This window comes from Hyperolius riggenbachi, chromosome 10 (assembly GCF_040937935.1).
Source record: "Hyperolius riggenbachi isolate aHypRig1 chromosome 10, aHypRig1.pri, whole genome shotgun sequence".
In the NCBI taxonomy this organism is placed as follows: Eukaryota; Metazoa; Chordata; class Amphibia; order Anura; family Hyperoliidae; genus Hyperolius; species Hyperolius riggenbachi.
Window position 1 is genome coordinate 80,854,441 of NC_090655.1, and position 144,179 is coordinate 80,998,619.

At 48.8% G+C, this 144,179-nt stretch overlaps 1 long non-coding RNA gene across 1 annotated transcript; it reads right to left on the bottom strand.

The window, feature by feature from the left end:
* Window positions 1–9,811: 9,811 nt before the first annotated feature.
* On the bottom strand, window positions 9,812–85,550 carry LOC137534003 (uncharacterized). The gene is made up of 3 exons (XR_011024272.1): window positions 85,439–85,550; window positions 48,183–48,266; window positions 9,812–9,928 (listed from the first exon to the last, which is right to left on the bottom strand). It is a non-coding gene; the product is annotated as an uncharacterized lncRNA (long non-coding RNA).
* Window positions 85,551–144,179: the final 58,629 nt, after the last annotated feature.

A 144,179-nucleotide genomic window follows, 5' to 3' on the forward strand; every position in this document is an offset into this window, starting at 1 on the left:
ACGGAAGACGTAAGACGGAAGACGCAAGATGGAAGACGCAAGATGGAAGACGGAAGAGGAAGACGGAAGACGCAAGACGGAAGACGCAAGACGGAAGAGGAAGACGGAAGAGGAAGACGGAAGAGGAAGACGGAAGAGGAAGACGGAAGAGGAAGACGGAAGATGGAAGAGGAAGACGGAAGAAGAAGACGGAAGACGGAAGAGGAAGACAGAAGATGCAAGACGGAAGGGGAAGACGCAAGACGATGGAAGAGGAAGACGGAAGACGCAACACGGAAGACGGAAGAAGAAGACGGAAGACGCAAGACGCAGGAGGAAGACGGAAGACGCAAGACGGAAGATTAAGACAGAAGAGGAAGACGCAAGACGGAAGAGGAAGAGGAAGACGGAAGAGGAAGAAGCAAGACGGAAGACGCAAGACGCAAGACAGAAGAGGAAGATGGAAGAGGAAGACGGAAGACAGAAGACGCAAGATGGAAGAGGAAGACGCAAGACGAAGACGGAAGAGGAAGACGCAAGACGGAAGAGGAAGAGGAAGACGCAAGAGGAAAGACGGAAGAGGAAGACGCAAGAGGAAAGACGGAAGAGGAAGACAGAAGAGGAAGACAGAAGAGGAAGACGCAAGATGGAAGACGGAAGAGGAAGACGGAAGAGGAATACGGAAGAGGAAGACGGAGGACGCAAGACGGAAGAGGAAGATGCAAGACGGAAGACGGAAGAGGAAGACGGAGGACGCAAGATGGAAGACGAAGGAGGAAGACAGAAGATGGAAGAGGAAGACGGAAGAGGAAGACGCAAGACAGAAGAGGAAGACGCAAGACGGAAGAGGAAGACGGAGGACACAAGACGGAAGACGGAAGAGAAAGACCGAAGACAGAAGGCGGAAGACACAAGACAGAAGACGGAAGAGGAAGACGGAAGACAGAAGAGGAAGACGGAAGAGGAAGACGGAAGAGGAAGACGGAAGAGGAAGACGGAAGAGGAAGACGGAAGAGGAAGACGGAAGACGCAAGACGGAGGAGGAAGAGAAAGACGGAAGACGCAAGACGGAAGAGGAAGACGGAAGAGGGAAGAGGAAGACGGAAGACAGAAGACGCAAGAGGTAGATGGAAGAGGAAGACGGAAGACAGAAGATGCAAGACGGAAGAGAAAGACGGAAGACGCAAGACGGAAGAGGAAGACGGAAGAGGAAGACGCAAAACGGAAGATGCAAGAAGGAAAAGGAAGACGCAAGACGGAAGAGGAAGACGGAAGACGCAAGACGGAAGAGGAAGACGGAAGACGGAGGAGGAAGACAGAAGACAGAAGAGGAAGACGCAAGACGGAAGAGAAAGACGGAAGACACAAGACGGAAGACGGAAGAGGAAGAGAGAAGAGAAATACGGAAGACGCAAGACGGAAGAGGAAGACGGAAGACGAAAGAGGGAGCAGAAGACGCAAGACGGAAGAGGAAGACGCAAGACGGAAGAGGAAGACGCAAGACAGAAGATGCAAGACGTAAGAGGAAGACGGAAGACGCAAGATGGAAGAGGAAGATGGAAGACGGAAGAGGAAGACGGAAGACTGAAGAAGAAGACGGAATACGGAAGAGGAAGACGGAAGAGGAAGACGCAAGACGCAAGAGGAAGACGGAAGAGGAAGACGTAAGAGGAAGACGGAAGACGCAAGATGGAAGAGGAAGATGCAAGACGGAAGAGGAAGACGGAAGACGCAAGACGGAAGAGTAAGATGAAAGAGGAAGACGGAAGAGTAAGATGAAAGAGGAAGACGGAAGAGTAAGATGAAAGAGGAAGACGGAAGAGTAAGATGAAAGAGGAAGACGGAAGAGTAAGATGAAAGAGGAAGACGCAAGACGGAAGACGCAAGACGGAAGACACAAGACGGAAGACACAAGACGGAAGAGGAAGACGCAAGACAGAAGACGGAAGAGGAAGACGCAAGACGGAAGACGGAAGAGGAATACAGAAGACGGAAGACTCAGGACGGAAGAGTAAGATGAAAGAGGAAGACGGAAGAAGAAGACGGAAGAGGAAAACGCAAGACGGAAGAGGAAGACGGAAAAAAAAGAAGACGGAAGACGGAAGAGGAATACGGAAGACGCAAGACGGAAGACAGAAGAGGAAGACGGAAGACGAAAGAGGAAGACGCAAGACGGAAGAGGAAGACGCAAGACGCAAGACGGAAGACGCAAGACGCAAGACGGTAGACGCAAGACGGAAGACGCAAGACGGAAGACGGAAGACAAAAGAGGAAGACGCAAGACAGAAAACGGAAGAGGAAGACGGAAGAGGAAGATGGAAGACGGAAGACAGAAGACGGAAGAGAAAGACGCAAGACGCAAGAGGAAGACGGAAGAGGAAGACGCAAGACGCAAGACGGAAGACGCAAGACGGAAGAGGAAGACGCAAGATGGAAGACGGAAGAGGAAGACGCAAGAGGAAGACGCAAGACGGAAGAGGAAGAGAAAGACGGAAGAGGAAGACGCAAGACGGAAGAGGAAGAAGGAAGACGGAAGACGCAACACGAAAGAGGAAGACGCAAGACGCAAGACGGAAGACGCAAGACGGTAGACGCAAGACGGAAGACAAAAGAGGAAGACGCAAGACAGAAAACGGAAGAGGAAGACGGAAGAGGAAGATGGAAGACGGAAGACAGAAGACGGAAGAGAAAGACGCAAGACGCAAGAGGAAGACGGAAGAGGAAGACGCAAGACGCAAGACGGAAGACGGAAGACGCAAGACGGAAGAGGAAGACGCAAGATGGAAGACGGAAGAGGAAGACGCAAGAGGAAGACGCAAGACGGAAGAGGAAGAGAAAGACGGAAGAGGAAGACGCAAGACGGAAGAGGAAGAAGGAAGACGGAAGACGCAACACGAAAGAGGAAGACGCAAGACGCAAGACGGAAGACGCAAGACGCAAGACGGAAGACGCAAGACGGAAGACGCAAGACGCAAGACGCAAGACGGAAGACGCAAGACGCAAGACGCAAGACGGAAGACGCAAGACGGAAGACGCAAGACGGAAGACGGAAGAGGAAGAGAAAGACGGAAGAGGAAGACGCAAGACGGAAGAGGAAGAAGGAAGACGGAAGACGCAACACGAAAGAGGAAGACGCAAGACGCAAGACGGAAGACGCAAGACGCAAGACGGAAGACGCAAGACGGAAGACGCAAGACGCAAGACGCAAGACGGAAGACGCAAGACGGAAGACGCAAGACGGAAGACGCAAGACGGAAGACGCAAGACGGAAGACGCAAGACGGAAGAGGAAGATGGAAGACGCAAGACGGAAGACGCAAGACGGAAGAGGAAGATGCAAGACGCAAGACGCAAGACTGAAGAGGAAGATGGAAGACGCAAGACGCAAGACGGAAGACGCAAGACGCAAGAGGAAGATGGAAGACGCAAGACGGAAGAGGAAGACGGAAGACGCAAGACGCAAGACGGAAGACGCAAGACGGAAGAGGAAGATGCAAGACTGAAGAGGAAGATGGAAGACGCAAGATGGAAGACGCAAGACGGAAGAGGAAGATGGAAGACGCAAGACGGAAGAGGAAGATGGAAGACGCAAGACGGAAGACGCAAGACGCAAGACGGAAGAGGAAGATGGAAGACGCAAGACGCAAGACGCAAGACGGAAGACGCAAGACGGAAGACGGAAGACGCAAGTGGAAGATGGAAGACGCAAGACGGAAGACGGAAGAGGAAGACTGAAGATGGAAGAGGAAGAGAAAGACGCAAGAGGGAAGAGGAAGACTGAAGAGGAAGACACAAGATGCAAGACGGAAGACGCAAGACGGAAGAGGAAGGCGCAAGACAGAAGAGGAAGACGGTAGACAGAAGACTAAAGAGGAAAACGGAAGACGCAAGATGGAAGAGGAAGACGGAAGACACAAGACGCAAGATGGAAGAGGAAGACGCTAGACGGAAGAGGAAGATGGAAGAGGAAGACGGAAGACGCAAGATGGAAGAGGAAGATGCAAGACGGAAGACGGAAGAGGAAGACGGTGGACGGAAAAGGAAGACGGAAAACGCAAGATGGAAGACGAAGGAGGAAGACAGAAGATGGAAGAGGAAGACGGAAGAGGAAGACGCAAGACAGAAGAGGAAGATGGAAGACGGAAGAGGAAGACAGAAGACGGAAGACGCAAGACGGAAGATGGAAGAGGAATACGGAAGACGCAAGACGGAATACGGAAGAGGAAGACGGAAGACAGAAGAGGAAGACGGAAGACAGAAGAGGAAGACGGAAGACAGAAGAGGAAGACGGAAGACGGAAGACAGAAGAGGAAGACGGAAGACAGAAGAGTTAGACGCAAGACGCAAGACGGAAGAGGAAGACGCAAGACGGAAGAGGAAGACGCAAGACGGAAGAGGAAGACGAAGACGAAGACGCAAGACGGAAGAGGAAGACGCAAGACGGAAGAGGAAGACGCAAGACGGAAGAGGAAGACGCAAGACGGAAGAGGAAGAGGAAGACAAAAGAGGAAGACGCAAGGCGGAAAACGGAAGAGGAAGACGGAAGACGCAAGACGGAAGAGGAAGAGGAAGACGCAAGACGGAAGAGGAAGACGGAAGAGGAAGACAGAAGACAGAAGAGGAAGACGGAAGACAGAAGACGGAAGAGGAAGACGGAAGACAGAAGACAGAAGAGTTAGACGGAAGACGGAAGACGCAAGACGGAAGAGGAAGACGCAAGACGCAAGACGGAAGAGGAAGACGCAAGACGGAAGAGGAAGACGCAAGACGGAAGAGGAAGACGCAAGACGGAAGAGGAAGAGGAAGACAAAAGAGGAAGACGCAAGGCGGAAAACGGAAGAGGAAGACGGAAGACGCAAGACGGAAGAGGAAGAGGAAGACGCAAGACGGAAGAGGAAGACGCAAGACGCAAGACGCAAGAGGAAGACGCAAGACGGAAGAGGAAGACGCAAGACGCAAGAGGAAGACGCAAGACGGAAGACGCAAGACGCAAGAGGAAGACGCAAGACGCAAGAGGAAGACGCAAGACGCAAGAGGAAGACGCAAGACGCAAGAGGAAGACGCAAGACGCAAGAGGAAGACGCAAGACGCAAGAGGAAGACGCAAGACGCAAGAGGAAGACGCAAGACGCAAGAGGAAGACGCAAGACGCAAGAGGAAGACGCAAGACGCAAGAGGAAGACGCAAGAGGAAGACGCAAGACGCAAGAGGAAGACGCAAGACGCAAGAGGAAGACGCAAGACGCAAGAGGAAGACGCAAGACGCAAGAGGAAGACGCAAGACGCAAGAGGAAGACGCAAGACGGAAGAGGAAGACGCAAGACAGAAGACGCAAGATGCAAGAGGAAGACGCAAGACGGAAGAGGAAGACGCAAGACGGAAGAGGAAGACGCAAGGAGGAAGACGCAAGACGCAAGACAGAAGACGCAAGACGGAAGAGGAAGACGCAAGACGAAGACGCAAGACGGAAGAGGCAAGACGGAAGAGGAAGACGCAAGAGGAAGACGCAAGACGGAAGAGGAAGACGGAAGAGGAAGACGCAGGACGGAAGAGGAAGACGGAAGAGGAAGACGCAAGACGGAAGAGGAAGACGCAAGACAGAAGATGCAAGATGGAAGAGGAAGACGCAAGAGGAAGACGCAAGAGGAAGACGCAAGACGGAAGAGGAAGACAAAAGAGGAAGACGCAAGGCGGAAAACGGAAGAGGAAGACGGAAGACGAAGACGCAAGACGAAGACGCAAGACGCAAGAGGAAGACGCAAGACGCAAGACGCAAGAGGAAGACGCAAGACGCAAGAGGAAGACGCAAGACGAAGACGCAAGACGGAAGAGGAAGACGCAAGACGGAAGAGGAAGACGCAAGACGGAAGAGGAAGACGCAAGACGGAAGAGGAAGACGCAAGACGGAAGAGGAAGACGCAAGACGGAAGAGGAAGACGCAAGACGGAAGACGCAAGGCGGAAAACGGAAGACGAAAGACGCAAGACGGAAGAGGCAAGACGGAAGAGGAAGAGGCAAGACGGAAGAGGCAAGACGGAAGAGGAAGAGGCAAGACGGAAGAGGAAGAGGCAAGACGGAAGAGGAAGAGGCAAGACGGAAGAGGAAGAGGCAAGACTGAAGAGGAAGAGGCAAGACGGAAGAGGAAGAGGCAAGACGGAAGAGGAAGATGGAAGAGGAAGACGGAAGACGCAAGAGGAAGACGCAAGAGGAAGAGGCAAGACGGAAGAGGAAGAGGCAAGACGGAAGAGGAAGAGGCAAGACGGAAGAGGAAGAGGCAAGACGGAAGAGGCAAGACGCAAGACGAAGACGGAAGAGGAAGACGCAAGACGAAGACGCAAGACAGAAGACGCAAGACGCAAGACGGAAGAGGAAGACGCAAGACGGAAGAGGAAGACGCAAGACGCAAGACGGAAGAGGAAGACGCAAGACGGAAGAGGAAGACGCAAGACGGAAGAGGAAGACGCAAGAGGAAGACGCAAGACGGAAGAGGAAGACGCAAGACGGAAGAGGAAGACGCAAGACGGAAGAGGAAGACGCAAGACAGAAGAGGAAGACGGAAGAGGAAGACGGAAGACGAAAGAGGAAGACGGAAGACGAAAGACGGAAGACACAAGACGAAGACTAGAGATGTCACGAACCTCCGATTTTCGGTTCGCGAACTTCCGCAGAAGGTTCGGTTCGCGGAAAAATACATACACACACACACACACACACACACACACACACACACACACACACACACACACACACACACACACACACACACACACACACACATATATACACATACACATACATACTGTACAGCGCTGCGTAATATGTCGGCGCTATATAAATACTAAATAATAATAATAAAAAATAATAATAACAACAGCTATTGCAAATGCTTTAACCAGTTGAGGACCACATGCTTTAACCCCCCTCGTGACCAGGCATTTTTTCACAATTCTGCACTCTGCAGCTTTAACAGCTCACTACAGGGCCATACAACTTAGCACACAAATCAATCTTACATCCATTTCTTCAAATAGGCCTTTCTTTTGATGGTCTCTGATAGGTCTCTCATAGGCATCACATCAACACAGGGGAGCTGTGATTATCATTCTATTGAATGGGACTCACATTACTGTAAAAATGAACCACAAAAATGGATTCACGATTTCTGCTCCCAGTCCCATAGTGAACTAGCCCTTACAGAGCTGGCCGCTGCTGCCATGCGGTTCAGTGAGTCAGGCTGTAATTACTACTAATTTGCTAATATGACTGTGCCGTACTAACTGTCACAACAATGTGACGGACTCTGGCCCGCTGGAGCATGGTTAGAGGCGATTTGTAGAACAGAGATTGAGAGGTGAGAACCAATGGTGACAAGCAGTGGAGACTGGGAAGCAAAGGTTTCGTTTAAAGAGAGACACAGCACAAAATAGCATTTTTTATGGACTGCCTCTCTACTCTACAGCACACCAAGAGTTCAGAAAGCAAACTGCAGGTGTTCACATTCTTCTAGAATGCTTAAAAACCAACTCAAAATGCGGGGGCCTCCAGGCCGGAGGCCTGGGGCCCCGACGCAGCGGACCGCGGGACGGGTCCTGCAAGGGGCCTCCAGGCCGGAGGCCTGGGGCCCCGACGCAGCGGACCGCGGGACGGGTCCTGCAAGGGGCCTCCAGGCCGGAGGCCTGGGGCCCCGACGCAGCGGACCGCGGGACGGGTCCTGCAAGGGGCCTCCAGGCCGGAGGCCTGGGGCCCCGACGCAGCGGACCGCGGGACGGGTCCTGCAAGGGGCCTCCAGGCCGGAGGCCTGGGGCCCCGACGCAGCGGACCGCGGGACGGGTCCTGCAAGGGGCCTCCAGGCCGGAGGCCTGGGGCCCCGACGCAGCGGACCGCGGGACGGGTCCTGCAAGGGGCCTCCAGGCCGGAGGCCTGGGGCCCCGACGCAGCGGACCGCGGGACGGGTCCTGCAAGGGGCCTCCAGGCCTTGCTGTTAATTGTCTTACCTAGAAACTCCAAACGTGTTGTGTTGTGTTGTGTTGTGTTGTGTTGTGTTGTGTTGTGTTGTGTTGTGTTGTGTTGTGTTGTGTTGTGTTGTGTTGTGTTGTGTTGTGTTGTGTTGTGTTGTGTTGTGTTGTGTTGTGTTGTGTTGTGTTGTGTTGTGTTGTGTTGTGTTGTGTTGTGTTGTGTTGTGTTGTGTTGTGTTGTGTTGTGTTGTGTTGTGTTGTGTTGTGTTGTGTTGTGTTGTGTTGTGTTGTGTTGTGTTGTGTTGTGTTGTGTTGTGTTGTGTTGTGTTGTGTTGTGTTGTGTTGTGTTGTGTTGTGTTGTGTTGTGTTGTGTTGTGTTGTGTTGTGTTGTGTTGTGTTGTGTTGTGTTGTGTTGTGTTGTGTTGTGTTGTGTTGTGTTGTGTTGTGTTGTGTTGTGTTGTGTTGTGTTGTGTTGTGTTGTGTTGTGTTGTGTTGTGTTGTGTTGTGTTGTGTTGTGTTGTGTTGTGTTGTGTTGTGTTGTGTTGTGTTGTGTTGTGTTGTGTTGTGTTGTGTTGTGTTGTGTTGTGTTGTGTTGTGTTGTGTTGTGTTGTGTTGTGTTGTGTTGTGTTGTGTTGTGTTGTGTTGTGTTGTGTTGTGTTGTGTTGTGTTGTGTTGTGTTGTGTTGTGTTGTGTTGTGTTGTGTTGTGTTGTGTTGTGTTGTGTTGTGTTGTGTTGTGTTGTGTTGTGTTGTGTTGTGTTGTGTTGTGTTGTGTTGTGTTGTGTTGTGTTGTGTTGTGTTGTGTTGTGTTGTGTTGTGTTGTGTTGTGTTGTGTTGTGTTGTGTTGTGTTGTGTTGTGTTGTGTTGTGTTGTGTTGTGTTGTGTTGTGTTGTGTTGTGTTGTGTTGTGTTGTGTTGTGTTGTGTTGTGTTGTGTTGTGTTGTGTTGTGTTGTGTTGTGTTGTGTTGTGTTGTGTTGTGTTGTGTTGTGTTGTGTTGTGTTGTGTTGTGTTGTGTTGTGTTGTGTTGTGTTGTGTTGTGTTGTGTTGTGTTGTGTTGTGTTGTGTTGTGTTGTGTTGTGTTGTGTTGTGTTGTGTTGTGTTGTGTTGTGTTGTGTTGTGTTGTGTTGTGTTGTGTTGTGTTGTGTTGTGTTGTGTTGTGTTGTGTTGTGTTGTGTTGTGTTGTGTTGTGTTGTGTTGTGTTGTGTTGTGTTGTGTTGTGTTGTGTTGTGTTGTGTTGTGTTGTGTTGTGTCATGCAGCCAAAAACCAAACCTCTCTGGTGGGCACCAGCTCACTTTCATTAGCCAAGCGGTTTCCCCCTGCAAGAGTTGTAAAAACGCTTCAGAACCGCTCTGGTGTGCACCAGGTGTTATTCAGACACCACTGCAGCCATATAGATCAGCAGGGCTACCAAGCAACTGGTATTGGCCTCCATATCCTTCTTACTTCAGCTGCCCTTTAAGACTCACCTTGTGTATCCTGTTAAAACATAATATTAATGGAGGGGAAGCTCCATTGCACATTACATGCAGTGTGACATTTGGTGCAGTTAAAAAGTATGCTTCAGTGTAAAACGTATCTGTCACAATGCCTTAGTGTGAGTAGCCTTGAGGCAGGGGACACAACTGGTTTCATGTGCGTTTTCTGAAAGACTTCTGAGGAACTTGGTAATCAATGGATAGTACACAAAGCATTTTTCGCAAGTAGCGAAAAAAAACAAAAAAAAAAAGTTCAGAATCATACTGCAGGGTTTTTTTTTGAACAATTACATTAGTGGCTGTGAGAGGGAGAAAAAAAAATCCTGCATAAAAAAAACACACATGACATGCAGAAAAACCACACAGGAAAAACTGAAAGACAAGTGTGCCCCTTTCCTTAAATTGTACCAGAGACTAACAAATAGAACAAATCTATACTTACCCTGGCTTTCCCCCAACCAAACCAAAATACATGTCAAATTGTGCACTGGAAACATTCCTACCCCAATTGGATGGGGTGTAACTAGGAGACAAAAAAGAAAAAAAAAACACCTCAAAATGGGAACATTGGCTAGCAAGTCTTTAAAAAGGTGACCAATAATGGTATAATTTGGGAGAGAAAACACTTTTTCAGTTTCCACATGACAAATGCCACAGTTTGGCCCTTACCTGATTACAATGATACCTTATTTCACTATTAGCTGGGCATGCTGGAAACCATTACCCCCAGCCTGCATGTCAGTAGTGATCAGATGCTATTGCTAGGGCAACAGGTCAGGGGCCCCAGTGCTGTACAGATGCATCACTAGGTAATGGCAAAGCAATGCATCTGTACAGCACTGGGCCTCAAAACTATTGCCTCAGCAATAACGACTCATCCCTACAGGCGGCAGTCATTAAAGGTTTAATAACAAATATAGATATTACAAGGGGTAAAACAAAAAAAACTGCACCAACTCAAAATAATTTGCATCTGAATGACCACTCCTAATTAGCAGCTCTGCCAAGCAACTGGTATTAACAAAAAAACAAAAAAACACAATATATAAATATATATATATATATATTTATATTTATTTTTCTTAATAATCCTTACTTCATGTTCTCTTTAATTATGTACACCTTTCATGTAAAAGTCTTTCATGCTAGTTCACATCTGATATTGTGTTCCCATTCCTACAGCAAACAGAAAAGCAGTGCCACACAGGACCCCCACGCTGCGTCACATACAGTCAATGAAAAGTATGCTTCACTGTCATAGCATGCATTTTGCGCCATGGGTTATGCTGCCACACATTATTATACCACAACACACTGCATATGTCACATGGTGCATTACAGAGTGGCCATTACAAACAAAAAATAAAAGTTTCAACATGCTCCCTGGGTTACCCTTGATATACAGACCAAAGTTGGTGTCAAATAAGTAAATGTATTGCAATCACAACAATCAGCCCCACCCCATAGACTTCAATACGAGAGGAGGAAAAAAATAAATAAATAAAAATAAATAAACACCACCACAAACAACCCCACACACCTTACAAAATCAAGTTACAGAATGTTGCCTGCTCATCCCTATGCAAGCCTGGAACATCTACAACCAATAGAAAGCGGATTACATATCTACACACACACCCCTAATACTGATCTGTGGTTATCCACCATGTATACTTGATAACCTACCCCCTCCAAAAAAATCCCAAGAACTTACACCCAAGCCTTCCTGGAATGCACTTCACACCAGGCTGATGGTCTGTGGTCAGAAAACAGCTTACAGGCTGAGCTAAGGAGCCCACCTACCAGTGTGCAGGGGGCAGGAACTCCCACAATGCAGTAGTAGGGATGGGCAATGAGATGCAAATACTACCAAGTTAATGCAGAATCATGCAATTTTATATGCAAATATATGCAGCTTGGAAATGGGACAAATTAATTCTGCCAAGGTGATGGGCCATTTTCAAGCGTCATACATTTGTGTGTAAAACTTGCATAATCCTGCACCAGCTGGGAATGATTTGCTTATCATTGATGATCCCTAGTCAGGGGCTCTACAACAAACTGGCTAGATTTTATTGTTCCAATCCTAAGCAGCAAACATTGCATACAATTAGAATAAAATTGACATCAGGGAATGGTTACCATTTCATTGACCAGGGGAGTTGTTAGGGTCCTGGGAGATCAGGAGCCCCTCTGCAGCAGGTTACCACAAAAGAGCAGCAGTTGTGTTACCACACAAATACCATAAACGGCCAGAATTTTACAATAACAGGCAGAGTTCCTGTGTTGGCCAGGGTGCTGGCCTGGCCTGGCAGTCATGTGAGCTGGGTTGGCTGGTGGGGATGCTCTGCTGGCATAACGAGCTGGTGGTACTGAGCTGAATTGCTTAAAGGGAACCAGAGAGGAATGTTGTTAAAAAAAATAGAACAGGCTTTTATACATCCCTGGGGCTTCTTCTAGCCCCATAAGCCTGGATCGCTCCCACGCCACCATTCTCCGCTTCCTGTATCGGCGGTACCGGGTCCCGTCACTTCCGGCGGACGCGGCCAATTGTCCACATCACAGGGGCTCCCTCCATACCGGTACGCATGAGGCTGCGCAGTAAGCAGCCTCATGCGTACGTATATGGAGGGAGCCCCGTGTGATGCGGACAATTGGCCGACTGGTAGCAATGATGGTACTAGGTACCGGCGGATCCAGGCAGCAGAGGACGGCGGCGTGGGAGCGATCCGTGCGTATGGGGCGGGAGGAAGCCCCAGGTATGTATAAAAGCTCCCCCCCCCCCCCCCCGTCGTCTCTGGTTCCCTTTAACAGCCTGGTGATGCTGACTGTATTGTGCCAGCCGAGTGACCGGCTGACCTGGGGATGCTATGCTGGGTGACCTGCTGTGCTGCAGGATGGCTGGCTGTTACAGACTGGGCCTGCAGCTCCTTGAGGCCTCTTTCAGACAGGCGTTTCATTCACTGCCTGTCAGCTGCTCTCCAGCACCTGTTAGTGCCTCTGCTGTCTGAAAGAGGCCTAAAGGAAACCAAAGAACTACAAGCATTTATGCTTACCTGAGTACTTCCTCCAGGGGGCCTGTAGGCTGCAACAAGAGATATGGGGGCTGCAAAACGTAATTTCCCTTAAACAATATCATTTGTTTTGCTATACAGCTGATTTGGTTGCAGTAGTGACTGAATCACACCAGAAACAAACATCAGATAATCTTGTCAGAAGTGACAATGTCAGAAGCACCTGATATGCTACATGCTTGTTCAGGGTCAATAGCTAAAAAGATTACAGGCAGATGATAAGCAGGATAGCCAAGAAACTGGTATTGTTTGAAGGGAACCTAAACTGAGAAGGATATAGATTTTTTCTTTTAAAATAATACCAGTTGCCTAACTCTCCTGACGAACGATCCTGTGTATCCAATACTGTTAGCCACAGCCCCTCAACAACCATGCAGATCAGGTGTTCTGACTGAAGTCAGACTGGATTAGCTGCTTGCTTGTTTCTGGTGTGATTAAGCCACTACTGCAGTCAAAGAGATCAGTAGGACTGCCAGGCAACTGGTATTGTTTAAAAGGAAACATATATATCCCTCTCAGTTGAGTTTCCCTTTAAAAGCAAGTGGGTGAGCTCAGCTACTTACCGTGAGGACAACTGCGGCACGAGGCCGGCTTCTGCTGCTGTACATAGTGGAGGAGGAGGCATGAGGCCGGCTTCAGCTGCTGGAAGAGGCACGAGGCCGGCTTCTGCTGCTGTACATGGTGGAGGAGGAGGCATGAGGCCGGCTTCAGCTGCTGCTGGAGGAGGCATGAGGCCGGCTTCAGCTGCTGCTGGAGGAGGCATGAGGCCGGCTTCAGCTGCTGCTGGAGGAGGCATGAGGCCGGCTTCAGCTGCTGCTGGAGGAGGCATGAGGCCGGCTTCAGCTGCTGCTGGAGGAGGCATGAGGCCGGCTTCTGCTGCTGTACATGGTGGAGGAGGAGGCATGAGGCCGGCTTCAGCTGCTGCTGGAGGAGGCATGAGGCCGGCTTCAGCTGCTGCTGGAGGAGGCATGAGGCCGGCTTCAGCTGCTGCTGGAGGAGGCATGAGGCCGGCTTCTGCTGGAGGAGGCATGAGGCCGGCTTCTGCTGGAGGAGGCATGAGGCCGGCTTCTGCTGGAGGAGGCATGAGGCCGGCTTCTGCTGGAGGAGGCATGAGGCCGGCTTCTGCTGGAGGAGGCATGAGGCCGGCTTCTGCTGGAGGAGGCATGAGGCCGGCTTCTGCTGGAGGAGGCATGAGGCCGGCTTCTGCTGGAGGAGGCATGAGGCCGGCTTCTGCTGCAGGAGGCATGAGGCCGGCTTCTGCTGCAGGAGGCATGAGGCCGGCTTCTGCTGCAGGAGGCATGAGGCCGGCTTCTGCTGCAGGAGGCATGAGGCCGGCTTCTGCTGCAGGAGGCATGAGGCCGGCTTCTGCTGCAGGAGGCATGAGGCCGGCTTCTGCTGCAGGAGGCATGAGGCCGGCTTCTGCTGCAGGAGGCATGAGGCCGGCTTCTGCTGCAGGAGGCATGAGGCCGGCTTCTGCTGCAGGAGGCATGAGGCCGGCTTCTGCTGCAGGAGGCATGAGGCCGGCTTCTGCTGCAGGAGGCCGGCTTCTGCTGCAGGAGGCATGAGGCCGGCTTCTGCTGCTGCTGGAGGAGGCATGAGGCTGGCTTCTGCTGCTGCTGGAGGAGGCATGAGGCTGGCTTCTGCTGCTGCTGGAGGAGGCATGAGGCTGGCTTCTGCTGCTGCTGGAGGAGGCATGAGGCTGGCTTCTGCTGCTGCTGGAGGAGGCATGAGGCTGGCTTCTGCTGGAGGAGGAGGCATGAGGCTGGCTTCTGCTGGAGGAGGAGGCATGAGGCTGGCTGCTGCTGCTGGAGGAGGCATGAGGCTGGCTTCTGCTGAAGGAGGAGGCATGAGGCTGGCTTCTGCTGAAGGAGGAGGCATGAGGCTGGCTTCTGCTGAAGGAGGACTCATAGGATGACAGGCAGGCTGTGAGCACTACACGCCAGACTATATCAGCTGATCCCCATGCACACTACAGAAGTACTACTCAAACCTCCCACCTTTTCACATCAAATCCACGCCCCCTGCCAGTGATTGGCCAGGGGGCGATGGGGTTTCGTGTGACAGACTCAGCCTCAGCCCATAAGGATAGCTGCAGGCTGAGCTAGATGATGATGATGTAAGCACCAAACCCCGCCCACAACACATTGCCAACCATGTCAATTAACAAACTTTCTATAAATAGTGTTACTTTTTTGTGTCCGGGATTTCAGTATAAATCGCTGCAACGTCCATAAATATGTGTTTCCTGCTGAGCATGCAGACAAGAGTCCCGCCCCTCAGCTCTGCTAAACCAATCAGCGCAGCTTAGCCTCAGCCTTTGTTTCCCCTCCCCCCCTGCCTTGGCCAATGATGCCGCCAGTTTCTTTTTCCCCTCCGTCTTGGCCCCGCCCCCACATAGACAATCTCCTGCAAGCAGCCAGAGAGAAGTGAACGACAAGTGTGTGAAACATGAGGATGTGATGTGAGTGACTGGCATGCACAGGGTCAGGGCTGGATTTCTGGGAAGCCAACATAGGACGGTGCCTGGGGAGGGAAATTGCTAAGGGCGGATGGGGAGCTGCACACGTTGCCACAGACACACTGCAGCCCGTCCTGAGACAGGAACACAGGAGAGAGTTTGCTGAGCTGATGGAAGCCTGCAGCGGCTGGACGGAGGCCGCAGGGCGACATCTCCCTGCACAGTTTAGGATGCTCTCTACCACCGGGATAGCATAGTAACCCCTTCACTGGACAGTGGAGAGGGCCCTTCAGTGCAGCCTCTCCTGTGCAGATAAGAGAGGAGATATCACGCTGCCTGGAGGAGCAGATGTGCCTGCTGGGAATACCTTCTGCTGCTTTACAGCCCGAGTATGTGGTGACCTGGGTCCCCTTCTGGTTGAATAGGCTTGTTCGGTGCACAAGGGCGGTGTACCGACGAAATAACCTACCCGTGGAATCAGCTTACATTCACTATCAAACGTATAGCAGGAGGGTTAGGGCGGCCGTGGGTGAGCACATTTGTACTGGGTATGTGACAATGGGCAGAAAACGAGCGGAAGGAGCGGCCGAGGTGACGAGCGGGGATCAATCCAGGCGCCGGCGGGGACAAGCAGGGATGCGCCGGGATCGAGCCAGCGGCTCAATCCGGAGCAACTATCTAACCATGTATTCTCAGCATCAGTACTACTCGGCATGCATGATCGATCCTTTGTTGCACATGCCCAGTACAGACATACTCACCCACGGCCATGGTTGCACAGTGAAGAAACATTGGACCAAAGAGGGGCCCACCACTGGAATGGTGCACAAACATTTCTGGAGTGACACACCTTGCCCGAGTGTTGGGTGCTGAACCTGGGTGCTAAGCCATGTCACCCAAATGTCAATAGTTGCAAATGAATTTAGCTCAGCACACCATCATCACAACGCAGTTTTTAATTTTATTTTATTGCATAAGTCAGCACAAGCTTGTGCGCGCCTGAAAACGCCATAAATCACCCCTAATCCCTTACGGCAAAATCCATGACTTTCTAGGTCGTGGATGTTGCTGCCCTAAGGAAGCAGAGCTTTCAGCTGCAGCTCTGCCTCCATGCGCGTCAATCCGCGCATATCTCTGCCGAGGCGGCGATCAGCGCTGATGGACGCGCATGGAGGCACAGCTGCAGCTGGAAGTTCTTACTCTATGCGGAGGGAGCCCCGTGATGTCCCCAAGGTAATTTGGGCTGATTTATGGCGTTTTCAGCCGCGGGGATGCAGCGTTTTAGGAGGGGCAATTAGGTTAAAGAGGTTTTTATAGTAAAAACCTTGTTTTTAGTAGACTTCAGATTCTCTTTAACCTCTTGACGACCAGCTAATGCCGATCGGCGTAAACTGGTCGTCTGCGGGTTACCATGGAAACAGCCGCTGGATCGAGCGGCCTTTCCATGTCAGTTCACGGAGGGTGTCTCCATGAACAGCCGGAGAGCCGCCTATCGCGGCTCGCCGGCAAAATGTAAACACGCGGGGAAGAAATTCCCGCTGTTTACATCATACGGCACTGCTGCGCAGCAGCGCCGTAAGGCAGATCGGCGATCCCCGGCTTTCGATTGGCCGGGGATCGCCGACATCTGATAGGCGGAAGCTTCGGAGTTCCGTCCTGCGCATTACGGAGAGAGGGAGGGAGGTAAGGAGGCAGAGGGCGGAAATGGCTGCGGAGGGGGGTTTGAGGAGCCCCCCACCCCCCGCAAAACGCAGATGGCCGGCGGCGATCAGACACCCCCGGCAGGACATCCCCCTAGTGGGGAAAAAAGGGGGGGAAGTCTGATCGCCCTGGCATAATACTGATCTGTGCTGCGGGCTGGAGAGCCCACGCAGCACAGATCAGCCAATACAGCCCTGGTCGGCAAGTGGTTAAAAGGACAGTTGTGAGCTAAAAAAAAAAAGCAATCTGCATGGAGGAGGCTGGAGGAAGCCCCAGGTATGAATAAAACTCCATGTGTGCTTGCATGTGGAATAATATGCGCTTTTTTTTTTTTTTTTTTTTTTTTTAGCTGCTAATGTAATTGATAGCAAAAACACACACAGTGCTGCATTCTGCTGTCAGTTATTTTCTGCATCTGGAAAACATGTTTAAAGTGTACCTGATACTGGGGAGGGGGAAAGATTCATACATACCTGAGGCTTCCTCACTGTCCTCCCGGGACACCTCGATCTGCTGCTAGGGTCCTCTGAAGTTCAGCTTTGCATTCACCGCCATTGCACTCCTAACTCCAGGAGCGTTCTGCACCTGTACAGTAGTACTGCGCAGGCACTGTATGCTCTTGGTGACGGGAGCATGAAGGGGGCGGGAACGTGGCCGAGCCGCGCATGTGCAAAGGCCATAGCGGCAGATTGAGGCAGGTCAGGAGGACGGCAAAGGAGCCAAGGGGCTGGAGGAGGCTCCAGGTATGTATGACTTTTTTTCCCCCACCACTGTCATGTTCCCTTTAAAGTGGACCTGAACTCTTGCACTTGACGGAAGAAAAACATATAGAAACTAGGCCTAAGGCCTGTTTACAGACGGGCGCTAGGCTCTTTCTGAATAAGCCGCCCGCCCCCCTGTCCTCCTCCTCCTGTTGGCTACACATGCGCAGTAGCCATAAAACACGGACAGGAGGAGGATGACGCAAGGACGGTTAGGGTTTATTATATAGGATGCACCCTGTATGTATTTAGAGAGTTTAGCCTGACTTATTACCCCTCATTTGTGTCTACTCACAAGTTGTAATTTGATCTATCCCCTGTGTCACCTGACTGCCATGGCAGATAAGATCATTTGAAAGCACAGGATAATTACATGTCTGCTTCCATGAAAGCAGGAAGTAGAAACAGATTTATTGCAGGATGTGTATCAGCTGTAACAAAGAAATGTTTTTCTTTAAAAGTTATGCTGTTGTACATCGTTTAGAGCATAGAGGAAGTTCTGAGTTCAGGTCAGCTTTACAGGCACCCTTATCAGACGCCGCGGGTATGCATAGAAGCATACCCACGGCCATTTGGTTAAGAGGAGACACTCACTGGCCCCTTAAAGAGACTCTGAAGTCTCTAAAAAAACGTATTTTTATTTAAGAATTATGATTAATACCTTAGCCCTAACTAAACCGCCTCATCCCCGCCGCTTTAAACTATCTAAATCCCCCCTAACGTGCCCTCCCTCTCCCCTGCAAAATCTATGACTTTCTTGGTCGTGGATTTTGCTGCCAGCATTAGCTTCCGTGTGAGGCAGGGGTATGAGCTGCAGCCCTCCCTCACGCGTCTGTCAGCGGCGGATCTCCGCCTCTCCCCCGCCCCTTTCAGTGAAGGAAGGCTGAGAGGGGAGGGGGAGAGGCAGCGATCCGCCGCTGACAGACGCGTGTGAGGCAGGGCTGCAGCTCATAGCCCTGCCTCACATGGAAGCGCTTCCCGGATTGCCCCCCGGGGAGTTCGGGGGGATTTAGTTAGGACTAAAATATTAAAAACATTTATTCAATAAATATACATGGTTATTTTTGAGACTTCAGAGTCTCTTTGAGGTGTGTACACACGTACTATTGTAACACGAGTCCGTCAGACCTTCCCGCTGGGCGGACCACAGATCCACTCAGCACTTACAAATGACAACAAATTTGTTTTATCAATATTTGGGCTCCTCCTTCCCCCTTGTGTTTCTTTGTCACAGCTGATGCAAATTCTACAATAAATCTTCAGTGTTTCTACTTCCTGCTTTCATGGAAGCGGAAATATTGTTAACATTCTGTGCTTTCAAATGACCTTATCTGCAGTGACAGTCAGCTGACCCAGGGGAGAGATCAAATTACAGTTATGATTAGACACAGATGAGGGGGAATTAGACAAGCTTACCTCTCTAAATACACACAGGGTGCATTTCTCTGTTTTATTTCTGTCCTGTTCAAGAGTTCTGGTCCACTTTAACCACTTGAGGACCACAGTGCTAAACCCCCCTAAAGACCAGGCCATTTTTTACTAAAAGGGCCACTGCAGCTTTAAGGGCTCGCTTCAAGGCCACACAACACAGCACACAAGTGATTCCCCCACCCCCTTTTTCTCCCCACCAACAGAGCTCTGTTGGTGGGGTCTGATCGCCCCTCAGATGTTTATTTTTTTTAACAAATATTTATTTTTAATAAAAAGGTGTATTTTTCTTTAATTTTTCCAACCTTCCCTCCCTCCCCCGGCCAGCCTATCACAGCGATTGGCTGTGATAGGCTTCAGCCTATAACTGCCCATCGCTCCTGTGTCCCACAGAGGGACAGTTGTTTCACACGGCTGTCCCCACTGCAGCGCTGCTCGAGGACTGAAGGCTGGGCGGAGCTCCGCCTTCCAAGCGGAGATGCATGGTTGTTAGGTAGTTAAACAATACTACTTGCCTGGCAGTCCTGCTGATCCCTTTTGCTGCAGTAGTGTCTGAATCACACACCTGCAACAAGCATGTGGATAATCCAGTCAGAAAGACCTGATCTGCATGCTTGTTCAGGGTCTATGACTAAAAATATTAGAGGCAGATGACCAGCAGGACAGCCCGGCAAATGGAAATAGGGAAATATTTTAAATGTTGCAATAACCGTGACAAATGGGCAAATAAAATGTGTGGCTTTTATCTACAGTAGAACGTTTTATTTTATGACTAGAATGGCCGAAAACTGAAATATTTATTTTCCACTTTTTTATTAATATTCCCATTAACCTCCTCGGCGTTCTATTGAGATCGCCAGGGAGGCTGCGGGAGGGTTTTTTTTTTATTAAAAAAAAACTATTTCATGCAGCCAACTGAAAGTTGGCTGCATGAAAGCCCACTAGAGGGCGCTCCGGAGGCGTTCTTCCGATCGCCTCCGGCGCCCATAATAAACAAGGAAGGCCGCAATGAGCGGCCTTCCTTGTTTTGCTTAGATCGTCGCCATGGCGACGAGCGGAGTGACGTCATGGACGTCAGCCGACGTCCTGACGTCAGCCGCCTCCGATCCAGCCCTTAGCGCTGGCCGGAACTTTTTGTTCCGGCTGCGCAGGGCTCAGGCGGCTAGGGGGGCCCTCTTTCGCCGCTACTCGCGGCGAATCGCCGCAGAGCGGCGGCGATCAGGCAGCACACGCGGCTGGCAAAGTGCCGGCTGCGTGTGCTGCACTTTATTTGATAAAAATCGGCCCAGCAGGGCCTGAGCGGCAGCCTCCGGCGGTGATGGACGAGCTGAGCTCGTCCATACCGCTCAGGAGGTTAAAATGCATTTAGAATAAAATAATTCTTAGCATAATGTACCACTCAAGATGTAGATGATTTGTTGTGATAAGTAGTGATTAAGTTATTGGTGAAAGAAAGGGAGGAGCGCTGAAAGGTGAAAATTTCTCTGGCCCTAAAGGGGAAACACCCCGCAGTGGTCAAGTGGTTAAACACGTCCTTAAAGAGGAACTGTAACGACAAAACGGCCCCTGGGGGGTACTCACCTCGGGTGGGGGAAGCCTCAGGATCCTAATGAGGCTTCCCACGCCGTCCTGCGTCCCTCGGGGGTCTCGCTGTAGCCCTCCGTACAGCGGTGACGCAATATTTACCTTCCTGGCTCCTGCGCAGGCGCTCTGATGGCTGTCGGCGCCGAAGTAGGCGGAAATACCCGATCGCCGTCGGGTCTGCTCTACTGCGCAGGCGCAAGTTTCCGGCGCCTGCGCAGTAGAGCGGACCCGACGGAGATCGGGTATTTCCGTGCCGAAAGTCGCCACAGCGTCCCCGCTGGAGCCAGCAAAGGTAAATATTGAACTGACAGTCGGCACAGTCGCCGGCTGTTCGGAGGGCTGCGGCGAGACCCCCGTAGGACAGAGGACGGCGTGGGAAGCCTCATTAGGATCCCGAGGCTTCCCCCACTCGAGGTGAGTACCCCCCAGGGGATGTTTTTCATGTTACAGAGTCTCTTTAACCCATTCAGGTTCCGTCGTTTTCACGTGAGAAATGTTCACCTCCCATTCATTAGCCTATAACTTTATCACTACTTATCACAATGCACTGATCTATATCTTATTTTTTTCCGCCACCAATTAGGCTTTCTTTGGGGGGTACATTTTGCTAAGAGCCACTTTACTGTAAATGCATTTTAACAAGAAGAATAAGAAAAAAATGGAAAAATTCATTATTTCTCAGTTTTCAGCCATTATAGTTTTAAAATAATACATGCCTCCATAATTAAAACTCGCGTATTGTATTTGTCCATATGTCCCGGTTATTACACCGTTAAAATTATGTCCCTATCACAATGTATGGCGACAATATTTTATTTGGAAATAAAGGTGCATTTTTTTCTATTTTGCATCTATCACTATTTACAAGTTTAAAATAAAAAAAAATAGAAATATTTCATCTTTACATTGATATTTAAAAAGTTTAGACCCTTAGGTAAATATTTACATGTTTTTTTTTATTGAAATTTTTTTTTTATACTAAACATTTTATTTGGGTACTTTTGGGAGGGTGGGAGGTAAACAATAGATTTATAATGTAAATGTGTGTTAATTCTTTTTTTTTTTTTTTTTCAGGTGTAGTATTACTTTTTGGCCACAAGATGGCAGCCATGAGTTTGTTTACATGACGTCACTCTAAGCGTAGCACGCGCTTAGAGTGACGCATCGGGAAGGAGACGGCCAGAAAAAGCTCAGCTTCCGAGAGAAGCTGTCGCTTTTTCAGCGGGGGAGAGGAATCAATGATCGGGCTCCGTAGCCCGATACATTGATTCCTTGGCTACCGAATCCGCGGCCGGGAGTGCACGTGCACGCGCACAATCGGCCGCGGGGGCGCGCTGTAGCGCGCATGGTTCCTGGACGTAGAAACTACGTCCAGGAACCAAAATAGGTTAAACAAAGCACTCCACTCTGGCCAAGAAGAGGATGTTTTTAATGCCAGAGAGGGTAGATCAGGCCTGAAGCCGCTATTATCTGTGTGAATAGTGAGATTCAAACAGACAAAAGGCCAGGATCCAATCAGCCGTCACTTGGTTGAGTGATAAAAATCACAGCAGTTCTTTTATATTGTAACAGCTTAATACTTGTATTAATTGCTCCTCCAGCTTTCATGAAAAATACAACGTGACCTTAAAGTGTACCCGAAGCAATAGCGCATACTTACCTAAGAAGGGTGAATCCTCTGGATCCTATAGAGCAATCATTTGCAAATTCTGACCCGGGGTCCACATATGGCCCGCCGAGCCATTTCTGGTGTCTCCCAAAGCTCTTTGCAGTTGTTAATTCCATGTGGCCCACAGGCTGTAGCTGCGGTGCCGCATGCAGGGGTGTACTTAGCGGCAATAAGCAAAAATGAGTTTAATTTTGCTAGTTCGGCCCCCTAGCACTCTCAAGAACAGCGATCTGGCCCTAGGCCTCAAAAGTTTGGACACTCCTGCTGTAGAGGCTTCCCATTGCATCCTCCAGTCCCCTGTTGCCAAACGCAGGCTCTCGGAAGAGGGCTTTATGGTAGGAACATCAGGCCTGCGCACCTCTTCAGGCATAAGTGGGGGTGTACTGCGCCTATTGTTGCAGTACGGCCACACTCAAGCTAGAAGAGGAGGGCAGCCCAAATGTTAAGGAGGGTCCCGGCGAGCTGCGGCTGGAGCCAAGAGGATCCGGGAAGCCTCTATAGGATTCAGAGACTTTCCTCTTCCTCACTTTAAAGTGTCAATATACTTAAAGTGGAACTGCACTCTTACGCAGGGCAGAATGAAAACAGAGAAGAATGCACCCTGAGTGTTATTAGAGAAAAGAGCCCGCCTAATTTCCTTTCATTCAAGTGATCATAAGTGTAATTTCATCTCTCAGCTGTGTCAGCCCAGGAATTCGTCAATCTCCACAGACAACGCTAATATGTAAACACGGGATGTTAACCCTTTCTCCGCTTCCTTAAAAGCATGAAGTAGACACACTGCAGATTTATTGTAGGACCTCCGTAAGCTGTAATAAAGAATTGTTTTTCTTTAAAGGTTATTATGTTGTTGATTATCTTTTAGAGCAGAGAGGAAGTTCTGACTGCAGGTCCGCTTTAAGTGTGTTTAACCACTTAAGGACTGTAGGCTTACACCCCCCTAGTGACCAGGCTATTTTTTACAAATTAGGCCACTGCAGCTTTAAGGCCTTGCTGCAGGGCCGGACAACTCAGCTCACAAGTGATTTTCACCTGCCCCCGCCTTTTCTGCCCAGTAACAAAGATTTCTGTTGGTGGGCTCTGATCGCTGCCAGCATGTTTATTTTTTTTTTTTATTTGTTTATACATTTTTTTTTTTATAAATGTTCCTATTTTTCCCCCCCCCCCTCCCCCCGCCAGCCAGTGGCAGCGCTGCCGTACATCGCAGCGCTGCAACATGTAAATAGATGGCGGTTTTGCCGTCTAACAGTCTCCTAGCGGCAATCTCATCGGCGCATGTGATCCCCTGCAATTTCCGCCCCCAGGACTTCATGCCAATTGGCGTTGAGCGGTCCTGGGGCTGCCGCTGCGTTCACGCCAATTGACGTGGAGCAGTCGGCAAAAAGTTAAAATTAGCTGCATATCCTAGCTTGTAAAGGTGTGAGGTGGGGTCTGCATGGATGGTTCTTGTTTTCCCAGCATATCCCACAGATGTTCTGTTGGAATTTCAAAACCAAAGACCAAGTCACCATCTTCCATTGCTCTATGGTCCAGTTCTGACTCATGTGCCCATGGTAGGTGCTTTCAGTGGCCTACTGGGATCTTCCTCATAGGCAGCCCCATATTCAGCAAGCTGCAATGTCAGGATACTGTTGGCTCATGACCAGTTATACGTTTTTCAGCAGTCCGTGCTGCAGTGGTGGGATAAGGCCACAGGGGCTAGCTTCATTTCCCCACAAACCTTGTCAAGCCCTGGGCAGCCATGGCATGTTATCCGTTGACCAGCTGTCTTTCCTTGGACCACTTGTCATAGGCATCAACCAGTGGATACCAGGAACACCTTGCAAGACCTGCTGTGTTGGAGTTGCTGTGGCCCGGTCATGCTCTGGGGTGCTTCTCTTCAGCAGGGACAGGGAAGCTGGTCAGAGTTCATGGGAAAATGGATGGAGCCAAATACAGGGCAATCTTGGAAGAAAACCTCTTGGAGTCTGCAAAAGACTTGAGACTGGGGCGGAGGTTCACCTTCCAGCAGGACAACGACCCTAATCAAAGCCAGGGCAACAATGGAATGGTTTAAAACAAAACATAGCTATGTGTTAGAATGGCCCAGTCAAAGTCCAGATCTAAATCCAAACGAGAATCTGTGGCAAGATCTACTGCTGTTCACAAACGCTGTCCATCTAATCTGACTGAGCTGGAGCTGTTTTGCAAAGAAGAATGGGCAAGGATTTCAGTCTCTAGATGTGCAAAGCTTGTAGAGACATACCCTAAAAGACTGGCAGCTGTAATTGCAGCAAAAGGTGGTTCTACAAAGTATTGACTCACGGGTCCGAATAATTACGCATACCCCCCACTTTGCAGTTATTTGTAAAAAATGTTTGGAATGATGTATGATTTTCGATCCACTTCTCACATATACACCACTTTGTATTGGTCTTTCATGTGGAATTCCAATAAAATTGATGCATGTTTGTGGCAGTAATGTGACAAAATGTGGAAAACTTCAAGGGGGCCAAATACTTTTGCAACCCACTGTATACTGGGCACATATACCCCTGGCTACATATACTGGGCACATATACCCCTGGCTACATATACTGGGCACATATACCCCTGGCTACATATACTGGGGACATATACCCCCTGGCTACATATACTGGGGACATATACCCCCTGGCTACATATACTGGGGACATATACCCCTGACTACATATACTGGGCACATATACCTCTGGCTACATATACTGGGGACTACTATACTCATGGCTACTTATACTGGGGACACCTATAGACCTGGCTACCTATGCAGGGGTACCTATTTTGGGGGAACTGCTGTCAGATTATCTGCATTTTTGTGGAACCGCTGTTATGTATTTTGGGAAACAGCTGCCAGATTATGTGTATGTTAGGGGAACGGCTGCTGCCAGATTACGTGTATTTTGGGGAACATCTGCCAGATTATGTGTATGTTAGGGGAACAGCTGCTGCCAGATTCAGCGTATTTTGGGGAAATGCTGCCAGATTGTGTATGTTTGGGGGACCACTGCTGCCAGATTATATGTATTTTGGGTGTTACGTGCATTTTGGGTGATCCGCTGCCAGGTTTTGCATATTTTGGGGAACTGCTTCCAAATTATGTGTATGTTGGGGGAACTGCTGCTGCCACATTGTCTATTTTGGGGGAACCACTGCCATATTATCTGTATTTTGGAGGAACTTCTACCAGATTATGTGTCTTTTTGGTGAAATGCTGTCAGATTACATCTATTTTGGGGGGATACACTACGGCAGAGCTCAAACTTCCCCGGCAGACCTTTTACATCACTGCTAAGGTCATGTATATTTGGCCCCACCCATGACCACGCCCACATCATGCTTAACCACGCCCATTTTTGGCGCTACGCGTGGGTTTTCCAGGTGAGCCCACTCACCTCTTTTCCCAGGACTAGACTCCTGTGTGTAATGCTGGGTGCACACAATACTATTTCCTGTTAGAGCGACAGGTAATCTGAAGGGGAGCTACATTATGTGGTGTACATGTCCAAACTACTCACCATTGATAACGGGAATGAGTTTTCAGATCATTACTACATAAAATAGATCCTGTAATTGATCTGGAGCAGATCGGATAAGTCTGGTATAATCGGTGCGACATCTCGATCTGATAGGAAGTGTGTCCCTAGCATTTCATGTTGGCTTTGTGTCTGTAACCCATCTTGACACATATTTTATTTATTCTGTTCTCTCTTTTCCTCCTAGCTGAGAGCGCCACCTTGTGTCTTGTAAAAAATGCTGTGAAGACCTTTGTGGATCTGGGAGTGAGTGTAAAATTTTTTCTACTAGTGTTGTAAAGATAGAAATGCACACAAAGGCCTGGTGCACACCAAAAACCGCACGCAGATCCGCAAAACGCTAGCGTTTTTAGCTGCGTTTTTTCTTCTTATGTTTTTGTGCGGTTTTTGGTACAGCAGATTACAGATATTGTTACAGTAAAGCTGTTACTAAACAGCTTCTGTAACAAAAATCACCTGGCAAACCGCTCTGATGTAGCATTTTTCAGAGCGGTTTGCGTTTTTCCTATACTTTACACTGAGGCAGAAACGCCTCCGCAATCCAAAATCTGCAGCAGCCCGGGAGTATGCGTTTCTGCAAAACGCCTCCCGCTCTGGTGTGCACCACCCCCATTGAAATACATTACCCTAGCATTTCCACATCCGCAATCGGATCAAATTAAAGTTTTCAAGAAATGGTATATCTGTACCGCTCTAAAATATTCCCTGGGTGGGAATGCAGTGTGGAAGCAAAGACTAGGGTCAACTTTGACCCTCTACATCACAGTCAGCAGGCACATTGTAGCAACTCCCTTTTGGAGTGGCACGCTTTGTGGACATTCAGCGGTGAAACAACTTGCCAGTGAGATGCTTGATATGTGATAGCCTGACTCGCTGGAATTCGACCCTGGTCATGCTCTCTTGCCTGCTAGAACAGGAGAAAGCCGACACCCAGTACCTGTACAATTACAGTAAAAGGACACAATCTGGGGAGATGGGGATGTTCTGGCCCAACAACTGGACACTGATGCGAAATGCATGCAGGTTCATGCGGCCGTTTGAGGAGGTGACCAACCTGGTGAGTCACAGTGAAGGCACCATCAGCAACTTGATCCCGTACGCTTACTTCCTGGAGCGTGCCGTGCGTAGGGTGGTGGATAAAGCTGTGGTGGAGCGTGAACAGGAACAGTTACGGGAGGAGCAGTTGTGGGAGCAATTTCCATCAAAACAAGATATTTCCTCAACGCCTGCGGCAGCACAGGGGGTTGAGGAAGAAGAGTCGTGTGGGGAAGAGGAGTCAGACTCGGATGATGAGGAAGGTGTATCTTTGGAGGAGGAGGTGTCGGCAGAAGAACAACCGCAGCAGGAGTCGCAGGGGGCTTGTGCTGCTCGACGTTCCCGTGGTATTGTTCGTGGCTGGGGGGAGGAGGAAGACTTTATACAAGTCCAAAGGTGTTAGCGCTTCTACGGTATCCCGGGGTGACGTTTCACACAACTCTCTCTCCTCTGTCCCTCTGCAAGGTTCCAGGAGGAGGAGGACTTACCTGATGTCACTGAGGAAGAGCAAGAGGAGATGGATAGTACGTCTGGATCCAACTTTGTGCAGATGGCATCTTTCATGCTGTCCAGCCTATTGATGGACCCCCGTATAAAAAAACCTCAAGGGGAATGAACTGTACTGGGTGGCCACAATACTAGACCCTCGGTATAGGCACAAAGTGGCGGACATGTTACCAACTCACCTGAAGGCAGAAAGGATGCAGCACATGCAGAACAAGCTGGCAACTATGCTTTACAATGCGTTTAAGGGTGATGTCGCAACACAACGCAATAAAGGTACCACTGCCAGTAATCATCCTCCCATGTCCACGCAGGCAAGGACCGGGCGCTCCAGCAATCTCATGGTGATGTTGGACATGTGGACATTCTTTAGTCCAACGCCTCGCCTTAGCCCTTCCGGATCCACCCTCCACCAACGCCTGGACCGGCAAGTAGCCGACTACCTGGCCTTAAGTGTGGATCTAGACACTGTGAGCAGCGGAGAACCCTTGGACTACTGGGTGCACAGGCTAGACCTGTGGCCAGAGCTGTCCCAATTTTCCATCCAACTTCTGTCTTGCCTTGCCTCAAGCATCCTGTCAGAAAGGACCTTCAGCACAGCTGGAGGCATTGTCACTGAGAAGAGAAGTCACCTAAGTCACAAAAGTGTTCAGTACCTCACCTTTATCAAAATGAATGAGGCATGGATGCCGGAGGGCTACTGTCCGCCCGAAGACTAAGTCAGTCCCCACACACAGCATCTCTGCCTGCACGCCGTGTGACTGCCTGCCCCAAGACTAAGTCACTCCCCACACAGCACCTCTGCCCACAGGCCGCTTGACTGCCTTCTCCGCCACCACCAACAGGGTCCAGGACTCCAGGTGGATTCCTGAATTTTTAAGGCTGCTGCTAGCAGCGGCCGCTAGAATACTTTTTCTGGTGCGTGTACATGCCTGCCTAATTTTTCTGGCTGCACTGCAGCTGCAACAACAAAACAAAAGGCATGAACATGTGCCCATTCCCCTTCATGATCATTACCTTGCCGCGGTGAAGGGGCTTGCATATCACAATGAAGCAATGACCGCCAGCTATAGGAGTGTCTCGAGGGGTGGCACACCAACGACAATAAGGTCGTTACTTCATTGTGGACAGACCAAATTTGATCAGCTGGACAGTCACTGTTCTGTCATTACAGCTACCTCAGCCCGGCGACCATATGGGCTGGAAAGCCGTCATCACCTGCACTCTTGTCATGGTGCGCACCAGTCCAGCACGGCCGTCACTACACAAACAGCTGTTTGCAGTCAGTGCATACCTTTCACTTGAATGGATGGCAGACTTGCCCTCCATAACAGATTCTCGTTAAAGGTAGTACAGTCTATCAGTGTCATACAGCAGGGTCTCGGAAGTCGTCCTGTATTGTTATTTTTGGTCACTACCTCGGGACGTGCATGCCATGGCAGTGCTAGGAATGGTCCGCTGGACTTCACCTACTAGGTTTGAGCAACAGTTCAGAGAGCAGGTATCCCTGGTCGCAATCCCCAGATATTCATTTGAATGTTAATAGCATCAAGCACAATTCATGATGCAAAAACAATGATGCTTTGCGCCTTAAACTGATACTTTAATTCCTCAAACAATTCATAACGCAATAATTCCAGCAGTGTCCGCACTATTCCAGGGGAGTGTCCAGATCACAACTCAATCGCAGTTGTTGAATCAGTTAGAACTCTTGAGTATGGAATATGCCACCATGAAGCATGTACAAAAGCATGCGATGCAGCATATGTAAGCACAAGACATTGCAGCCCAGAGACAAACGGAGCTATTGTTGTAAAGCAGAAGTCTCTCACCCATCTGCAGTGAGCACTGGGTGGATGACACACGGTGGACCTCCGTATGCAGCTACACGCTGATGCAGGTGGCATGGACGTCATTGTCACGTGGTACCCGGAAGGAAACGCCTCTGTATAGGTAGCCAGGATTAGATGCCTCTGTATAGGTAGCCAAGAATAGGTAACTCAGTATATATAGCCAGGATTAGATGCCTCTGTATAGATAGTCAGGAATGGGTACCTCCGTATACATAGCTAGGATTAGATGCCTCTGTATAGCTAGTCAGGAATAGGTAACTTAGTATACATAGCCAGGATTAGATTTCTCTGTCTAGTCAGGAATAGGTACCTCAGTATAGATAGTCAGGATTAGATGCCTCTTTATAGGTAGCCAGGATTAGATGCCTAAGTATAGATAGTCAGGATTAGATGGCTCTGTATAGATAGTGAGGCCCATTTCCACTTGTGCGGTGTGAAAAAATTTGCATGCGGTTGTATGCAAATTTTAATGCGAATTCGCATGAATAACACTGTATGCGAATTTAACCATGGCAGTGCCTGTGTTTTTCAATTGATTCCATGCGAATTTGTGTGCGATTTCGCATGGATATTCGCATACACCCGTATAGCGGCATGCAAATTCTGATGGCTTTGCCATGCAAATTTTTGACGCGGACGAAAATGCTCAGAAATTCTGACAAGTGGAAACAGTCCCATCCACTTGTATGGGCTATGCGAATTGGCTTGCGGCAAACGCATGCAAATTCGCGATAGTGGAAATGGGCCCTTAGGAATAGGTACCTCAGTATACATAGCCAGGATTAGATGCTTCTGTATAGATCAGGCATGGGCAAACTTGGCCCTCCAGCTGTTAAGGAACTACAAGTCCCACAATGCCTTTGCCTTTATGAGTCATGACTGTGGCTGTCACACTTCTGCAATGCATTGTGGGATTTGAAGTTCCCTTAACTGCTGGAGGGCCAAGTTTGCCCATGCCTGGTATCAGAGGCGTTACTAGGGTTGGTGGCACCCGGTGCGAAAACTTGTGGTGTCCAGATCACAACTCAACCGCAGTTGTTGAATCAGTTAGAACTGAGTATGGAATATGCCACCATGAAGCATTTACAAAAGCAAGCAATGCAGCATGTGTAAGCACAAGACATTGCGGCCGAGACAAACGAAACTACCGTTGTAAAGCAGAAGTCTCTCACCCACCCGCTGGACAACCGCTCTGTATAGATAGTCCTCTGCCTCTGTATAGATAGTCTGGATTAGATGCCTCTGTATAGGTAGCCAGGATTAGATGGCTCTGAATAGGTAGCAAGGATTAGATGCCTCTGTATAGGGAGCTAAGATTAGATGCCTCTGTATAGGTAGCCAGGATTAGATGCCTCTGTATAGACAGTCAGGATTAGATGCTTCTGTATAGGTAGTCAGGATTAGATGCCTCTGTACATATAGTCCGGATTAGATGTCTCTGTATAGGTAGCCAAGATTAGATGCCTCTGTATAGTCAGGATTAGATGCCTCTGTGTAGGGAGCTAGGATTAGATGCCTCTGTATAGGGAGTCCGGATTAGATGCCTCTGTATAGGGAGCTAGGATTAGATGCCTCTGTATAGATAGTCAGGATTAGGTGCCTCTGTATAGGTAGCCAGGATTACATGCCTCTGTAGAGGTAGCCAGGATTAGATGCCTCTGTATAGGTAGCCAGGATTAGATGCCACTGTATAGATAGTCAGGATTAGATGCTTCTGTATAGGTAGTCAGGATTAGATGCCTCTGTATAGATAGTCCGGATTAGATGTCTCTGTATAGGTAGCCAGGATTAGATGCCTCTGTATAGTCAGGATTAGATGCCTCTGTATAGATAGTCAGGATTAGATGCCTCTGTATAGATAGTCTGGATTAGATGACTCTGTATAGGTAGCCAGGATAAGGATTAGATGCCTCTGTATAGATAGTCCGGATTAGATGTCTCTGTATAGGTAGCCAGGATTAGATGCCTCTGTATAGTCAGGATTAGATGCCTCTGTATAGATAGTCAGGATTAGGTGCCTCTGTATAGGTAGCCAGGATTACATGCCTCTGTAGAGGTAGCCAGGATTAGATGCCTCTGTATAGGTAGCCAGGATTAGATGCCACTGTATAGATAGTCAGGATTAGATGCTTCTGTATAGGTAGTCAGGATTAGATGCCTCTGTATAGATAGTCCGGATTAGATGTCTCTGTATAGGTAGCCAGGATTAGATGCCTCTGTATAGTCAGGATTAGATGCCTCTGTATAGATAGTCAGGATTAGATGCCTCTGTATAGATAGTCTGGATTAGATGACTCTGTATAGGTAGCCAGGATAAGGATTAGATGCCTCTGTATAGATAGTCCGGATTAGATGTCTCTGTATAGGTAGCCAGGATTAGATACCTCTGTATAGTCAGGATTAGATGCCTCTGTATAGATAGTCAGGATTAGATTCCTCTTTATAGGTAGCCAGGATTAGATTCCTCTTTATAGGTAGCCAGGATTAGATGCCTCTGTACAGATAGCCCAGATTAGATGCCTCTGCACAGGTAGCCAGGATTAGATGCTTCTGTATAGATAGTTAGCAATAGGTACCTCAGTATATATAGTCAGGATTAGATGCCTCTGTATAGATCAGGCATTGGCAAACTTGACCCTCCAGCTGTTAAGGAACTACAAGTCCCACAATGCATTTGCCTTTATGAGTCATGACTGTGGCTGTCACACTTCTGCAATGCATTGTGGGATTTGAAGTTCCCTTAACAGCTGGAGGGCCAAGTTTGCCCATGCCTGGTATCAGAGGCGTTACTAGGGTTGGTGGCACCCGGTGCGAAAACTTGTGGTGTCCAGATCACAACTCAAGTTGTTGAATCAGTTAGAAATGAGTATGGAATATGCCACCATGAAGCGTGTACAAAAGCAAGCGATGCAGCATGTGTAAGCACAAGACATTGCGGCCCAGAGACAAATGAAGCTACTGTTGTAAAGCAGACGTCGCTCACCCTTCCGCTGGACAACCGCTCTGTATAGATAGTCCTCTGCCTCTGTATAGATAGTCTGGATTAGATGCCTCTGTATAGGTAGCCAGGATTAGATGGCTCTGTATAGGTAGTCAGGATTAGATGCCTCTGTATAGGTAGCAAGGATTAGATGCCTCTGTATAGGGAGCTAGGATTAGATGCCTCTGTATAGATAGTCAGGATTAGGTGCCTCTGTATAGGTAGCCAGGATTAGATGCCTCCGTATAGGTAGCAAGGATTAGATGCCTCTGTATAGGTAGCCAGGATTAGATGCCTCTGTATAGATAGTCAGGATTAGATGCCTCTGTATAGATAGTCAGGATTAGATGCCTCTGTATAGATAGTCAGGATTAGATGCCTCTGTATAGATAGTCAGGATTAGATGCTTCTGTATAGGTAGCCGAGATTAGATGCCTCTGTATAGGGAGCTAGGATTACATGCCTCTGTATAGGGAGTCCGGATTAGATGCCTCTGTATAGGGAGCTAGGATTAGATGCCTCTGTATAGATAGTCAGGATTAGGTGCCTCTGTATAGGTAGCCAGGATTAGATGCCTCTGTATAGGTAGCCAGGATTAGATGCCTCTGTATAGATAGTATGGATTAGATGTATCTGTATAGGTAGCCAGGGTTAGATAACACTGTATAGATAGTCAGGATTAGATGCTTCTGTATAGGTAGTCAGGATTAGATGCCTCTGTATAGGTAGTCAGGATTAGATGCCTCTGTATAGATAGTATGGATTAGATGTCTCTGTATAGGTAGCCAGGATTAGATGCCTCTGTATAGTCAGGATTAGATGCCTCTGTATAGGTAGCCAGGATTAGATGCCTCTATATATATATATATATATATATATAGTCAGGATTAGATGCCTCTGTATAGATAGTCTGGATTAGATGCCTCTGTATAGGTAGCCAGGATTAGATGGCTCTGTATAGGTAGCAAGGATTAGATGGCTCTGTATAGGTAGCAAGGATTAGATGGCTCTGTATAAGTAGCCAGGATTAGATGCTTCTGTACAAATAGCCCAGATTAGATGCCTCTGTATAGGTAGCTAGGATTAGATGCTTCTGTATAGGTAATTGAAAAAGGTAAGGGGAAAAAATAACACTAATGAGCGTGTATGTCCAACAAACCCACTGTGTTGTCACTTTTTCTAATGCACTAATAAAGTGACAAGTGCATAGTCAGACGAACATCTAGTAAAATATCTGACAGATTTGTCAAAATATTAAAAACAATATGGTCGGCCCATGCTGTAATGCTATTCACACACCATCTACAACTACCTGCCAGGAATGGTCCGCTGGACTATACCTACTAGCTATGAGCAACAGTTCAGAGAGCAGGTATCCCTGGTTGCAATTCCCAGATATTAATTTGGTAATAGCATCAAGCACAATTCATGTTGGAAAAGCAATGATGCTTGGCGCCTTAAACTGATGCTCTCATTCCTTAAACAATTGCCATTGCAATAATTCCGGCAGTGTCCGCACTATTCCAGCAGAGTGTCCAGATCACAACTCAATCGCAGTTGTTGAATCAGTTAGAACTCTTGAGTATGGAATATGCCACCATGAAGCGTGTACAAAAGCAAGCGATGCAGCATATGTAAGCACAAGACATTGCGGCCCAGAGACAAACAAAGCTACCGTTGTACAGCAGAAGTCTCTCACCCATCCGCTGGACAACCACTTCCTATCTGGTCTCAAGATGCTGCTAAATCCATAACACAGGGCTTCAGCTCAGAGCCGTATAGATAGTCTGGATTAGATGGCTCTGTATAGGTAGTCTGGATTAGATGCCTCTGTATAGGTAGTCAGGATTTGATGCCTCTGTATAGGTAGTCAGGATTAGATGCCTCTGTATAGGTAGTCAGGATTAGATGCCTCTGTATACATAGTCCGGATTAGATGGCTCTGTATATGTAGCCAGGATTAGATGGCTCTGTATAGGTAGTCAGGATTAGATACCTCGGTATTGATAGTCAGAATTAGATGCCTCTGTATAGATAGTCCGGATTAGATGCCTCTGTATAGGTAGCCAGGATTAGATGCCTCTGTATAGGTAGCCAGGATTAGATACCTCTGTATAGGTAGCCAGGATTAGATACCTCTGTATAGATAGTCAGGATTAGATGCCTCTGTATAGGTAGCCAGGATTAGATGCCTCTGTATAGGTAGCCAGGATTAGATACCTCTGTATAGATAGTCAGGATTAGATGCCTCTGTATAGGTAGCCAGGATTAGATGCCTCTGTATAGGTAGTCAGGATTAGATGCCTCTGTATAGATAGTCTGGATTAGATGCCTCTGTATAGGTAGCCAGGATTAGATGCCTCTATATATATATATATATATATATATATATATATATATATATATAGTCAGGATTAGATGCTTCTGTATAGATAGTCAGGATTAGATGCCTCTGTATAGGTAGCCAGGATTAGATGCCTCTATATATATATATATATATATGTCCAACAAACCCACTGTGTTGTCACTTTATTAGTGCATTAGAAAAAGTTAAAGTGCATAGTCAGACGAATATCTAGTAAAATATTTGACAGATTTGTCAAAATATTAAAAACAATATGGTCGGCCCATGCTGTAATGCCATTCACACACCATCTACAACTACCTGCCAGGAATGGTCCGCTGGACTACACCTACTAGCTATGAGCAACAGTTCAGAGAGCAGGTATCCCTGGTTGCAATTCCCAGATATTAATTTGGTAATAGCATCAAGCACAATTCATGTTGGAAAAGCAATGATGCTTGGCGCCTTAAACTGATGCTCTCATTCCTCAAACAATTGCCATTGCAATAATTCCGGCAGTGTCCGCACTATTCCAGCAGAGTGTCCAGATCACAACTCAATCGCAGTTGTTGAATCAGTTAGAACTCTTGAGTATGGAATATGCCACCATGAAGCGTGTATAAAAGCAAGCGATGCAGCATGTATAAACACAAGACATTGTGGCCCAGAGACAAACAAAGCTACCGTTGTACAGCAGAAGTCTCTCACCCATCCGCTGGACAACCACTTCCTATCTGGTCTCAAGATGCTGCTAAATCCATAACACAGGGCTTCAGCTCAGAGTCATATAGATAGTCTGGATTTGATGCCTCTGTATAGGTAGTCAGGATTTGATGCCTCTGTATAGGTAGTCAGGATTTGATGCCTCTGTATAGGTAGTCAGGATTTGATGCCTCTGTATAGGTAGTCAGGATTTGATGCCTCTGTATAGGTAGTCAGGATTTGATGCCTCTGTATAGGTAGTCAGGATTTGATGCCTCTGTATAGGTAGTAAGGATTAGATGCCTATGTATAGATAGTCCGGATTAGATGCCTCTGTATAGGTAGCCAGGATTAGATGCCTCTGTATAGGTAGTCAGGATTAGATGCCTCTGTATACATAATCCGGATTAGATGGCTCTGTATAGGTAGCCAGGATTAGATGGCTCTGTATAGGTAGTCAGGATTAGATGGCTCTGTATAGGTAGTCAGGATTAGATGCCTCTGTATTGATAGTCAGAATTAGATGCCTCTGTATAGATTGTCCGGATTAGATGCCTCTGTATAGGTAGTCCGGATTAGATGCCGCTGTATAGGTAGCCAGGATTAGATGCCTCTGTATAGGTAGCCAGGATTAGATGCCTCTGTATAGGTAGTCAGGATCAGATGCCTCTGTATAGGTAGTCCGGGTTAGATGCCTCTGTATAGGTAGTCCGGGTTAGATACCTCTGTATAGATAGTCAGGATTAGATGCCTCAGTATACAGTAGATAGTCAGAATTAGATGCCTCTGTATAGATAGTCAGGATTAGATGCCTCTGTATAGAAAGTCAGTATTAGATGCCTCTGTATAGAAAGTCAGGATAAGATGCCTCTGTATAGAAAGTCAGGATTAGATGCCTCTGTATAGATAGTCCGGGTTAGATGCCTCTGTATAGATAGTCCGGATTAGATGCCTCTATATAGGTAGCCAAGATTAGATGCCTCTGTTTAGATAATCAGTATTAGATGCCTCAGTATAGGTAGCCAGGATTAGATGCCTCTGTATAGATAGTCCGGATTAGATTCCTCTGTATAGCTAGTCAGGATTAGATGCCTCCGTATAGATAGTTAGGATTAGATGCCTCTGTATAGGTAGCCAGGATTAGATGCCTCTGTATAGAAAGTCAGGATTAGATGCCTCTGTATAGAAAGTCAGGATTAGATGCCTCTGTATAGATAGTCAGGATTAGATGCCTCTGTATAGATCAGGGGTGTCAAACTCAAATAGACGGAGGGCGGAAATTTAAAACTTAGACCAGGTCGAGGGCCAACAGTCATATTTAACCCCCCCCCCCTTTTCCATTTGGAATGATCGCACAGACCTGACAGTGTACCGCATGTTATAGCTATGGTGAGACAATAAGAAAAAAAAAACACCCTCAGTATAAGTAGGTAGCCAGGTACAGCTGGAGTGTATAGGAAGCCAGGTATAGGTGCCCCCAGTATAGTTTATTCAGGCATAGGTGCCCCATGTATAAGTTAGCCAGGTAAGTACTCCCAGTTCAGGTAGACATAGGTGCATCCAGTATAGTTTAGCTAGGTAGGTGCAACCCGTATAGGTTAGTAAGGCATAGGTGCCCCCAGTATAGGTTAGCTAAGTAGGTGCCCCCAGTATGGGTTAGTCAGGTAGGTGGCCCAGTATAAGTAGACCAGCATAGGTGCACCCAGTATAGGATAGCTAGGTAGTTGTCCCCAATACAGATTAGCTAGGTAGGTAGGTACCTCCAGTATAGATTAGCTAGGTAGGTTTCCCCAGTATAGATTAGCTAGGTAGGTGCGTCCAGTATAGATTAGCTAGGTAGGTTTTCCCAGTATAGGTTAGCTAGGTAGCTGTCCCCAGTATAGATTAGATAGGTAGCTGTCCCCTGTATAGATTAGATAGGTAGCTGACCTCTGTATAGGTTAGATAGGTAGCTGCCCTCTGTATAGGTTAGATAGGTAGCTGTCCCCAGTATAGGTTAGATAGGTAGCTGTCCCCTGTATAGACTAGATAGGTAGCTGTCCCCAGTATAGATTAGCTAGGTAGCTGTCCTCCAGTATAGATTAGATAGGCAGCTGTCCCCTGTATACATTAGATAGGCAGCTGTCCCCTGTATAGACTAGATAGGTAGCTGTCCCCAGTATAGATTAGCTAGGTAGCTGCCTCCCAGTATAGATTAGATAGGCAGCTGTCCCCTGTATAGATTAGATAGGCAGCTGTCCCCTGTATAGATTAGATAGGTAGCTGTCCCCAGTATAGATTAGATAGGTAGCTGTCCCCAGTATAGATTAGATAGGTAGCTGCCCCCTGTATAGATTAGATAGGTAGCTGTCCCCTGTATAGATTAGATAGGTAGCTGTCCCCTGTATAGATTAGATAGGTAGCTGTCCCCAGTATAGATTAGATAGGTAGCTGTCCCCTGTATAGATTAGATAGGTAGCTGTCCCCAGCATAGATTAGATAGGCAGCTGTCCCCTTTATAGATTAGATAGGCAGCTGTCCCCTGTATAGATTAGATAGGCAGCTGTCCCCTGTATAGATTAGATAGGCAGCTGTCCCCTGTATAGATTAGATAGGTAGCTGTCCCTTGTATAGAGTAGATAGGTAGCTGTCCCCAGTATAGATTAGATAGGTAGCTGTCCCCAGTATAGATAAGATAGGCAGCTGTCCCCTGTATAGATTAGATAGGTAGCTGTCCCCAGGTATAGATTAGATAGGTAGCTGCCCCCTGTATAGATTAGATAGGCAGCTGTCCCCAGTATAGATTAGATAGGTAGCTGCCCCCAGTATAGATTAGATAGGTAGCTGTCCCCTTTATAGATTAGATAGGTAGCTGTCCCCTGTATAGATTAGATAGGTAGCTGTCCCCAGTATAGATTAGATAGGTAGCTATCCCCTGTATAGATTAGATAGGTAGCTGTCCCCAGTATAGATTAGATAGGTAGCTGCCCCCAGTATAGATTAGATAGGTAGCTGTCCCCTTTATAGATTAGATAGGTAGCTGTCCCCTGTATAGATTAGATAGGTAGCTGTCCCCTGTATAGATTAGATAGGTAGCTGTCCCCAGTATAGATTAGATAGGTAGCTATCCCCTGTATAGATTAGATAGGTAGCTGTCCCCAGTATAGATTAGATAGGTAGCTGTCCCCAGTATAGATTAAATAGGTAGCTGTCCCCAGTATAGATTAAATAGGCAGCTGTCCGCTTTATAGATTAGATAGGCAGCTGTCCCAAGTATAGATTAGATAGGTAGCTGTCCCAGTATAGATTAGCTAGGCAGCTGTCCCCAATACAGATTAGCTAGGTAGGTAGGTACCTCCAGTATAGATTAGCTAGGTAGGTTTCCCCAGTATAGATTAGCTAGGTAGGTGCGTCCAGTATAGATTAGCTAGGTAGGTTTTCCCAGTATAGGTTAGCTAGGTAGCTGTCCCCAGTATAGATTAGATAGGTAGCTGTCCCCTGTATAGATTAGATAGGTAGCTGACCTCTGTATAGGTTAGATAGGTAGCTGCCCTCTGTATAGATTAGATAGGTAGCTGTCCCCTGTATAGATTAGATAGGTAGCTGTCCCCTGTATAGATTAGATAGGTAGCTGTCCCCAGTATAGATTAGATAGGTAGCTGTCCCCTGTATAGATTAGATAGGTAGCTGTCCCCAGCATAGATTAGATAGGCAGCTGTCCCCTTTATAGATTAGATAGGCAGCTGTCCCCTGTATAGATTAGATAGGCAGCTGTCCCCTGTATAGATTAGCTAGGTAGCTGCCTCCCAGTATAGATTAGATAGGCAGCTGTCCCCTGTATAGATTAGATAGGCAGCTGTCCCCTGTATAGATTAGATAGGTAGCTGTCCCCAGTATAGATTAGATAGGTAGCTGTCCCCAGTATAGATTAGATAGGTAGCTGCCCCCTGTATAGATTAGATAGGTAGCTGTCCCCTGTATAGATTAGATAGGTAGCTGTCCCCTGTATAGATTAGATAGGTAGCTGTCCCCAGTATAGATTAGATAGGTAGCTGTCCCCTGTATAGATTAGATAGGTAGCTGTCCCCAGCATAGATTAGATAGGCAGCTGTCCCCTTTATAGATTAGATAGGCAGCTGTCCCCTGTATAGATTAGATAGGCAGCTGTCCCCTGTATAGATTAGATAGGCAGCTGTCCCCTGTATAGATTAGATAGGTAGCTGTCCCTTGTATAGAGTAGATAGGTAGCTGTCCCCAGTATAGATTAGATAGGTAGCTGTCCCCAGTATAGATAAGATAGGCAGCTGTCCCCTGTATAGATTAGATAGGTAGCTGTCCCCAGGTATAGATTAGATAGGTAGCTGCCCCCTGTATAGATTAGATAGGCAGCTGTCCCCAGTATAGATTAGATAGGTAGCTGCCCCCAGTATAGATTAGATAGGTAGCTGTCCCCTTTATAGATTAGATAGGTAGCTGTCCCCTGTATAGATTAGATAGGTAGCTGTCCCCAGTATAGATTAGATAGGTAGCTATCCCCTGTATAGATTAGATAGGTAGCTGTCCCCAGTATAGATTAGATAGGTAGCTGCCCCCAGTATAGATTAGATAGGTAGCTGTCCCCTTTATAGATTAGATAGGTAGCTGTCCCCTGTATAGATTAGATAGGTAGCTGTCCCCTGTATAGATTAGATAGGTAGCTGTCCCCAGTATAGATTAGATAGGTAGCTATCCCCTGTATAGATTAGATAGGTAGCTGTCCCCAGTATAGATTAGATAGGTAGCTGTCCCCAGTATAGATTAAATAGGTAGCTGTCCCCAGTATAGATTAAATAGGCAGCTGTCCGCTTTATAGATTAGATAGGCAGCTGTCCCAAGTATAGATTAGATAGGTAGCTGTCCCAGTATAGATTAGCTAGGCAGCTGTCCCCAATACAGATTAGCTAGGTAGGTAGGTACCTCCAGTATAGATTAGCTAGGTAGGTTTCCCCAGTATAGATTAGCTAGGTAGGTGCGTCCAGTATAGATTAGCTAGGTAGGTTTTCCCAGTATAGGTTAGCTAGGTAGCTGTCCCCAGTATAGATTAGATAGGTAGCTGTCCCCTGTATAGATTAGATAGGTAGCTGACCTCTGTATAGGTTAGATAGGTAGCTGCCCTCTGTATAGGTTAGATAGGTAGCTGTCCCCAGTATAGGTTAGATAGGTAGCTGTCCCCTGTATAGACTAGATAGGTAGCTGTCCCCAGTATAGATTAGCTAGGTAGCTGTCCTCCAGTATAGATTAGATAGGCAGCTGTCCCCTGTATACATTAGATAGGCAGCTGTCCCCTGTATAGACTAGATAGGTAGCTGTCCCCAGTATAGATTAGCTAGGTAGCTGCCTCCCAGTATAGATTAGATAGGCAGCTGTCCCCTGTATAGATTAGATAGGCAGCTGTCCCCTGTATAGATTAGATAGGTAGCTGTCCCCAGTATAGATTAGATAGGTAGCTGTCCCCAGTATAGATTAGATAGGTAGCTGCCCCCTGTATAGATTAGATAGGTAGCTGTCCCCTGTATAGATTAGATAGGTAGCTGTCCCCTGTATAGATTAGATAGGTAGCTGTCCCCAGTATAGATTAGATAGGTAGCTGTCCCCTGTATAGATTAGATAGGTAGCTGTCCCCAGCATAGATTAGATAGGCAGCTGTCCCCAGCATAGATTAGATAGGCAGCTGTCCCCTGTATAGATTAGATAGGCAGCTGTCCCCTGTATAGATTAGATAGGCAGCTGTCCCCTGTATAGATTAGATAGGTAGCTGTCCCTTGTATAGAGTAGATAGGTAGCTGTCCCCAGTATAGATTAGATAGGTAGCTGTCCCCAGTATAGATTAGATAGGCAGCTGTCCCCTGTATAGATTAGATAGGTAGCTGTCCCCAGGTATAGATTAGATAGGTAGCTGCCCCCTGTATAGATTAGATAGGCAGCTGTCCCCAGTATAGATTAGATAGGTAGCTGCCCCCAGTATAGATTAGATAGGTAGCTGTCCCCTTTATAGATTAGATAGGTAGCTGTCCCCTGTATAGATTAGATAGGTAGCTGTCCCCAGTATAGATTAGATAGGTAGCTATCCCCTGTATAGATTAGATAGGTAGCTGTCCCCAGTATAGATTAGATAGGTAGCTGCCCCCAGTATAGATTAGATAGGTAGCTGTCCCCTTTATAGATTAGATAGGTAGCTGTCCCCTGTATAGATTAGATAGGTAGCTGTCCCCTGTATAGATTAGATAGGTAGCTGTCCCCAGTATAGATTAGATAGGTAGCTATCCCCTGTATAGATTAGATAGGTAGCTGTCCCCAGTATAGATTAGATAGGTAGCTGTCCCCAGTATAGATTAAATAGGTAGCTGTCCCCAGTATAGATTAAATAGGCAGCTGTCCGCTTTATAGATTAGATAGGCAGCTGTCCCAAGTATAGATTAGATAGGTAGCTGTCCCAGTATAGATTAGCTAGGCAGCTGTCCCCTGTATAGATTAGATAGGCAGGTGTCCCCTGTATAGATTAGATAGGCAGCTGTCCCCTTTATAGATTAGATAGGCAGCTGTCCCCTGTATAGATTAGATAGGCAGGTGTCCCCTGTATAGATTAGATAGGCAGCTCTCCCCGGTATAGATTAGATAGGTAGCTCTCCCCTGTATAGATTAGATAGGTAGCTGTCCCCAGTATAGATTAGATAGGTAGCTGCCCCCTGTATAGATTAGATAGGTAGCTGTCCCCAGTATAGATTAGATAGGTAGCTGTCCCCAGTATAGATTAGATAGGTAGCTGTCCCCTGTATAGATTAGATAGGTAGCTGTCCCCAGTATAGATTAGATAGGTAGCTGTCCCCTGTATATATTAGATAGGTAGCTGTCCCTAGTATAGATTAGATAGGCAGCTGTCCCCTTTATAGATTAGATAGGCAGCTGTCTCCTGTATAGATTAGATAGGTAGCTGTCCCCAGTATAGATTAGTTAGGTAGCTGTCCCCAGTATAGATTAGATAGGCAGCTGTCCCCAGTATAGATTAGATAGGCAGCTGTCCCCTGTATAGATTAGATAGGCAGCTGTCCCCTGTATAGATTAGATAGGTAGCTGCCCCCTGTATAGATTAGATAGGCAGCTGTCCCCAGTATAGATTGGATAGGTAGCTGTCCCCTGTATAGATTAGATAGGTAGCTGTCCCCAGTATAGATTAGATAGGTAGCTGTCCCCAGTATAGATTAGATAGGTAGCTGTCCCCTTTATAGATTAGATAGGTAGCTGTCCCCTGTTTAGATTAGATAGGTAGCTGTCCCCAGTATAGATTAGATAGGTAGCTATCCCCTGTATAGATTAGATAGGTATCTGTCCACAGTATAGATTAGATAGGTAGCTGTCCCCAGTGTAGATTAGATAGGCAGCTGTCCCCTTTATAGATTAGATAGGCAGCTGTCCCCAGTATAGATTAGACAGGTAGCTGTCCCCTGTATAGATTAGATAGGAAGGTGACCCCTGTATAGATTAGATAGGTAGCTGTCCCCAGTAGATAAGATAGGTAGCTGTCCCCTGTATAGATTAGATAGGCAGCTGTCCCCTTTATAGATTAGATAGGTAGCTGTCCCCAGTATAAATTAGCTAGGTAGCTGTCCCCTAGTATAGATTAGATATGCAGCTGTCCCCTGTATACATTAGATAGGCAGCTCTCCCCTGTATAGATTAGATAGGTAGCTGTCCCCTGTATAGATTAGATAGGTAGCTGTCCCCTGTATATATTAGATAGGTAGCTGTCCCTAGTATAGATTAGATAGGCAGCTGTCCCCTTTATAGATTAGATAGGCAGCTGTCTCCTGTATAGATTAGATAGGTAGCTGTCCCCAGTATAGATTAGTTAGGTAGCTGTCCCCAGTATAGATTAGATAGGCAGCTGTCCCCAGTATAGATTAGATAGGCAGCTGTCCCCTGTATAGATTAGATAGGCAGCTGTCCCCTGTATAGATTAGATAGGTAGCTGCCCCCTGTATAGATTAGATAGGCAGCTGTCCCCAGTATAGATTAGATAGGTAGCTGTCCCCTGTATAGATTAGATAGGTAGCTGTCCCCAGTATAGATTAGATAGGTAGCTGTCCCCAGTATAGATTAGATAGGTAGCTGTCCCCTTTATAGATTAGATAGGTAGCTGTCCCCTGTTTAGATTAGATAGGTAGCTGTCCCCAGTATAGATTAGATAGGTAGCTATCCCCTGTATAGATTAGATAGGTAGCTGTCCCCAGTATAGATTAGATAGGTAGCTGTCCCCAGTGTAGATTAGATAGGCAGCTGTCCCCTTTATAGATTAGATAGGCAGCTGTCCCCAGTATAGATTAGACAGGTAGCTGTCCCCTGTATAGATTAGATAGGAAGGTGACCCCTGTATAGATTAGATAGGTAGCTGTCCCCAGTAGATAAGATAGGTAGCTGTCCCCTGTATAGATTAGATAGGCAGCTGTCCCCTTTATAGATTAGATAGGTAGCTGTCCCCAGTATAAATTAGCTAGGTAGCTGTCCCCTAGTATAGATTAGATATGCAGCTGTCCCCTGTATACATTAGATAGGCAGCTCTCCCCTGTATAGATTAGATAGGTAGCTGTCCCCTGTATAGATTAGATAGGTAGCTGTCCCCAGTATAGATTAGATAGGTAGCTGTCCCCAGTATAGATTAGATAGGTAGCTGTCCCCAGTATAGATTAGATAGGTAGCTGTCCCCTTTATAGATTAGATAGGTAGCTGTCCCCTGTTTAGATTAGATAGGTAGCTGTCCCCAGTATAGATTAGATAGGTAGCTGTCCCCAGTATAGATTAGATAGGTAGCTGTCCCCTGTATAGGTTAGATAGGTAGCTGTCCCCTGTATAGGTTAGATAGGTAGCTGTCCCCTGTATAGGTTAGATAGGTAGCTGTCCCCTGTATAGATTAGATAGATAGGCAGCTGTCCCCCAGTATAGATTAGATAGGTAGCTATCCCCTGTATAGATTAGATAGATAGGCAGCTGTCCCCCAGTATAGATTAGATAGGTAGCTGTCCCCTGTATAGATTAGATAGATAGGCAGCTGTACACAGTATAGATTAGATAGGTAGCTGTCCCCAAGTATAGATTACATAGGTAGCTTTCCCCCTGTATAGATTAGATAGGTAGCTGTCCCCAGTATAGATTAGATAGGCAGCTGTCCCCAGTATAGATTAGATAGGCAGCTGTCCCCTTTATAGATTAGATAGGTAGCTATCCCCTTTATAGATTAGATAGGTAGCTGTCCCCAGTATAGATTAGATAGGTAGCTGTTCCCAGTATAGATTAGATAGGTAGCTGTCCCCAGTATAGATTAGATAGGTAGCTGTCCCCAGTATAGATTAGATAGGCAGCTGTCCCCTTTATAGATTAGATAGGCAGCTGTCCCCTGTATAGATTAGATAGGCAGGTGACCCCTGTATAGATTAGATAGGTAGCTATCCCCAGTAGATAAGATAGGTAGCTGTCCCCTGTATAGATTAGATAGGCAGCTGTCCCCTTTATAGATTAGATAGGTAGCTGTCCCCAGTATAAATTAGCTAGGTAGCTGTCCCCTAGTATAGATTAGATAGGCAGCTCTCCCCTGTATAGATTAGATAGGTAGCTGTCCCCTGTATAGATTAGATAGGTAGCTGTCCCCAGTATAGATTAGATAGGTAGCTGTCCCCAGTATAGATTAGATAGGTAGCTGTCCCCTGTATAGATTAGATAGGTAGATGTCCCCTGTATAGGTTAGATAGGTAGCTGTCCCCTGTATAGATTAGATAGGTAGCTGTCCCCAGTATAGATTAGATAGGTAGCTGTCCCCTGTATAGATTAGATAGATAGGCAGCTGTCCCCCAGCATAGATTAGATAGGTAGCTGTCCCCTGTATAGATTAGATGGATAGGTAGCTGTCCCCCAGTATAGATTAGCTAGGTAGCTGCCCCCCAGTATAGATTAGATAGGCAGCTGTCCCCTGTATAGATTAGATATGCAGCTGTCCCCTGTATAGATTAGATAGGCAGCTCTCCCCTGTATAGATTAGATAGGTAGCTGTCCCCTGTATAGATTAGATAGGTAGCTGTCCCCAGTATAGATTAGATAGGTAGCTGTCCCCAGTATAGATTAGATAGGTAGCTGTCCCCTGTATAGATTAGATAGGTAGCTGTCCCCTGTATAGGTTAGATAGGTAGCTGTCCCCTGTATAGATTAGATAGGTAGCTGTCCCCAGTATAGATTAGATAGGTAGCTGTCCCCTGTATAGATTAGATAGATAGGCAGCTGTCCCCCAGTATAGATTAGATAGGTAGCTGTCCCCTGTATAGATTAGATAGATAGGTAGCTGTCCCCTGTATAGATTAGATAGATAGGCAGCTGTACACAGTATAGATTAGATAGGTAGCTGTCCCCAAGTATAGATTACATAGGTAGCTTTCCCCCTGTATAGATTAGGTAGCTGTCCCCCAGTATAGATTAGATAGGTAGCTGTCCCTGTATAGATTAGATAGATAGGCAGCTGTACACAGTATAGATTAGATAGGTAGCTGTCCCCCAGTATAGATTAGATAGGTAGCTTTCCCCCTGTATAGATTAGGTAGCTGTCCCCCAGTATAGATTAGATAGGTAGCTGTCCCCTGTAGGTAGCCAGCCTGCCACCCCTTTTTCCCTGGCCGCCGCTCCATTACCTCCTGGAGTCGGCGGCCCGTCCTGCACAGAAGTCTACTCCCCTGATGCTCTTCGCATGCCCAGCGCCATGGCATGCAGCAGTGATGTGAACACAGCAGAGCGGCTCCGACACAGAAGGCGCGTATACAGGAAGTATTTCCTGTATACGCGATGTTACTGGGGGAGCCGCCCTGCTGTGTTCACATCACTGCTGCATGCCATGGCGCTAGGCATGTGAAGAGCATCAGGGGAATGGACTTCTGTGCAGGACGGGTCTCCGACTCCAGGAGGTAATGGAGCGGCAGCCAGGAAGTAAAACCCCTCATGTCATTAGTTAGGTGGAGCAAGCGAGTGTTTGAGCGTAATCACGCCCTATCACTCATACAAGGAAGGAGGGCAGCGCAAACTTACTGTGGGAGGGGGCGGAGCCGGGAGCATGGCCACGGGCCAAAATCAATGTAAAATCAGGAAAGCACTTGCGGGCCAAGTTTTCTGGCGCTGCGGGCCAAATTTGGCCCACGGGCCAGAGTTTGACACGTGGTATAGATAGTCAGGATTAGATGCCTCTGTATAAATAGTCAGGATTAGATGCATCAGTATAGATAGTACTAGATGCCTCTGTATAGATAGTCAGTATTAGATGCCGCTGTATAGGTAGTCAGGATCAGTGGGGAAGCAGCAGCAGCTGCTCAGCAGTCATTAGATACTCACTTCGGCCATGCTCCATGCGCTACAGCTACAATCTTCTTCCTGTTCTTGTGTTCCATCTCACAGCAAGAGCGTCCCCTAGGAAGCACTCTTAATGTGAGATGGAACACAAGAACAGGAAGAAGTTTGTAGCTGCAGCGCATGGGCAAAGTGAGTATCTGATGACTCCCTCAGCGGCAGAAGTTTTATTTTATATTTAAATCTACTTTTTAAGTTTTTACTGTTTCATTGTCTCTGCTCAATAACCCTTCATTGAAGTATGCCAGAGCTAAAGTCTATGAACTGTTGACCCTTTTTAATCTATTTTCTGCTCTCAGAAGCCATTTTCTGTATTATGGCTGTAATTCCTTATCACTGAGGGTTACGCTGTGGTCCCATCCAGTCCCAAGCCAGTCACTTGCATTCCTGATGTTTAACTCTTTCAGGCAGGGAAAGAAAAAAAGGAACACAGCATAGTTATTTGTATATTTGGCGCTGTACATAGACATGTCTACAGTGGCTTGCAAAAGTATTTGGCCCCCTTGAAGTTTTCCACATTTTGTCACATTACTGCCACAAACATGAATCAATTTTATTGGAATTCCACATAAAAGACCATTACAAAGTGGTGTACACGTGAGAAGTGGAACGAAAATCATACATGATTCCAAACATTTTTTACAAATAAATAACTGAAAAGTGGGGTGTGCATAATTATTCAGCCAATACTTTGTAGAACCACCTTTTGCTGCAATTACAGCTGCCAGTCTTTTAGGGTATGTCTCTACCAGCTTTGCACATCTAGAGACTGAAATCCTTGCCCATTCTTCTTTGCAAAACAGCTCCAGCTCAGTCAGATTAGATGGACAGCGTTTGTGAACAGCAGTTTTCAGATCTTGCTACAGATTCTCGATTGGATTTAGATCTGGACTTTGGCTGGGCCATTCTAACACATGGATATGTTTTGTTTTAAACCATTCCATTGTTGCCCTGGCTTTAAGTTTAGGGTCGTTGTCCTGCTGGAAGGTGAACCTATGGACAGATTCCCCCACCTGAGCTGTAGATCTCTGCAGCTCGTCCAGAGTCACCATGGGCCTCTTGATTGCATTTCTGATCAGCGCTCTCCTTGTTTGGCCTGTGAGTTTAGGTGGACGGCCTTGTCTTGGTAGGTTTACAGTTGTGCCATACTCCTTCCATTTCTGAATGATCGCTTGAACAGTGCTCCGTGGGATGTTCAAGGCTTTGGTAATCATTTTGTAGCCTAAGCCTGCTTTAAATTTCTCAATAACCTCAATAAGGTTATTATCCCTGACCTGTCTGGTGTGTTCTTTGGACTTCATGGTGTTGTTGCTCCCAAGATTCTCTTAGACAACCCCTGAGGCCGTCACAGAGCAGCTGTATTTGCACTGACATTAGATTACACACAGGTGCACTCTATTTAGTCATTAGCACTCATCAGGCAATGTCTATGGGCAACTGACTGCACTCAGACCAAAAGGGGCTGAATAATTACGCCCACACCCCACTTTGCAGTTATTGTTTTGTAAAAAATGTTTGGAATCATATAGGATTTTCATCCCACTTCTCACGTGTACAGTACTTTGTATTGGTCTTTCATGTGAAATTCCAATAAAATTGATTCATGTTTCTGGCAGTAATGTGACAAAATGTGGAAAACTTCAAGGGGGGCAAATACTTTTGCAAGTCACTGTATCTCATCATGTCACCTCATGTATCCTTTCAAGGGTACCTGAAGCGAAAAAAGATAATTGAATACTTACCTCAGTAGTGGGAAGCCTCTGGAGAGTTCAGAGTCTTCTCAATCCTCCTTGATCCCACCGATCCAGAACTTATTCGACAAAGGCCTGTGGAGTTATGGAAACAGTACATTTAATTTATAAATACTGTTAAATACCGTTATAAATGTTGATTTATATTAAAATATGAATTACTCCATTAACATAAAAACATTAGTTCAAGGTGGTAATTTAGGAATATATAAACTATATCAGCGCAATCATATAAATAAACTCTGAACAGTTAGAAAATTCTCATTGAAATAAGCTGCCACAGTTCAAAACACTCCAGTTCTGTGTCCTTCCAATAAATAAGATGTATAACTTTGGCGCTAGTCTCAAATTCCTCCACCAATATTGCACCACAAAACAAGTGCGCTTACCAGATTCTATCAGACCTTAATTACAGGGTCTGAAACAGGGCATCATACGACCAGCGGCCAGTATCTTCCCAGCTGGTCTTCTAATTACTGGGCTAAGATGTCCACGCTCACTCAAATAGTAGTACCCACGGTGGTTGCATGCAAAGAATATATGAGAACTCATCTAAGCGTATCTCTCTTAAAAGCATTTATTTCAATAAAACTCCCAATAAAAAACATTAATGAACAATCACTCACATCAGGGACCTTGTGACAGGGACCCAAAACGATATACAGCATATAAACTCACAGGACGCCGTTCAGCCAAATGTCCGCCTCACCCGACCGGCATGAGTTTTAGAAGGTATAAATATGCCGTTTCAGCCGTTTGCTCTTTTAGCCCCTGATGAAACTTAACAGTGAAACCGGTCGGGTAGAGTTTTATTGAAATAACATATCAGAAAATGCAGCACGTTAGCCAGTATAGAAAATGCAGTGCATACATGTGAAATCTGCGCCGGTAGACTTGGGCGCAGGACACAGCCAGTACATGGCTGATCCTGCTTCTGCACAAGTCCGGGCCATGTTAATTACTATTCCCCCTCCAGGCCACCATGGATGGGGGGGGGGGGGGGGATGATATAATTTGGCTTCCAGCGATTGCTGGAGGCCGAATTCTTGTGTTTTTTAAGCAACTTCAGCTCCGTCTTTTGACGGCCCCAACGTTACTCACTGAGCGCTGTGTGATGTGATTCCTATAATAGTCTATGGTGGCGCCGGCTGCGCCCAAATCTAGCAGCGCTGAAAAGCACTGCTCCGAATGCAGTCCATATATAAAATGCATCACATTGGCCCATATGGAAAATGCAGCACGTTTAGCCCATATAGAAAATGCAGCTTGTTAGCCGATGTAGAAAATGCAGTCCATTAATAAAATGCAGCACGTTAGCCCATGTCGAAAATGCAGCACTTTAGCCCATATAGAAAATGCAGCATTTTAGCCCATATGGAAAATGCAGCACGTTAGCCCATGTAGAAAATGCAGTCCATATATAAAATGCAGCACATTGGCCCATATACAATATGCAGTCCATTAATAAAATGCAGCATGTTAGCCCATATAGAAAATAAGCAGGTTAATCCATATAGAAACATCAGCCTATAAATGAATTGCAGCACATTAGCCCATACAGAAAATGAAGCACATTAGCCCATATAGAAAATGCAGTTCATATAGAAAATGCAGCATATCCTACTAATATTATAAAAGGGGAAGTGCGGATGTTTGTTACTTGATCACGCAAAAATGGCTAAAGGAATTTGAATGAAATTTGGCACACACATAGTACATTACCTGAAATAACATATAGGATACTTTTTATCCTCATAACCAAAAAGTGGGCGGAGATAAATACAACATTCACTGGGAAAATCTAAACTGCAGCCATTCTTACACTGTTAATGGAAGGGTTCTCAAACTTTGCCCAATTGGTCACTGTGTGACTGGGATTGATATGCAATAGAAATAATCCGCACTCCTCAATAGTACTGGTGTGCAGCTACCAGGACAAAAAGCATCATACCTTAACCATAAAAAAGAAAAAAGAGGTCTTGGAAATACAGGCTGCACCACCATTCCAAATGTAAACAATCTTTATTGGACACCATGCAAAGAACACATAAAATAATTAAAAAAGTTACAGCTAACAAGCAGCAACTCACCACAATACATCAATTGCGGACCAATGATCAATAAGAAGTGTCTCACCACCTATGTAAACAATCAGCCCTGTAACTGCTTAAATTGTCAAAAATTGGGTTCAATGTTTGAGCCCAATGTAAGGCAATCCCAGACCCGGGTCTAGTCCTGAAAATGACATGCTACAGTAATAAGCCCTATAGTGACCAAAGTGCTAAGAAATAAGGATAGATATAATGCTCAAAGAACATGAGTGTTCAGGTAAAAGTGCATGAACAGTGCATATAGGGATCAGTAATGCAAGTCAAAAGTTATTTATGGGGTTGTAGCATACATATACCGATACTGGAGGGTCCTGGAATTGATAGCAGCATTCAGATGAGGGCCAGACGCTCCACACGTGTCGTGGTTAAAGATAACCACTTCCTCAGGAGCAGTGTATCATAAGAAAAGGAGTTGCTTCAAGGGATACTTAAGTCAAAAATGAAAAATGCGAGTGATTCTCCGCGTTCCCAGCCGCTATATCACCCTCTATGCAGCAAAAGCGTATATGTTATACGCTATAGCAACATAGAGGGGGATATAGCAGCTGGGAACGCGGAGAATCACTCGCGTTCCCAGCCTGTCAGCGGCTGTCGCCGAACCCGGAAGTAGCCGCCGGTGGGGACAGGTGGATCGGAGCGAGGCTGTGAGGGCACCATACAGTTTCAGGGGGCTGAGGGATGCCCCAGGTGAGTAAAAATCATTTTTTATTTTTGACTTAAGTATCCCTTTAAGAGCTGGGGACCTTCGTGGATGGAGCGCTCTGATAGGACAAGCTGTCCGAGTGAAGAACGTCATCAGCTGGAGCGCAAATATATCCGCCTTCCAAGCGGTGTTGAAAATGAGTCATGGAGCGCAAGAGTCCACGCGATTCCCTTCCCTGTAGCGCATCCATTATGTCGCTGTGTGCTGGTCTATGCCCATCAATGGCAAGCGCACATGGGTAACCAAGCCCGGCAGCCAGAAGTGCGTCACCGTCAAACGGAAATGCGTCACTTCAGGAAGTGCTATGCCGGCTTGGAACGCAAATAGTTACCAGGGCTGATTACAATGTCCCTAAATTAAAAACAACTGTTTTTTCACAAAGTGTCACTCAATATTAAGGATTAAACAATGTTATATCATGGTACACAAGGGATAATATACATGTAAATAAAGTGATGAACAAATTAATAATATTGAAATTACAGCAGGAAAATCGGCACAAAATGCAGAGCAGAGACATCCCAAGTAAGGGGCATTACTGTTTGACTCAAACAATAAGTAAATGCAAAGCTATATGGATACAGCCAATCAGGTAAGAGGCACTAAGCATAGCGTACATGTCCTACCCAATTCAATGTTTGAAATGTGGTATGCGCCACAAGCATAGTGTCCATTATTTATGTATACTCAGAAAGAGAGAGGAGGGGGATTTTTTGTTGTTTGGTTGCCAAGAGGGAGGTAACAAGACACAAACAATGTTAAGTAAAGTGCATGCTTCAAAGGACACCAACAGGGGGAACTTCATCAATCAATGTGATTGGGTATCATTCATAAATGTTGTCGGTAATGAGAATCAGTGCGGGAAAACACAGCTGTCGGTATTTTAGACTTCTGGGTGGTCATTCATAAAAATGTTGCCTGTTGCGATACAAGTGCAGAGATTTTCCGAAGAAGGCTGTCGGTAGGCTTGCGGAAACAGAGAAGCTGCCTGAGTCCCTCCGTGTGCTGCTCTCTCTGCTGCTGCTTGGGAGGTCTGTCCTATTTACTTAACATGCATTCCGCATGCTTATCGTTACTGCAGAGGAAGCGCTAAACCACGTCCGCATACCGCTTGCTCTAATGTTTATGAATGGACATTTTGTTACTTTTTCTAGATAAATCTATATAATCACCGCACAAGGCGGAAATGTATCGCTCTGCACGGGAATGTCAGCTTTCATGCAGAAAGAGCCTTTATGAAAGGAGATTTTGCCAAGTGGTCAGTAAGGTCAGCTTTTTTCAGCATTTCCGCACACGGAAATGCTTTATGAATGATACCCAATGTCGGGTCAGGGAGAAGTAAGAGTGGGCTCTGGGGGGTGGGAGAGGTTAGTGTGAGTGGTGGGGGAATGGAGAGGTCAGTGTGGTTGTCAGTCAGGGAAGGGATAGGTTAGTGTGGATTGTGGGGGGTGGGAGAGGTTAGTGTGGGGGGTGGGAGAGGGAGAGGTCAGTGTGGGTGCTGGTGGGAGGGAAAGGTCAGTGTGGGTGATGGTGAGGTTAAGGTGGGTGGAGGAAGAGGTCAGTGTGTGTGTGTGTGGCGGGGGGGGGGGGGGAGAGGTGATGGGTCAGTGTAGGTGAATGGTGGAGGGTGAGGTCAGTGTGGGTGTGGGGGGTGGATGAGGGAGAAGTTACTGTGGGTTCGGGGGGGGGGGGGGGGGGAGGGTCAGTGTTGGTGATTGGTGGAGGGAGAGGTCAGTGTGTGGGGAGCGGGGGGGATGAGGGAGAAGTTACTGTGGGTTCTGGGGGGGGAATCAGTGTGGGTTGATTGGTGGAGGGAGAGGTCAGTGTGGGTGGGTGAGGAAGAAGTTACTGTGGGTGCTGGGGGAAGAGGTCAGTGTGGGTGTGTGGATGAAGGAGAAGTTACTGTGGGTGCTGGGGGGGGGGGGGGGGGAGGAGGGGTCAGTGAGGGTGATTGGGGGGGGATCAGTTTGGGGGATGCATATTCTCACCTGCTCCCAAATTCCTGTCAGGGCTGCCTCTCCAAAGTGTCCCAGATTGGGGGGCGGAGCTTTCGGCGCCGGGGGCGTGGCTTCTTGCAGCCTTCTTTGCTGTATGTAAAAAAGGCATGGGGGGGGGGGGGGGATGTGCCAGAGCCCCTCCCCTCTGCACGTGAGGAGCCGCATCTGAACCTCCAGTGCCGACTGCCGACAACTCCGGGGTCACGTGACAGCCTCTGTGCTTCTTCAATCACACTACACTGCTCATAGCTCCCCATCACCGCCCCCTGGAGGCCCCAAATAACATTACACGTGTCTGCCAGAGACCCCTCGTCCACCCCCAGCAGCGATCTCCCCTCTCTGCCCCCTCTCACCACCGCAATCTGCCCCCGAACAGCTGTCTCCCCGCCGCTAGCGCTGTGACCGCCAGGGGGCGCCCATGGATCGGGGGATTTCCACATGAAAGCGGCGGCATTCCTCCGGGATTCCTGTTCGGTTCTTGGGTGGGGAGTCCGGAGATGTAGATATGTGGGTGGTCCCGGGTTTTGGGGTCGCCGATCGCCTGAAATCCCCGCGAAGAGGCGGGAGAAGAAGCACAAGTGTGGCGCAGCGGCGCGCGGGGTCTGTGTCTGTTCTCAACGTGGTCCGCTCTGTGGCTTTAAAAGGAAGCTCCGGTGCGGGAGCGAGGCATTCGTCTGGAGACCACCGAGCCGAGCAGCGCTGATCGCAGCTCCGATGCCGCAAACCGAAGGAAGGAATGTTTGAGTAATTAATTATTTAAACAACAATCATAGTCACATAAGAATTTCAATACAGCAATTATGGTAATGAAAGATATAGTAAATATAATCAAATCCCTAGTACAGAATACATTATCAATTACATGCAAATAGTCCTGACATGCTGTAAATTGTCTTTCCAAATGAAAACTTGACTGATCAGTTACAGCTGTTTTTTTCCCCACCTGATGACCTCACAATACTCAGCTGGGTACAAATAAAGGATGCTGGGATTACCTAATGACCTCACAATACTCAGATGGGTATAGAGGATGCTGGGATTACCTAATGACCTCACAGTACTCAGCTGGTTATACATAGAGGATGCATATAGGAGGAATAAGTATATGGAATAGAGAACATACAGGCTAGGTGAACACTTAGCAGAAACGCTAACGTTGCAGAACAAACGCTGCGTTTTTGTCGCTAATGGAAGCCGATGAGCCGCAGGAAAAAATGCATATAAAAACGCATATGTGTTTACAAACATGCATTTTTAAAATGCATGTTTTTTGCATAATATTAAAAAACGCACATAATGAAAGTCAATGGGAACGCAATGGTATGCAATTTTTATGTTTGCGTTTTACATGCGTTTTTATTTTAAAAAGTTGTTTTTTGATGCATTTCCGCTTCCTAGGGATTAGCATAAAACGCAATTGAAAAGGGCATACAAAACGCATATGGGTTTTGTATATGCGAAACACATGCATAAAAACGCACACAAACACGTGAAAAACGCATCTGCAAGGGAAAACCGCAAACGTACTAAAAACACACAAAAAAACCCCACACATGACAGAAAAGGCAACCTTTCACGCTCTGTTATGTGTGCACCCAGCCCCAGTCAGTTTTAAAGGAAAGGTTCAGGCTGGGGATTAAAAAAATAAAAATAAATTTCCACTTACCTGGGGCTTCCTCCAGCCCGTGGCAGGCCGGAGGTGCCCTCGCCGCCGCTCCGCAGGCTCCCGGTGGTCTCCGGTACCCGACCTGGCCAGGCCGGCTGCCAGGTCGGGCTCTTCTGCGCTCCATTTCCTGGGACTTCTGCGTCCCACGCCGGCGCGCTGACGTCATCGGACGTCCGCCGGGCTGTACTGCGCATGCGCAGAACTACTGCGCATGCGCAGTACAGCCCGGCGGACGTCCGATGACGTCAGCGCGCCGGCGTGGGACGCAGAAGTCCCAGGAAATGGAGCGCAGAAGAGCCCGACCTGGCAGCCGGCCTGGTCGGGTCGGGCACTGGAGACCACCGGGAGCCTGCGGAGCGGCGGCGAGGGCACCTCCTGCCTGCCACGGGCTGGAGGAAGCCCCAGGTAAGTGGAAATTTATTTTTATTTTTTTAATCCCCTCCCTGAACCTTCCCTTTAAGCACTGAGTATGAGCTGAGTGTAAAGGTGGCCATACACTTATAGATTTGCAGCAATAGCAATAGATTTGCAAATCGCAATAGACTTCAATGGGGATGCGAACTTTGAAAACAAGAAACATTTATGCTGCCCAAAAAAGTGACGGAAAAGATGTTTCAAGGGGTCTAACACCTGGAGGGGGGCATGGATGGGTGAGATAGACACCTAAAGCCCAGGGGAAAAATCTGGATTTGACGCAAAGCAGCGTTTTAAGGGCAGAAATCACATTGAATGCTAAATTGCAGGCCTAAAGTGCTCTCAAACATCTTGCATGTGTATATATCAATCAGGGAGTGTTATTAGAGTACTGCTTCACACTGACACACCAAACTCACTGTGTAACGCACCGCAAACAGCTGTTTGCGTAGTGACGGCCGTGCTGGACTGGTGCGCACCATGGCGTGAGTGCAGGCCATGGCGGTGTTTAAGCCCATACGGTCGCCGGGCTGTGGTAGCTCAATGATAGAACAACAGTGACTGTCCAGCTGATCAAATTGGTCTGTCCACAATGGAGCAACGACCTTATTATCTTCTTGTATGTAGGTAGGCATAGGTAGGAGTCCCAGTACAGGTAGGTAGGTGTCCCAGTATAGGTAGGTAGGTAGAAATAGGTATGTGCCCCAGTAGTTAGCTAGGCATAGGTAGGAGTCGCAGTATAGGTAGGTAGGCATACAAGGTGTCCCAGTATAGGTAGATAGGCATAGGTAGGTGCCCCAGTAGTTAGCTAGGCATAGGTAGGAGTCCCAGTATAGGTAGGTGTCCCAGTATAGGTAGGCATAGGTAGGTGTCCCAGTATAGGTAGATAGGCATAGGTAGGTGCCCCAGTAGTTATCTAAGCATAGGTAGGTGTCCCAGTATAGGTAGATAGGCATAGCTAGGTGCCCCAGTAGTTAGCTAGGCATAGGTAGGAGTCCCAGTATAGGTGGGTAGGCATAGGTAGGTGTCCCAGTAGTTAGCTAGGCATAGGTAGGAGTCCCAGTGTAGGTAGGTAGGCATAGGTAGGAGTCCCGGTATAGGTAGGTAGGCATAGGTAGGTGTCCCGGTATAGGTAGGTAGGCATAGGTAGGTGCCCTAGTATAGGTAGGTTGGTAGGCATAGGTAGGTGTCCCCATATAGGCAAGTAGGTGCCCCAGTAGTTAGGTAGGTGTCCCAGTATAGATAGTTAGGCAGGGCCTGGCTGGCACAGTAATAGCAATTACCAAGGTCCAGGTGCAACAGATAGGGCTGTATAATGCAGTGTCAGTGGGCAACACACACAAAAAAAAACACAGCAGGAGAACATTAGCTCTCAAAAGAGCTTTTGAGGGGTGCTATTTTAGCAATAACAATCAGCCAGGAGCAAGTTAACAAGCCTACAAGAGCCTAACTAATCTTTCACTATGAGAGTCTGCCAGCAGCTGTCCCTTCACTAATTACTGCAGGTACACGAATGAGTGTAATGGCCAGTGCTGCCTGCCTTTTATAAGGGGGAGAGTGGCTCCAGGAGAGAGTGTAGCCTAATTGGCTACAATGTGCCTGCTGACTGTGATGTAGAGGGTCAAAGTTGACCATAATGGTGCACTATTGGGCGAACTGAACTTCCACAAAAGTTCGCCTTTGCTGGCAAACGCGAACCACCGAAAGTTCGCCTGGAACCGTTTGCCGGCGAACCGTTCGGGCCATCTCTACTACCTATCTTACCTATATTGCAGGTACCTACCTATCTAACCTATACTGGGGTCAGCTTCCTATCCAACCTATATTGCTGGTACCTACCTATCTAACCTAACTGGGTGCAGCTACCTATCTAACCTATATTGCAGGTACCTACCAGTCTGAAGAAACCAGACGCCGGGTGAAACGCGTCACGTGAGGCTGCGATCATGTGACGGATCGCTGTGTACGGCCTCGCTCTCTCCCCCCGGCATCCTAGTTCCTGCTTCAAAACGCCCAAAACGGCAGAAGTAGCCGGTGCACATAAACGGACGGCGGCAGACGAGTGGCACGCTAGGGAACCTGGCATATGGATGTTGCTAATGCCGGAAGTACCCACCATTATAGCGTAATACGCTTATACAAAAGGACAGGTGAGTCCCGGCGAGTGCCGGTCTGCTTAGAAAATATGCTGGGTATGTTCTGCATATAAAAAGTGGAGCTAAAGTAAGAGGCTGAAGTCTATTCATCATATGCTATCCATGACATATGGCACATGACCCGGATACCTATAGAGAACATCACAAGGATTAATAGCATCCTGAGTTTACATAAAGGGGGCCCCCAAACAAATACGCTATTGGTAACTGTTGTTTATGCTTGAATAATTGGAGTGCACTCCAAATTCATCTAGCGCTAGGCCTAACATCCTCTATGGGAACTGCAGCCATTTTTATGGTTTTAAATGGGGGAGGAGGGAGTTTGTTCACACTATGCTTTCGGAATACAAAAATATTTTTGATACGTTGTAACCTATACTGGGGGCACCTACCTTTCTAACCTGTACTAGAGGTACCTACCTATCTAACCTGTACTGGAGGTACCTACCTATCTAACCTACACTGAGGGCACCTACCTATCTAGCCTTTACTGGGGGCAGCTACCTATGTTACCTATACTGGGGGCACCAACCTATCTAGCCTATACTGCGGGCACCTACCTATCTAGCCTATACTGTGGGCACCTACCTATCTAGCCTATACTGGCGGCACCTACCTAGCTAGCCTATACTGGGGGCAACTATTCTGGCTACCTATATTGGAGCCACCCACCTAGCTAACCTGTACTGGGGGCACCTACCTATCTAACCTATAGCGGCGACACCTGCCTATCTAACCTATGCCGGGACAACTATACTGCATACCTATACTGGAGGCACATACCTGGCTAACCTATACTGTAGGGACCTATAGCTGGCTACCTATACTGGGGCACCTATGCCTGGCTACCTATACTGGGGGGACTTATAGCTGGCTACCTATACTGAGTGCAACTAGACCTTGCTAACCTATACTGCGGGCACCTATACCTGGCTCCACGTGGAGGGGGGGCACTTTTCACACCCCCGCCCTGGGTGTATTTTTGCCTAGAAACTGCCCTGGTCAGGATTACCTGATGACCTCACAATACTCAGCTGGGTATAGAGAGGATGCTGGGAGCCTCTGGCACACGCCCTCTTAGGTGGTGCTTTTCACTGCTGTTCTACTATGGATGCACATTGGGGAAGAGGACGGAAAGGAAAGCAGATCCTGGCCACTCTGCAGTACTGGAGGCCGGGTGTCGGATTCTGCAGAGAATACATCCTGTAAGACAGTCCTGCAGCTCTACAAATGGGAGAGGTACCCAAGTGTCATTTCTCACCACCATTTGACTGACCGAGCGTGACTGTATACTGCCCTGAAACATGGTCACACTTGATAGTAATCTGGTGTTAGAATTTATAGGATGACAGGGTGGCAACAATTCTCCAGTTCATGCAACAGCTATGAATTGCTGCTACAAATTATTACTCTGTGCTAGTATATGGTCCTGAAAATTCATCACACTTGATAGATACATTTTCCAACAAGCATACACACTCCAACTTAGGCCACTCCCACATCAGCCTCTGGCCAAGTTGTGCTCCTCACTAGGAAACCTAAAACCACATCACCTCTTGGTATACATGTTGTTTACTACCCCATCCCCCCAATTCCCATAGATTGTAAGCTCACAAGGACAAGGCTCTCTCAACATGTTGTGTCTTGAAATGTGTTATACGTTTTATTCATCATGTAACATTTGTCACTGTAATTACTTTTTTTACCAAGTCTGAATTTTGAGCCAGTGCGTTTATATTTGGTATATACATTTTTCTGTATTACAATACACCCCATGTTTTTACTTACTTTGTATCGTGCACAGTCATTTGTTGGTGCTTGGAGTGCTTTTGGTGGGGAGTGTTTCTGCTCTTTGCTGATAACCGGTATTCAGCAAAGCAATGTGGTAAATCCTTGCAGTGCCTGCGGTGTGCATATGTCGCAAAGGTACACTGCGTGCAACATTGCGGTGGCAGTTACGATGCCATTCACATTCTCTGGAATGAGACTCAAAAAACGCAATCACTGCAGCATGGAGCCACAATTGCTTGGTAAAAATGCAATCACACTCCATAGGCGATTGTGGTTTGCCTTTTGCGATCCCAATGTTGAACCAGGCCTAAGGTGGACCAACTGGATCCCAATTATTTATCAGGTGGTCGTCGTGTTTCCAGACTTTACACTTGAAGGTGTAAGAGTGTTACCCATGATGACCATCTATCCCCCTTATCCCTCTTCAAAACTGCCATCCCCTATACCTCTCTTACTCCCTTACCCCAACCTGCCCTAAGAGTCTACCTTGCCATGGTGGGCCGGCTTACAATCCTATTGGCCAAAATGCGATTTACTTTTAGCCAATTGGATTAGCCAGAGTACTCTGCCCAAAAAAAAAAAATATAATAAACCATCTTAGAGGGAGATCAACTTATTAGAGGCCTTTTGTATTAGGCAAGTTACGATTCAAAAATTGTATCGTGCCCATTTTGCCAATAGCAACAGCACGGCGATGAACATGTAATTGCATTGCCGGGTTTTGTTAGTGCAATTGGTATTTTCCAGAATTACGATTGTTGGCCTGCATCATTTTGTTTTATTTGCGCTTCTAAGCTTTGTAACTTTTGGTGAGGATTGGTATGGCTGTGTGGAGGAGGAGGCCATAAGTAGAATTGAGGGTATATTTAAATCATTTTAAATATGCCCTGAGTTCTACACTGCAGGTTGCAACAATTTGTAATCCCTAATCAAATTCTCTCTAGGGCCAGTTCACACTTGGTGTGCTTTTGTTGGGGCGCGTTTTTGCTCTTTGCTACATATGCACACCGCAGGCACTGCAAGGATTTACCACAGTGCTTTGTTGAATACCGGCTATCAGCAAAGGTGCACTGCATGCAACATGTTGGTGGCAGTTAGAATGCAATTCTCATTCTCTGGAATGAGACCTCGAAAAATGCAATCACTGCAACATGGAGCCACATTTGCTTGGTAAAATAGCAATCACATTCCATAGGCGATTGCAATTTTGCCTTTTGCGATCCCAGTGTTGAACATGGCAAGAAGAAAGCCATTGTTAACAGAAAAGCATAAGAAGTCCCATATGCAAATTGCCACAAGCCATGTGGGGGACACATGTGGAAGAAGTTGCTCTGGTCAGATGAGACCAAAACGAAACATTTTGGTCAAAATGCAAAACACTATGTGTGGCGGAAACTAACACTGCACATCACTCTGAACACACCATCCCCACTGCCAAATATGGTGGTGGCAGTACCATGATCTGGGGGTGCTTCTCTTCAGCAGGGACATGGAAGCTGGTCAGTGTTGATGGGAAGATGGATGGAGCCAAATACAGGGCAATCTTGGAAGAAAACCTCTTGGAGTCTGCAAAAGACTTGAGACTGGGGCGGAGGTTCCCCTTCCAGCAGGAAGGGCTGCTGAATAATTACGCACACCCCACTTTGCAGTTATTTATTTGTAAAAAAATGTTTGGAATCATGTACTGTATGATTTTGTTCCACTTCTCACGGGTACACCACTTTGTGTTTTCACGTGGAATTCCAATAAAATTGATTCATGTTTGTGGCAGTAATATGACAAAACATGGAAAACTTCAAGGGGCCAAATACTTTTGCAAACCACTGTATATGCACACACAAGTGTGTGTACCCCGGGTGGGCATAGAGTTAATTATGCGCATAGATCTTCCTGATGATATATTGCCAATGTGTAAAATAGGGATAAATCTGATTATCTTTCTCCTGCTGTATGTTGGCAGAGAGAGGAGAAAGATTGTCTCCTATGCTGCGGGTGTGGGGTGGGTAATATAAGGGGGGGTGGGTGGGTATTTGGGTTCACAGAGGGGAAGGATCTGGGAGGGGGGCCGGGCTGGACTAGTATTGTAGTATAGAGGAGCCGTGGGGTCATATAGAGTGTATTTATATCATCACCTTGACCAGGCGCCTCTTAACCCTACCGAACCTAGTATTACAAATGTGCAGCTGTCACACACACAGGTACCTTGAACAGGTATGCAGTGACTAGTATTACAAATGTGCAGCTGTCACACACACAGGTACCATGAACAGGTATGCAGTGACTGCTATATATAACACTGCGTGCTGCTGTCACTCAGGGTGCAGTAAACATGAACAGTTATGCAGTGACTGGTATTACAAATATGCAGCTGTCCCACACAGGTGCAGTGAAAAGGTAGTCACTGAATGTGCTGGGCCTTGCACAGTATAGCAATTAGGGTTGCAACGGTATGAAATTCCACGGTATGAAAACCGTCAAAAAAATACCACGGTATACGGTATTGTACAATTATTTGGACCTGGTGCTCGCAGGATAGGTAGCCAGGGACAGGTGTAGTCAGTAGTAGGTGCTCGGAGGATAGGTAGCCAGGGTTAGGTGTAGCTAGTAGTAGGTGCTCGCAGGATAGGTAGCCAGGGACAGGTGTAGTCAGTAGTAGGTGCTCGCAGGATAGGTAGCCAGGGTTAAGTGTAGCCAGTAGTAGGTGCTCGCAGCATAGGTAGCCAGAGATAGGTGTAGTCAGTAGTAGGTGCTCGCAGGATAGGTAGCCAGGGTTAGGTGTAGCCAGTAGTAGGTGCTCGCAGCATAGGTAGCCAGGGACAGGTGTAGTCAGTAGTAGGTGCTCGCAGGATAGGTAGCCAGGGTTAAGTGTAGCCAGTAGTAGGTGCTCGCAGCATAGGTAGCCAGGGACAGTGTAGTCAGTAGTAGGTGCTCGCAGGATGGGTAGCCAGGGTTAGGTGTAGCCAGTAGTAGGTGCTCGCAGGATAGGTAGCCAGAGACAGGTATAGTCAGTAGTAGGTGCTCGCAGGATAGGAAGCCAGGGACAGGGTGTAGCCAGTAGTAGGTGCTTGCAGGATAGGTAGCCAGGGTTAAGTGTAGCCAGCAGTAGGTGCTCGCAGCATAGGTAGCCAGGGATGGGTGTAGTCAGTAGAAGGTGCTCGCAGCATAGGTAGCCAGAGATAGGTGTAGCCAGAAACAGGTGGCTGCAGCACAGAGAGCCGGGGGAGGGAGAGGGGACGCAGCAGCAGGGATAAATACTCACATGCCGGCAGCCAGGTCTTTCACCGATGTACGGGCTTTCATTGTACTTCATGTTCTTGCATCATCTTGTAATAGCACCCAGGGGGCGCTGTTTCAAGGAAATGTGATGCAAGAACAGGAAGTACAATGAAGCCAGGTACATCGTGAAGGACGGAGCTGGCTTCTCGCAAGTGAGTATTTGTATCCCTGCCGCTATTCGTGGGCTCATCGCTGCGTCGCATCCCCGCCGCTACGTTGCCCCGCCCTCCGGTCGCCCCACCCCAAAAACCGATAAACCAGAGATTGTGCACGGTATGGTTACCGTGCACAATCATACCGCGATATATCTTAATACTGGTATATCCGCGGCAACCCTAATAGCAATTACCAAGGGCTAGCTGCGACTGACAGGGCTGTACATGCAAGTGTCAGTGGGCACACACACAAAAAAAAAATCACATCAAAAGAACATTAGCTCTCAAAAGAGCTGTTTTGGGGTGCTTCTTAGCAATAAGTATCAGCAAGGAGCAAGCTAACAAGCCTAACAGCCTAACTAAGCTTTCCCATATGTCTACAGTAGATACCTCTCCCTTCTCTAATTACTGCAGCCACGCCGAGTGAAATAATGGCAGACGCAGCTGCCTTATATAAGGGGGGGGGCTCCAGGAAGGAGTGTAGCCTTATTGGCTGCCCTGTGTCTGCTGAACTGTGATGTTGAGGGTCAAAGTTGAGCCTAATGTTGTAGTATAGGGGGCGGGTCAAACTCGCATAAAGTTCACGGTTCGCCGCGAACGCGAACCACCCAAGTTTGCGTGAATAAGTTCGTGTTCTAACAGTTCGGGCCATCTCTAGTCTTGACTACGCAGAGTAAATTCGCAGAGCGCTTCCGGCCACGTGTCTAAGGAGGTGTGCTACCGAGCCAACGCCTGCTCACCACTGCCGCAACCACTGCCGGTTCATTTACCTTCCTATTAACATTTTAAATTTAGTAATATATCAATTTAAAGAATGGGAATAAAGTTTAGAGTCAGTCAAACACATTTTTTAGTAAAGAAATATGTATATGTACATGGAAAGAGGGACAAAGTCCTAAAAGAGGGACAAATGAGGTAGACAGAGGGACCGAGGGACAGGGCTCCCAACTGTCCCTCCAAAAGAGGGACAGTTGCAGGGAAGTACTGGGACCTTTTGGCCTGGGGGAAAAACAAACTAGAGGCCCATTATCATGACAGCCCCAGCCCAAATGACGTCACACACGCACCCCACGTCGTATATGCCAGTAGTCACGTGGAGCGCCAATGCGGAAATACAGCAAGGACACTCTAGGGACAGTGTGATGGGTAAAGTACAGGCACCGGGGGCACATAATACATTTTGAGGAACGGCCAGGGTTTACGTCATGTCTTAGATTCGTGGTTATCGCACGCCGTGATTATCGTACCTGACAACCACATTGGCCCAAAATTTCCCAACATATCAGATCGATACATTCAACCAATTTCCACCAACATTTTTTTTTTCCGATTTGATAATATCAAACAGTTGATCGTCTGTCAAGTCAACAGATGTATGGCCACTTTAATTCCCCAAGGCTCATTCCTCCCTCCCCCCCACACTTATGTCCTTCCTCTCACCAAAATCTCTACTAATCCCTCCCTCAAACAAGCCCCTCTTCCATCTCGGGTGTCCCCTCCTCCTTTACCAGACCACCATCTCCCTCAGTCAGGTAACATCTTTACTGACCTCCCTCCTGGCACCATGTTCCCTGCCTCGGTAATGCTAATTTCCAAAGTTTCAGTACCCCTCCTTCCATCACTTTTTTTCACTCCCCTCATCCCCCCCAACATTCATGCCTTGCTTACCTGCTTTTTATTGCTGGTCAGTGTAGTGCATCTCTGCCTGCCCACGACCCACTTTACTATAGTATAAAACCCTACAGGCCACATCCATACTCAGTACTGACAGGTGGAAAAGTCATTATGATTCGATCATAGTGAAAGAATCTGTCAGAAACAATTGATTTATGTATGGCCAGCTTTAGGTTATGGTTTCTAATAACAAGAATATAAAGAGAAGACAAAGCAGGTCATTTTGGTGCACGGCGCTCAGCACCGGTTACCCAAACCAGGAGCCCCATAGCAGCAATAATAAGCTGCGCGGGGCACGAAAGGGTAATTCGGGGCTCAGGTGATCAGCGTACCCCAAATTACACCTCCTTCCGAGTTACAATGACTCAGAGGGGGAATAGTATTTAACCACTTGAGGACTACAGTCTTTCTAACCCTTAAGGACCAGGCACTTTTTTTCCACTCAGACCACTGCAGCTTTCACGGTTTATTGCTCGCTCATACAACCTACCACCTAAATGAATTTTGGCTCCTTTTCTTGTCACTAATAAAGCTTTCTTTTGGTGCTATTTGATTGCTCCTGCGATTTTTACTTTTTATTATATTCATCAAAAAAGACATGAATTTTGGCAAAAAAATGATTTTTTTAACTTTCTGTGCTGACAATTTTCAAATAAAGTAAAATTTCTGTATACATGCAGCGCGAAAAATGTAGACAAACATGTTTTTGATAAAAAAAAAACCCATTCAGTGTATATTTATTGGTTTGGGTAAAAGTTATAGCGTTTACAAACTGTGGTGCAAAAAGTGAATTTTCCCATTTTCAAGCATCTCTGACTTTTCTGACCCCCTGTCATGTTTCATGAGGGGCTAGAATTCCAGGATAGTATAAATACCCCCCAAATGACCCCATTTTGGAAAGAAGACATCCCAAAGTATTCACTGAGAGGCATAGTGAGTTCATAGAAGATATTATTTTTTGTCACAAGTAAGCGGAAAATGACACTTTGTGACAAAAAAAAGAAAAAAAAAAAAAGAATCCATTTCTTCTAACTTGCGACAAAAAAAAAATGAAATCTGCCACGGACTCACCATGCCCCTCTCTGAATACCTTGAAGTGTCTACTTTCCAAAATGGGGTCATTTGTGGGGTGTGTTTACTGTCCTCGCATTTTGGGGGGTGCTAATTTGTAAGCACCCCTGTAAAGCCTAAAAGTGCTCATTGGACTTTGGGCCCCTTAGCGCAGTTAGGCTGCAAAAAAGTGCCACACATGTGGTATTGCCGTACTCAAGAGAAGTAGTAGAATGTGTTTTGGGGTGTATTTTTACACATACCCATGCTGGGTGGGAGAAATATCTCTGTAAATGACAATTTTTTCATTTTTTTTTTACACACAATTGTCCATTTACAGAGTTATTTCTCCCACCCAGCATGGGTATGTGTAAAAATACACCCCAAAACACATTGTACTACTTCTCCCGAGTACGGCGATACCACATGTGTGGCACTTTTTTGCACCCTAACTGCGCTAAAGGGCCCAAAGTCCAATGAGTACCTTTAGGATTTCACAAGTCATTTTGCGGAATTTGATTTCCAGACTACTCCTCACGGTTTAGGGCCCCTAAAATGCCAGGGCAGTATAGGAACCCCACAAATGACCCCATTTTAGAAAGAAGACACCCCAAGGTATTCCGTTAGGAGTATGGTGAGTTCATAGAAGATTTTATTTTTTGTCAAAAGTTAGCGGAAAATTGATTTTTATTGTTTTTTTCACAAAGTGTCATTTTCCACTAACTTGTGACAAAAAATAAAATCTTCTATGAACTCACCATACTCCTAACGGAATACCTTGAGTTGTCTTCTTTCTAAAATGGGGTCATTTGTGGGGTTCCTATACTGCCCTGGCATTTTAGGGGCCCTAAACCGTGAGGAGTAGTCTGGAAATCAAATTCCGCAAAATGACCTGTGAAATCCTAAAGGTACTCATTGGACTTTGGGCCCTTTAGCGCAGTTAGGGTGCAAAAAAGTGCCACACATGTGGTATCGCCGTACTCGGGAGAAGTAGTACAATGTGTTTTGGGGTGTATTTTTACACATACCCATGCTGGGTGGGAGAAATAACTCTGTAAATGGACAATTGTGTGTAAAAAAATCAAAAGATTGTCATTTACAGAGGTATTTCTCCCACCCAGCATGGGTATGTGTAAAAATACACCCCAAAACACATTGTACTACTTCTCCCGAGTATGGCAATACCACATGTGTGGCACTTTTTTGCACCCTAACTGCGCTAAAGGGCCCAAAGTCCAATGAGTACCTTTAGGATTTCACAGGTCATTTTGCGAAATTTGATTTCCAGACTACTCCTCACGGTTTAGGGCCCCTAAAATGCCAGTTCAGTATAGGAACCCCACAAATGACCCCATTTTAGAAAGAAGACACCCCAAGGTATTCCGTTAGGAGTATGGTGAGTTCATAGAAGATTTTATTTTTTGTCACAAGTTAGTGGAAAATGACACTTTGTGAAAAAAACAATAAAAATCAATTTTCCGCTAACTTTTGACAAAAAATAAAATCTTCTATGAACTCACCATACTCCTAACGGAATACCTTTGGGTGTCTTCTTTCTAGAATGGGGTCATTTGTGGGGTTACTATACTGCCCTGGCATTTTAGGGGCCCTAAACCGTGAGGAGTAGTCTTGAAACCAAATGTCGCAAAATGACCTGTGAAATCCTAAAGGTACTCATTGGACTTTGGGCCCCTTAGCGTACTTAGGGTGTAAAAAAGTGCCACACATGTGGTACCGCCGTACTCAGGAGAAGTAGTATAATGTGTTTTGGGGTGTATTTTTACACATACCCATGCTAAGTGGGAGAAATATCTCTGTAAATGACAATTGTTTGATTTGTTTTACACACAATTGACCATTTACATAGAAATTTCTCCCACCCAGCATGGGTATGTGTAAAAATACACCCCAAAACACATTATACTACTTTTCCTGAGTACGGCGGTACCACATGTGTGACACTTTTTTGCAGCCTAGGTGCGCTAAGGGGCCCAACGTCCTATTCACGGGTCATTTTGAGGCATTTGTTTTCTAGACTACTCCTCGCGGTTTAGGGCCCCTAAAATGCCAGGGCAGTATAGGAACCCCACAAGTGACCTCATTTTAGAAAGAAGACACCCCAAGGTATTCCGTTAGGTGTATGGCGAGTTCATAGAAGATTTTATTTTTTGTCACAAGTTAGTGAAAAATGACACTTTGTGAAAAAAAACCAATAAAAAATCAATTTCCGCTAACTTTTGACAAAAAATAAAATCTTCTATGAACTCGTCATACACCTAACAGAATACCTTGGGGTGTCTTTTTTTCTAAAATGGGGTCACTTGTGGGGTTCCTATACCGCCCTGGCATTTTACGGGCCCAAAACCGTGAGTAGTCTGGAAACCAAATGTCTCAAAATGACTGTTCAGGGGTATAAGCATCTGCAAATTTTGATGACAGGTGGTCTATGAGGGGGCGAATTTTGTGGAACCGGTCATAAGCAGGGTGGCCTTTTAGATGACAGGTTGTATTGGGCCTGATCTGATGGATAGGAGTGCTAGGGGGGTGACAGGAGGTGATTGATGGGTGTCTCAGGGGGTGGTTAGAGGGGAAAATAGATGCAATCAATGCACTGGGGAGGTGATCGGAAGGGGGTCTGAGGGGGATCTGAGGGTTTGGCCGAGTGATCAGGAGCCCACACGGGGCAAATTAGGGCCTGATCTGATGGGTAGGTGTGCTAGGGGGTGACAGGAGGTGATTGATGGGTGTCTCAAGGTGTGATTAGAGGGGGGAATAGATGCAAGCAATGCACTGGCGAGGTGATCAGGGCTGGGGTCTGAGGGCATTCTGAGGGTGTGGGCGGGTGATTGAGTGCCCTAGGGGCAGATAGGGGTCTAATCTGATAGGTAGCAGTGACAGGGGGTGATTGATGGGTAATTAGTGGGTGTTTAGGGTAGAGAACAGATGTGAACACTGCACTTGGGAGGTGATCGGACGTCGGATCTGCGGGCGATCTATTGGTGTGGGTGGGTGTTCAGTTTGCCCGCAAGGGGCAGGTTAGGGGCTGATTGATGGGTGGCAGTGACAGGGGGTGATTGATGGGTGGCAGTGACAGGGGGTGATTGATGGGTGATTGACAGGTGATCAGTGGGTTATTACAGGGAAGGACAGATGTAAATAATGCCCTGGCGAATTGATAAGGGGGGGTCTGAGGGCAATCTGAGCGTGTAGGCGGGTGATTGGGTGCCCGCAAGGGGCAGATTAGGGTCTGATCTGATGGGTAACAGTGACAGGTGGTGATAGGGGGTGATTGATGGGTAATTAGTGAGTGTTTAGAGGAGAGAATAGATGGAAACACTGCGCTTGGGTGGTGATCTGATGTCGGATCTGCGGGCGATCTATTCGTGTGGGTGGGTGATCAGTTTGCCCGCAAGGGGCAGGTTAGGGGCTGATTGTTGGGTGGCAGTGACAGGGGGTGATTGATGGGTGATAGGTGATTGGCAGGTGATTGACAGGTGATCAGTGGGTTATTACATGGAAGGACAGATGTAATTAATGCACTGGTGAATTGATAAGGGGGGGGGGGGTCTGAGGGCAATCTGAGCGTGTGGGCGGGTGATTGGGTGCCCGCAAGGGGCAGCTTAGGGTCTGATCTGATAGGTAACAGTGACAGGTGGTGATAGGGGGTGATTGATGGGTGATTGATGGGTAATTAGTGGGTGTTTAGAGAAGATAACAGATGTAAACAATACATTTGGGAGGTAATCTGACGGCGGGTTTGCGGGCGATCTAATGGTGTGGGTGGGAGATCAGATTGCCCGCAAGGGGCAGGTTAGGGGCTGATTGTTGGGTGGCAGTGACAGGGGGTGATTGATGGGTGATAGGTGATTGGCAGGTGATTGACAGGTGATCAGTGGGTTATTACAGGGAAGAACAGATGTAATTAATGCACTGGCGAATTGATAAGGGGGGGTCAGAGGGCAATCTGAGCGTGTTGGCGGGTGATTGGGTGCCCGCAAGGGGCAGATTAGGGTCTGATCTGATAGGTAAAAGTGACAGGTGGTGATAGGGGGTGATTGATGGGTGATTGATGGGTAATTAGTGGGTGTTTAGAGGAGAGAATAGATGTAAACAATGGATTTGGGAGGTGATCTGATGTCGGATCTGCGGGCGATCTATTGGTGTGGGTGGGTGATCAGATTGCCCGCAAGGGGCAGGTTAGGGGCTGATTGTTGGGTGGCAGTGACAGGGGGTGATTGATGGGTGATTGATGGGTGATTGATGGGTGATTGACGGGTGATTGACAGGTTATCAGGGAAGATAGCTGCATACAGTACACAGGGGGGGGGGGGGTGATCAGGAGGGGGCAGGGGGCAGGGGGGGATATAAAAAAAAAAATAGCGTTGACAGATAGTGACAGGGAGTGATTGATGGGTTATTAGGGGGGTGATTGGGTGCAAACAGGGGTCTGGGGGGTGGGCAGGGGGGGGTCTGAGGGGTGCTGTGGGCGATCAGTGGGCGGGGGGGGGGGGGGCAGATCAGTGTGTTTGGGTGCAGACTAGGGTGGCTGCAGCCTGCCCTGGTGGTCCCTCGGACACTGGGACCACCAGGGCAGGAGGCAGCCTGTATAATACACTTTGTATACATTACAAAGTGTATTATACACTTTGTATGCGGCGATCGCGGGGTTAACATCCCGCCGGCGCTTCCGTATGGCCGGCAGGATGTTACGGCGGGTGGGCGGAGCCAGTTGCCGGGGGAAGCGCGCGTCATCAATGACGCGATCGCTCCCCCGGCATGCCTAAAGGACGCGCCGCCTGAAGGCGTATTGCGGTCCTTTAGGCATCCACTTTGCCGCCGCCCATGGGCTGTAGGCGGTCGGCAAGTGGTTAAGCTGCCTGGTGTTCTGATTCCCGTGGCCCGAACGTTTTTTTGTGCATAATTTTTTTTTTGATCATGTAGCTAGTCTAGCGCTAGCTACATGATTCCCCCCTCCCTGCTTCCTCCCTCCCACCCCTCCAATCACCGCCGCCGCGAAGACCCATCCGGAAATCCCGTTCTGAACGGGATTACCTTCAGGGCTTCCCCCGTCGCCATGGCGACGAACAGAGTGACGTCATCGACGTTGTGACGTCACAGGGAGTCCCGATCCACCCTTCAGCGCTGCCTGGCACTGATTGGCCAGGCAGCGTACGGGGTCTTGGGGGGGCAGGGCCTGTATCGCGGCGGATCGGCGGCGAGCGGGTAGGACACGCAGCAAGCAAAGTGCTTGCTGCGTGTTTTTTTTAAAAAAAATTATTCAAATCGGCCCAGCGGGGCCTGAGCGGTAACCTCCGGTGTCTCTGGACGAGCTCAGCTCGTCCAGAACGCTAGGGAGCAGCACCAGTGAGTTTAGTGGCAACAGGAAGAGCCGTCATTCAGCGCTCTTGGTGCCCAACTCACCCGCAGCGTACAAATACTAAGGGCTCAGATACACTATATGCACTTTTCTGAGCACTTTTAGCTTTTTTAAAAACACTCCCATTGATTTACATTAAAATCATGGTAAAATTGCAATCGCTGTAAAATCACTCAGAAATGCGCATATCAGGGGCGTAACTAGAATCCCCGGGCCCCCCTGCAAGAATTTTGATTCACAAAAGAGTGCTAACTGTTAGCACGCCCATTTTCGTGCAAAATCGTAATCGTTTGCACGTGGAAACGATAACGATTTTGCATGAAAAATTCACGTTTGCAAGCAAAAATTCACGATCGCGCGCAAACGGCCGTGCTAACAGTTAGCACTCTTTTGTGAATCAAGCCCTATCTGTATTGCAGTCCCACATCAGACAGAGACTACTTGCCTGTAATAGGACTCCTGTCCCTGCCAGTCTCACACGCAAGTCAGAAAGCAGCCCTCTTGGAGTCTAGGGACTGTCAAAAACTTTTCAACTTGTTTAACACCTTATCCACACATGCAGTCATAACAATGGGGAGAGACCAGACAGATTTTTGACCATGGACCCTCCAGGCAAGTTCTGCATCATGCTGTGTATATTTACCAGCTTGCCTGGCCTCTAATTGCACTTTTATCAGCTAGTCTCTATGGTGGGTACATACAAGCAACAAATGTAGCTGGTCGCTAGCACAAGGGAGCATGTGCGCGACAGATCGGCGCCAGGTCCCTTCGCATACACATGGCGGAAGAGGGATTAGTGATGCGACAGAAGCTGTCGCTGACGTTCCTCCCCCCCCCCCTGCCGAAAGCTCCGTGTATTGCCTATGGGTTGCTGTCACTAGTCCGCATACACACGCGGACTAGCGGCAAAGTTGCGGCGGCGCCAATCGCCCGGCGACAGCTCTGAGTAGCGACGGTTCGGGGCGCGCGCACCATACACACGGGCGACCTGTCACCACAACACGTGGGGAGCTATGCTATTCTCTATCTATTTTAAACTTCAAATCCATGGTGAATCTATCATTCTGAGTGAAGGTGGATATGGTGTGGCAAGAGGGAGGCCAGCAGGAGGGATGCCAGCTGCAGGCCCATAGAAGCTATATATAGACCCTGTAATTAAGGTCTATGGATTTCTGGTAAATGTATCTATGATCTTAGTGGTGTTTTTGGTGGAGGATCTCAAGAGTCAGACAGATCAGAAGGGCTGCCAGGCAACTGGTATTTAAAAAATAATAATATGGCATCCTCCATATTCTTCTCACTTCAGGTGTCCTTTTAAAGGGAAGGTTCACGCAGGAGCTAAAAAAATAAAAATCCACATTCACTTACCTGGGGCTTCCTCCAGCCCGTGGTAGGCAGGACGTGCCCTCGCCACGGCTCCGCAGGCTCCCAGTCTTCTCCGGTGGCGCACCCAACCTGGCCTTGCCCGGTTGCCAGGTAGGGCTCTTCTGCGCTCCAAAATGCGCCTCACGGGGGCGCGCTGACGTCATCGGATGTCCTCCAGGCTGTACTAAGCAGGCGCAGACCTACTGCGCCTGCGCAGTACAGCCCAGAGGACGTCCAATGACATCAGCGCGCACCAGTGACACGCACATTGGAGCGCAGAAGAGCCCGACCTCGCAGCCGGGCCTGGCCAGGTTGGGTGCGCCACCGAAGACCGGGAGCCTGCGGAGCCGCTGCGAGGGCATGTCCTGCCTGCCACGGGCTGGAGGAAGCCCCAGGTAAGTGGATTTGGATTTTTATTTTTTTTTAGCTCCTGTGTGAACCTTCCCTTTAAAGAGAATGTCCAAGAAAGATAAAAAAATGAGTTTCACTTACCTGGGGCTTCTACTAGCCCAATGCAGCCATCCTGTGCCCTCCTAGTCACTCACTGCTGCTCCAGTCCCCCGCTAGCAGCTTGCTGACCTCGGAGGTCGGCGGGACGCATTGCGTACATTTTTACGCATTCCCGCTAGTGCAGGAACATTAACACATACATTTTTACGCATTACTGGTCCAATGCGTAAAAATTTACGCATTGGACCAGTAACGCGTAAAAATGTATGTGTTAATGTTCCTGCACTAGCGGGAATGCGTAAAAATGTACGCAATGTGTCCCGCCGACCTCCGAGGTCGGCAAGCTGCTAGCGGGGGACTGGAGCAGCAGTTAGTGACTACGAGGGCACAGGATGGCTGCATGGGGCTTGTAGAAGCCCCAGGTAAGTGAAACTCATTTTTTTATTTTGCTTGAACCTTCCCTTTAAGCTTTGCATGATTTACATCTATTCCTAAATTATTAGTGACCCTGTAGCGCTACGGATATGAAGAATGCCATATTTATTTACATTAAAGTAAGGGTTGGTTGGTTGGTTTACACTTGCTTAAAAAACATACCCATTCGGAACATTTTTTTAAGCTCCGCTTGGCGCAGGGCACGGATCCTAATGGTAAAAACAGGATCCGTCTCAACTTGTTAAACATATCCGTTTGGCTCGTTGTACTAAGCCAGTGATCTGCAAACTTGGCTCACCAGCTGTTAAAGGGCAACTGTAGCGAGAGGTATATGGAGGCTGCCTTATTTATTTCCTTTGAAACAATACCAGTTTCCTTGACAACTCTGCTGCTCTATTTGGCTGCAGTCATGTTTAAATTGGGCCAGAAACGAGCATTCAGCTAATCTTGTCAGGTTTGACAGAAACAACTGATCTGCTGCATGCTTGTTCAGGGTCTATGGCTAAAAGTATTAGGGTACGTACAGACATACGATAACGATCGTTCGTTCTGAACGACGAACGATGTTAAAGGAGGTATCGGCCGATGATCGTTTGAAGAAAGGCTACTTTGAACATCGTTCGTGTACGAACGATCTTGGAACGAGCGTTGCGTGCGCAACATGATTTATAAACTGATTTCAAACACAAGTGTCAAAAAGAACTGTTTGAGCATGTGCAAAGCTTTGAGAACGAACGATCAACGACCGATCGTTGTACAGACATTACTTTTTGAACGATGGTCGTTGGAAAAGATCTGGCAGAATGGATCGTTCTTTACCAACGACATATCTCGTTGGTCGGTCGTTTTAACGATCGTTCGTGCACTTTTTACGAACGATCGTCGGGCAATGCCGTCGGTAACGATCGTTTTAAACGACTATAGTCGCATGTCTGTACGCACCCTTAGAGGCAGAGGATCAGCAGGGAAGCCAGGCAACTAGAATTTATTAAAAGGAAGTAAATATGGCAGCTTCTATATACCTTCAACTACAGTTCTCCTGTAGTTCTAGTTTAAGGAACTACAAATCCTACAATGCATTGCAGAAGTCTGACAGCCACACTCATGATTCATAAAGGCAAATGCATTGTTGGACTTGTAGTTCCTTAACAGCAGGAGAGCCAAGTTTGCGTTCCTCTTAGCCCAGTGATCTGCAGAGTCTGAACTTGGCACATTTAACTGGACGGGAAAATGTATGCTATGAAATTGGGTTGAAATGGTAGGAAATTCCATGGTATGATAACAGTCTAAAAAATTGCCACTGTATTAGGGTATCATACAATTATTTGGACCCCGGGCCCCTCCACCCCAGTGTGGGGTGCCCCACTCCCTTGGCATACATATGATTAAGCTGCACCGAGATTTGGGGCACCGGTTAAAACTGTAAAAAGGCTCACCCTGCTCCTGCAAAAGTCCTGGTGGTGTTAGAGATAGGTGTAGCCAGTAATAGGTGGCCTCAGCATAGGTAGCCAGTAGTAGGTGGCCGCAGCATAGGTAGCCAGGGATAGGTGTAGCCAGCGATAGGTGGCCGCAGCATAGGTAGCCAAAGATAGGTGTAGCCAGCAGTAGGTGGCCGCAGCATAGGTAGCCAGGAATAGTGTGTAGCCAGTAATAGGTGGCCGCAGCATAGGTAGCCAGGGATAGGTGTAGCCAGTAGTAGGTGGGCACAGCATAGGTAGCTAGAGATAGGTGTAGCCAGTAATAGGTGGCCGTAGCATAGGTAGCCAGTAGTTGATGGCTGCAGCATAGATAGCCAGGGATAGTTGTAGCCAGTAGTAGGTGGCCACAGCATAGATAGCCAGGGATAGGTGTAGCCAGTAATAGGTGGCCGCAGCATAGGTAGCCAGTAGTAGGTGGCTGCAGCATAGATAGCCAGGGATAGTTGTACCCAGTAGTAGGTGGCCACAGCATAGGTAGCTAGGAATAGGTGTAGCCAGTAATAGGTGGCCGTAGCATAGGTAGCCAGTAGTAGGTGGCCGCATCATAGATTGCCAGGGATAGGTGTAGCCAGTAGTAGGTGGCCACAGCATAGGTAGCTACGATAGGTGTAGCCAGTAGTATGTGGCTGCAGCATAGGTAGCCAGGGATAGGTGTAGCCAGTAGTAGGTGGCCACAGCATCGGTAGCTAGGGATAGGTGTAGCCAGAAGTACGTGGCTGCAGCATAGGTAGCCAGGGATAGGTGTAGCCATTAGGTGGCCGCAGCATAAGGTAGCCAGGGATAGGTGTAGCCAGTAGGGGGCCGCAGCATAGGTAGCCAGGATAGGTGCCCGCAGTATAGAGAGTTGGGGGGGGGGTCGCAGCAGCGGGGGTACAAATACTCACTTGCGGGTCCTGCACACATGTACTGGTTTAATTCTTCTTCCTGTTCTCGCGTTTCATCTCCTTGTAACAGCACCCAAGGGGCGCTGTTTCAGGAAAATGGAACCCAAGAACAGGAAGAAAAAGCCAGTACACGTGTGCAGCACCCGGCCGGCAAGTGAGTAGTATGTGCCTGTTTGTTTATATGCCCGCCACTTAGTCGCATCCCCACTACAACATACCAGTCATACCAGTATACTGCGGAAACCCTACAATGAAAGCCTATCTTATTAGGCTAGCTGCTGTGTCCGCTTCACCCATTTCGTAATACCAGGGGCGCCATCACAAATTTTGGGCCCCCTCATACATCATCAGGCCTGGGCCCCCCTCCCTGGGCCACCCACGGGTTGCTGTGCCTGCCCACTAGCCACCCCACCCCCATGTCCGTGCAAGAAGTACACTGTTGCAAAAAATGTGCATGGCTCCGACACTGAAGAAAGCGGCATGCACAGCGTGATGTGGCAAAAAGTGGGCATGGCCATGGGATGTTGTGGGTGGAGCCAAATACTAGCAAAATACAGGTAGTCTCCAGTTAATAAATGAGATAGGGACTTGTAGCTCCAGTCTCATCTTTTATCCATTCTCTTTTGTCCCCCTCTTTTCTTCCTGTGCCTCTTTTGTCCCCCTCTGTCTCACCTTAGTTTGTGCCTCTTTTGGGTCCCTCTGTGTGACCTCATGTTCCCGACTCATCTCTTTTCTCCCTGTGCCTCTTTTGTCCGCCTCTGTTCTCCCTGTGCCTCTTCTATCCCCCTGTGTTACCGCTTGTTGTCTCCTTCTGCCTCAGCTCTTCCCCCTGCCCTAGCCATGTATAGGTGCCCCCACTATAGGTATCCAGGCATAGGTGTCCCCAGTATAAGTAGCCAGCTATAGGTGGTGCCCCAGTATAGGTAGCCAGGTATAGGTTCCCCCAGTATAGGTATCCAGGCATTGGTGCCCCCAGTATAGGTAGCCAGCTATAGGTGGTGCCCCAGTATAAGTAGCCAGCTATAGATGGTACCCCAGTATAGGTAGTCTCGTGTTGACGTCCCTGGTGTAGGTAGACTGGTATAGCTGGGGCCCCATTATAGGCCAGCAAGATACAGGTGCCCCAGTATATGTATTCAACTATAGATGATGCCCCGGTATAGATAGCCTGGTATAGTTGCCCCAGTATAGGTAGCCTGGTATGGGTGGTGCACCAGTATAGGTTAGCCAGGTATAGGTGCCCTCAGTATAAGTAGGAAGCTATAGGTGTCACAGTATAAGTAGCCAAGTATAGGTGGTGCCCCAGTATAGGTAGTCAGGTACAGGTGGTGCGCTCAGTATAGGTAGCTAAGTATAGGTGGTTCCCCAAATATAGGTAGCCAGGTATAGGTGGTGCCCCAGTATAGATAGCTAGGTATAGGTGGTTCCAGCCCAGTATAGGTAGCCTGTAGCCAGATATAGGTGGTTCCCCAGTATAGAAAGTTTGCTGTAGCGGGCTCACTCATCTGCTCCCCACGTTCAAGCGCTGATGCCACTCTTCTCTCAGTGCTGGAACGCGGTGTGCTGGTTAGTTAGCCACAGGCCCGCAGCCAGCACATGCGGGCCTTCCAGCGCTTGGGGGGGGGGCAGGGCCCCCAGAAGCCCTGGGCCCCTCACTGCAGTGTCAGTTGCCCCCCCCACCCCCTGATGGCTGCCCTGCGTAATACTCTGGTCCCGCCACCGCTTGGTCCCTCCTATACAGCCTGGTGGCCGGCATAAGCATGGGAATCTTCATCGGGCTGTAGAAGACCAATGGGAATCCTAAGCAACAGAGAGAACTCTCATTGGTTCATGGAGGACCACTGAAAATTCTCTGTTGCTAGGGAGAATTGGCCTAATGCAGCCTATGGAGAGCCCCATACTCCTGCCGGCCACCAGACTGAATATGGATGGACCGATTGGCTTCGGGACAGGTGAGCGGCACTGCGGACTTGATTGATGAAGGAGCGGACAAGGAAATTTGTTGCAAGCGGATGCAAAACGGGCGGGAAGCAACCACTGGCCCTAATGTGTCGTAATGCGCTAATGGTCCTAATTAGCTATTCACTTTTGTATACTACTTTGACTTATGTTGATCTGGGCTACGGTATTTGAGCCGTTCGTATTTAAATGCTTTAGTTTTATGCAACTGTGTCAAATAAGTGAAATTGAGAATTAATTTAAATAATGAATGAGGTTAAATGTCATCAGTGACCATACACCCATACTGTAAATCTGGTACAGCATTTTGACCAATGCAGGGCATTTATTGGGATCGATTCTCTAAAGCGTGATAACAGCTATCACAGCAGTTATCACGTGAGCTGCCGTGCACAAAGGTTTGCACGCGAACACCATTACTTCGCGTGATAAGCAAAGGTTTGCGTGCAATCACGAGCGCTTTTCATGTGAAAAGCAAATGTGATCGCACACAAACCTTCACTTATCACGCGAAGTAAAGCTTGCACCTGGCGTCTCGCGTGATAACTGCTGTGATAGCAGTTATCCTGCTTTAGAGAACCAAGCCCCTTACTGTATGTGAAGTACTCCTCCCATGTGCAGCGTTTACAGAAAAGATTGAATCATGACACATCACTTTCAAATCCGGTGTGCAGAAGTATTGAACAGACAAAATAAAGAGCATCTGCTCCACTTGTCACAAAATGATTGCATCAATCACATGGACAGTAAAAGACCAATTTACATTTTAATAAGACTTTATTATATGTGCTGTTTCCTCCTCAGTATAGTTATCTTTTATACATAGTGCTGTGAAAAGTATTTGCCTGTTCTTAATGTACATTTTTTTTCCAAATTGAACGGTTCTTAATCTATTAAACATGCAGTACATAAAGGGTGTCTTAAGTTCACAAATAAAGTTATTAAAGCCCTAGTTTAGGCTTGATTTGAATACACATGGCACATCATTTTTCTTGTTTTATGTTTTTATTGAAGTACAGTTTCAAGTACAACAGTTGGATAAGTTAGCACAGAAAAGTGTAAAATCTATAGCGTCCCAGTTGTTACACTATTATTGATTTATAAAGTGCCAACATATTCAGTGGCGCTGTACAAAGTAAGAAACAAACGGGGTACAAAATACTACAGACAATGGTATACACCAATATACAAACTACAGAGTTGGTACAAAGTACAGAATTGGTAATTACAGTGACAAAATTAATCTGAATAAATGAGTAACAAAATCCAAAAGGGTGAGAGAGTCCTGCCCTTCCAAGCTTATAATCTAAAGGGGGGGGGGGGGGGGAATCAAGAGATGCGGTAGTATACAATAATCATACCTAGAGGCAGTGTGTTTTAGGTTATCTTGTAGGAAGTACAAAAGGTGAAATGGCCTAAGGTAGAGCATATGCTTGACGGAAAAAAGTGAGTTTTGAGAGAGAGTGTTTAAAGTAAAGCAGAGACGTCACATTCTATAGATTAGATACTTACCCAGGGCTTCCTCCAGCCCCATAAGGTCGTCTGAGGCCCTTGCCATCCTCCCGCGGTCTGCCATTCAGCAGCTTTCAGCCCCGGTAACTGTCTCAGTCGCATCAGTCCTGGTCTACTACGCATATATGGGAGGTCCGCGCATGCGCAGAAGACCCAGACTGGACCCAAATGAGCCAGCCTCTAAATCCCTCACTTAAGTTGTCCTTTAACCACCCTGGCGTTCTATTAAATCCGCCAGGGTGGCGGCGCAGCACTTTTTTTAAAAAAATGTTTTTTAAATCATGTAGCTAGCCTAGCGCTAGCTACATGACAGCGGCTGGGCAGCGGCATCCCCCCACCCCTTCCGATCGCCTCCGGCGATCAGAGAAAACAGGAAATCCCGTTCAGAACGGGATTTCCTGTTTGGCTTCCCCCGTCGCCATGGCGATGATCGGGATGAAGTCATGGCGACTGGGGGAGTCCCGATCCACCCCATAGCGCAGCCTGGCGTTGATCGGCCAGGCTGCGCAAGGGGTCTCAGAGGAGGGGGGTGGTGTCGCCCTCTAACGCGGCACGAGCGGCGGCGATTGGTTTGTACACGCAGCTAGCAAAGTGCTAGCTGCGTGTAACAAAGCAAACCGTGTGAAAAATCAGCCCACCAGGGCCTGAGCAATCCACCGCGCCGGTCATGGATGAGCTGAGCTCATCCATACCGCTAAGGTGGTTAATTAGGTTATTTGTGGACATGTTGATGTCATTTGTGATCACGTAATTGCAAATTTTTATTTTGAGAATATAGTTACATAATATAGCTGTTTAACCCTCCTGGCGGTTTGGCAAAATCCGCCAGGGGGCAGCAAATAGGTTTTTTTTTAATTTTTTTTTTTTCATGTAGCGCGACGAGGTCTCACTACATGATAGCCGCTGCTCAGCGGCATCCCCCCAGCCCCTCCGATCGCCGCCGGCGATCGGAGATCAGGAGAACCTGTTCAAAGAACGGGATTTCCTGGAGGGCTTCCCCCGTCGCCATGGCGACGGGCGGGATGACGTCACTGACGTCGGGTCGTCATTGGGAGTCCCGGGCCACCCCTCGGCGCTGCCTGGCACTGATTGGCCAGGCAGCGCACGGGGTCTGGGGGGGGGGGGCCGCGCGCCGCACCGTATAGCGGCGATCGGGCGCGCGGCGGCGGCGATCGGGGTGCTGGCGCAGCTAGCAAAGTGCTAGCTGCGTCCAGCAAAAAAAAAAATTAAACAAATCGGCCCAGCAGGGCCTGAGCGGCACCCTCCGGCGGCTTACCCCGAACTACGTTCGGGGTTACCGCCAAGAAGGTTAATGAACTGTATGCACCTGACTTATGAAGTGTTGTGTAGGACTGTATTGCGGCTGATTTATTACACAAATGCAATATAAAGTAGAGTAATTATGCCGCCGAGAGCAACCAATCAGGGATTAACTGTCAAATAAAATAGAAGTTCTGACTAATTGCTCAGGACAACTGCAACACTTTTGCATCAGTTTTCCTTGTGCTGGTCTTGACAAATCAGGCCCACTGAGTACTTACACAGTATTGAAACTGTACAGTTTAGAAGATAGTTCCGCGTACCTGAGACTGCGGGATAGAGAACATTAATACATACCTGGGGCTTCCTCCAGCCCTCTTAAACGTGATTGCTTCCTCTCCGCCATCCTACGTCTTCTGGATCCTCTGTAAGTGCTTCCGTAAGTACGGCCAGTTGCGCATGTGCAGTGCGGTTGCGCGTGCTCCCCCATTGCACTCTCGTGGCTGAGAGTGTTCTGCGACTGCATAGTACTGCACAGGCACAGAACGCTCCCAGCTATATGAGCGCAATAGTGGTGTGTGCGCGGCCAAACTTATGGGAGCCTTCACGGTAAATTCAGAAGGCGGAGGATGGCAGCGAGGATCAGGCCGAAGGGGGCTGGAGAAGGCCCCAGGTATGTATGAATTTCTTCTATCCCCCATCTCAGGGACCCTTTAAGGCCAATTTGACATACAGGCCTTGATTCACTAAAGCTACCGCGGACAAACAGTCCCAGTTAATATTAGCACGAGGTCCCATCAGCGTAGCATGCGTTCTCAACTTATGTGCAATGCTTTTAACTTCTGCACGATGTGCTTGTAGCACAACCAACAGAATAACTCATTATCTTTTTTATGTCATGAATACGCTTCTATTTGTGGTACTGCGATACTAGATACTAACGGAGTATCGCAGTCGCACTACAAGCACATCGCGCGGCAGTTAGAAGCATCTCGCGTAAGTTAAGCGCACACACTTTGCTGACAGGACTGCGCGTAGCACCTGTGTACTAATAACCCGCGCTGTTTGTGGGCAGTAGCTTTAGTGAATCAAGGCCATTGTGCAGTGCAGTGCAGTCATCCTGCAGCAGGAGAGCTCAGGGTGCACCATTTCCCCAGGTATATTACACTGCGGCAAAGTGCACCAACAGGGTAATATGTGTAGTGCTTCCCCCGCGCAGTGATGTACTTCCTGCTGGACAGGAAGTACCTCACTGAAATGTCATCGCTCTGCCTATGTGCCGCACCGCTGCTGCAATCAGATTCACACTTGCCACGTCACCATAGACTTGCACTGTTGCGTAATCCATGCGGTAAGCACGGATCATGCGGCAATGCACTGCAGAGTTTGCGGCAGCCTTGTGTCAATTTAGTTACTTCCGTCGCACTGCATCGTGTTGCTATAGTGTGCAAGTCCCCATAGACTTACATTGCTCTTGTGTGGCGGTCAGGAGCCTCGCCCAGCTCTCCTCAATAAGCTCCCTCACACCTCCACCCAGCTTCTACCTTCCCTTTTCTACATCTGGTTGCGGTGCCTGCGCTCTGCTCTCACGGTGCTTGTGAGCTCCTGGTTTCCTTCACTTCCCTCACTGCTGCCCACACTCTTCACTATTCATGTCCCTTTTGGATCCTTGGTTTGTTTTCTTGCCATTTATATTTCACTTATACTTTTGGGATTCATTCTCATCCTATATATATTCTTAGCACATTGCACTTTATATGGAAGTTGCTGGCATAAATTATGCATATACAGTATTATTATTTAGTATTTATATAGTGCCGACATCTTCCGCAGCGCTGTACATAGTAAAGAAGAGTGTGTCAGTGTGTGTGTTTGTGTCAGTGTGTGTGTGTCAGCGTGTGCGTGTCATTAACTGTCCCTCGGAGGAGCTCACAATCTAGTCCCTACCATAGACATATGTCTATGTATGTAGTGTATGTATTGTAGTCTAGGACCAATTTTGGGGGAAGCCAATTAACTTATCTGTATTTTTTGGGATGTGGGAGGAAACCGGAGTGCCCAGAGGAAACCCACACAGACACGGGGAGAACATACAAGCTGTTGACCTGGCTGGGATTCAAACTGGGGACCCAGTGCTGCAAGGCAAGAACGCTAACCACTACGCCACCGTGCTGCCCATTGCATTGTACTTTCAATAGGGTTTGAACCATATGTTGGCTACCATGGAGTCATAGGACCATGTATCACATTTATCTGTATTTATTGAAATGATCAATATTATCATTATTTGTTGATACTCGTTTTCAGTGCTACTTTTCATGTACCTGGCTTTTAAGTGTTTATGTGCTTTTGTTTGTATTAATAAAGACCGATTCGTGTTCTAATTAGATATTCGTGAGCAGGGCCGGGCCGAGGCATAGGCTGGAGAGGCTCCAGCCTCAGGGCGCAGTGTAGGAGGGGACGCACAATTCATTGAGCTGTCATTCCTAATTGTGTTTGATGCAAAAAGAAATAAGAAAAGGAGATACATGGAAGTTACTACAAGCCAGATAACTAGAGATTAAGGTTTTGGGGGCCCTGGGGTGCCTCTTAGTCTAAGAGCAATCAGTGTGTGACGGCTGGGGTGGAGGGATGGGGGGGGCGCACTTTGGTGTCTCAGCCTTGGGTGCTGGAGGACCTTGTCCCGGCTCTGTTCGTGAGTGGTGCTTTTTAGGATCATCTTGTCCTTTAGGCCTGGAACCCACTGAAATCCGCAAACGCAAAACGCAACCGCTAGCGTTTTGCATGAGCGGTTTGCAAGCGGATTCATGCGAGTTTTCGGTCGCGTTTTGCAACAGTGTATTTTTTTCCTCAGCGGTTGTGTAGCGTTTTGAGTTTCGCGTTTTTATCCTGATTGGTCCTGTGAATTATTTTTAATTTTGTTACAGTGTGCTGAACCGCAAAACGCTAGCAAAACCGCTCAGTTTAGGTTTTGCTGAGCGTTTCTGCTAGCGTTTCAATACTTTACATTGAAGCGCTAACGCTCCCAAAATGCTGCAGGTCCTGCGTTTGCGTTTTGCTCCTGTGGAAGTTGCCCCATCCATTAACATCAGCTGAGCGTTTTGGCAAAACGCTAGCGTATCGCAGCGCTGCCAAAATGCTCCAAAAAACGCTCTTGTGGGTTCCAGCCCTTAGGGCCTGTTTCCACTAGTGCGGTGCGATGTCTTTGTGAAAAATGCATAAATTAATTTGCATGCAGATGCAAATTCGTATGCGTTTTCGTGTATTTTTGTAAGTATGTAAGTCGTGCTCAAGGAAGGGGTAGATTTTCCTAGCATCTCTTGCAAAGCACCTCATTCCCAGAATCATTACCATGTGGATTGGTTAGTAAGGAGGTTGGGGGGGGGGGGGGGTAATCCCTCTCACAGGTCCCTATTCCTGCTGGCCTCTAACCATCATGGCTGGGCAGGGCCCTACTTAGCATCTCTAGTGGTGCTAGGCATTTTTTTCCTATTTGAGCAAAAAATAAGGGTGGAAGATAATCAGAAATTATAATAATGGTTGAGGTTGCAGTGATGTTTTGTCATATAGCAGTCTTGTAACTGTAGTCATATACAGTACATTTTTATAAAGTGTCAGTGATGCCATTACATGTACGGTATGCTGCAGCAACTGCACACACGCCATTTCATTCATCCTTTAGCAATACTTACTGTGATCTGATATGACCCAGATAAATGTTGCAGAACTGTTAAAAACCCAGTAGCTGTTAGGTTCTGAACACATGGTACGTGTACCCCCGGGTGTACAGTATAAGAATTTGTGAGGCTTAAAAATGATAATATACAAATACATCTGAACAAGTATTAATAGTGAATTAAAAATCATCAAGCAATGCCAGAAACAGTCTTATGGCTCATACACACAAGGCCACCGCTGTGGCAAGAGCCATAATAATAAAAAAAAAAAAAAAAAAAAAAAAAAAAAAGCCAGCGACAGCTCGTCGCCAGGTCCCTCTGTGCAACAGCCGTACACACGGCGCACAGAGGGACACAGATTCAGCGGAAGCTGTCGCCGAAGGTTCCTCCTCCCCGCTGTCCCCCCCGCCGGAAGCTCCATGCATTGTGTATGGAGTTGCTGTCGCTAGTCCGCATACACACGGCGGACTAGCGACAGTTGCGTCGAAGTTGCGGCGACAGAGGTCGCCAGGCGATTGGCCAAGTCAATCGCCTGGCGACAGCTCTGACAAGCGACGGTTCGTGGGGCGCTCCTCATACACACGGGCGACCTGTCGCCGCAACACACGCGTGCCACGTGATTGCGGCGACAGTTGTCGCCAGGCGATTGGCAAAGTCAGTCGCCTGGCGACAGCTATGACAAGCGACGGTTCGTGGTGCGCGCCTCATACACACGGGCGACCTGTTGCCACAACACGCGCGTGCCACGTGGTTGCGGTGACAGTTGTAGCCCGTGTGTATGAGGCTTTAGACTGGGAGAATGATAGAAAAGTATTATTTCACAATTATGGAGTACTCCTAGTAAATATATCTTTTTTCATTTAATTGTTCCAGTGCTGAAAACCAAAAATATATGTAATATTGGAGATGTTCCTGAATGCAGTTTTAACGAATGTTTAGGCTGGTTTCACAGTAGGACGTTAAAGTCCCACGTTACAGCAGCCAGTAACGCAGCCTAACTCACAGCACTGTAAAATCAATGTGCTGTTTAAGTGCACACCTTGTGTTAGGGTATAACGCTGCACATTAAATCAAAGTACAGCATGCTGTACGTTATACCCGTTAGACTGCTTACACATGATCAGTGACTAGCCACATGGCTAATTAATATTCACTGCACTGATAGTTCATTTGATCCGAATCTTTTTTTGTGAGTCGAATCATCCGGATCATCACAATGAAAGATTCGGTTCACAGTGGATGTCTGTCTGGAAGAAACAGTAACATACAGAATGTACAGCGCAGGGAAAGTCTTGTCCTGCTAGTCATTTCACCCAGTCTACTTCCCTAGTAAAATGATTCGGTTCAAAGATCCGGATCTTTTCAATGATCCGATTCGAATGATCCGAATCCTTAAAAAGATCTGGACTTCCCATCACTATCCTGGAGCGGCTGCTTTGAGAGCCACATAACGCGGCTCAATCTGACGTCCAACTTCAACACCACCACGCGTTGCGTTAGGGGCACGTTATGTGACCTTAACGTCCCCTAAAACGCAAGGTCTTGGTGGGAGAGAGGTCTTAGTATTAACTATGCAGCAGAAGAAAAAAAAAAAAAAAAAAAGAAAGCAGCCCCCAAAGTAAAAAGTGTTTTTCTCTTTTTCACAATATATGCAGCCATGTGCTGCCAGATACTAGAATGAGGTAGCTATACACCCCACAATACCAGAATACAGCAGCCATACATCTCAGACATTACAATTGAGCAGCTTTGTTTCCCAGTCCCCAGACACCAAAATTAACTAGCCATGTGCCCCCAGGTATCAGAATGAAGGAACTATGTGCCCCAGATGCAGTATTTAGGTATCCACATACCCACCTGATACCACATCTAAGTAGCCGAGTTCGGTAGTCACGTGCCTTAGAAGTAAGAAGTCATTTGCCCCTTGAGAATGAAGTTCTTCCAGTCATTGCAAAGTAAACAGCAGGCGGAGTGGCTGGACTTGTTCAGTCATGTGTTTGAACCTCCCAATATTTCCAGCTGTAATGAGATGACACAACATAATTATTTCCCATTGGCACGTTGAAATCAATGTTACATGCTGGCAGCATTGCCATGGTGCAGTGACTGGACAGGAGGAAAGATGAATGCACTGGCAAGGCAGGTGCATTCTGGGAGCATTGCCATGGTGCAGTGACTGGACAGGAGAAGGATGAATGTGCTGGCAGGGCAGGTGCATGGTGCTTGAAAGTGGACCAATCAAATTCCACCTTCATGAGATTGGATTGGCCCATTTTCAAGCTGCATACATTTACAATTGATTCACACTTTGCATAATCCTACATCAACTAGCAATTATTGCACCTCATTGACCATCCCTAGTCTACATTGAAGACTATTTCCAGCTATGTGCTTCATTAGGACCCACACCTTCATTTTTAACCTGAATCCATACTTAGGCCTGGTGCACACCAGAGGAGTTTTTCTGAGCGGTTTGAGTTTTTAAATCTGCTGCTAATGTTATCCTATGTGTCTGTGCACACTGGAGCAATGAGGTTTTGTAAAAAACCCCATAGCATTACATTGTGAAGAGCTTTTGAAACCTCTAAAACAGGGGTCCCCAACCTGTGGTCCGCGGCCCACTGCTGGTCCGCGGGACGTTTGCAGTTGGACCGCGGGACAGTCCTCTTGCCCCCCCGCCCGTCCCCCACCCCCCGCGGCCGCCGCTGCTGTTACCTTAGCCGGCGGCCGCTTATTCCCCTCTCATGTGCGGGCCGGTGTGTAGAGATGCACAGCAGCGCGCCCCACGGCTGCTGTGAGGAGGAGGAGACAGAGGCAAGAGAGAGAGCGGTTCCCATAGTAACGGCGATACACATCGCCGCTACAGGAAGCCGCTCTCTCTTCTGCTTCCTGCCTCTTCCTCACAGCAGCCGTGGGGCGCGCTGCTGTGCATCACTTCACGCCGGCCCGGACATGAGAGAGGAATAAGCGGCCGCCGGCTAAGGTAACAGCAGCGGCGGCCGCGGGGGGCCTGTCGGGGACTAGCTATTACTGGGCACTGTACTGGGTACTATACTAGCTATACTGGGGCTATACTGGGTACTATACTAGCTATACTGGGGCTATACTGGGTACTATACTAGCTATACTGGGGCTATACTGGGTACTATACTAGCTATACTGGGGCTATACTGGGTACTATACTAGCTATACTGGGGCTATACTGGGTACAATACTAGCTATACTGGGGCTATACTGGGCACTGTACTAGCTATACTGGGGCTATACTGGGACTATACTACCTATACTGGGGCTATACTGGGTACTATACTAGTTATACTGGGTACTATACTAGCTATACTGGGGCTATACTGGGTACAATACTAGCTATACTGGGTACTATACTAGCTATACTGGGGCTATACTGGGCACTGTACTAGCTATACTGGGGCTATACTGGGTACTGTACTAGCTATACTGGGGCTATACTGGGCACTGTACTAGCTATACTGGGGCTATACTGGGTACTACACTAGCTATACTGGGGCTATACTGGGTACTATACTAGCTATACTGGGGCTATACTAGCTATACTGGGGCACTACCTACCCATACTGGGACTATACTAGCTACACTGGCCACTATACTAGCTATACTGGGACACTATACTAGCTATACAGGGGTAACTATACTAGCCATACTGAGGCAACTATGCCAGCTATGCCGCCAACCCCCCACCGCACAACACTATCCACCAGGACACACGCACACACTCCGTCCGCCCCCACCGCACGACACTGTCCACCAGGACGCACGCACTCCGACCGACCCCCCCCCCCCCCCCCCCAGCGGGCCCCGAACAAAAATTCGGACAAAAAGTGGTCCCCGGGCCGGAAAAGGTTGGGGACCCCTGCTCTAAAAGCTCTTCCCAATGTAATGCTATGGGGTTTTTTACAAAACCTCATTGCTTCAGTGTGCACAGACACATAGGATAACATTAGCAGCAGATTTAAAAACTCAAAATGCTCAGAAAAACTCCTCTGGTGTGCACCAGGCCTTAAAGTGAACCTTAAGCCAGAAAAAAAAAATGAGTTTTACTCACCTGGGGCTTCTACCAGCCCCCTGCAGCTGTCCATGTGCCCTCGCAGTCATTCACTAATCCTCTGGTCCCTCGCTGCCAGCTAGTTTCGTTTTTGCCGACAGGCCCGTCAGGACTGGCCACGCGTAGCTTTTTCCGCATTCCCGACTGTAATTAGCGCTATTGCGGACCGCAACACGTACAATAATACGCGTTGCCGCATATCTATGCATGCGTAATGCGGCAACGCGTATTTTTGTACGCATTGCGGTCCGCAATAGCACTAATTACAGTCGGGAATGCGGAAAAAGCTACGCGTGGCCAGTCCTGACGGGCCTGTCGGCAAAAACGAAACTAGTTGGCAGCGGGGGACCAGAGGATTAGTGAGTGGCTGCGAGGGCACAGGACTGCTGCAGGGGGTTGGTAGAAGCCCCAGGTGAGTAAAATTCATTTTTTTTTTCCGGCTTAAATGTCTCTTTAAGCCGAAACACTGTTCCCCATCTGTCCCCTGTGCCCCCTTTAACCGCAGTGTCCCCCTCTGTGCCACCTGATGCATGTCGAGGTGCATCCCATGGAGTCGCATATAAGCATGGTGGTGGTGGTGGTGAAATGAGATGGATTTTGGCTGACAGGTAACACCATCGCATGTCAAATGTGACGTGTGTGGCGTTCACAAACGCTTCCATCCAGCTGCATGTAATTGCAACCAAATGGCACTTGTATCCAGCAGCCAGGAGGCTGAACTGTGCGACAAATGAGAACGTCAGCCGCCTGTAAAAAACAGGCCTAATAAGGGTGCATACACACATCCAATTTCACCAAACTCGCCAGCTTCCATCCCCCTCCGTTTCTCATCTTCTCTTGGGCTCTGGTATTCTTTAAACAGAATATCCCCAGCCAGAGGCATCCCAGCCACTAGGCAAGGGCAAACGGTGGCCTGGAGCGCCGGGTGGGGGAGGGGCACGGCCACGGGTGGGGGACGAGGGAAAGTGCTCACCTTCCCCCGCCAGACTGTGCGACCCCTGTGGTGAACTGGCTGCAGCGTCTACTAGACTCCGCACCAGTTCATCCCCGCAGCTCACTGTTACAGCTTGCATAGTCTTCCGGCAGGCAGAGCAGGGCTACGGGAAGATGGCGTCTGAAGCCATGTACTGGAGACTATTTGTGTCTCCAGTACAGGGCTTCGGACGCCATCTTCTTGTAGCCCTGCTCATCAGCGCGGAACTTTCGGAGGCTGGCTGCGTTGCTGCAGGAAGATAGTCGGGGGAGCTTCGCCCAGGGAGAGGAGTCTTCTACAGGTGAGTAAATGCTTTTCTTTTTACAGGTAATTATACATTTTTAGTGAAACGCTGCCCACATTAGGATAATTTTCTGGTGAACGCTGGCCACATTACGATTATTTTCTGGTGAACACTGGCCACATTACGATTATTTTCTGGTGAACGCTGGCCACATTACGGTTATTTTCTGGTGAACGCTGGCCACAGACGATTATTTTCTGGTAAACGCTGGCCACATTAGGATAATTTTCTGGTGAACGCTGGCCACATTACGGTTATTTTCTGGTGAACGCTGGCCACAGATGATTATTTTCTGGTAAACGCTGGCCACATTACGATTATTTTCTGGTGAACGCTGGCCACATTATGATCATTATGATTATTTTCTGGTGAATCGTTGCTGCGTTATGATTATTTTATGGTGAAAGATTGGGGGGGGAGGGGCGCCACAGGTTTTCTCGCCTGGAGTGACAAAATGGCTAGAGACGCGCCTGTCCCCAGCATATCACGCCTTGCTAAGAAGAATTGCTGATATCTTATGGCTCAGCAGCTATACAAATGGAATCTGAGGGCTGCTTTGTGGTACAGCTGAAGCAGCATTGATAACTGGGGAACAGGGAAAATAAAAGCCCAGTAGAGATGGAGGTGAGCTCAGAGTTAGATAGCCCTCCTATAAGCTGAAGTGGACTGTGTTATCAGTGTAAGGCTAGTCCAGCAGAATGAGAAGTCCCCAGTAACAGCATAAACGTATTGTACACCTAGTTGCAGAAACAAATATAAAGCTGTGCTTCCCATTTACAAAGACAGGCAATATACTGTATGCTATGCCTAGTATATAGCATCGATTACTGTAGTACGCAATGTTATCGTATACATTACATATAGGAGAGCGAGATTCACAACTCTACGTCACCAGCGCGAGGCATCTACAGCAGCAGCAGCTGCGGCACGGGACACAGACATCCGCGGACACAGCACGCTCGAGCGATTCCCAGCCGGAGGAGTCTCCGCTCTGCACAGCTGAGGAGGAAGAGAGTCCGCTCTCTGGAAGCATCACACTGAGCAGCCAGGATCCAGGAGCCCGTATGTAAGCCGGCAGCATTGTTTTCGGAGCTCCCTCTTGTGGCCGGTACTGTAAAATGTCCATTGCACTTGTGTGAAGCTCCCCCGTGTGGCCGCTATAGAATATCTTTATGTAATTAGATGCGATTAGGAGCCAGTTCTATGGGAGGGCTGCGAGAACCTGTGTGTGTGTGTGTGTGTGTGTGTATTGGTGGTCTCTGTAATGCCGTAGTTAGGCTCCTGGAAGGGACAGGGCTGCTGGAAGGGACAGGGCTGCTGGAAATGGATGCAGGTGGCTAGGCTGCTGGAAGGGGCAAGGCTGCTAGAAATGGATGCAGGTGGCTAGGCTGCTGGAAGGGACAGGGCTGCTGTAAATGGATACAGGTGGATGCAGACTGAGCTGCACGTGATCAGGGGCTGGTGCACATGGCAGGCTACTTAGGTAAACACAGTGCAATAGCGGGTTTACTCATCAAAGCAAGGTGACTGCTAGGTACATCAGTGACTGCAGGGTAGGCCTGTGTTGGTGGGGTGGGTCACTGCGAGGAAGAAGTACTGTCCACAGCAGGCTGCCTGTGCTGCTCATACCAACCCCGACGCTACAGGTGATAGGAGCCTCCCAAGCTTCCTGATACAGCCTCTGTAGTATGGCTGCAGGGCCCTCCCACTGAGCAGACAGGTGTGCTCTCCCCGCCAGCCAGCAGCTCATACTGGTACTACTTTATCTAATCTACTATATGGTAACATGATGCATGTGGGTGGCGCAGTATCAGTCAGTGCCAGTGCAGAGATGGTGCCCATAGCAACCGCATCACTCAGTACTAGTGCAGAGATGCTGCCCATAGCAACCTCATCAGTTATATCAGTGAGTGCAGAGATGCTGCCTATAGCAACCGCGTCACTTATAACAGTCAGTGCAGGGGAAAGCATGAAAGTGGAACTACATTTTCAAAATCCATTTTTAAAGAGAACCCGAGGCAGAATTATTAAATCTTAATAGGACCTGCATTTTCCTGTAGCTTGTCAATGATCGTTCTCCTCCATTACAGACTCCCCCCGCCACTCTCCCCGCCTTCGCTAGCTTCCTCCAATCGGAAGCTAAGCACTTACTTTGGCACAAGCTCTGTGTACCCTTGGGCCTGATTCATCAAGCTGCACTCCTTAGCAGCGCAGCTTAATGTGAAGGAGCGCCCGCTTTGCCTACCGTGCATAACTAACTGCAGGTGGTCCTGTGAAGTAACGTTATCGTGATACTTCACTTGCAGCTGCTACTATGTTAACTTACATAGTTACAACTATGTAAATGAACATAGTAGCGGCCGCCCGCAAGTGAAGTATCACGGTAAGGGCTCGTTTCCACTATCGCGAATCTGCATGCGTCCAACGCATGCAGATCCGCACATGAAATACAAGTGGATGGGCCTGTTTCCACTGTAGCGTTGTTGAGGTGCGTTTTTTTCAGCGTGAAAAAAACGCACAAAAGAGCCAACGATTTCGCCTGCGTCGGGAATCCGTGCGAATCGCCGCTAATGTATTTAATAGTAAAAACGCATGCGTTTGTTACATGCGTTTTTACCCGCGATTTCGCGTGCGATTTCGCACCTTTTTCAATTTTATTTAGCCCTGGCAGTGTCATGGTTAATTTCGCATGGCACCCTGCCATGCGAAATCGCAGGCGAAATCGCGGGTAAAAACGCATGTGGAAACGCATCCGCATGCGTTTTTACAAGCGTCGGAATGCGGCCGAAATCGCGTCGCAACAGTGGAAACAAGCCCTGACACTACTTCACAGGACCACCTGCAGTTCAAGTTATGCACTTTTCTATGTAAGCAAAGTAAAATGCAAAAAAACCTCACGTGCAAAATGTAAACGCTAATGCAAATAAAACGCACTCAAAATGCTAATAAAACGCATTAACACATATGCAGCAAAACGCAACCTTTCACGCATCGCCTAGTGTGTTCCCAACCCTCAATGAGATCTTTGGACAGTGCTAATCCTATTAGAGGGTGAATGGTTAATTAAAAATTAGGTGTGTGCACCAAGCTCGGATTTTGGCAATGTTTTTGGATCACCGGCGATTTAAAAGAAAAAACTGTTTGCCAATGTATTTAAATAGTGGGGAACCCACTAGTGCGATTGCGATTAGGGTTAATCACAATCGCATGACATGCAGCATTTTGGGCACCCAATGCCATGTATAGAAACCGTTTTCAAAAAGCAATTTTGCAGTGATTTGGGGGCTGAGCGTTTTGAATTTTAAATAAAGCTAATTATACTTACCGGGTGTCTCGATGTCCGGCTTCTTCCCATAGCCCCGCCCCCTAGCAGAAGAGGTCACAGAAGCTTCTCTGATTGGTCCTAGAGAAACACCTATGACCTCTTCCATTAGGGGGCAGGGCTACGGACAAAATCCTTTCATTTAAATTTACAAATGCTCGCCCCCAAATCTCTACAAAATTGACTTTCAAAGTGATTTTGCAGTGTTTCTATACTTAGCGTTAAACGCAAGCACACTCAAAATGCTGCATGCCCTGCGATTGCGATTAACCCTACTCACAATCGCACTAGTGGGTTCAGCCCTATTTAGAGACATTGGCAAAGTTTTTGGGAATCGCTGTCGATTGTCAATGATCCCAAAACACTGCCAAAAATGCCATAGTGGGTCCCAGCCCTTAGGGTCACTTTATGGCTGGGTTTACACTGGCAGCTGATCACAATTGACACGCTTTAACTGATCAGTTGTTCTGTGCTCTCTCTTCCAGATGCTGTGCATTTTCATGCACTTTTGTATGGACAAATGCATTGCATGCAGCAGTTATAATGCATATATGCAAGCTAAACCTTAAAGAGAACCTGAACTGAAAATAAAAAGTCATTATAAACATACACAGGTCATACTTACAGTACCTCCCATGAGGTCTACTCATCAATCTCTTTCTCCTCTCCTGCGTGACGTCCTGTTTGTCCACTGTGATCGATGGAATTCTCCGTCCTCCATTTTGAAAATGGCCATTACCCCATAACAGCTTCCTCGTCAGCACATTGTTAAACTGTTATATTGCCCACTTGAGCCATAGGGAAACATGGGCATTACCTTGCACATTTAGTTGTAACTGACAGCAGCTGATATATAATTGACAGCAACTGGTATATTTCATTTCTGACTTAATCTTGTCAGAACTGGAAGGGATCACTGTAAAAAGAAAATGGTGAGCTTCTGAGAGGAACTGAAGGTGAGGTAAGTATGTAATATTCATTTGCAGCTACATCATGTGTTTATTTTAAATAATTTTACTCAGTTCAGGTTCCCTTTAAGCCAGGTACACACTTTCAATTATGATTGGTCAATCACTGACCAATTTTACCATCTCGGTGTAGAAATGAGAGATTACCTATGCAATCTGTTCATAGAATTCAATATCTGTTGAAACTCATACTACATGGAGGTGATAAATTTGGTCAGTGATTGGCCAATCAAAATTTAAAGTGTTTACCGGGCTTTAGGGAAAGATGGAAAATACCTTCACCTGCGCTGGACATCAGCTGTACATTGCGATATAGCTGAAAGCAGCTGATTCTGTGCAAACCAGGGACCCTGAACAGTCATTAAAAATGAAATTGGTACTTAAGTGGGGCTTCCACCAGCCCAGCGTAGGCTGCGAGGTCCCCCGGCGTCCTCCTGGCTCCTCTCCCGGTCCTGCTGGCAGCTCCATTAACGGCGACTTTCGGGCTGAAAGTGGTCCGTATACTTCCAGGAAGTCCACACTCCACGTCATCATGACGGCCAGCATGACAGTCCTATGCATGTGCGGTTTCTAACTCTGAGCTTCGCATGCGCAGGACTGAAACGCCAGCCGGTGTGATGACACGGAGTGTCTACTTCCTGGAAGTATACGGACTACTTTCAGCCCGAAAGTCGCCGTTAACGGAGCCACCAGCGAGACCGGGAGAGGAGCCAGGGGACCTCGCAGCCTATGGTGGGCTGAAGGAAGCCCACCCACCATCATTTTTTAACGACTGCTCAGAGTCCCTTTAAATAAAAGCTTTTCACAAGGCGCTACTGCATGTATTTTTTATGGCCCAGTACATACAAATGTGCATGAAAATGCACAGCAACTAAGGGTTGCTAACAAGAGCGCAGAACAACTGATCAATTAAGATGCATTATCTGCCGGCAGTGTAACTCTACAGCTCCCATATTTGTTTAGCTTCTGCAAAGTTCAGGTTCAGCCTCACAATCCCAGAGCCGGCATTTCCATATGGGAAAGCTGAGGGCCCCTGAGCCCGCTGCCACACTATTACACTATTGGATGCATTGCAAGCCTCTCTATGGAAGAGGAAATTGCTCCATAGCGAGGCTTGCAACGCGTCCATTCGGACTCTTGCACCTCATTGAAACGCTGAACGAAGAGCAGCATTAGGGGTAATTAACTCTGCCGCATCTAGCCGCTCAGCTGCGGTAATTAGAGCTAATTTGAATCACGCATAACCACTGTGGTTACTCGTGATTAATCCGTGGAGAGCAAGGCTGGTGTCTGAGTCAAAACCCTGGAACAAGCATATGGCTAATTCAGTAAAACCTGAGTCAGCTGAATCAGAGTATCTGATCTGCTGCATGCTTGTTCAGGGTCTATGCCTTAATGTATTAAAGACACAGGATCAAGAGGACTGCTAGGCAACTGTTATTGTTTAAAAGGAAATAAATATGGCAGCCTATACCTCTCAATTCAGGTTCTTGGGGGACATCATGCAGCCTAATTAAAGGAAAACTGCAGTAAGAGGGAAATGGAGGCTGCTATATTTATTTATTTCCTTTTAACCTCCTGGGCGATACAATAATATCTTACTTAAAAACACACTTCGCGCTGATATGGGGTTGATTCAAATCACACTCTTCCAATAACTGTTTTGCCGGTTCGCCAACTCTTTAAAAAAATTTGAATTATATTAAATAAGAGGCTGGCGCTCACAATCTTTCACAGTACACAGCTGAATACTCAATGTGTTCCCCCACATGAATAATACACAATAAGCAATATGCATGAAGTAATTCACTACATTAAAGTCCACACAGTTCCACTGGATGAAAAAAGTCTCTTAAGCTCAACACACACCATACAATCTTGGTTGTACAGATTTACCAAAACTATGTAGTATAAGGGCCAACAGATTGAAAATACATTGAATGATTGATTGGATAAGCTCTTATACTACATGAAAGTGGTAAGATTGAACAACCAAGATTGTATGGTGTGTGTTGAGCCTTATTCACATCTACACTGGACTTCTTCCTGCTCCACCAGTAATCACATCAGGCACATAGATAGAGATAGCCGTCACCACACCCCAGTGAGATAACACTCACCGTGTGCTAAGACCCACTGTCAGGTCAGATGCCGCCTTTGGGACCGTTACAGGTCGTCCCCCACCACTCACGATCGATTCCCCTTCACTTCCGGTGTTCCAATTCTTCTTTATATGCACCTCAATAAAAACGCCTCAACATAGCCTAATACTGTATTTTTAATAAAACCGTATAAAACACAATTGCACTTACAATCTTCTTGATATGTCTATGGCACAGAGTTTTTCCACACGGGGTCCCCCCCCCCCCCCCCCGTATTGTTGGCCGGCTGGCATGCACGTCCCTTCACAGCTAAGGATTCCTGACCGCTGCGCGCTCGGTCTCCGTGTCCTCCTCGCCCGGGATCACGCCTACCACGTTTGTATGAAGCGTAGCGTCTTTCGCATCTAGGCCCCGCCTGACATGTTTCGTCACAATTGACTCAATTGGGAGCTGCGGAGCGGGGTTTGTACCATGCATATGCAATAGGACTCTTATGTGGGGTAGCCGGCCATGAATGTGGGGGCTATGCTGAGTGAGGTCTGTGCGCTGTATGGCATGCACTCAACTCCACAGTACAGGATAGAACAAGGTCCCAGGAAATCCTTATGCACTAAAAGGCAGTGCGATCTAAGAGAACTATGGTAGGAGGCAGGCATATAGGATACTTACGGCGGAGGAGTAAGCACGTCAAGGAGGGAGCGGAGCTGGGTATTCAAATAGCGTCTTCATGGCATCTAGCCCCAGCTTCTGATGAGTCAATTGTGACGAAACATGTCAGGCGGGGCCTAGATGCAGAAGACGCTACGCTTCATACAAACGTAGTAGGCGTCGTGATCCCGGGCGAGGAGGACACGGAGACCGAGCGCGCAGCGGTCAGGAATCCTTAGCTGTGAAGGGACGTGCATGCCAGCCGGCCAACAATACGGGGGGGAGCCCGTGTGGAAAAACTCAGTGCCATAGACATATCAAGAAGATTTTAAGTGCAATTGTGTTTTATACGGTTTTATTAAAAATACAGTATTACGCTATGTTGAGGCATTTTTGTTGAGGTGCATATAAAGAAGAATTGGAACACCGGAAGTGAAGGGGAATCGATCGTGAGTGGTGGGGGACGACCTGTAACGGTCCCAAAGGCGGCATCTGACCTGACAGTGGGTCTTAACACACGGTGAGTGTTATCTCACTGGGGTGTGGTGACGGCTATCTCTATCTATGTGCCTGATGTGATTACTGTTGGAGCAGGAAGAAGTCCAGTGTAGATGTGAATAAGAGACTTTTTTCATCCAGTGGAACTGTGTGGACTTTAATGTAGTGAATTACTTCATGCATATTGCTTATTGTGTATTATTCATGTGGGGGAACACATTGAGTATTCAGCTGTGTACTGTGAAAGATCGTGAACGCCAGCCTCTTATTTAATATGATACAATAATATCGCCAGGGGGCGGCGCAGCACATTTTTTTTATTATGATTTTTTTTAATCATGTAGCTAGCCTAGCGCTAGCTACATTATAGCCGCTGTGCAGCGGCATCCCCCCACCCCCTCCGATCGCCTCCGGCGATCAAAGCAAACAGGAAATCCCATTCAGAATGGGATTTCCTGTTTGACTTCCCCCGTCGCCATGGCGACGATCGGGATGACGTCATCGATGTCAACGACATCGTGACGTCAGAGGGAGTCTCGATCCACCCCTCAGCGCTGCCTGGCACTGATTGGTCAGCCTGCGCACGGGGTCTGGGGGGGGGGGGGGCGGTGCGGCACGGCGGGTAGCGGCGTATCAGTGCGGAGCGGTGGCGATCGGTATATACATGCAGCTAGCAAAGTGCTAGCTGCATGCAACAAAAAAAATTATGCAAATCGGCCCACCAGGGCCTGAGAAATGATCTGTGGCGGCTTACCCCGAGCTCAGCTCGGGATTATCGCCCAGAGAGTTAAGCAATACCAGTTGCCTGGCTGTCCTGCTGATCCTCTGCCTCTAATACTTTTAGCCATAGACCCTGAGCAAGCATGCAGTAGATCAGGTATTTCTGACATTATTGTCAGGTCTGACAGATTGGCCGCATGCTTGTTTCTGACTTAATTCAGACACTACTGCAGCCAAATAGACCAGCAGGGCTGCCAGACAACTGGTATTGTTTAAAGGATACCACAGCTGAACAAACAGAAAGATCCAGTGTGTAGGGGGTTAAAATTACATACTGTGACCTCCTCCTGCCCCCTCCGTCTGCTGCCGTTCGTGGAAGACTCATGCCGGTGTCCCAGCGACTTGCTTGACCCTTGACCTGGATATAAATCTTCGTCCCTTCACTTCTGGTGGCGCATAGCTATGGGCTCAGAAGCACGCTGTCCCCTGCGTCTACTCTGGGCTGCGTGTGCGCTCCATTACACCAAGTTTCACATGATTAATCAGACTGAAGGCGGAGCTATGCTCCGCCCACTGAGCAGGAGATGCGCGTGCAGCCTGCGCGCGATCTCCTGCAAGACAGAGCCCCAGGACTTTACGAAAAAACAGCGTTAGGCGGTCCTGGGGCTGCCGCCACGGCCACGCCCTCAGCGTGACGTGGTCGGGAAGAGGTTAAGAATCTCTTTAAGGAAGATTACAAGTTTTGATTAATAGAGCGCAAGACAGAAGGCTGAAATCAAAAGACGGAAGAAAGAAGACAAAACAAAGAAGGCTAAAGGCGGAAGACAGAAGACTGAAGGTGGAAGACAGAAGGCGGAAGATGGAAGACACAAGATGGAAGACGCAAGATGTAAGACTGAAGGCGGAAGACGCAAGACGGAAGACGCAAGACGGAAGACGCAAGGCAGAAGACTGAAGGCGGAAGATGCAAGACGGATGACTGAAGGCAGAAGACACAAGACGGAAGACGCAAGACGGAAGACTGAAGGCGGAAGACGCAAGATGGAAGACTGAAGGTGTAAGACGCAAGATGCAAGACGGAAGACGGAGGATGGAAAACTGAAGGCGAAAGATGGAAGACAGAAGACTAAAGGTGGAAGACAGAAGGCGGAAGACGCAAGACGGAAGACGCTAGACGGAAGACTGAAGGCGGAAGACGCTAGACGGAAGACTGAAGGCTGAAGACGCTAGACGGAAGACTGAAGGCGGAAGATGCAAGACGAAAGACTGAAGGCGGAAGACGCAAGACGGAAGATGGAAGACGGAAGACTGAAGGCGGAAGACGCAAGACGAAAGATGGATGACGGAAGATGGAAGACGGAAGGAGGAAGACGCAAGACGGAAAACTGAAGGCGGAAGACGCAAGACGGAAGACGCAAGACGGAAGATGGATGACGGAAGATGGAAGACGGAAGACGGAAGAGAGGAAGACGGAAGAGGAAGACAGAAGAGGAAGACGGAAGAGGAAGACGCAAGACGGAAGAGGAAGACGGAAGACGCAAGACGGAAGAGGAAGCAGAAGACATAAGACGGAAGATGCAAGACAGAAGATGCAAGACAGAAGATGGAAGAGGAAGACGGAAGTGGAAGACGGAAGAGGAAGACGGAAGACGGAAGAGGAAGATGGAAGAGGAAGACGGAAGAGGAAGATGGAAGAGGAAGATGGAAGAGGAAGACGGAAGACGCAAGATGGAAGATGGAAGACGCAAGACGGAAGACGCAAGATGCAAGACGGAAGACGCAAGGCGGAAGACGGAAGACGGAAGAGGAAGATGGAAAAGGGAAAACGGAAGACGCAAGATGGAAGACGGAAGAGGAAGAGAAAGACGGAAGAGGAAGACGGAAGACGCAAGACGGAAGAGGAAGATGGAAGAGGAAGACGGAAGACAGAAGACGGAAGACGCAAGACGGAAGACGGAAGAGGAAGACGGAAGACGGAAGAGGAAGCAGAAGACGCAAGATGGAAGAGGAAGACGCAAGATGGAAGAGGAAGACGCAAGACGGAAGACAGAAGAGGAAGACGGAAGAGGAAGACGGAAGAAGGAAGACGCAAGACGGAAGAGGAAGACGGAAGAGGAAGACGCAAGACGGAAGATGGAAGAGGAAGACGCAAGACGGAAGAGGAAGCCGCAAGACGGAAGAGGAAGACTGAAGACGGAAGACGCAAGATGGAAGAGGAAGAGAAAGACGGAAGAGGAAGACGGAAGACGCAAGACTGAAGAGGAAGATGGAAGACAGAAGACGCAAGACGGAAGACAGAAGAGGAAGACGGAAGAGGAAGATGGAAGACGGAAGACGCAAGACGGAAGAGGAAGAGAAAGACGGAAGAGGAAGATAGAAGACGCAAGACGGAAGAGGAAGATGGAAGAGGAAGATGGAAGACAGAAGACGCAAGACAGAAGAGGAAGACGCAAGACGGAAGACGCAAGATGGAAGAGGAAGACGCAAAACGCAAGACGGAAGAGGAAGACGGAAGACAGAAGACGGAAGAGGAAGACGCAAGACCGAAGACGCAAGACCGAAGACGCAAGATAGAAGACGCAAGATAGAAGAGGAAGACGTAAGACGTGAGATAGAAGACAGAAGAGGAAGACGCAAGACGGAAGACGCAAGATGGAAGAGGAAGACGCAAGACGTAAGACAGAAGACGGAAGAGGAAGACGCAAGACGGAAGACACAAGACGGAAGACGGAAGATGCAAGACGGAAGTCGGAAGAGGAAGACAGAAGACGGAAGAGGAAGACGCAAGACGGAAGACACAAGACGGAAGACACAAGACGGAATATGGAAGAGGAAGACGGAAGAGGAAGAGCAAGACGGAAGACGCAAGACGGAAGACGGAAGAGTAAGACGGAAGAGTAAGACGGAAGAGGAAGACGGAAGAGGAAGACGCAAGACGGAAGACGGAAGATGAAGACGGAAGACGCAAGACGGAAGAGGAAGACGGAAGAGGAAGAGGAAGATGGAAGAGGAAGACGGAAGACGGAAGACGGAAGAGGAAGACGCAAGACGGAAAACGGAAGAGGAAGACGGAAGAGGAAGACGGAAGACGCAAGACGGAAGAGGAAGAGAAAGACGGAAGAGGAAGATGGAAGACGCAAGACGGAAGAGGAAGATGGAAGAGGAAGACGGAAGACAGAAGACGGAAGAGGAAGACCCAAGACCGAAGACGCAAGATGGAAGAGGAAGACGGAAGAGGAAGACGGAAGACAGAAGATGGAAGACGCAAGACCGAAGACGCAAGACGGAGAACGCAAGATGGAAGAGGAAGACGTAAGACGTAAGACAGAAGACGGAAGAGGAAGACGCAAGACGCAAGACCGAAGACGCAAGACGGAAGAAGCAAGATGGAAGAGGAAGACGTAAGACGCAAGACGGAAGAGGAAGACGGAAGACACAAGACGGAAGACGGAAGAGGAAGATGGAAGACACAAGACGGAAGAGGAAGACGCAAGATGGAAGACGGAAGAGGAAGACAGAAGACGGAAGAGGAATACGCAAGACGGAAGACACAAGACGGAAGACTCATGACGGAAGGCAGAAGAGAAAGACGGAAGAGGAAGACGGAAGATGGAAGAGGAAGACGGAAGACGCAAGACGGAAGACGGAAAAAGGAAGACGCAAGATGGAAGAGGAAGACGGAAGAGGAAGACAGAAAAGGAAGACGGAAGACTGAAGAGGAAGACTGAAGAGGAAGTCGGAAGAGGAAGACGGAAGACAGAAGACGGAAGAGGAAGACGGAAAACGGAAGGGGAAGATGGAAGATGGTAGAGGAAGACGGAAGACGGAAGAGAAAGACGCAAGACGGAAGAGGAAAACGAAAGACGGTAGACGGAAGAGGAAGACGGAAGAAGCAAGACGGAAGAGGAAGATGGAAAACGGAAGAGGAAGACAGAAGAGGAAGATGTAAGAAGACGGAAGAGGAAGACGGAAGACGGAAGAGGAAGACGCAAGACAGAAGATGCAAGACGGAAGAGGAAGACGCAAGACGGAAGAGGAAGACGCAAGACGGAAGAGGAAGACGGAAGACGGAAAAGGAAGACGAAAGAGAAAGACGCAAGATGGAAGAGGAAGAGAAAGACGGAAGAGGAAGACGGAAGACGCAAGACGGAAGAGGAACACGCAAGACGGAAGAGGAAGACGGAAGACGCAAGACTGAAGAGGAAGATGGAAGACGCAAGACGGAAGAGGAAGACGCAAGATGCAAGACGGAAGAGGAAGGCGCAAGACGGAAGAGGAAGACGGAAGACAGAAGACGGAAGAGGAAGACGCAAGATGGAAGAGGAAGACGCAAGACGCAAGACAGAAGAGGAAGAAAGAAGACAGAAGACTAAAGAGGAAGACGCATGACGCAAGACGGAAGACGCAAGATGGAAGAGGAAGACGCAAGATGGAAGACACAAGACGGAAGAGGAAGACAGAAGACACAAGACGGAAGAGGAAGACAGAAGACGGAAGAGGAAGACGCAAGACGGAAGACGGAAGAGGAAGACGGAAGAGGAAGACGGAAGGGGAAGACGGAAGGGGAAGACGGAAGACGCAAGACGGAAGAGGAAGAGAAAGACAGAAGAGGAAGATGGAAGACGCAAGACGGAAGAGGAAGATGGAAGAAGAAGACGGAACACGGAAGACAGAAGACGCAAGACGGAAGAGGAAGACGCAAGCCGGAAGACGCAAGACGCAAGATGGAAGAGGAAGACGCAAAACGCAAGACAGAAGAGGAAGACGGAAGACAGAAGATGGAAGAGGAAGACGCAAGACCGAAGACACAAGACAGAAGACGCAAGATAGAAGAGGAAGACGTAAGACAGAAGACGGAAGAGGAAGACGCAAGACGCAAGACCGAAGACGCAAGATGGAAGACGCAAGATGGAAGTGGAAGACGGAAGACGCAAGACGTAAGACAGAAGACGGAAGAGGAAGACGCAAGACGGAAGACACAAGACGGAAGAGGAAGACGGAAGACACAAGACGGAAGTCGGAAGAGGAAGACGGAAGACGCAAGACGGAAGACACAAGACGAAAGACACAAGACGGAAGACGGAAGAGGAAGACGCAAGACGGACGACGCAAGACGGACGACGGAAGAGTAAGACGGAAGAGTAAGACGGAAGAGGAAGACGGAAGAGGAAGACGGAAGAGTAGGACGCAAGACGGAAGACGGAAGATGAAGACGGAAGACACAAGACGGAGGACGCAAGATAGAAGAGGAAGACGTAAGACGTAAGACAGAAGACGGAAGAGGAAGACGCAAGACCGAAGACGCAAGACGGAAGACGCAAGATGGAAGTGGAAGACGCAAGACGTAAGACAGAAGACGGAAGAGGAAGACGCAAGACGGAAGACACAAGACGGAAGACGGAAGAGGAAGACGGAAGACACAAGAGGAAGACAGAAGACGGAAGAGGAAGACGCAAGACGGAAGACACAAGACGAAAGACACAAGACGGAAGACAGAAGAGGAAGACGGAAGAGGAAGACGCAAGACGGACGACGCAAGACGGAAGACGGAAGAGTAAGACGGAAGAGTAAGACGGAAGAGGAAGACGGAAGAGGAAGACGGAAGAGGAAGACGCAAGACGGAAGATGAAGACGGAAGACACAAGACGGAAGAGGAAGACGGAAGAGGAAGACGGAAGAGGAAGACGCAAGACGGAAGAGGGAGACTGAAGACGGAAGAGGAAGATGGAAGACGCAAGATGGAAGAGAAAGAGAAAGACGGAAGAGGAAGACGGAAGACGCAAGACTGAAGAGGAAGATGGAAGACAGAAGACGCAAGACGGAAGACGGAAGAGGAAGACGGAAGAGGAAGATGGAAGATGCAAGACGGAAGACGGAAGACGCAAGACAGAAGAGGAAGAGAAAGACGGAAGAGGAAGATGGAAGACGCAAGACGGAAGAGGAAGATGGAAGAGGAAGATGGAAGACAGAATACACAAGACAGAAGAGGAAGACGGAAGACGCAAGACGGAAGACGGAAGACGCAAGATGGAAGACGCAAAACGCAAGACGGAAGAGGAAGACGGAAGACAGAAGACGGAAGAGGAAGACGGAAGACACAAGACGGAAGTCGGAAGAGGAAGACAGAAGACGGAAGAGGAAGGCGCAAGACGGAAGACACAAGACGAAAGACACAAGACGGAAGAGGAAGACGGAAGAGGAAGACGGAAGACGGAAGATGAAGACGGAAGACACAAGACGGAAGAGGAAGACGGAAGAGGAAAACGGAAGAGGAAGCTGCAAGACGGAAGAGGAAGACTGAAGACGGAAGAGGAAGACAGAAGACGCAAGATGGAAGAGGAAGAGAAAGACGGAAGAGGAAGACGGAAGACGCAAGACTGAAGAGGAAGATGGAAGACAGAAGACGCAAGACAGAAGACGGAAGAGAAAGATGGAAGACGCAAGACGGAAGACGCAAGACGGAAGAGGAAGAGAAAGACGGAAGAGGAAGATGGAAGACGCAAGACGGAAGAGGAAGATGGAAGAGGAAGATGGAAGACAGAAGACGCAAGACAGAAGAGGAAGACGGAAGACGGAAGACGCAAGATGGAAGAGGAAGACGCAAAACGCAAGATGGAAGAGGATGACGGAAGACAGAAGACGGAAGAGGAAGACGCAAGACCGAAGACGCAAGATGGAAGATGCAAGATGGAAGACGCAAGATGGAAGAGGAAGACGCAAGACGTAAGACAGAAGACGGAAGAGGAAGACGCAAGACGGAAGACACAAGACGGAAGACGGAAGAGGAAGACGGAAGACGGAAGTCGGAAGAGGAAGACAGAAGACGGAAGAGGAAGACGGAAGACACAAGACGGAAGACACAAGACAGAAGATGGAAGAGGAAGACGGAAGAGGAAGACGCAAGACGGAAGACGCAAGACGGAAGACGGAAGAGTAAGACGGAAGAGTAAGACGGAAGAGAAAGACGGAAGAGGAAGACGCAAGACGGAAGACGGAAGATGAAGACGGAAGACGCAAGACGGAAGAGGAAGATGGAAGAGGAAGACGGAAGACAGAAGACGGAAGAGGAAGACGCAAGACGGAAAACGGAAGAGGAAGACGGAAGAGGAAGACGGAAGAGGAAGATGGAAGACGCAAGACGGAAGAGGAAGAGAAAGACGGAAGAGGAAGATGGAAGACGCAAGACGGAAGAGGAAGATGGAAGAGGAAGACGGAAGACAGAAGACGGAAGAGGAAGACCCAAGACCGAAGACGCAAGACGGAAGAGGAAGACGCAAGACGGAAGAGGAAGACGGAAGACAGAAGATGGAAGACGCAAGACCGAAGACACAAGACGGAGGACGCAAGATGGAAGAGGAAGACGTAAGACAGAAGACGGAAGAGGAAGACGCAAGACGCAAGACCGAAGACGCAAGACGGAAGAAGCAAGATGGAAGAGGAAGACGTAAGACGCAAGACGGAAGAGGAAGATGGAAGACACAGGACGGAAGACGGAAGAGGAAGACGGAAGGCACAAGATGGAAGAGGAAGACGCAAGATGGAAGACGGAAGAGGAAGACAGAAGACGGAAGAGGAATACGCAAGACGGAAGACACAAGACGAAACACTCATGACGGAAGACAGAAGAGAAAGACGGAAGAGGAAGACGGAAGATGGAAGAGGAAGACGCAAGACGGAAGAGGAAGACGGAAGAGGAAGACGCAAGATGGAAGAGGAAGACGGAAGAGGAAGACAGAAAAGGAAGACGGAAGACTGAAGAGGAAGACTGAAGAGGAAGTCGGAAGAGGAAGACGGAAGACAGAAGACGGAAGAGGAAGACAGAAAACGGAAGGGGAAGATGGAAGATGGTAGAGGAAGACGGAAGACGGAAGAGAAAGACGCAAGACGTAAGAGGAAGACGGAGGAGGAAGACGGAAGACGGTAGACGGAAGAGGAAGACGGAAGAAGCAAGACGGAAGAGGAAGACGGAAAACGGAAGAGGAAGACAGAAGAGGAAGATGGAAGAAGACGGAAGAGGAAGACGGAAGAGGAAGACGCAAGACAGAAGATGCAAGACGGAAGAGGAAGACGGAAGAGGAAGACGCAAGACGGAAGAGGAAGACGCAAGACGGAAGAGGAAGACGGAAGATGGAAAAGGAAGACGAAAGAGAAAGACGCAAGATAGAAGAGGAAGAGAAAGACGGAAGAGGAAGACGGAAGACGCAAGACGGAAGAGGAAGACGCAAGACGGAAGAGGAAGACGGAAGACACAAGACTGAAGAGGAAGATGGAAGACAGAAGACGCAAGACGGAAGAGGAAGACGCAAGACGGAAGAGGAAGACGCAAGACGCAAGACGGAAGAGGAAGGCGCAAGACGCAAGACGGAAGAGGAAGACGGAAGACAGAAGACGGAAGAGGAAGACGCAAGACGCAAGATGGAAGAGGAAGACGCAAGACGCAAGACGGAAGAGGAAGAAAGAAGACAGAAGACTAAAGAGGAAGACGCATGACGCAAGACGGAAGACGCAAGATGGAAGAGGAAGACGCAAGATGGAAGACGGAAGACGGAAGAGGAAGACAGAAGACACAAGACGGAGGAAGAAGACAGAAGACGGAAGAGGAAGACGCAAGACGGAAGACACAAGACGGAAGACACAAGACGGAAGACGGAAGAGTAAGACGGAAGAGGAAGACGGAAGGGGAAGACGGAAGACGCAAGACGGAAGAGGAAGATGAAAGACGGAAGAGGAAGATGGAAGACGCAAGACGGAAGAGGAAGATGGAAGAGGAAGACGGAACACGGAAGACAGAAGACGCAAGACGGAAGAGGAAGACGGAAGACTAAAGCCGGAAGACGCGAGACGGAAGACGCAAGATGGAAGAGGAAGACGCAAAACGCAAGACGGAAGAGGAAGACGCAAGACGGAAGAGGAAGACGGAAGACGGAAAAGGAAGACGAAAGAGAAAGACGCAAGATAGAAGAGGAAGAGGAAGACGGAAGAGGAAGACGGAAGACGCAAGACGGAAGAGGAAGACGCAAGATGGAAGAGGAAGACGGAAGACGCAAGACTAAAGAGGAAGATGGAAGACAGAAGACGCAAGACGGAAGAGGAAGACGCAAGACGCAAGATGGAAGAGGAAGACGCAAGACGCAAGACGGAAGAGGAAGAAAGAAGACAGAAGACTAAAGAGGAAGACGCATGACGCAAGACGGAAGACGCAAGATGGAAGAGGAAGACGCAAGATGGAAGACGGAAGACGGAAGAGGAAGACAGAAGACACAAGACGGAGGAAGAAGACAGAAGACGGAAGAGGAAGACGCAAGACGGAAGACACAAGACGGAAGACACAAGACGGAAGACGGAAGAGTAAGACGGAAGGGGAAGACGGAAGACGCAAGACGGAAGAGGAAGATGAAAGACGGAAGAGGAAGATGGAAGACGTAAGACGGAAGAGGAAGATGGAAGAGGAAGACGGAACACGGAAGACAGAAGACGCAAGACGGAAGAGGAAGACGGAAGACTAAAGCCGGAAGACGCGAGACGGAAGACGCAAGATGGAAGAGGAAGACGCAAAACGCAAGACGGAAGAGGAAGACGGAAGACAGAAGACGGAAGAGGAAGACGCAAGACCGAAGACGCAAGACGGAAGACGCAAGATGGAAGTGGAAGACATAAGACGCAAGACGTAAGACAGAAGACGGAAGAGGAAGACGCAAGACGGAAGACACAAGACGGAAGAGGAAGACGGAAGACACAAGACGGAAGTCGGAAGACAGAAGACGGAAGAGGAAGATGCAAGACGGAAGACACAAGACGAAAGACACAAGACGGAAGAGGAAGACGGAAGAGGAAGACGCAAGACGGACGACGCAAGATGGAAGACGGAAGAGTAAGACGGAAGAGTAAGACGGAAGAGTAAGACGGAAGAGGAAGACGGAAGAGGAAGACGGAAGACGGAAGATGAAGACGGAAGACACAAGACGGAAGAGGAAGACGGAAGAGGAAGACGGAAGAGGAAGACGCAAGACGGAAGAGGAAGACGGAAGACACAAGACGGAAGAGGAAGACGGAAGAGGAAGACGGAAGAGGAAGACGCAAGACGGAAGAGGAAGACGCAAGACGGAAGACGGAAGAGGAAGATGGAAGAGGAAGACGGAAGACGCAAGACGGAAGAGGAAGAGAAAGACGGAAGAGGAAGATGGAAGACGCAAGACGGAAGACGCAAGACGGAAGAGGAAGACAGAAGATGGAAGACGCAAGACGCAAGACCGAAGATGCAAGTCGGAGGACGCAAGATGGAAGAGGAAGACGTAAGACAGAAGATGGAAGAGGAAGACGCAAGACGGAAGACACAAGACGGAAGACGGAAGAGGAAGACGGAAGACGCAAGACGGAAGTCGGAAGAGGAAGACAGAAGACGGAAGAGGAAGACGGAAGACACAAGACGGAAGACACAAGACAGAAGATGGAAGACGGAAGAGGAAGACGCAAGACGGAAGACGCAAGACGGAAGACGGAAGAGTAAGACGGAAGAGTAAGACGGAAGAGAAAGACGGAAGAGGAAGACGCAAGACGGAAGACGGAAGATGAAGACGGAAGACGCAAGACGGAAGAGGAAGACGGAAGAGGAAGACGGAAGACAGAAGACGGAAGAGGAAGACGCAAGACGGAAAACGGAAGAGGAAGACGGAAGAGGAAGACGGAAGAGGAAGATGGAAGACGCAAGACGGAAGAGGAAGAGAAAGACGGAAGAGGAAGATGGAAGACGCAAGACGGAAGAGGAAGATGGAAGAGGAAGACGGAAGACAGAAGACGGAAGAGGAAGACCCAAGACCGAAGACGCAAGACGGAAGAGGAAGACGCAAGACGGAAGAGGAAGACGGAAGACAGAAGATGGAAGACGCAAGACCGAAGACGCAAGACGGAGGACGCAAGATGGAAGAGGAAGACGTAAGACGTAAGACAGAAGACGGAAGAGGAAGACGCAAGACGCAAGACCGAAGACGCAAGACGGAAGAAGCAAGATGGAAGAGGAAGACGTAAGACGCAAGACGGAAGAGGAAGATGGAAGACACAGGACGGAAGACGGAAGAGGAAGACGGAAGGCACAAGACGGAAGAGGAAGACGCAAGATGGAAGACGGAAGAGGAAGACAGAAGACGGAAGAGGAATACGCAAGACGGAAGACACAAGACGGAACACTCATGACGGAAGACAGAAGAGAAAGACGGAAGAGGAAGACGGAAGATGGAAGAGGAAGACGGAAGACGCAAGACGGAAGAGGAAGACGGAAGAGGAAGACGCAAGATGGAATAGGAAGACGGAAGAGGAAGACAGAAAAGGAAGACGGAAGACTGAAGAGGAAGACTGAAAAGGAAGTCGGAAGAGGAAGACGGAAGACAGAAGACGGAAGAGGAAGACGGAAAACGGAAGGGGAAGATGGAAGATGGTAGAGGAAGACGGAAGACGGAAGAGAAAGACGCAAGACGTAAGAGGAAGACGGAGGAGGAAGACGGAAGACGGTAGACGGAAGAGGAAGACGGAAGAAGCAAGACGGAAGAGGAAGACATAAAAAGAAAGAGGAAGACAGAAGAGGAAGATGGAAGAAGACGGAAGAGGAAGACGGAAGAGGAAGACGCAAGACAGAAGAAGCAAGACGGAAGAGGAAGACGGAAGAGGAAGACGCAAGACGGAAGAGGAAGACGCAAGACGGAAGAGGAAGACGGAAGACGGAAAAGGAAGACGAAAGAGAAAGACGCAAGATAGAAGAGGAAGAGAAAGACGGAAGAGGAAGACGGAAGACGCAAGACGGAAGAGAAGGACGCAAGACGGAAGAGGAAGACGGAAGACACAAGACTGAAGAGGAAGATGGAAGACAGAAGACGCAAGACGGAAGAGGAAGACGGAAGACGCAAGACGGAAGAGGAAGACGCAAGACGCAAGACGGAAGAGGAAGGCGCAAGACGCAAGACGGAAGAGGAAGACGGAAGACAGAAGACGGAAGAGGAAGACGCAAGACGCAAGATGGAAGAGGAAGACGCAAGACGCAAGACGGAAGAGGAAGAAAGAAGACAGAAGACTAAAGAGGAAGACGCATGACGCAAGACGGAAGACGCAAGATGGAAGAGGAAGACGCAAGATGGAAGACGGAAGACGGAAGAGGAAGACAGAAGACACAAGACGGAGGAAGAAGACAGAAGACGGAAGACGCAAGACGGAAGACACAAGACGGAAGACACAAGACGGAAGACGGAAGAGTAAGACGGAAGAGGAAGACGGAAGGGGAAGACGGAAGACGCAAGACGGAAGAGGAAGATGAAAGACGGAAGAGGAAGATGGAAGACGCAAGACGGAAGAGGAAGATGGAAGAGGAAGACGGAACACGGAAGACAGAAGACGCAAGACGGAAGAGGAAGACGGAAGACTAAAGCCGGAAGACGCGAGACGGAAGACGCAAGATGGAAGAGGAAGACGCAAAACGCAAGACGGAAGAGGAAGACGCAAGACGGAAGAGGAAGACGGAAGACGGAAAAGGAAGACGAAAGAGAAAGACGCAAGATAGAAGAGGAAGAGAAAGACGGAAGAGGAAGACGGAAGACGCAAGACGGAAGAGGAAGACGCAAGACGGAAGAGGAAGACGGAAGACGCAAGACTGAAGAGGAAGATGGAAGACAGAAGACGCAAGACGGAAGAGGAAGACGCAAGACGCAAGATGGAAGAGGAAGACGCAAGACGCAAGACGGAAGAGGAAGAAAGAAGACAGAAGACTAAAGAGGAAGACGCATGACGCAAGACGGAAGACGCAAGATGGAAGAGGAAGACGCAAGATGGAAGACGGAAGAGGAAGACAGAAGACACAAGACGGAGGAAGAAGACAGAAGACGGAAGAGGAAGACGCAAGACGGAAGACACAAGACGGAAGACACAAGACGGAAGACGGAAGAGTAAGACGGAAGAGGAAGACGGAAGGGGAAGACGCAAGACGGAAGAGGAAGATGAAAGACGGAAGAGGAAGATGGAAGACGCAAGACGGAAGAGGAAGATGGAAGAGGAAGACGGAACACGGAAGACAGAAGACGCAAAACGGAAGAGGAAGACGGAAGACTAAAGCCGGAAGACGCGAGACGGAAGACGCAAGATGGAAGAGGAAGACGCAAAACGCAAGACGGAAGAGGAAGACGGAAGACAGAAGACGGAAGAGGAAGACGCAAGACCGAAGACGCAAGACGGAAGACGCAAGATGGAAGTGGAAGACATAAGACGCAAGACGTAAGACAGAAGACGGAAGAGGAAGACGCAAGACGGAAGACACAAGACGGAAGAGGAAGACGGAAGACACAAGACGGAAGTCGGAAGACAGAAGACGGAAGAGGAAGATGCAAGACGGAAGACACAAGACGAAAGACACAAGACGGAAGAGGAAGACGGAAGAGGAAGACGCAAGACGGACGACGCAAGATGGAAGACGGAAGAGTAAGACGGAAGAGGAAGACGGAAGAGGAAGACGGAAGACGGAAGATGAAGACGGAAGACACAAGACGGAAGAGGAAGACGGAAGAGGAAGACGGAAGAGGAAGACGCAAGACGGAAGAGGAAGACGGAAGACACAAGACGGAAGAGGAAGACGGAAGAGGAAGACGCAAGAGGAAGACGCAAGACGGAAGAGGAAGACGCAAGACGGAAGACGGAAGAGGAAGATGGAAGAGGAAGACGGAAGACGCAAGACGGAAGAGGAAGAGAAAGACGGAAGAGGAAGATGGAAGACGCAAGACGGAAGACGCAAGACGGAAGAGGAAGACAGAAGATGGAAGACGCAAGGCGCAAGACCGAAGATGCAAGTCGGAGGACGCAAGATGGAAGAGGAAGACGTAAGACAGAAGATGGAAGAGGAAGACGCAAGACGCAAGACCGAAGACGCAAGACGGAAGAAGCAAGATGGAAGAGGAAGACGAAAGACGCAAGACGGAAGAGGAAGACGGAAGACACAAGACGGAAGACGGAAGAGGAAGACGGAAGACACAAGACGGAAGAGGAAGACGCATCATGGAAGACGGAAGAGGAAGACAGAAGACGGAAGAGGAATACGCAAGACGGAAGACACAAAACGGAAGACTCATGACGGAAGACAGAAGAGAAAGACGGAAGAGGAAGACGGAAGATGGAAGAGGAAGACGGAAGACGGAAGAGTAAGACGGAAGAGGAAGACGCAAGATGGAAGAGGAAGACGGAAGAGGAAGACAGAAAAGGAACACGGAAGACTGAAGAGGAAGACTGAAGAGGAAGTCGGAAGAGGAAGACGGAAGACAGAAGACGGAAGAGGAAGACAGAAGACGGAAGAGGAAGACGCAAGACGGAAGACACAAGACGGAAGACACAAGACGGAAGACGGAAGAGGAAGACGGAAGAGGAAGACGGAAGGGGAAGACGCAAGACGGAAGAGGAAGAGAAAGACGGAAGAGGAAGATGGAAGACGCAAGACGGAAGAGGAAGGTGGAAGAGGAAGACGGAACACGGAAGACAGAAGACGGAAGACGCAAGACGGAAGACGGAAGAGGAAGACAGAAGACACAAGACGGAAGAGGAAGACAGAAGACGGAAGAGGAAGACGCAAGACGGAAGACACAAGACGGAAGACACAAGACGGAAGACGGAAGAGGAAGACGGAAGGGGAAGACGGAAGACGCAAGACGGAAGAGGAAGAGAAAGACGGAAGAGGAAGATGGAAGACGCAAGATGGAAGAGGAAGACGGAAGAGGAAGACGGAAGAGGAAGACGCAAGACGCAAGACGGAAGAGGAAGAAAGAAGACAGAAGACTAAAGAGGAAGACGCATGACGCAAGACGGAAGACGCAAGATGGAAGAGGAAGACGCAAGATGGAAGACGGAAGACGGAAGAGGAAGACAGAAGACACAAGACGGAGGAAGAAGACAGAAGACGGAAGAGGAAGACGCAAGACGGAAGACACAAGACGGAAGACACAAGACGGAAGACGGAAGAGTAAGACGGAAGAGGAAGACGGAAGGGGAAGACGGAAGACGCAAGACGGAAGAGGAAGATGAAAGACGGAAGAGGAAGATGGAAGACGCAAGACGGAAGAGGAAGATGGAAGAGGAAGACGGAACACGGAAGACAGAAGACGCAAGACGGAAGAGGAAGACGGAAGACTAAAGCCGGAAGACGCGAGACGGAAGACGCAAGATGGAAGAGGAAGACGCAAAACGCAAGACGGAAGAGGAAGACGGAAGACAGAAGACGGAAGAGGAAGACGCAAGACCGAAGACGCAAGACGGAAGACGCAAGATGGAAGTGGAAGACATAAGACGCAAGACGTAAGACAGAAGACGGAAGAGGAAGACGCAAGACGGAAGACACAAGACGGAAGAGGAAGACGGAAGACACAAGACGGAAGTCGGAAGACAGAAGACGGAAGAGGAAGATGCAAGACGGAAGACACAAGACGAAAGACACAAGACGGAAGAGGAAGACGGAAGAGGAAGACGCAAGACGGACGACGCAAGATGGAAGACGGAAGAGTAAGACGGAAGAGTAAGACGGAAGAGGAAGACGGAAGAGGAAGACGGAAGACGGAAGATGAAGACGGAAGACACAAGACGGAAGAGGAAGACGGAAGAGGAAGACGGAAGAGGAAGACGCAAGACGGAAGAGGAAGACGGAAGACACAAGACGGAAGAGGAAGACGGAAGAGGAAGACGGAAGAGGAAGACGCAAGACGGAAGAGGAAGACGCAAGACGGAAGACGGAAGAGGAAGATGGAAGAGGAAGACGGAAGACGCAAGACGGAAGAGGAAGAGAAAGACGGAAGAGGAAGATGGAAGACGCAAGACGGAAGACGCATGACGGAAGAGGAAGACAGAAGATGGAAGACGCAAGACGCAAGACCGAAGATGCAAGTCGGAGGACGCAAGATGGAAGAGGAAGACGTAAGACAGAAGATGGAAGAGGAAGACGCAAGACGCAAGACCGAAGACGCAAGACGGAAGAAGCAAGATGGAAGAGGAAGACGTAAGACGCAAGACGGAAGAGGAAGACGGAAGACACAAGACGGAAGACGGAAGAGGAAGACGGAAGACACAAGACGGAAGAGGAAGACGCAACATGGAAGACGGAAGAGGAAGACAGAAGACGGAAGAGGAATACGCAAGACGGAAGACACAAAACGGAAGACTCATGACGGAAGACAGAAGAGAAAGACGGAAGAGGAAGACGGAAGATGGAAGAGGAAGACGGAAGACGGAAGAGTAAGACGGAAGAGGAAGACGCAAGATGGAAGAGGAAGACGGAAGAGGAAGACAGAAAAGGAACACGGAAGACTGAAGAGGAAGACTGAAGAGGAAGTCAGAAGAGGAAGACGGAAGACAGAAGACGGAAGAGGAAGACAGAAGACGGAAGAGGAAGACGCAAGACGGAAGACACAAGACGGAAGACACAAGACGGAAGACGGAAGAGGAAGACGGAAGAGGAAGACGGAAGGGGAAGACGCAAGACGGAAGAGGAAGAAAAAGACGGAAGAGGAAGATGGAAGACGCAAGACGGAAGAGGAAGGTGGAAGAGGAAGACGGAACACGGAAGACAGAAGACGGAAGACGCAAGACGGAAGACGGAAGAGGAAGACAGAAGACACAAGACGGAAGAGGAAGACAGAAGACGGAAGAGGAAGACGCAAGACGGAAGACACAAGACGGAAGACACAAGACGGAAGACGGAAGAGGAAGACGGAAGGGGAAGACGGAAGACGCAAGACGGAAGAGGAAGAGAAAGACGGAAGAGGAAGATGGAAGACGCAAGACGGAAGAGGAAGACGGAAGAGGAAGACGGAAGAGGAAGACGCAAGACGGAAGAGGAAGACGGAAGAGGAAGACGGAAGACGGAAGACGCAAGAGGAAGAGAAAGACGGAAGAGTAAGATGGAAGACGCAAGACGGAAGATGCAAGACGGAAGAGGAAGACAGAAGATGGAAGACGCAAGACCGAAGATGCAAGACGGAGGACGCAAGATGGAAGAGGAAGACGTAAGACAGAAGATGGAAGAGGAAGACGCAAGACCGAAGACGCAAGACGGAAGAAGCAAGATGGAAGAGGAAGACGTAAGACGCAAGACGGAAGAGGAAGACGGAAGACACAAGACGGAAGACGGAAGACACAAGACGGAAGAGGAAGACGCAACATGGAAGACGGAAGAGGAAGACAGAAGACGGATGAGGAATACGCAAGACGGAAGACACAAGACGGAAGACTCATGACGGAAGACAGAAGAGAAAGACGGAAGAGGAAGACGGAAGATGGAAGAGGAAGACGGAAGACGGAAGAGTAAGACGGAAGAGGAAGACGCAAGATGGAAGAGGAAGACGGAAGAGGAAGACAGAAAAGGAAGACGGAAGACTGAAGAGGAAGACTGAAGAGGAAGTCGGAAGAGGAAGACGGAAGACAGAAGATGGAAGAGGAAGACAGAAGACGCAAGACGGAAGACACAAGACGGAAGACACAAGACGGAAGACGGAAGAGGAAGACGGAAGAGGAAGACGGAAGGGGAAGATGGAAGAGGAAGATGGAAGACGCAAGACGGAAGAGGAAGATGGAAGAGGAAGACGGAACACGGAAGACAGAAGACGCAAGACGGAAGAGGAAGACGCAAGACGGAAGACGGAAGAGGAAGACAGAAGACACAAGACGGAAGAGGAAGACAGAAGACGGAAGAGGAAGACGCAAGACGGAAGACACAAGACGGAAGACACAAGCCGGAAGACGGAAGAGGAAGACGGAAGGGGAAGACGGAAGACGCAAGACGGAAGAGAAAGACGGAAGAGGAAGATGGAAGACACAAGACGGAAGAGGAAGACGGAAGAGGAAGACGGAACACGGAAGACAGAAGACGCAAGACGGAAGAGGAAGACGGAAGACGCAAGACGGAAGACGCAAGACGGAAGACTCAAGATGGAAGAGGAAGACGCAAAACGCAAGACGGAAGAGGAAGACGGAAGACAGAAGACGTAAGAGGAAGACGCAAGACCAAAGACGCAAGACGGAAGACGCAAGATAGAAGAGGAAGACGTAAGACAGAAGACGTAAGAGGAAGACGCAAGACCGAAGACGCAAGAAGGAAGACGCAAGATGGAAGTGGAAGACGCAAGACGTAAGACAGAAGACGGAAGAGGAAGACGCAAGACGGAAGACACAAGACGGAAGACGGAAGAGGAAGACGGAAGACACAAGACGGAAGTTGGAAGAGGAAGACAGAAGACGGAAGAGGAAGACGCAAGACGGAAGACACAAGACGAAAGACACAAGACGGAAGACGGAAGAGGAAGACGCAAGACGGAAGACGGAAGAGTAAGACGGAAGAGTAAGACGCAAGACAGAAGACGGAAGATGAAGACGGAAGACACAAGACGGAAGAGGAAGACGGAAGAGGAAGACGGAAGAGGAAGACGCAAGACGGAAGAGGAAGACGGAAGACACAAAACGGAAGAGGAAGACGAAAGAGGAAGACGGAAGAGGAAGACGCAAGACGGAAGAGGAAGACACAAGACGGAAGACGGAAGAGGAAGATGGAAGAGGAAGACGGAAGAGGAAGACGGAAGACGCAAGACGGAAGAGGAAGATGGAAGAGGAAGACGGAAGACGCAAGACGGAAGAGGAAGACAGAAGATAGAAGACGCAAGACGCAAGACCGAAGACGCAAGACGGAGGACGCAAGATGGAAGAGGAAGACGTAAGACAGAAGACGGAAGAGGAAGACGCAAGATGCAGGACCGAAGACGCAAGACGGAAGAAGCAAGATGGAAGAGGAAGACGTAAGACGCAAGATGGAAGAGGAAGACGGAAGACACAAGACGGAAGAGGAAGACGCAAGATGGAAGACGGAAGAGGAAGACAGAAGACGGAAGAGGAATACGCAAGACGGTAGACACAAGACGGAAGACTCATGACGGAAGACAGAAGAGAAAGACGGAAGAGGAAGACGGAAGATGGAAGAGGAAGACGGAAGACGCAAGACGGAAGAGTAAGACGGAAGAGGAAGACGCAAGATGGAAGAGGAAGACGGAAGAGGAAGACAGAAAAGGAAGACGGAAGACTGAAGAGGAAGACTGAAGAGGAAGTCGGAAGAGGAAGACGGAAGACAGAAGACGGAAGAGGAAGACGGAAAACGGTAGGGGAAGATGGAAGATGGTAGAGGAAGACGGAAGACGGAAGAGAAAGACGCAAGACGGAAGAGGAAGAGGGAAGACGGAGGAGGAAGACAGAAGACGGTAGACGGAAGAGGAAGTCGGAAGAAGCAAGACGGAAGAGGAAGACGGAAAACGGAAGAGGAAGACAGAAGAGGAAGATGGAAGAAGACGGAAGAGGAAGACGGAAGACGCAAGACGCAAGAGGAAGACGGAAGAGGAAGGTGGAAGACGCAAGACGAAAGAGGAAGACGGAAGAGGAAGACGGAAGACGCAAGACGGAAGAGGAAGACGCAAGACGGAAGAGGAAGACGCAAGACGGAAGACAGAAGATGGAAGAGGAAGACGCAAGATGGAAGAGGAAGACGGAAGACAGAAGACGGAAGAGGAAGTTGGAAGAGGAAGACGCAAGACGGAAGACGGAAGAGGAAGACGCAAGACGGAAGACGGAAGAGGAAGATGCAAGACGGAAGACAGAAGACAGAAGAGGAAGATGCAAGATGGAAGACGGAAGACGCAAGACGGAAGAGGAAGACGGAAGACAGAAGAGGAAGACGGAAGAGGAAGACGGAAGAGGAAGACGGAAGAGGAAGACGGAAGATGCAAGACGGAAGAGGAAGACGGAAGACGGAAGACTGAAGATGGAAAAGGAAGACGGAAGACACAAGACGGAAGAGGAAGACGGAGGACGCAAGAGGAAGACGGAAAAAGAAGACGGAAGACGCAAGATGGAAGACGAAGGAGGAAGACGGAAGAGGAAGACGCAAGACAGAAGAGGAAGATGGAAGACGCAAGACGGAAGACGGAAGAGGAAGACAGAAGACGGAAGAGTAAGACGCAAGACGGAAGACACAAGACGGAAGATGGAAGAGGAAGACGGAGGACACAAGACGGAAGACGGAAGAGAAAGACAGAAGACAGAAGACGGAAGACACAAGACGGAAGAGGAAGACGGAAAAGGAAGACGGAAGAGGAATACGGAAGACGCAAGATGGAAGACAGAAGAGGAAGATGAAAGAGGAAGACGCAAGACGGAATATGGAAGAGGAAGACGCAAGATGGAAGAGGAAGACGGAAGACAGAAGACGCAAGACGGAAGAGGAAGACGCAAGACGGAACACGCAAGACGGAAGAGGAAGACATAAGAGGAAGACGCAAGACGGAAGACGGAAGAGGAAGATGGAAGAGGAAGACGCAAGATGGAAGAGGAAGACGCAAGAGGAAGACAGAAGAAAGAAGACTAAAGAGGAAGACGCAAGATGGAAGAGAAAGACGGAAGACGCAAGACGGAAGACACAAGACGGAAGACACAAGACGGAAGACGGTAGAGGAAGACGGAAGACGGAAGACGGAAGAGGAAGACGCAAGACGGAAGACGCAAGACGGAAGAGGAAGACGGAAGAGGAAGATGGAAGAGGAAGACGGAAGAGGAAGACGCAAGACGGAAGACGGAAGAGGAAGACGGAAGACAGAAGACAGCAGAGGAAGACGCAAGACGGAAAACGGAAGAGGAAGACGCAAGACGAAAGAGGAAGAGAAAGACAGAAGACGGAAGAGGAAGACCCAAGACCGAAGACGCAAGATGGAAGACGCAAGATGGAAGAGGAAGAGGAAGACAGAAGACGGAAGAGGAAGACGCAAGACCGAAGACGCAAGACGGAAGACGCAAGATAGAAGACGCAAGATAGAAGAGGAAGACATAAGACGTGAGATAGAAGACGGAAGAGGAAGACGGAAGATGCAAGACGGAAGACGCAAGATGGAAGAGGAAGACAGAAGACGCAAGACGTAAGACAGAAGACGGAAGAGGAAGACGCAAGACGGAAGACACAAGACGGAAGAGGAAGACGGAAGACGCAAGACGGAAGTCGGAAGAAGAAGACAGAAGACGGAAGAGGAAGACGCAAGACGGAAGACACAAGACGGAAGACACAAGACGGAAGACGGAAGAGGAAGACGCAAGGCGGAAGACGCAAGACGGAAGACGGAAGAGTAAGACCGAAGAGTAAGACGGAAGAGGAAGACGGAAGAGGAAGACGCAAGACGGAAGACGGAAGATGAAGACGGAAGGCGGAAGAGGAAGACGGAAGAGGAAGACGGAAGAGGAAGACGGAAGACAGAAGACGGAAGAGGAAGACGCAAGACGGAAAACGGAAGAGGAAGACGGAAGAGGAAGACGAAAGAGGAAGACGGAAGACGCAAGACGGAAGAGGAAGAGAAAGACGGAAGAGGAAGATGGAAGACGCAAGACAGAAGAGGAAGATGGAAGAGGAAGACGGAAGACGGAAGACGGAAGACGAAAGACAGAAGACGGAAGAGGAAGACCCAAGACCGAAGACGCAAGACGGAAGAGGGAGACGGAAGACAGAAGATGGAAGACGCAAGACCGAAGACGCAAGACGGAGGACGCAAGATGGAAGAGGAAGACGTAAGACGTAAGACAGAAGACGGAAGAGGAAGACGCAAGTCGCAAGACCGAAGACGCAAGACGGAAGAAGCAAGATGGAAGAGGAAGACGTAAGACACAAGACGGAAGAGGAAGACGGAAGACACAAGACGGAAGAGGAAGACGGAAGATACAAGACGGAAGAGGAAGACGCAAGATGGAAGACGGAAGAGGAAGACAGAAGACGGAAGAGGAATACGCAAGACGGAAGACACAAGACGGAAGACTCATGACGGAAGACAGAAGAGAAAGACGGAAGAGGAAGATGGAAGAGGAAGACGGAAGAGGAAGACGGAAGAGGAAGACGCAAGATGGAAGAGGAAGACGGAAGAGGAAGACAGAAAAGGAAGACGGAAGACTGAAGAGGAAGACTGAAGAGGAAGTTGGAAGAGGAAGACGGAAGACAGAAGACGGAAGAGGAAGACGGAAAACGGAAGGGGAAGATGGAAGATGGTAGAGGAAGACGGAAGAGAAAGACGCAAGACGGAAGACGGAAGATGGAGGAGGAAGACGGAAGACGGTAGACGGAAGAGGAAGACGGAAGAAGCAAGACGGAAGAGGAAGACGGAAAACGGAAGAGGAAGACAGAAGAGGAAGATGGAAGAAGACGGAAGAGGAAGACGGAAGACGCAAGACGGAAGACGCAAGACAGAAGATGCAAGACGGAAGAGGGAGACGGAAGACGCAAGACGGAAGAGGAAGACGCAAGACGGAAGAGGAAGACGCAAGACGGAAGAGGAAGACGGAAAAGGAAGACGAAAGAGAAAGACGCAAGATGGAAGAGGAAGAGAAAGACGGAAGAGGAAGACGGAAGACGCAAGACGGAAGAGGAAGACGGAAGACGCAAGACGGAAGAGAAAGACGGAAGACGCAAGACTGAAGAGGAAGACGGAAGACAGAAGACGCAAGACGCAAGACGCAAGAGGAAGACGCAAGACGGAAGAGGAAGACGCAAGACGGAAGAGAAAGACGGAAGACAGAAGACGGAAGAGGAAGACGCAAGACGCAAGATGGAAGAGGAAGACACAAGACGCAAGACGGAAGAGGAAGAAAGAAGACAGAAGACTAAAGAGGAAGACGCAAGACGCAAGACGGAAGTCGCAAGATGGAAGAGGAAGACGGAAGACGCAAGATGGAAGACAGAAGACGGAAGAGGAAGACGCAAGACGGAAGACACAAGACGGAAGATGGAAGAGGAAGACAGAAGACACAAGACTAAAGAGGAAGACAGAAGACGGAAGAGGAAGACGCAAGACGGAAGACACAAGACGGAAGATGGAAGAGGAAGACAGAATACACAAGACTAAAGAGGAAGACAGAAGACGGAAGAGGAAGACGCAAGACGGAAGACACAAGACGGAAGACACAAGACGGAAGACACAAGACGGAAGAGGAAGACGGAAGGGGAAGACGGAAGACGGAAGAGGAAGAGAAAGACGGAAGAGGAAGATGGAAGACGCAAGACGGAAGAGGAAGATGGAAGAGGAAGACGGAACACGGAAGACAGAAGACGCAAGACGGAAGACGGAAGACGCAAGATGGAAGAGGTAGACGCAAAACGCAAGACGGAAGAGGAAGACGGAAGACGGAAGACGGAAGACGCAAGACGGAAGACGCAAGATAGAAGAGGAAGACGTAAGAAAGAAGACGGAAGAGGAAGACGCAAGACGCAAGATGGAAGACGCAAGACGGAAGACGCAAGATGGAAGTAGAAGACGGAAGACGTAAGACAGAAGACGGAAGAGGAAGACGCAAGACGGAAGACACAAGACGGAAGACGGAAGAGGAAGACGGAAGACACAAGACGGAAGTCGGAAGAGGAAGACAGAAGACGGAAGAGGAAGACGCAAGACGGAAGACACAAGACGGAAGACGGAAGACACAAGACGGAAGTCGGAAGAGGAAGACAGAAGACGGAAGAGGAAGACGCAAGACGGAAGACACAAGACGAAAGACACAAGACGGAAGACGGAAGAGGAAGACGGAAGAGGAAGACGCAAGACGGAAGACACAAGACGGAAGACGGAAGAGTAAGACGGAAGAGGAAGACGGAAGAGTAAGATGGAAGTGGAAGACGCAAGACGGAAGACGGAAGATGAAGACGGAAGACACAAGACGGAAGAGGAAGACGGAAGAGGAAGACGGAAGAGGAAGACGCAAGACGGAAGAGGAAGACAGAAGACACAAGATGGAAGAGGAAGACGGAAGAGGAAGACGCAAGACGGAAGAGGAAGACGCAAGACGGAAGACGGAAGAGGAAGACGGAAGAGGAAGACGGAAGACTCAAGACGGAAGAGGAAGAGAAAGACGGAAGAGGGAGATGGAAGACGCAAGACGGAAGAGGAAGATGGAAGAGGAAGACGGAAGACGCAAGACGGAAGAGGAAGACAGAAGATGGAAGACGCAAGACCGAAGACGCAAGACAGAGGACGCAAGATGGAAGAGGAAGACGTAAGACAGAAGACGGAAGAGGAAGACGCAAGACGCAAGACCGAAGACGCAAGACGGAAGAAGCAAGATGGAAGAGGAAGACGTAAGACGCAAGACGGAAGAGGAAGACGGAAGACACAAGACGGAAGACGGAAGAGGAAGACGGAAGACACAAGACGGAAGAGGAAGACACAAGATGGAAGACGGAAGAGGAAGACAGAAGACGGAAGAGGAATACGCAAGACGGAAGACACAAGACGGAAGACTCATGACGGAAGACAGAAGAGAAAGACGGAAGAGGAAGACGGAAGATGGAAGAGGAAGACGCAAGACGGAAGAGTAAGACGGAAGAGGAAGACGCAGGATGGAAGAGGAAGACGGAAGAGGAAGACAGAAAAGGAAGACGGAAGACTGAAGAGGAAGACTGAAGAGGAAGTCGGAAGAGGAAGACGGAAGACAGAAGACGGAAGAGGAAGACGGAAAACGGAAGGGGAAGATGGAAGATGATACAGGAAGACGGAAGACGGAAGAGAAAGACGCAAGACGGAAGAGGAAGAGGGAAGACGGAGGAGGAAGACGGAAGACGGTAGACGGAAGAGGAAGTCGGAAGAAGCAAGACGGAAGAGGAAGACGGAAAACAGAAGAGGAAGACAGAAGAGGAAGATGGAAGAAGACGGAAGAGGAAGACGGAAGACGCAAGACGGAAGAGGAAGACGGAAGAGGAAGGAGGAAAACGCAAGACGAAAGAGGAAGACGGAAGAGGAAGACGGAACAGGAAGATGGAAGACGCAAGACGGAAGAGGAAGACGCAAGATGGAAGAGGAAGACGCAAGACGGAAGACAGAAGACGGAAGAGGAAGACGCAAGACGCAAGATGGAAGAGGAAGACGCAAGACGGAAGACAGAAGACGGAAGAGGAAGTCGGAAGAGGAAGACGCAAGATGGAAGAGGAAGACGCAAGACGGAAGATGGAAGAGGAAGATGCAAGACGGAAGACGGAAGACAGAAGAGGAAGATGCAAGACGGAAGACGCAAGACGGAAGAGGAAGACGGAAGACAGAAGAGGAAGACGGAAGAGGAAGACGGAAGAGGAAGACGGAAGATGCAAGATGGAAGAGGAAGACGGAAGACGGAAGACTGAAGACGGAAAAGGAAGACGGAAGACACAAGACGGAAGAGGAAGACGGAGGACGAAAGAGGAAGACGGAAAAAGAAGACGGAAGACGCAAGATGGAAGACGAAGGAGGAAGACGGAAGAGGAAGACGGAAGAGGAAAACGCAAGACAGAAGAGGAAGATGGAAGACGCAAGACGGAAGACGGAAGAGGAAGACAGAAGACGGATGAGTAAGACGCAAGACGGAAGACACAAGACGGAAGATGGAAGAGGAAGACGGAGGACACAAGACGGAAGACGGAAGAGAAAGACGAAAGACAGAAGACGGAAGACACAAGATGGAAGAGGAAGACGGAAGAGGAATACGCAAGACGGAATACGGAAGAGGAAGACGCAAGACGGAAGAGGAAGACGGAAGACGGAAGAGGAAGACGGAAGACAGAAGACGCAAGACGGAAGAGGAAGACGCAAGACGGAAGACGGAAGACGAAAGACAGAAGACGGAAGAGGAAGACCCAAGACCGAAGAAGCAAGACGGAAGAGGGAGACGGAAGACAGAAGATGGAAGACGCAAGACCGAAGACGCAAGACGGAGGACGCAAGATGGAAGAGGAAGACGTAAGACGTAAGACAGAAGACGGAAGAGGAAGACGCAAGACGCAAGACCGAAGACGCAAGACGGAAGAAGCAAGATGGAAGAGGAAGACGTAAGACGCAAGACGGAAGAGGAAGACGGAAGACACAAGACGGAAGACGGAAGAGGAAGACGGAAGATACAAGACGGAAGAGGAAGACGCAAGATGGAAGACGGAAGAGGAAGACAGAAGACGGAAGAGGAATACGCAAGACGGAAGACACAAGACGGAAGACTCATGACGGAAGACAGAAGAGAAAGACGGAAGAGGAAGATGGAAGAGGAAGACGGAAGAGGAAGACGGAAGAGGAAGACGCAAGATGGAAGAGGAAGACGGAAGAGGAAGACAGAAAAGGAAGACGGAAGACTGAAGAGGAAGACTGAAGAGGAAGACGGAAGAGGAAGACGGAAGACTCAAGACGGAAGAGGAAGAGAAAGACGGAAGAGGGAGATGGAAGACGCAAGACGGAAGAGGAAGATGGAAGAGGAAGACGGAAGACGCAAGACGGAAGAGGAAGACAGAAGATGGAAGACGCAAGACCGAAGACGCAAGACAGAGGACGCAAGATGGAAGAGGAAGACGTAAGACAGAAGACGGAAGAGGAAGACGCAAGACGCAAGACCGAAGACGCAAGACGGAAGAAGCAAGATGGAAGAGGAAGACGTAAGACGCAAGACGGAAGAGGAAGACGGAAGACACAAGACGGAAGACGGAAGAGGAAGACGGAAGACACAAGACGGAAGAGGAAGACACAAGATGGAAGACGGAAGAGGAAGACAGAAGACGGAAGAGGAATACGCAAGACGGAAGACACAAGACGGAAGACTCATGACGGAAGACAGAAGAGAAAGACGGAAGAGGAAGACGGAAGATGGAAGAGGAAGACGCAAGACGGAAGAGTAAGACGGAAGAGGAAGACGCAGGATGGAAGAGGAAGACGGAAGAGGAAGACAGAAAAGGAAGACGGAAGACTGAAGAGGAAGACTGAAGAGGAAGTCGGAAGAGGAAGACGGAAGACAGAAGACGGAAGAGGAAGACGGAAAACGGAAGGGGAAGATGGAAGATGATACAGGAAGACGGAAGAGAAAGACGCAAGACGGAAGAGGAAGAGGGAAGACGGAGGAGGAAGACGGAAGACGGTAGACGAAAGAGGAAGTCGGAAGAAGCAAGACGGAAGAGGAAGACGGAAAACAGAAGAGGAAGACAGAAGAGGAAGATGGAAGAAGACGGAAGAGGAAGACGGAAGACGCAAGACGGAAGAGGAAGACGGAAGAGGAAGGAGGAAAACGCAAGACGAAAGAGGAAGACGGAAGAGGAAGACGGAACAGGAAGATGGAAGACGCAAGACGGAAGAGGAAGACGCAAGATGGAAGAGGAAGACGCAAGACGGAAGACAGAAGACGGAAGAGGAAGACGCAAGACGCAAGATGGAAGAGGAAGACGCAAGACGGAAGACAGAAGACGGAAGAGGAAGTCGGAAGAGGAAGACGCAAGATGGAAGAGGAAGACGCAAGACGGAAGATGGAAGAGGAAGATGCAAGACGGAAGACAGAAGAGGAAGATGCAAGACGGAAGACGCAAGACGGAAGAGGAAGACGGAAGACAGAAGAGGAAGACGGAAGAGGAAGACGGAAGAGGAAGACGGAAGATGCAAGATGGAAGAGGAAGACGGAAGACGGAAGACTGAAGACGGAAAAGGAAGACGGAAGACACAAGACGGAAGAGGAAGACGGAGGACGAAAGAGGAAGACGGAAAAAGAAGACGGAAGACGCAAGATGGAAGACGAAGGAGGAAGACGGAAGAGGAAGACGGAAGAGGAAAACGCAAGACAGAAGAGGAAGATGGAAGACGCAAGACGGAAGACGGAAGAGGAAGACAGAAGACGGATGAGTAAGACGCAAGACGGAAGACACAAGACGGAAGATGGAAGAGGAAGACGGAGGACACAAGACGGAAGACGGAAGAGAAAGACGAAAGACAGAAGACGGAAGACACAAGACGGAAGAGGAAGACGGAAGAGGAATACGCAAGACGGAAGACAGAAGAGGAAGATGGAAGAGGAAGACGCAAGACGGAATACGGAAGAGGAAGACGCAAGACGGAAGAGGAAGACGGAAGACGGAAGAGGAAGACGGAAGACAGAAGACGCAAGACGGAAGAGGAAGACGCAAGACGGAAGAGGAAGACGGAAGACAGAAGATGGAAGACGCAAGACCGAAGACGCAAGACGGAGGACGCAAGATGGAAGAGGAAGACGTAAGACAGAAGACGGAAGAGGAAGACGCAAGACGCAAGACCGAAGACGCAAGACGGAAGAAGCAAGATGGAAGAGGAAGACGTAAGACGCAAGACGGAAGAGGAAGATGGAAGACACAGGACGGAAGACGGAAGAGGAAGACGGAAGACACAAGACGGAAGAGGAAGACGCAAGATGGAAGACGGAAGAGGAAGACAGAAGACGGAAGAGGAATACGCAAGACGGAAGACACAAGACGGAACACTCATGACGGAAGACGGAAGAGGAAGACGGAAGAGGAAGACGCAAGATGGAAGAGGAAGACGGAAGAGGAAGACAGAAAAGCAAGACGGAAGACTGAAGAGGAAGACTGAAGAGGAAGTCGGAAGAGGAAGACGGAAGACAGAAGACGGAAGAGGAAGACTGAAAACGGAAGGGGAAGATGGAAGATGGTAGAGGAAGACGGAAGACGGAAAAGAAAGACGCAAGACGGAAGAGGAAGACGGAGGAGGAAGACGGAAGACGGTAGACGGAAGAGGAAGACGGAAGAAGCAAGACGGAAGAGGAAGACGGAAGAGGAAGATGGAAGAAGACGGAAGAGGAAGACGGAAGAGGAAGACGCAAGACAGAAGATGCAAGACGGAAGAGGAAGACGGAAGACGCAAGACGGAAGAGGAAGAGGAAGACGCAAGACGGAAGAGGAAGACGGAAGACGGAAAAGGAAGACGAAAGAGAAAGAAGCAAGATGGAAGAGGAAGAGAAAGACGGAAGAGGAAGACGGAAGAGGAAAACGCAAGACAGAAGAGGAAGATGGAAGACGCAAGACGGAAGAGGAAGACAGAAGACGGAGGAGTAAGACGCAAGACGGAAGACACAAGACTGAAAAGGAAGATGGAAGACAGAAGACGCAAGACGGAAAAGGAAGACGGAAGACGCAAGACGGAAGAGGAAGACGCAAGACGCAAGACAGGAGAGGAAGGCGCAAGACGCAAGACGGAAGAGGAAGACGGAAGACAGAAGACGGAAGAGGAAGACGCAAGACGCAAGATGGAAGAGGAAGACGCAAGACGGAAGAGGAAGAAAGAAGACAGAAGACTAAAGAGGAAGACGCATGACGCAAGACGGAAGACGCAAGATGGAAGAGGAAGACGCAAGATGGAAGACACAAGACGGAAGACGGAAGAGGAAGACAGAAGACACAAGACGGAGGAGGAAGACAGAAGACGGAAGAGGAAGACGCAAGACGGAAGACGGAAGATGCAAGACGTAAGACGCAAGATAGAAGAGGAAGACGTAAGACAGAAGACGGAAGAGGAAGACGCAAGACGCAAGATGGAAGACGCAAGACGGAAGACGCAAGATGGAAGTGGAAGACGGAAGACGCAAGACGTAAGACGTAAGACAGAAGACGGAAGAGGAAGACGCAAGACGGAAGACACAAGACGGAAGACGGAAGAGGAAGACGGAAGACACAAGACGGAAGTCGGAAGAGGAAGACAGAAGATGGAAGAGGAAGACGCAAGACGGAAGACACAAGACGGAAGACGGAAGACACAAGACGGAAGTCGGAAGAGGAAGACAGAAGACGGAAGAGGAAGACGCAAGACGGAAGACACAAGACGAAAGACACAAGACGGAAGAGGAAGACGGAAGAGGAAGACGCAAGACGGAAGACGCAAGACGGAAGACGGAAGAGTAAGACGGAAGAGGAAGACGGAAGAGTAAGACGGAAGTGGAAGACGCAAGACGGAAGACGGAAGATGAAGACGGAAGACACAAGACGGAAGAGGAAGACGGAAGAGGAAGACGGAAGAGGAAGACGCAAGACGGAAGAGGAAGACAGAAGACACAAGATGGAAGAGGAAGACGGAAGAGGAAGACGCAAGACGGAAGAGGAAGACGCAAGACGGAAGAGGAAGACGGAAGAGGAAGACGGAAGACGCAAGACGGAAGAGGAAGAGAAAGACGGAAGAGGAAGATGGAAGACGCAAGACGGAAGAGGAAGATGGAAGAGGAAGACGGAAGACGCAAGACGGAAGAGGAAGACAGAAGATGGAAGACGCAAGACCGAAGACGCAAGACAGAGGACGCAAGATGGAAGAGGAAGACGTAAGACAGAAGACGGAAGAGGAAGACGCAAGACGCAAGACCGAAGACGCAAGACGGAAGAAGCAAGATGGATGAGGAAGACGTAAGACGCAAGACGGAAGAGGAAGACGGAAGACACAAGACGGAAGACGGAAGAGGAAGACGGAAGACACAAGACGGAAGAGGAAGACACAAGATGGAAGACGGAAGAGGAAGACAGAAGACGGAAGAGGAATACGCAAGACGGAAGACACAAGACGGAAGACTCATGACGGAAGACAGAAGAGAAAGACGGAAGAGGAAGACGGAAGATGGAAGAGGAAGACGCAAGACGGAAGAGTAAGACGGAAGAGGAAGACGCAAGATGGAAGAGGAAGACGGAAGAGGAAGACAGAAAAGGAAGACGGAAGACTGAAGAGGAAGACTGAAGAGGAAGTCGGAAGAGGAAGACGGAAGACAGAAGATGGAAGAGGAAGACGGAAAACGGAAGGGGAAGATGGAAGATGATACAGGAAGACGGAAGAGAAAGACGCAAGACGGAAGAGGAAGAGGGAAGACGGAGGAGGAAGACGGAAGACGGTAGACGAAAGAGGAAGTCGGAAGAAGCAAGACGGAAGAGGAAGACGGAAAACAGAAGAGGAAGACAGAAGAGGAAGATGGAAGAAGACGGAAGAGGAAGACGGAAGACGCAAGACGGAAGAGGAAGACGGAAGAGGAAGGAGGAAAACGCAAGACGAAAGAGGAAGACGGAAGAGGAAGACGGAACAGGAAGATGGAAGACGCAAGACGGAAGAGGAAGACGCAAGATGGAAGAGGAAGACGCAAGACGGAAGACAGAAGACGGAAGAGGAAGACGCAAGACGCAAGATGGAAGAGGAAGACGCAAGACGGAAGACAGAAGACGGAAGAGGAAGTCGGAAGAGGAAGACGCAAGATGGAAGAGGAAGACGCAAGACGGAAGATGGAAGAGGAAGATGCAAGACGGAAGACAGAAGAGGAAGATGCAAGACGGAAGACGCAAGACGGAAGAGGAAGACGGAAGACAGAAGAGGAAGATGGAAGAGGAAGACGGAAGAGGAAGACGGAAGATGCAAGATGGAAGAGGAAGACGGAAGACGGAAGACTGAAGACGGAAAAGGAAGACGGAAGACACAAGACGGAAGAGGAAGACGGAGGACGAAAGAGGAAGACGGAAAAAGAAGACGGAAGACGCAAGATGGAAGACGAAGGAGGAAGACGGAAGAGGAAGACGGAAGAGGAAAACGCAAGACAGAAGAGGAAGATGGAAGACGCAAGACGGAAGACGGAAGAGGAAGACAGAAGACGGATGAGTAAGACGCAAGACGGAAGACACAAGACGGAAGATGGAAGAGGAAGACGGAGGACACAAGACGGAAGACGGAAGAGAAAGACGAAAGACAGAAGACGGAAGACACAAGACGGAAGAGGAAGACGGAAGAGGAATACGCAAGACGGAAGACAGAAGAGGAAGACGGAAGATGGAAGAGGAAGACGCAAGACGGAATACGGAAGAGGAAGACGCAAGACGGAAGAGGAAGACGGAAGACGGAAGAGGAAGACGGAAGACAGAAGACGCAAGACGGAAGAGGAAGACGCAAGACGGAAGAGGAAGACGGAAGACAGAAGATGGAAGACGCAAGACCGAAGACGCAAGACGGAGGACGCAAGATGGAAGAGGAAGACGTAAGACAGAAGACGGAAGAGGAAGACGCAAGACGCAAGACCGAAGACGCAAGACGGAAGAAGCAAGATGGAAGAGGAAGACGTAAGACGCAAGACGGAAGAGGAAGATGGAAGACACAGGACGGAAGACGGAAGAGGAAGACGGAAGACACAAGACGGAAGAGGAAGACGCAAGATGGAAGACGGAAGAGGAAGACAGAAGACGGAAGAGGAATACGCAAGACGGAAGACACAAGACGGAACACTCATGACGGAAGACGGAAGAGGAAGACGGAAGAGGAAGACGCAAGATGGAAGAGGAAGACGGAAGAGGAAGACAGAAAAGCAAGACGGAAGACTGAAGAGGAAGACTGAAGAGGAAGTCGGAAGAGGAAGACGGAAGACAGAAGACGGAAGAGGAAGACGGAAAACGGAAGGGGAAGATGGAAGATGGTAGAGGAAGACGGAAGACGGAAGAGAAAGACGCAAGACGGAAGAGGAAGACGGAGGAGGAAGACGGAAGACGGTAGACGGAAGAGGAAGACGGAAGAAGCAAGACGGAAGAGGAAGACGGAAGAGGAAGATGGAAGAAGACGGAAGAGGAAGACGGAAGAGGAAGACGCAAGACAGAAGATGCAAGACGGAAGAGGAAGACGGAAGACGCAAGACGGAAGAGGAAGAGGAAGACGCAAGACGGAAGAGGAAGACGGAAGACGGAAAAGGAAGACGAAAGAGAAAGACGCAAGATGGAAGAGGAAGAGAAAGACGGAAGAGGAAGACGGAAGAGGAAAACGCAAGACAGAAGAGGAAGATGGAAGACGCAAGACGGAAGACGGAAGAGGAAGACAGAAGACGGAGGAGTAAGACGCAAGACGGAAGACACAAGACTGAAAAGGAAGATGGAAGACAGAAGACGCAAGACGGAAGAGGAAGACGGAAGACGCAAGACGGAAGAGGAAGACGCAAGACGCAAGACAGGAGAGGAAGGCGCAAGACGCAAAACGGAAGAGGAAGACGGAAGACAGAAGACGGAAGAGGAAGACGCAAGACGCAAGATGGAAGAGGAAGACGCAAGACGGAAGAGGAAGAAAGAAGACAGAAGACTAAAGAGGAAGACGCATGACGCAAGACGGAAGACGCAAGATGGAAGAGGAAGACGCAAGATGGAAGACACAAGACGGAAGACGGAAGAGGAAGACAGAAGACACAAGACGGAGGAGGAAGACAGAAGACGGAAGAGGAAGACGCAAGACGGAAGACACAAGACGGAAGACACAAGACGGAAGAGGAAGACGGAAGAGGAAGACGGAAGGGGAAGACGGAAGACGCAAGACGGAAGAGGAAGATGAAAGACGGAAGAGGAAGATGGAAGACGCAAGACGGAAGAGGAAGATGGAAGAGGAAGACGGAACACGGAAGACAGAAGACGCAAGACGGAAGAGGAAGACGGAAGACTCAAGCCGGAAGACGCGAGACGGAAGACGCAAGATGGAAGAGGAAGACGCAAAACGCAAGACGGAAGAGGAAGACGGAAGACAGAAGACGGAAGAGGGAGACGCAAGACCGAAGACACAAGACGGAAGACGCAAGATAGAAGAGGAAGACGTAAGACGTAAGACAGAAGACGGAAGAGGAAGACGCAAGACGCAAGACGGAAGACGCAAGACGGAAGACGCAAGATGGAAGTGGAAGACATAAGACGCAAGACGTAAGACAGAAGACGGAAGAGGAAGACGCAAGACGGAAGACACAAGACGGAAGAGGAAGACGGAAGACACAAGACGGAAGTCGGAAGAGGAAGACAGAAGACGGAAGAGGAAGATGCAAGACGGAAGACACAAGACGAAAGACACAAGACGGAAGACGGAAGAGGAAGACGGAAGAGGAAGACGCAAGACGGACGACGCAAGATGGAAGACGGAAGAGTAAGACGGAAGAGTAAGACGGAAGAGGAAGACGGAAGACGGAAGATGAAGACGGAAGACACAAGACGGAAGAGGAAGACGGAAGAGGAAGACGGAAGAGGAAGACGGAAGAGTAAGACGGAAGACACAAGACGGAAGAGAAAGACGGAAGAGGAAGACGGAAGAGGAAGACGCAAGACGGAAGAGGAAGACGCAAGACGGAAGACGGAAGAGGAAGATGGAAGAGGAAGACGGAAGATGCAAGACGGAAGAGGAAGAGAAAGACGGAAGAGGAAGATGGAAGACGGAAGACGCAAGACGGAAGAGGAAGACAGAAGATGGAAGACGCAAGACGCAAGACCGAAGATGCAAGTCGGAGGACGCAAGATGGAAGAGGAAGACGTAAGACAGAAGATGGAAGAGGAAGACGCAAGACGCAAGACCGAAGACGCAAGACGGAAGAAGCAAGATGGAAGAGGAAGACGTAAGACGCAAGACGGAAGAGGAAGACGGAAGACACAAGACGGAAGACGGAAGAGGAAGACGGAAGACACAAGACGGAAGAGGAAGACGCAACATGGAAGACGGAAGAGGAAGACAGAAGACGGAAGAGGAATACGCAAGACGGAAGACACAAGACGGAAGACTCATGACGGAAGACAGAAGAGAAAGACAGAAGAGGAAGACGGAAGATGGAAGAGGAAGACGGAAGACGGAAGAGTAAGACGGAAGAGGAAGACGCAAGATGGAAGAGGAAGACGGAAGAGGAAGACAGAAAAGGAAGACGGAAGACTGAAGAGGAAGACTGAAGAGGAAGTCAGAAGAGGAAGACGGAAGACAGAAGACGGAAGAGGAAGACAGAAGACGGAAGAGGAAGACGCAAGACGGAAGACACAAGACGGAAGACACAAGACGGAAGACGGAAGAGGAAGACGGAAGAGGAAGACGGAAGGGGAAGACGCAAGACGGAAGAGGAAGAGAAAGACGGAAGAGGAAGATGGAAGACGCAAGACGGAAGAGGAAGATGGAAGAGGAAGACGGAACACGGAAGACAGAAGACGGAAGACGCAAGACGGAAGACGGAAGAGGAAGACAGAAGACACAAGACGGAAGAGGAAGACAGAAGACGGAAGAGGAAGACGCAAGACGGAAGACACAAGACGGAAGACACAAGACGGAAGACGGAAGAGGAAGACGGAAGAGGAAGACGGAAGGGGAAGACTGAAGACGCAAGACGGAAGAGGAATAGAAAGACGGAAGAGGAAGATGGAAGACGCAAGACGGAAGAGGAAGACGGAAGAGGAAGACGGAAGAGGAAGACGCAAGATGGAAGAGGAAGACGCAAGACGGAAGACGGAAGAGGAAGACGGAAGAGGAAGACGGAAGAGGAAGACGGAAGAGGAAGACGGAAGGGGAAGACGCAAGACGGAAGAGGAAGAGAAAGACGGAAGAGGAAGATGGAAGACGCAAGACGGAAGAGGAAGATGGAAGAGGAAGACGGAACACGGAAGACAGAAGACGGAAGACACAAGACGGAAGAGGAAGACGGAGGACGCAAGAGGAAGACGGAAAAAGAAGACGGAAGACGCAAGATGGAAGACGAAGGAGGAAGACGGAAGAGGAAGACGCAAGACAGAAGAGGAAGATGGAAGACGCAAGACGGAAGACGGAAGAGGAAGACAGAAGACGGAAGAGTAAGACGCAAGACGGAAGACACAAGATGGAAGATGGAAGAGGAAGACGGAGGACACAAGACGGAAGACGGAAGAGAAAGACAGAAGACAGAAGACGGAAGACACAAGACGGAAGAGGAAGACGGAAAAGGAAGACGGAAGAGGAATACGGAAGACGCAAGATGGAAGACAGAAGAGGAAGATGAAAGAGGAAGACGCAAGACGGAATATGGAAGAGGAAGACGCAAGATGGAAGAGGAAGACGGAAGACAGAAGACGCAAGACGGAAGAGGAAGACGCAAGACGGAACACGCAAGACGGAAGAGGAAGACATAAGAGGAAGACGCAAGACGGAAGACGGAAGAGGAAGATGGAAGAGGAAGACGCAAGAGGAAGACGGAAGAAAGAAGACTAAAGAGGAAGACGCAAGATGGAAGAGAAAGACGGAAGACGCAAGACGGAAGACACAAGACGGAAGACACAAGACGGAAGACGGTAGAGGAAGACGGAAGACGGAAGACGGAAGAGGAAGACGCAAGACGGAAGACGCAAGACGGAAGAGGAAGACGGAAGAGGAAGATGGAAGAGGAAGACGGAAGAGGAAGACGCAAGACGGAAGACGGAAGAGGAAGACGGAAGACAGAAGACAGCAGAGGAAGACGCAAGACGGAAAACGGAAGAGGAAGACGCAAGACGAAAGAGGAAGAGAAAGACGGAAGAGGAAGATGGAAGACGCAAGACGGAAGACAGAAGACGGAAGAGGAAGACCCAAGACCGAAGACGCAAGATGGAAGACGCAAGATGGAAGAGGAAGAGGAAGACAGAAGACGGAAGAGGAAGACGCAAGACCGAAGACGCAAGACGGAAGACGCAAGATAGAAGACGCAAGATAGAAGAGGAAGATGGAAGACGCAAGACGGAAGACGGAAGAGGAAGACAGAAGACGGAAGAGTAAGACGCAAGACGGAAGACACAAGATGGAAGATGGAAGAGGAAGACGGAGGACACAAGACGGAAGACGGAAGAGAAAGACAGAAGACAGAAGACGGAAGACACAAGACGGAAGAGGAAGACGGAAAAGGAAGACGGAAGAGGAATACGGAAGACGCAAGATGGAAGACAGAAGAGGAAGATGAAAGAGGAAGACGCAAGACGGAATATGGAAGAGGAAGACGCAAGATGGAAGAGGAAGACGGAAGACGGAAGACAGAAGACGCAAGACGGAAGAGGAAGACGCAAGACGGAACACGCAAGACGGAAGAGGAAGACATAAGAGGAAGACGCAAGACGGAAGACGGAAGAGGAAGATGGAAGAGGAAGACGCAAGAGGAAGACGGAAGAAAGAAGACTAAAGAGGAAGACGCAAGATGGAAGAGAAAGACGGAAGACGCAAGACGGAAGACACAAGACGGAAGACACAAGACGGAAGACGGTAGAGGAAGACGGAAGACGGAAGACGGAAGAGGAAGACGCAAGACGGAAGACGCAAGACGGAAGAGGAAGACGGAAGAGGAAGATGGAAGAGGAAGACGGAAGAGGAAGACGCAAGACGGAAGACGGAAGAGGAAGACGGAAGACAGAAGACAGCAGAGGAAGACGCAAGACGGAAAACGGAAGAGGAAGACGCAAGACGAAAGAGGAAGAGAAAGACGGAAGAGGAAGATGGAAGACGCAAGACGGAAGACAGAAGACGGAAGAGGAAGACCCAAGACCGAAGACGCAAGATGGAAGACGCAAGATGGAAGAGGAAGAGGAAGACAGAAGACGGAAGAGGAAGACGCAAGACCGAAGACGCAAGACGGAAGACGCAAGATAGAAGACGCAAGATAGAAGAGGAAGACGTAAGACGTGAGATAGAAGACGGAAGAGGAAGACGCAAGACGGAAGATGCAAGACGGAAGACGCAAGATGGAAGAGGAAGACAGAAGACGCAAGACGTAAGACAGAAGACGGAAGAGGAAGACGCAAGACGGAAGACACAAGACGGAAGACGGAAGAGGAAGACGGAAGACGCAAGACGGAAGTCGGAAGAGGAAGACAGAAGACGGAAGAGGAAGACGCAAGACGGAAGACACAAGACGGAAGACACAAGACGGAAGACGGAAGAGGAAGACGGAAGAGGAAGACGCAAGGCGGAAGACGCAAGACGGAAGACGGAAGAGTAAGACGGAAGAGTAAGACGGAAGAGGAAGACGGAAGAGGAAGACGCAAGACGGAAGACGCAAGATGAAGACGGAAGGCGGAAGAGGAAGACGGAAGAGGAAGACGGAAGAGAAGACGGAAGACAGAAGATGGAAGAGGAAGACGCAAGACGGAAAACGGAAGAGGAAGACGGAAGAGGAAGACGAAAGAGGAAGACGGAAGACACAAGACGGAAGAGGAAGAGAAAGACGGAAGAGGAAGATGGAAGACGCAAGACGGAAGAGGAAGATGGAAGAGGAAGACGCAAGACGGAAGACGGAAGACGAAAGACAGAAGACGGAAGAGGAAGACCCAAGACCGAAGACGCAAGACGGAAGAGGGAGACGGAAGACAGAAGATGGAAGACGCAAGACCGAAGACGCAAGACGGAGGACGCAAGATGGAAGAGGAAGACGTAAGACGTAAGACAGAAGACGGAAGAGGAAGACGCAAGACGCAAGACCGAAGACGCAAGACGGAAGAAGCAAGATGGAAGAGGAAGACGTAAGACGCAAGACGGAAGAGGAAGCCGGAAGACACAAGACGGAAGACGGAAGAGGAAGACGGAAGATACAAGACGGAAGGGGAAGACGCAAGATGGAAGACGGAAGAGGAAGACAGAAGACGGAAGAGGAATACGCAAGACGGAAGACACAAGACGGAAGACTCATGACGGAAGACAGAAGAGAAAGACGGAAGAGGAAGATGGAAGAGGAAGACGGAAGAGGAAGACGGAAGAGGAAGACGCAAGATGGAAGACGGAAGAGGAAGACAGAAAAGGAAGACGGAAGACTGAAGAGGAAGACTGAAGAGGAAGTTGGAAGAGGAAGACGGAAGACAGAAGACGGAAGAGGAAGACGGAAAACGGAAGGGGAAGATGGAAGATGGTAGAGGAAGACGGAAGAGAAAGACGCAAGACGGAAGAGGAAGACGGAAGATGGAGGAGGAAGACGGAAGATGGTAGACGGAAGAGGAAGACGGAAGAAGCAAGACGGAAGAGGAAGACGGAAAACGGAAGAGGAAGACAGAAAAGGAAGATGGAAGAAGACGGAAGAGGAAGACGGAAGACGCAAGACGGAAGACGCAAGACAGAAGATGCAAGACGGAAGAGGGAGACGGAAGACGCAAGACGGAAGAGGAAGACGCAAGACGGAAGAGGAAGACGCAAGACGGAAGAGGAAGACGGAAAAGGAAGACGAAAGAGAAAGACGCAAGATGGAAGAGGAAGAGAAAGACGGAAGAGGAAGACGGAAGACGCAAGACGGAAGAGGAAGACGGAAGACGCAAGACGGAAGAGAAAGACGGAAGACGCAAGACTGAAGAGGAAGACGGAAGACAGAAGACGCAAGACGCAAGACGCAAGAGGAAGACGCAAGACGGAAGAGGAAGACGCAAGACGGAAGAGAAAGACGGAAGACAGAAGACGGAAGAGGAAGACGCAAGACGCAAGATGGAAGAGGAAGACACAAGACGCAAGACGGAAGAGGAAGAAAGAAGACAGAAGACTAAAGAGGAAGACGCAAGACGCAAGACGGAAGACGCAAGATGGAAGAGGAAGACGGAAGACGCAAGACGGAAGACAGAAGACGGAAGAGGAAGACGCAAGACGGAAGACACAAGACGGAAGATGGAAGAGGAAGACAGAAGACACAAGACTAAAGAGGAAGACAGAAGACGGAAGAGGAAGACGCAAGACACAAGGCGGAAGACACAAGACGGAAGAGGAAGACGGAAGGGGAAGACGGAAGAGGAAGAGAAAGACGGAAGAGGAAGATGGAAGACGCAAGACGGAAGAGGAAGATGGAAGAGGAAGACGGAACACGGAAGACAGAAGACGCAAGACGGAAGACGGAAGACGCAAGACGGAAGACGCAAGATAGAAGAGGAAGACGTAAGAAAGAAGACGGAAGAGGAAGACGCAAGACGCAAGATGGAAGACGCAAGACGGAAGACGCAAGATGGAAGTGGAAGACGGAAGACGCAAGACGTAAGACAGAAGACGGAAGAGGAAGACGCAAGACGGAAGACACAAGACGGAAGACGGAAGAGGAAGACGGAAGACACAAGACGGAAGTCGGAAGAGGAAGACAGAAGACGGAAGAGGAAGACGCAAGACGGAAGACACAAGACGGAAGACGGAAGACACAAGACGGAAGTCGGAAGAGGAAGACAGAAGACGGAAGAGGAAGACGCAAGACGGAAGACACAAGACGAAAGACACAAGACGGAAGACGGAAGAGGAAGACGGAAGAGGAAGACGCAAGACGGAAGACACAAGACGGAAGACGGAAGAGTAAGACGGAAGAGGAAGACGGAAGAGTAAGACAGAAGTGGAAGACGCAAGACGGAAGAGGAAGACGGAAGAGGAAGACGGAAGAGGAAGACGCAAGACGGAAGAGGAAGACAGAAGACACAAGATGGAAGAGGAAGACGGAAGAGGAAGACGCAAGACGGAAGAGGAAGACGCAAGACGGAAGACGGAAGAGGAAGACGGAAGAGGAAGACGGAAGACGCAAGACGGAAGAGGAAGAGAAAGACGGAAGAGGGAGATGGAAGACGCAAGACGGAAGAGGAAGATGGAAGAGGAAGACGGAAGACGCAAGACGGAAGAGGAAGACAGAAGATGGAAGACGCAAGACCGAAGACGCAAGACAGAGGACGCAAGATGGAAGAGGAAGACGTAAGACAGAAGACGGAAGAGGAAGACGCAAGACGCAAGACCGAAGACGCAAGACGGAAGAAGCAAGATGGAAGAGGAAGACGTAAGACGCAAGACGGAAGAGGAAGACGGAAGACACAAGACGGAAGACGGAAGAGGAAGACGGAAGACACAAGACGGAAGAGGAAGACACAAGATGGAAGACGGAAGAGGAAGACAGAAGACGGAAGAGGAATACGCAAGACGGAAGACACAAGACGGAAGACTCATGACGGAAGACAGAAGAGAAAGACGGAAGAGGAAGACGGAAGATGGAAGAGGAAGACGCAAGACGGAAGAGTAGGACGGAAGAGGAAGACGCAAGATGGAAGAGGAAGACGGAAGAGGAAGACAGAAAAGGAAGACGGAAGACTGAAGAGGAAGACTGAAGAGGAAGTCGGAAGAGGAAGACGGTAGACAGAAGACGGAAGAGGAAGACGGAAAACGGAAGGGGAAGATGGAAGATGATACAGGAAGACGGAAGACGGAAGAGAAAGACGCAAGACGGAAGAGGAAGAGGGAAGACGGAGGAGGAAGACGGAAGACGGTAGACGGAAGAGGAAGTCGGAAGAAGCAAGACGGAAGAGGAAGACGGAAAACAGAAGAGGAAGACAGAAGAGGAAGATGGAAGAAGACGGAAGAGGAAGACGGAAGACGCAAGACGGAAGAGGAAGACGGAAGAGGAAGGAGGAAAACGCAAGACGAAAGAGGAAGACGGAAGAGGAAGACGGAACAGGAAGATGGAAGACGCAAGACGGAAGAGGAAGACGCAAGATGGAAGAGGAAGACGCAAGACGGAAGACGGAAGAGGAAGACGCAAGATGGAAGAGGAAGACGCAAGACGGAAGACAGAAGACGGAAGAGGAAGTCGGAAGAGGAAGACGCAAGATGGAAGAGGAAGACGCAAGACGGAAGATGGAAGAGGAAGATGCAAGACGGAAGACGGAAGACAGAAGAGGAAGATGCAAGACGGAAGACGCAAGACGGAAGAGGAAGACGGAAGACAGAAGAGGAAGACGGAAGAGGAAGACGGAAGAGGAAGACGGAAGATGCAAGATGGAAGAGGAAGACGGAAGACTGAAGACGGAAAAGGAAGACGGAAGACACAAGACGGAAGAGGAAGACGGAGGACGAAAGAGGAAGACGGAAAAAGAAGACGGAAGACGCAAGATGGAAGACGAAGGAGGAAGACGGAAGAGGAAGACGGAAGAGGAAAACGCAAGACAGAAGAGGAAGATGGAAGACGCAAGACGGAAGACGGAAGAGGAAGACAGAAGACGGATGAGTAAGACGCAAGACGGAAGACACAAGACGGAAGATGGAAGAGGAAGACGGAGGACACAAGACGGAAGACGGAAGAGAAAGACGAAAGACAGAAGACGGAAGACACAAGACGGAAGAGGAAGACGGAAGAGGAATACGCAAGACGGAAGACAGAAGAGGAAGACGGAAGATGGAAGAGGAAGACGCAAGACGGAATACGGAAGAGGAAGACGCAAGACGGAAGAGGAAGACGGAAGACGGAAGAGGAAGACGGAAGACAGAAGACGCAAGACGGAAGAGGAAGACGCAAGACGGAAGACGGAAGACGAAAGACGGAAGACGGAAGAGGAAGACCCAAGACCGAAGAAGCAAGACGGAAGAGGGAGACGGAAGACAGAAGATGGAAGACGCAAGACCGAAGACGCAAGACGGAGGACGCAAGATGGAAGAGGAAGACGTAAGACAGAAGACGGAAGAGGAAGACGCAAGACGCAAGACCGAAGACGCAAGACGGAAGAAGCAAGATGGAAGAGGAAGACGTAAGACGCAAGACGGAAGAGGAAGACGGAAGACACAAGACGGAAGACGGAAGAGGAAGACGAAAGATACAAGACGGAAGAGGAAGACGCAAGATGGAAGACGGAAGAGGAAGACAGAAGACGGAAGAGGAATACGCAAGACGGAAGACACAAGACGGAAGACTCATGACGGAAGACAGAAGAGAAAGACGGAAGAGGAAGATGGAAGAGGAAGACGGAAGAGGAAGACGGAAGAGGAAGACGCAAGATGGAAGAGGAAGACGGAAGATGAAGACAGAAAAGGAAGACGGAAGACTGAAGAGGAAGACTGAAGAGGAAGTTGGAAGAGGAAGACGGAAGACAGAAGACGGAAGAGGAAGATGGAAAACGGAAGGGGAAGATGGAAGATGGTAGAGGAAGACGGAAGAGAAAGACGCAAGACGGAAGAGGAAGACGGAAGATGGAGGAGGAAGACGGAAGACGGTAGACGGAAGAGGAAGACGGAAGAAGCAAGACGGAAGAGGAAGACGGAAAACGGAAGAGGAAGACAAAAGAGGAAGATGGAAGAAGACGGAAGAGGAAGACGGAAGACGCAAGACGGAAGACGCAAGACAGAAGATGCAAGACGGAAGAGGGAGACGGAAGACGCAAGACGGAAGAGGAAGACGCAAGACGGAAGAGGAAGACGCAAGACGGAAGAGGAAGACGGAAGACGGAAAAGGAAGACGAAAGAGAAAGACGCAAGATGGAAGAGGAAGAGAAAGACGGAAGAGGAAGACGGAAGACGCAAGACGGAAGAGGAAGACGGAAGACGCAAGACGGAAGAGAAAGACGGAAGACGCAAGACTGAAGAGGAAGACGGAAGACAGAAGACGCAAGACGCAAGAGGAAGACGCAAGACGGAAGAGGAAGATGCAAGACGGAAGAGAAAGACGGAAGACAGAAGACGGAAGAGGAAGACGCAAGACGCAAGATGGAAGAGGAAGACACAAGACGCAAGACGGAAGAGGAAGAAAGAAGACAGAAGACTAAAGAGGAAGACGCAAGACGCAAGACGGAAGACGCAAGATGGAAGAGGAAGACGGAAGACGCAAGACGGAAGACAGAAGACGGAAGAGGAAGACGCAAGACGGAAGACACAAGACGGAAGATGGAAGAGGAAGACAGAAGACACAAGACTAAAGAGGAAGACAGAAGACGGAAGAGGAAGACGCAAGACGGAAGACACAAGACGGAAGATGGAAGAGGAAGACAGAATACACAAGACTAAAGAGGAAGACAGAAGACGGAAGAGGAAGACGCAAGACGGAAGACACAAGACGGAAGACACAAGACGGAAGAGGAAGACGGAAGGGGAAGACGGAAGACGGAAGAGGAAGAGAAAGACGGAAGAGGAAGATGGAAGACGCAAGACGGAAGAGGAAGATGGAAGAGGAAGACGGAACACGGAAGACAGAAGACGCAAGACGGAAGACGGAAGACGCAAGACGGAAGACGCAAGATGGAAGAGGTAGACGCAAAACGCAAGACGGAAGAGGAAGACGGAAGACGGAAGACGCAAGACGGAAGACGCAAGATAGAAGAGGAAGACGTAAGACAGAAGACGGAAGAGGAAGACGCAAGACGCAAGATGGAAGACGCAAGACGGAAGACGCAAGATGGAAGTGGAAGACGGAAGACGCAAGACGTAAGACGTAAGACAGAAGACGGAAGAGGAAGACGCAAGACGGAATACACAAGACGGAAGACGGAAGAGGAAGACGGAAGACACAAGACGGAAGTCGGAAGAGGAAGACAGAAGACGGAAGAGGAAGACGCAAGACGGAAGACACAAGACGGAAGACGGAAGACACAAGACGGAAGTCGGAAGAGGAAGACAGAAGACGGAAGAGGAAGACGCAAGACGGAAGACACAAGACGAAAGACACAAGACAGAAGACGGAAGAGGAAGACGGAAGAGGAAGACGCAAGACGGAAGACGCAAGACGGAAGACGGAAGAGTAAGACGGAAGAGGAAGACGGAAGAGTAAGACGGAAGTGGAAGACGCAAGACGGAAGACGGAAGATGAAGACGGAAGACACAAGACGGAAGAGGAAGACGGAAGAGGAAGACGGAAGAGGAAGACGCAAGACGGAAGAGGAAGACAGAAGACACAAGATGGAAGAGGAAGACGGAAGAGGAAGACGCAAGACGGAAGAGGAAGACGCAAGACGGAAGACGGAAGAGGAAGACGGAAGAGGAAGACGGAAGACGCAAGACGGAAGAGGAAGAGAAAGACGGAAGAGGAAGATGGAAGACGCAAGACGGAAGAGGAAGATGGAAGAGGAAGACGGAAGACGCAAGACGGAAGAGGAAGACAGAAGATGGAAGACGCAAGACCGAAGACGCAAGACAGAGGACGCAAGATGGAAGAGGAAGACGTAAGACAGAAGACGGAAGAGGAAGACGCAAGACGCAAGACCGAAGACGCAAGACGGAAGAAGCAAGATGGATGAGGAAGACGTAAGACGCAAGACGGAAGAGGAAGATGGAAGACACAAGACGGAAGACGGAAGAGGAAGACGGAAGACACAAGACGGAAGAGGAAGACACAAGATGGAAGACGGAAGAGGAAGACAGAAGACGGAAGAGGAATACGCAAGACGGAAGACACAAGACGGAAGACTCATGACGGAAGACAGAAGAGAAAGACGGAAGAGGAAGACGGAAGATGGAAGAGGAAGACGCAAGACGGAAGAGTAAGACGGAAGAGGAAGACGCAAGATGGAAGAGGAAGACGGAAGAGGAAGACAGAAAAGGAAGACGGAAGACTGAAGAGGAAGACTGAAGAGGAAGTCGGAAGAGGAAGACGGAAGACAGAAGATGGAAGAGGAAGACGGAAAATGGAAGGGGAAGATGGAAGATGATACAGGAAGACGGAAGACGGAAGAGAAAGACGCAAGACGGAAGACAGAAGACGGAAGAGGAAGTCGGAAGAGGAAGACGCAAGATGGAAGAGGAAGACGCAAGACGGAAGATGGAAGAGGAAGATGCAAGACGGAAGACGGAAGACAGAAGAGGAAGATGCAAGACGGAAGACGCAATACGGAAGAGGAGGAAGGAAGACAGAAGAGGAAGACGGAAGAGGAAGACGGAAGAGGAAGACGGAAGATGCAAGATGGAAGAGGAAGACGGAAGACAGAAGACGGAAGACTGAAGACGGAAGAGGAAGACGGAGGACGAAAGAGGAAGACGGAAAAAGAAGACGGAAGACGCAAGATGGAAGACGAAGGAGGAAGACGGAAGAGGAAGACGGAAGAGGAAAACGCAAGACAGAAGAGGAAGATGGAAGACGCAAGACGGAAGACGGAAGAGGAAGACAGAAGACGGATGAGTAAGACGCAAGACGGAAGACACAAGACGGAAGATGGAAGAGGAAGACGGAGGACACAAGACGGAAGACGGAAGAGAAAGACGAAAGACAGAAGACGGAAGACACAAGACGGAAGAGGAAGACGGAAGAGGAATACGCAAGACGGAAGACAGAAGAGGAAGACGGAAGATGGAAGAGGAAGACGCAAGACGGAATACGGAAGAGGAAGACGCAAGACGGAAGAGGAAGACGGAAGACTGAAGAGGAAGACGGAAGACAGAAGACGCAAGACGGAAGAGGAAGACGCAAGACGGAAGAGGAAGACGGAAGACAGAAGATGGAAGACGCAAGACCGAAGACGCAAGACGGAGGACGCAAGATGGAAGAGGAAGACGTAAGACGTAAGACAGAAGACGGAAGAGGAAGACGCAAGACGCAAGACCGAAGACGCAAGACGGAAGAAGCAAGATGGAAGAGGAAGACGTAAGACGCAAGACGGAAGAGGAAGATGGAAGACACAGGACGGAAGACGGAAGAGGAAGACGGAAGACACAAGACGGAAGAGGAAGACGCAAGATGGAAGACGGAAGAGGAAGACAGAAGACGGAAGAGGAATACGCAAGACGGAAGACACAAAACGGAACACTCATGACGGAAGACAGAAGAGAAAGACGGAAGAGGAAGACGGAAGATGGAAGAGGAAGACGGAAGACGCAAGACGGAAGAGGAAGACGGAAGACGCAAGACGCAAGATGGAAGAGGAAGACGGAAGAGGAAGACAGAAAAGCAAGACGGAAGACTGAAGAGGAAGACTGAAGAGGAAGTCGGAAGAGGAAGACGGAAGACAGAAGATGGAAGAGGAAGACGGAAAATGGAAGGGGAAGATGGAAGATGGTAGAGGAAGACGGAAGACGGAAGAGAAAGACGCAAGACGGAAGAGGAAGACGGAGGAGGAAGACGGTAGACGGAAGAGGAAGACGGAAGAAGCAAGACGGAAGAGGAAGACGGAAGAGGAAGATGGAAGAAGACGGAAGAGGAAGACGGAAGAGGAAGACGCAAGACAGAAGATGCAAGACGGAAGAGGAAGACGGAAGACGCAAGACGGAAGAGGAAGACGCAAGACGGAAGAGGAAGACGGAAGACGGAAAAGGAAGACGAAAGAGAAAGACGCAAGATGGAAGAGGAAGAGAAAGACGGAAGAGGAAGACGGAAGAGGAAAACGCAAGACAGAAGAGGAAGATGGAAGACGCAAGACGGAAGACGGAAGAGGAAGACAGAAGACGGAGGAGTAAGACGCAAGACGGAAGACACAAGACTGAAGAGGAAGGTGGAAGACAGAAGACGCAAGACGGAAGAGGAAGACGGAAGACGCAAGACGGAAGAGGAAGACGCAAGACGCAAGACAGGAGAGGAAGGCGCAAGACGCAAGACGGAAGAGGAAGACGGAAGACAGAAGACGGAAGAGGAAGACGCAAGACGCAAGATGGAAGAGGAAGACGCAAGACGGAAGAGGAAGAAAGAAGACAGAAGACTAAAGAGGAAGACGCATGACGCAAGACGGAAGACGCAAGATGGAAGAGGAAGACGCAAGA